Here is a 144,179-nt window from a genome sequence, read left to right on the forward strand (position 1 = left end):
GAGGGCTGAGACCATGTAGCTTTATTGTATTGAATAAATAATTATGTGTGCATAAATGTGTTATTCTCTTGAAACCCTTCGCTTGTCTTTGTATATTTGCCTGAGGAACAATTTGAGCATTCTTCTCTGTTTTTATGTCTTAAGTTATAAATCACAATGTTCAAAACATAATTAGGGTCCTTAGTGTTAATAGTAGTGTTTGAACTGCTTTAAAACCCATTCGTCGATCAAAGATATCACAGAGAGTTTATATACGGAGTTGTGGTTGCGAAATAGAGAATGGCAGAGAAACTGTGTTAAAGTGTAAATTCACCAAATACGAGCGAGGTCAAGTCCAAGAGGCATAGACGAATCAATGCACAGTGACCATTGGATCTTGGAGATCAATGGACGAGGTCGAAGGAATTGAGCAGCTAAGATTAAGTCGCATAGGACTGAGTTAAGAGATGAACGATGGAGATGAGTTTAAGCTTTAGTGGAAGAGGAATCTGGAGGAGCCATCGATGATAGGATATCTATGGTCATTGCGTGACATAGGAGTGCAGGCATTAATCAGCGGAAGGGGTTTCCATTAGCAGTAAGCAGATTATCGAGCAGCCAAAAAATGGTAAGTAGTATTTAGGGCTAGTCACCTGATACCATTCATTGACCGACGCGTGGTAGGAGACTGAAGAGAGAAAACCACTTTATCGGGCGGTTATTCCTCTTGCAAGTTATCCACCCGATATCAATATCAACCGTCAAATCAAGCGAGGTTGATTGAACGATTGAGATTGAGTGAATTGTTTGGTTAGATCAGGCTAAGCGACAACCGTCGGATCGAGCGCCAGATCAACGGTCAAGATTTAATCGCAAATCGCATTAGACAAAGGTCAAAGGACAATGGAGATGGAATAGCGATATTGTGATAGTGCGATGAAGCACTGGCCGATCAAAGATCGGAGATAACGAAGGACGGTGGAGAATAAAGCAGAAAGGTTTGGTATTAGCAGACCCGAGAGATTTGTATATGCAGTTTTAATGCATTTGAAGTCTGGCTTATGTGTTCAGAGTGGGTTTCCCGTGTATTCCTTTGTATTCCGAGTTTTTGTAAGGTCATGTCTTTATTAATCATTGATTGGGTGTATAGACGGATTTTCTAATGTTTTGGATTCCGATAGTTTGATGGGGTATTGTTATGGAAAGTTGGTTTCTAAAAGCACTTCCAATGCAAATGTGGCCTTAGCTCATAGGTCCACATGGGATTTTAAGGGATGTCAGTCAGCTGGCATCAGAACACATGAGGCAGCCCCCACGGTCTTAGCTCCTATTAGTTCCTCCATCAGTTGGAACTAGTTTAACTGGCTTTAACTCAGTTAAACTGAATTAGTTAATTACAACTCAAAATAAACTCAACCAAGGCTCCTATAAAGTAGGAGACACTCTACATGATGAATCACGTTAGACCCTCAACCCGAGTTAACTAAGCGAACTAAGTCAAATTAATTTAGTTAACTTGTGCAAATTGTCTTCTGATGTGGAATTACAATTTATTCCTACTTTAATTCAAAGAATAAATTAAATTAATTTTTCTTATTCAATTTCGACACTAATTTCTTTTGTGAATCATTTTCAAGTCACCTTTTGCTTCCTATTTTTTTTTTTTGTGCAAGTTTTAATAATTAGGTAAGTCATCCTCATGGAATAATATCCCTTTTCCTTTAAATGTGATTTGTGAATTTCTAATTAGCATCCATTTGGTTTTCTCCCACAATCGTACCGATGTCAGTCTGGGTTTAAGGAACATAACTTGGAGTGTAAGCCACCTTTTCCAAGGAATCATCATAATATCTACATGCATATAAAATGTGAGACAATAATGCATGATAAGGAGAAGTACGTTACATCATAGAAATTCTCATTATAATCCTTAAGTGAACATACCCATCTAATTCTCCTCATCCATAAATGTAATCACCAAGTAAATTATCCAACATTAACAACATTTAGGATAACCTCTAAGGACTTAGTTACCACTAATAATCATAAGAATGTAATCATAAATAATAATAATTACTAAAGACATATAGAGTACTAAAGACAATATCCCCCGGTCAAACATCATAATTTGTATTAAAACAACTATTTAGAATGGTGATTGTGTAGTGAAGGTGCTTCGTCAAAATGTCTTGGAATAGATAATGTTATTAGGATAATTCATGAGTATCTTCAAATTCATTCTTCTTGAAATGATTAATTCTTTTAGCATTATTTTGGACACATATTAGATAAGTATTATGAAAAGCGTGGAAAAACAAATATGTCATATATTTAAAATCATTTTAATTTTATTTATTTATTATTATTTAAAATATGAGTGGTATATTCTTATATAATAAAGATTTTTTTATAGGTAATATTTTTATTCTTATAAGTAATTTGAAAGAAATATATAATTTTATAATAATAATAAGAAAAGAAAAAAATATAAGTAGTTAACCTAATATAGATATAAATGTGATATATATATATATATATATATATATATATATATATATAAGTATGGGGATACATTGTAGTATTTGTAAATGAGTGTAAACATTTAAATGTTGGTTCAATAAGAATTTAGTATAAGAGAGATATTGCAGTGTTAGTAAATAAGTGTAAACATTTATGCGTGGGCTTAACAAAGATTTCTTTCACAAATTATAGATAAGATCCCACATTAATAATTATATATTAAAATGAAAAACAAAAATATGTAATTGTCGCGGCCAATCTTTATAATAAAATATTTTTTGGATATGATTGAAATATTCACATATGATGGTTGCAATAACTCATACCCATAATTTAAGGAAATCTTTGCATAAAAAATGGATAGGAATACGATGTAAATAAATATACTTACTAGGAGTTAATTCTCGCCAATATTTACTTTTTCCTTTACACTTTTGTATAAGCAAAATTGTAAATGTGTAAACTTACTAATGGTTAATACCCACAAAAATTTATGCAAGTCCTTATAAGGAGGCAAGTAACTTATCCACTTCACATCTCAATTTATTAGTTTGCAAGACTATAGGATTTGATTTTCCTATCGATCAGTACTAATTTAGCTTATGAAAATTTTCCTAGAGAATAAAATTGAATGACAATCCAAACTATCTTCAGTTAGAAATATCAATATTTTATAGGTTCCAAACCTATCCAAGACAAATTAATTATAATTTTGGAAGAGGATGTAGTAGATTCCTTCCATATATTATAACATAGAATTTATATTCTTCATTTTCTTCTCAAAGAGGTGAGAGCTAAGTGAGAGAAAGGATTAATGTGAGATTATACCACTACAAAATTAGTTATGCCTTGTGATATTACTTCATCTTAGTTTAACAATTTAGTCTCCTCTTAACAATATCCAAATACACCATTTGAAAATTTATTAATATGTAGTAAGCAATAATTCGTAGATCTTTCTATAGATATTGAGAGAAATGCTTAATGTGAGCTTATAACAAAACAAAATTAGTTATGTATTGTGAAATCACTTCATCATATTTTAACAATTTAGTCTCCTCTTAACATTATCCAAATACACCATTTGAAAATTTATTAATATCTAATAAGCAACAATTCATAACATCTTTCTATATATTGAGTAACATCACAACATATATAGATAACTTTTACTATCCATAGTTTTTGAACTAGTAACCTTAACATCAAAGAGTGTCTTACCAATACACCCCATGACTGTCAAGGAGAGTCTGAACATCAAGGATTTTCTTAACAATACACCCAATGACCATCTATTCAAAACTTAGTGGAGAGAATCTTAGATGTTTCAAAAAACTTTACACAATTTGTTTTGGTGGACAGAATCTTAGATGTTTCAAAAGACTTTACACAATTTGTTTATAAAAATCTCATACAACAAGATAACTAACTATAACAACCTACACACTGAGAGAGCTAGATACATATTTTTATGTGTCAAAGATACAATATTTCAAAACAAGGTCAAGATATCTCTTTAATATTTTGAGATACACATATGTACATTTACTATTTGTTCTATTATTACCAATGTTGGTTTTTAATACTATATTTTATTATTCTAAAATACCATTTCATAACTTAAAAAACATATAACATACCTTACCTATATTTTGAGGCTTAAAAGCACCTTAAAGAATGTTTAAAAATCAAAATAGACATAAATTCTCCCAATATGTAATATTCAAGTGCATAAAATCCCACTTTTGATAACAACAACTAGATAAAAAAAAATATGTCACAACTACTCTAAAATCAAGTTCACCCTTTCACTCCATTTGATTTTGTGAGCACTACATAAGAACAAACTTTCCTAAAGAATGAGGAAGAAAATAAGTTATTAAGTTGTAGATAATAAATAAGTATATATAAATGGGAATGGAAGATAAGCATTTAAGTGGATGGAAGTGGGTGTCTAAATTTATTTCTCAAGGATCTTCATATTTGTTTCCATTATTTTCTCATAATAAGGAATGTGTTACACGGGGCCATAATAAGGAATGTGTTACACGAGTCCATTTATAATATTATGGCTTTCTTGCGTAAATCATAATTCTATGTTTTTTATCTTAATATTTTTCCAGGTTAGTTTATGGTTCACTTATTAAGTTAGAAAAAATCAAATTATTCCTACATAAGTCAATAATATTTGTAACTATAGTCGAGAGGGGGTTTCACCTAGCTAACAAATATTTTATCATCTCAGTCTTAATTTAATATAATAATATGGTACAAAATGTTACTTAACCATAGAAAACATGTACATTATATAATATTGTAATATTATAGTATATTATAGTATCATTAATATTATAATATTAAACATTTTCACCCAATTAAAAGGGCAAAGACATATGTAAGGTCATAATTCGAAATTACATTACTTGACATTAATATTTTGTTTTTTCTATATTAATGGTGCATTAATTTTAGTAGATATATCCATTTCTAATCTTATTTTACTATTTGTATTAAATGCATTGCTTTCATTGTATGACCAAAGTAATTATTGATGATGTGTATTGATTTCTGTGTTGCAATAATCTCATCCTATATCCATATTAAATAGAAATGAACAAAGAGCCTACATTGATATTAAGTAGAAATGGACAACAAAGAGTAAGTCGAAAAAGAAAGACATAGAAGATGATAGTAGAGGATAAATTGATTTTAGTGTATGTACAAATTAATTATTGGCGATATGCATTGATTTTTGTGTTATAGTAATCATCATACTAGATCTATATTAAATAGAAATGGAAAAGAAGGATCTTAGATCCATCTTAAATAAAAATCCATAATAAAGAGAAATTTGACAAGAAAGGTGTATAAAACAAAAATTGAGTGTCAACAACAAATGGAGGAACAAATACCATCACAACAAATGAAAACTAAACAACAACAAGATTAGATGAAAGAAAAAACTAAATGAAAAAGAGTATATCAAATAGAATCTCAAAGATCATATCAACAAACAACAATAACAATTAAAGAGTGTCAAGCGAAAATAATACAAGAAAATGCATAATGAAGAGGAAATAAACAAAAAAATGCAAAGGAAATGAGAACTCAAGAGTAGGAAGAAAAAATGAAATCAAAAGTTGAACAACAAAGAACATACCAATAAATAAAACAACATTCAACCAATTCAGGCATAGTACAAGATGCACCATAAAATCCTATGAAAAAAGAAATTTAAAAGATATATATGCCCAAGGTCAACCTATAACTCTCGCTGATACGAATATTGCATATCGAAAAATTGTAATGTTATTTTATTGTTTCTATTAAATGCATTGATTCCAATTTATGCACAAGGTAATTATTGACGACATGCATTAATTTCTATGTTATAGTAATCATAATCCTAGAAATATATTAAATAGAAATGAAAGAGAAAGATCCTAGATCCATCTTAATCATCAACCTAGATCTATCTTAAATACAAATGAACAATAAATAGAAAGTCGATAGAGGAAGGAATAAAAAAATTACAACTGAGTGTTAACAACAAATGGAGAAAAAGAGATAGTCTCAACAAATGACAATGGAACAAAAACAAGATCGAATGAATAAAACAAATTGAATGAAAAAGAATATATTACAAAGAATATTAAAGGTCATATTGAAAAAGAACAGAACAAGAAATGACAATTGAAGAGTTTGAAGAGAAAATAATACAAGAAAATGCACAAAGAAGAGGAAATCAACAAAAAAAGGAAAAGGAAATAACAACTTAAGAGCATGAAGAAGAGAGGAAATGAAATTCAAAACCAAAAAAACATATAACAAAGAAAATAATATTCAACCAACTCATGCATAGCTCAATATGAAAAAAAATAAAATTAAAAGATATATATGCCCAATACCAACCTACAACTCTGGTCAATATGAATATTGGACATCAAAAATTTCATTATAGGATTTATAAATTAGGTGAAGTTTAAATGTGTCATGTGTGTGAGGAGTCATATGCTAGAATTCAGATATCTAGTAAAAATACAGGTCCAATGTGAATGAGATGTAGAAGAGAAGGAACTCATGAGATTAATCTTAGATATATTTAGTATATTTAAATTGATTAGAATAACCATATATTTGACAAATTTTGTGAGACTACACATGACTGAAACCAGTCTAGATCCATCTCAACTTTGAATCTATCAAGCGTCGAGAGGGATCAAATCTCTTGAGCTACAAACCTTTCCTCAAGTTTTGACACAAAAATAGGTTTGGAGCTCGAAAAAATTAATCCCTCTTAGCATTTGATGAATCTAAACTAATATAAAAATAAAAAAGATTATAGATATAATTTTTCTTAGTAAATTCATTATTCAACCCTACTTTTATGTAACACGAGGTTTAAATCAACAACTTTGTTATGATACAAGTTTTCACCAATTAATTTATAGAAGTGCCTATAAATATATTTATATACCAATATTATTAAAATCATAAAAATATCATCATAAATAACAATAATCACTAAAAACATATAGAATCCTCAAGTGAATATCCCCTTGTCAAACAACATAAGGTGCATTATGACAACTATTTCGAGCGATGGATGTGCACTGAAGGTGCTTTATCAAAATCTCTCGATGTGCACTAAAGGTGCTTTATCAAAATCTCTCGGAATAGATAATCTTATTAGGATAATCATGAGTATCTTCAAATGTCCTTGAAATGATTAATTATTTTAGCAATATTTTGTACACAAACTAAATGGTTATTAGGAAAAGCAGGAAAGCATGGCAAGACAAATATATGATAGTCTTAAAATTATCTTAATTTCATTAATTTTTTTTATTTTTATTTAAAATATGAGTGATATCTTCTATAATAGAGGTTTTTTTAACCCGCATTGCTTTATGATGTAATTTGAAAAAATATATAACAAATAATAATAAGAAAAAGAAATAGTAATAACTAACTCTTTATATATATATATATATATATATATATATATATATATATATATATATAATATGTAATTTCAAAAAATATATAATAAATAATAATAAGAAAAAAATAATAACTAACTTAATATAAATATAAAATGTAATATTAAATATATTGAACATAAAAAAATTAATTTATATATATATATATATATATATGAAAAATATCTCATATATAACAATTAGATCCTTGTGTGGTTCGTGTGACACAAGGTAATCAGTGATTTGAACAAGCAATAGAAAAAAAATCTAAATAATAATTTGAACCAGCAATAGCAAAAAATATAAATAATATATTTTTTTTCATGAAGTAATATATAAAAAGTAAACGAATAGAAATTAATTTCTTATAAAAATAAATGTGGTTTGATTTTACTTTTAAATTCAAGTCTATCCGAATGAAATTGTAATATGCTAAATTATTTTAAATGATTAAAAAATTCAATTATATATATAATATTTAATATTAAAATTTAAAATTTAAATTATAATATTTTTATTTTTATTTATTTATTAAATATTTAAAAAAACATATCAATATAATTTATACTAGTTTATTAAAATTATAAATTTTAAAATATAATTTTATTTGAGCATAAATATCGATTGATCCGTGTTAAGGTAAGTTGTAATGATCATAAATTAGATATACTGAGTAAATCTCCTAGTCTAAAAGGGTCAGGAATCTTTACAAATGAGTATCTTATCCTATAAGACCAAGTTGAACTAAAGAAAGAGGTCCAAAAGGTGAAAGAGGAAATAAAGAAAGGAAAATGGGCAATCATTAGAAAAAAAAAATATAATTAGAAATAGAGTCCAAAATAAAAGTCATAAATAGGAATTAAGATCACTCCAGATCCTCTTTTGGAACTGTCATGGTTTTCCATGGCGAAAAAGTCATATGTTAAGTTGGATCCCGAGTGATACTAATCTTATTCTCTTAGTCGAAACTTGGGAGCATGACAAATGTAGGGTTCCCCACTTTAATGGATTCATTTTTTGGTCTACCTAGAACAAGAGATCCTCACATCGAGGGGTGGGTGGTATAGCCTGTTACATCAAAAAGGACATTGCTTCCCTTCATAAGATTGACCCCCTTAATCAATATGTTTGGATCGAAATCTCTGACTCCAATGCCAATAGAATTTTCCTTGCAACTTGTTACTTTGCTCCCATTAACTCTACCTCTTATAAGAAGAACAACCTAGATAAGAATCATCCCTTCAATAACTCAGAACGTGATATCCACATCCTAAGGAATGAAATAAACATCCTCGTTCTTGGGGAATTTAATGCTCGGACTACCACTAACCAAGCCACTCTATTAAGTAGTAACTCTAACCCTAACCCCTTATGGCTCGGCGAGGATTATGCTCTATCTAGTAAATTCCAAAGAAACATTGAAGACACTACTGAGAACCTTTTTGACACTAAGATAATTAAGATTTGTAGTTCCCAAGACTTGATTATTTGTAATGGGATTAATAAGCGGCCCTCCTCTAGTCAGATGACTTATATCCATGGGTGTGGTAGTAGTGTTGTGGACTATGTGATATCTAATACCCAGGCTTTCCATCGTATAGTTAATTTTGATCCCTTGAATGACTGTGAGCCTAACTCTGACCATAGACCTCTCTCCTTAACCCTTAACCTTGATATGTACACCAACCACATGCATAAGAATGGTGGGAGTCAAAGACATGTATTTTTTGACAAAAGTAAAATAGATATCTTCTTAAAAAAATTTAAAAAGGAATTAGGTTTCTTAACATATAATGACAAGATTGATCACATCTACTACAATTTCACTACTATCCTCTCCACTACCATTAACAACTTCTCTAAGGAGGTATCATATAATAAGAGTAATAGGACTTTCAACCCTTAGTATGACAATGATTGTAAATATGAGAGGAAAGAGATTAGAGATGCTCCCAATGAAACTATTAAGGATGAGAAAATCAAGGTGTACAAATATCTTATCAAATGGAAAAAAATATAATGTATAAACAACAGGCAATATCTTCTCCTTCACCTCTCTAAAGTGGTGCCTAGAAATTTTTGGAAGAGTCCACAAATAAAAAGAGAAAAATTTGATCCCCTTAAAGGAATGGGATGTCTATCTTAGGAACCTCTATGACTCCCGTGACACCATGGGAAACATTAAAAACACTCTTATAGAGGGAGATACCTTTTCTTTGGAAGACGTGGAGTCCGAGATTAAGAAGCTCACTAATGGGAAAGCTTGGGATATTGAAGGATACCAAGTTGAGATTCTCAAAATTGGAAGGTTTGTCCTCACCCCGCACTTGCACAAACTCCTCAACTTGGCAGTTAAACACATCTTCCCTAAGTTGTGGACGTAGAGACTTATCATGTGTATATTTAAAAGTGGAGATAAAAAGCTTCCCTCTAACTATAGGGATATCATGATTAGTCACATTTTAGCTAAGATGTATGGGCTCATTCTAGAAAAGAAGATTAGTGCTTGACTTGAACCCATGGTAAAAGAGACATTGGGAAAGTTGGTTTTAGAAGGCACCACTCTACGATTGACCACCTTGTCACTCTTAGGACCATTGTCAAGGATTATTGTAACAGTAAGACTTAACTCTTCTATTGTTTTGTTGACTTTAGAAAATCTTTCAACATTGTTCCTCTAGGGAATTTATGACAAAGGCTCGATGAAATAATGGTTCCTCTCGAGTTAATGCTCATTGTTATTAGATTACATGAGGATGTTATTTCCAAGCTTAATATCACCAAGGGTTGGTCTACTGAAATTAAATGCAACATAGGTGTTAAGCAAGGGTGTCCCCTATCCCTTACCCTTTTTGGCGTTTAAATTCATAAGATTGAGGAATGCTTAGAAGTTGTTGGTTGTGAAGGACCTAAGCTTGTTGGTATAGTCATTACTCCTCTCATTTATGCTGATGATATCATTCTTTTGGCCAGGAGTCCCAATGATCTCAACAAGAAACTTAAAACCCTCCATGATTATTGTATCAATATGGGTATGACTATTAATACTAACAAGACTAAAGTTATGATTATTAAATCCAAAAAGGTCACTTATGAAAATTTCATTCATGATAACAATTACTTAGATAGTGTTTCTTCTTAGAAATATTCAGGTATTTACATTGACCATCGGCTCAAATGGAACTATAGCATTGAGAAAAGGATTTTAGGAGGTTGGAAAGCTTACTACAAGCTTGAAAACAATTGTAATACAAATGATCTTTGGGTTTGGAGTAAAAAGCTCCTCTACGAGACTCTCTTCACCCCTGTTATTTTATATGGATGTGAGGTGTGAGGTTGTAGTCTATTTATAGATTCTTGGAGAAATATTGAAATGATCCAAAAGAAATTCATAACCTACAACCTTAATATTAAAGGTAATACTCCCTACCTTATTCTCTTAATTGAAGCTAGAATTTCCCCCATTGAATGCACAACTATGTTTAGGTATCTAATGTATAAGAACAAGTTGTACAACATGGAAGCCAAGAGGCTCCCAAAAATCACTTCTAACTCTAGTCAAAACCACCTTTAGCTCAATCGAGGGTGGCATAAGGATACCATGTCCTAGCTTGATGATTAGGAGACAAGGGAGGAGTTCCTCTAGGGGAATAAGGATAATATTAAAAACATCATTACTTCAAAATTTAAGGATAAGCTGTGGAGTGATAAGGAGTTAGAGGTGTAAAGAAAGTTAAGATACTATAAGGAGGTAATCGACCCCATGGTTGCTAACTAAAATTACCTTTCTATATTAACCAGTGCTAAGAAGGAGCTCTAGAGTGAAAATGGGTGTTGATATATTCCTAAGATTTCTTGGGACGAATTATGCCTCCTTTACGATACTAAGAGAGTCGAAGAAGAAAGAACTTTCTCTTGGAGTGTCCAGCCCTTACTCACATTCATTCTCATTTCCATAATATTTTCCCCACTACCAACCTCCTTGACTTGTTCAGTCATGAAAATTATAGTGACCTCGAAACGCTTCTTTCCCTCCTTTTTGATCACATAAATAATCTTATATAATCTCAATTAACCACTTCTTTATGAAGGTCCAATATACCATTTTGGTCTTAGTGGACATTAATCATCATCATCATCAGAATTATAATTATATAACATATTTTTGGTATTCAAATTCCAAAAATACCTCACTTCAATAATTGCAAACACTTAGATAGAAAATCATAATCTATGTCCATAAAACATTAATTCAATACATGTCAAGCGAATGTAACAATGTCAAAACTTAATCAACAATTCTCTTTCCAGTTGACAAGGATGAATTATTATTTTAATGTTAATGCTTACATTATCAATTTAGGAAGTGTTAAACCAGGAAATGAATTAAATATCGCTCAGTGATATATATTGTTTCAATGTTATGTGTGTTGTTCATATATAAATAAACAAATTCATTGCGATTTTAATTTGACTGTATAATTTTTATTAAAATTATAATTTTGAATTGATAAACTAATATTTGTAATTAAAAAAGTTATTTAGATTATTCATAGATAAAACTATTTTTAATATCATTTTAAAAATATCTAGTATAATTAAATAGTATAACATTTACCGTTTTATTAATTTAAAATTAATTTTTTTAATTAATTTTTGACCTGATCACATTTCATTAGTGCATAATTGTATAACATTAATGGTATAGTATTTAAAATATGGTGTAACACCCCTTAGTGCAAAGTAATTATTTAATTTATTTTTTGCACAGATTTAGTAAATCATGGGCTAAGTGAAAAAGCCTATTGAAAACATTAATGTTTAAAATTTTTGTTTTAACTTAGTTTTCTTTAAATGTTATGAAAAGTCTTGGAATTCACCAGGAAAAGACACTAAGTGAAAAAATTTCACTCACCAGATAGTTAGAAGACAATTATTCCTCTCCTTAGACATAAATAATATTAGTTGGGGCAAGGAAGCCAAGAGGGTGAAACGGAAGAAAACCTTAGGAAACCTTGAAGACTTGGTACCTAGTTGGAGGAGGTCTAAGAGAGGAAGTAAAGTTGTAAGCGTTGAACCTTAGACATGAAGTTGTTGAGGTAAGCAAGATATTGCTAGTTATGGTATCCTTGAACTGGATGGCGGCTTCTGGGAACCCTAAGATAGGCTTGTGAGTCTGTGAGCTCTTTGGTTGGACTTCTATAGTTTTGATGCCTTTAAGCAGGCTTTGTAGGGTCACTATCAAGAAACTGTTCTAGGAGTGACAACTAGATCCGGGGTAGAATTTGGGCACAATCACCATTCTCGTTGCTTGGGAGGAGTGATATTTTCCTCTGTGAATTTTGTAGGCAAGCCTAACTTTAAGAGATAAGTATCTTCAATTGTTGTCTTCTTGAGCATAAAAGTAGTTTTTGTAACTGCGTTAATGTGAATCTATGTAAAGTTTTTAATATGAATTTTATTATGAACTAGTTGTAAGGAATCAATGTTGCGACTCAATGATTAAGAAAATTAAAATGGAGGTGTCTAATGAAAAGTGTTATTGTTTTTAATAGTGTTGTTTTATTAGCAGGAAGAAATCAACTATTTCAAACAATTCTTGTCCTGTAATAAGGATATAATTAGGTATTACATGAGGGTGGTTACTCTTGAAGACACTGGAAATGATAATAGTAGCAAAGGTTGTTAATGAACTCAAAATGGAAACCTCTGCACTAGACTTTGAATACTAGATAGGAAAAATATGAAGAATTAAACTAACAGTATAAAAAAGGGAAATCTTTTCCGAATTAACTAAATCTCAAAAATCTAATTTTATATGGAACCAATTTCATTCCTAAGATCATTCGAATAGAACCAGCAGCTAGGAATAGTTTTGGAACGATTTCTATAATCTTAATAATTTAAATTGGCCTAGGTAGGATTTTCTAAGTCTTAAGAATAAACAAGCAGCAGTAAATTAATTTATAAGCATATTTTAACACGAATATTGTAATTATTAGTGAATATATGCAGGACTATACCACAATCATTGAAAGAAGCTAAATAAGAACTAGAATTTGGCTTGGCCATAAGGTAACTCGTAACTATGTAATCATTACTATATGTCAAGATATACAATGCTAGGTATACGAGTGCACCATAATTTAATTAGCATATTCAACATAAACAACAAATGTATTCAAGAGGGTGATGTGAAAATTTTTGTAATCATCAGAAGGGCATCTTTTCCAGGAAAAAGATATGCTTAACAACCCACCAACAACTAGGTAGAGTCATTAATTAATATGGAAATAGTAATCAAGACGGTGGACAATCAAGGCTCATAAATCAGAAACATAATAGAAACATAAAAAATCAAGGCTCGATAATATTAATAAACATAATCTTTGTTGTTAAAAAATATATAATTATTATTACAAATCTAAGTATTTACCCTTTGTGTGGGGAAATCTAATAATTTGATGGGTAAACCCTAAATTATGTCCCTTTCCCAAAAAATCCAATTAACCAATAATATAGTTTTGAATATGTGTACAATTTCTTGGGTTCAAGTAACAGGAACCCTAACAAAATTAAGGGATCGGATTTCTTAATCCATAGCACGTAACAACCTCACATGGAGATAGCCAACGGAAAAGAAACCTGAAAAAGAAAGAAAGTGATAGGGTAAAAATCTGCCTGAGTTATGAAAATTACAAAATTAGAAGGAATTATGCCACTGCACTAGTGGGAGTATCACTAAGACCTAACCTATGTCCAAATAAGAGCAGGCAATTGTTAACATCTAAATCTAGTCTGTGCAAAAATTGAAACATGACGAGAGAAACTGAGCAGGGAAGTAGTTACCTAATGATTTCTCGATAAATCTTTAGATGTTGAACTAAACAAGAATGATCAACATTAGTCGCAAGCCCCATATGTGCTTTAAACCAGAATATAAATTCCTTAAAATAAAGGGGTAACATTTGTTACCTTGAAAGCAAGAGCACTCATAACCAAAATCTATAACGGATAGTCGAAATACCATTCCAACCATAATGCATCTGCGAGCCAAAAGGTTTTAAGAAAACCGACATGGATAAACTAGATTGGAATCTGATAAAAAAAAGGAGAGAGAGAGAGAGAGAGAAAATTATAGAAGCAATGGTATTTACCTAGTGTGCACAACGCAACAACAACATAGCTCCAAATTTGACTACATTATGGTTTGACCACTCATAGTAGAGTGCAAATAGGACAAAGCAAGGTTGCAAATGATCTGGGGATGTAGCAGAGGGAGAATGACAGTCACCCCTTAACTACCTTGCTTCCATTGAAATTGTTTGATCTAAACCCTAAAGGAAACAACAATGATGATCATGACATATTGAAGGCATCTAAACAAATCACCCGTCCTCGCCAGTGCATAACAGTTGGAACTTCAAGAAATCTCCCAAAGATTCTTTATGTTATAAGATGACCAACTGAATGGGTGAAGCGGGAACAAGAATAAAGTAACATAAGCTATATCGAGAGATATCATGGGGGTTTCTTAATTAACATATACATTAAACCTAAGCTTATCAATCATATATGCATTTAATACCAAAGTGCCACATATAATCATAACAGATGCCTTTACCAAGAACCAGAGGTCCAAGATTAAATCCAACAATATCACAAAATCCGAACTTCAATCGTATAAAGGCCCTAGATATTAATAAAAAAATCTATTAAGAAAAAGAATGTATTGGCAATTTTGTTATTATGGTCAAAGTAAAACTAAATTAATACACCCTAGTAAAGATAATTCAATGTAATTTTTATTTTGATATGTTGAAAAGGTGTAGCCTAATTTTTTAAGTTATGCATTTGTTATAAATATATTTTTAAATAGGAATTGGTTAGAAACATAATTTTGAGTTGTGTTATTTGCATAATTTAAGTATCTAATTTTTTTTATATAAAAGATATATTTGAATTAACAAAAATCATATCCTTATTCAAGATTTTGTAGTAAAATTTAACAAAATATTCAAAAAAATAAAATACTTAAATAATGCTTTTAAAAAAATAAATATTTTTTAAAATATAATATTAATAATATATTATGTAAAACATTTTGATATTGTAATTAATTTTAATGAAAAATTACTTGAAAAAATCTAAATCTTATAAAATAAAGAACTCAATTCCCTAACTTTATATTAGCATTCCACAAAAGAAAATTAAATAACTTTATATTAACATTCCATAAAGGAAAATAAATATCTTAGCATTAGAGAAAAGAAAATTAAATATCCTAAAATTTAAGAGAAAAAAATCTCAGAATTAAACCTAACCAATTTAAAATTAAGAATGTAAAAACACATTATAAAATTTAAAATTATAACAAAATATAAGATTTTTCTATGAACATAAGATTTTATTTAAAAACATCAATAATATTTTTATTTTTATTTTTAATAGAAAATAAAATAAATTCAATAGATTATTCTTAAAATATTTGATTTAAAAACCAACCCAATGAAACAAAAATGATCACACAAACTTTTGGAACATTTATAAAACAGTTTTCATGAACATTTATAAAACTTTTGGAATCTTTGTTTCTTAATAAAGGTTTGATTACTATTAAGAGATAATCGTCTCATCTTATACACATAAGGATCATAATTTTATGGAAATATAAAGGTAAATAATTTCCAACCAGTAAGTATCTTATAAATAATGATATATTTATGACGTATATAAGTTGCAAAAATTAATATAATTAGCGCTTTTAGCTATTATATAATCTTTTTGTCGCATGCGGGGTATATGTTCTTTTAGTCTTACAGCGCAATTCTGATTTTTGGAATCTTGTGTCATGATGGGAGAACATGTCCTCATGGTAGGTAGTGCTGGTGATGATAAAGATGATATTCTCCTTGGGAAACCATACTATTGTCCATTCCGGGGAATTTTAACCTTTTGAAAATAAGTAGAAACGAGAATATATATGTAGATTTGTCTAAAAATTAGAGATTGTCAGTTAGATAAATTAGTGAATTTAGTGACTTTTAGTTAGATAATTTGAGTACACTGAAAAAATAGATACGATGAAACTTTTTATGAAACTAGAAAATCATGGAGAAGGTGTAGAATATTAAAATGGGAAGCAACCATTTTTATTGCCTTTTTTGGCTTTTTTGTTGAGTTTATTCCTATTTGGATCTGATGTCATGCCTATGCCTAGGTGTGCCTATATCTTCCTCGGTTTGTAGCTTAAATATTTCACTTAGTTGGAGTTCATCTATCATTCACAAAAAATCATCCTCGTTTTTGTCTAGCAACGCTCTCCACGGTAGTGATTTCATATGCCAATATAAATCAATAGCTTGGAGATATTGATTTTGTTTTCTCCTTGTGTTTCCTGTATCTAAGATCAATGTTGCAATGCCTACAACGATCTCAGAATCCAAAGTAGCCACTCTCTCTAAGAATTTCTTGCTGAACAACATTGAATGTCATTTGGATAAAAACTTGAGTTTGCTCTCAATAATTTTGAGCCAAGGACTCTACTTAGAAGTAGGCCCTTGAGCCACCCCTCACTACATAGCACCTGTCACCACTCCAACATCAGGGTCTCTATTGAGGTATTGTGTGGGAAGAAGGACTAACATGAAACTTGTTGATTTTTCTTAGGGTTGTATTGTTCTTTGCTTTGACAATTGCATTTCATTATTTCCATATTAAATTCACCCCACAACATCATAACATTATTCAGATTTACAACATTATTTAGCAACATATCCAATTATATAGAAAGAACAACATCATCATCAATGCAGCAGAATATAAAGGAACAATAAAAGAAAAGAATTCATATATAGAGACACCAGGATTGGTCCGAGACCAGGGAAAAACACACTATGGGGAAACCCCTTTCAAATTCTTCTTCTTATTAGATTGTCATTGAATGATTCAACAGAAGAGAGTACAATGATCTATATCTTCAACCATAATCCTATCCAACAAAATCAACTAAACAATATCCATGAGATGAACCCAACAAATCAACCAAACAAAATCCAGAATATGATTCCAACGAAAGTACTGATCAGATATCACTTCACCAAACTATTGTCAACTTCAGTCATTTGTGGTCAGCTACAGAAATTTGGAGAAAAACAAACCGTACTTTCCAACCGCAAAGAAGACGTGTTGTGTGTTCTATGGAAAGTTTTGGGTCACATAAATGAGTTGTCTTGTGTGCATTTGTAGCCAATATTTCTTTATGACATGCCTACAGTTGAGACCCAAAACCCTAAAACAAAGATGCGAACTTCGGACCCTGCAATTTCACCTTCGTGTGAACCAGTTCTTTGCAAACCTGCCTCAGACCTGTGCAAACCAAAATCAAGGAAGAGAAGAGAAGAATGCTTCATGAATATTTTCCAAATGAGTGTTACTTGACTTATATTTATAGCCCTTCAAGGGAGTCCAATTTTCTTTAGGGCAAACTTGATCAAATATGCACATGTGGGGCTTAATTCAAAAATACATTTTCCCTTCTCCACATTGAGTGCTTCAATAATCAAAATTGGTCCTCTCAAAAATAGGAATGTTGTCCCATGGTTGGAATTTGTCACTAGGCTACCAAATTAACACTCCCTCTCAGCCAAGGAGAAATTCCAACTACGCCTTGTAATCATTGCAAGAATCTCGTTATCAAATCATGTCCAATCTCAAGAATCTTGTCATCATTGTTCATCTTGGTTCATCTCTTGCTTATTCTTTCTTATCTCTTGATTGTCCGTGCTCATATGCTAAGCATTCTCGAATCGAAAAGAAGAAGAATTTGATATTGGAGGGGAGCCTAAGCTACCACCGTTTATCCATCAGGGAGCCATTTCTACCACCTGAAATCACTACCAGCGGGAAGCCCAATGCTACCACTTGGGAAACATCAAAGAGATTAGCAACAAGGAGCCCTACTCAACCTAGAACCACATCGGGGAGCACATCTCAACCCAAAATAAAATGGCAATAAGGAAGTTCCTATTGGACATTCTCACCCCATGTTAAGCAATAGGCCAGATACCACTTGTTATACGAGGTAAGGATCACAACCATCATATTTCCCACTGACCTTCTCAACAATGACACTCAATAGTCATGTGGTAGAATACCTGCATCATAATCAGCTTGGGTGATATAACTAACTTACCAAAGGTAAGGATCACACACCCCCAAGTACTCTCTCAACCTATTGGCCAGACAAGGAGCGATAATCCCAACAAGCCCAACTTATGGGTATGATGCCAACTTGGGTATACTCTGCATAGACCAAGATAGGGGGAGATATCTGACTTTCAAAACAGACAAGAATCACACACACCTTATGGCTGATAAATATGGGAGCAACATCTACGACCTTATTGTTTAGAGATCCCTCAACCCCAGGAGCCTTCCATCTCAATTCCTCACCCTTGAAGCTCAAACAATGGAGAAGAGTTGGCTTATTGTTCTTGATCAGTCCTATTCTCTGTAGATCATAAACATATCATCGTGCTCATATTTGGTATCATCTTAATCAAAATGCCGCAATAGTAGCAGTCTCCCATTCATATAGGACATCAAATCAAATATTAGAACAAAAAATATATATCAGAGAAAGGATACCTTATACACAAGGAAAATTTTAAGGATGGAAAATTATCTTGAAGTTTAAAAATATTGGTGAATCTCACTAGTCCCTAATATGCAAACTATAAAATCTTTACTAATATATTTTTTAAATTATTCCAATTTATGATGATTTTATATATACTCTCTATATAATTTTGGCGATTTTTAAGGTAAAATACTTTTATGTTGTAAAATTTGGGTGAATCATTTTATAAAAAATGGAAATTGTCGAATCTTTTTTTTGGAAAAATCATGGAAAATTAGCCCACCTGCGAATATTAGCCCCTAAAATTTTCCATTCTTAAACATCCTCCCTCTCACTTAAGTGGAAACCACAAGCCTAAGCTTGTCTCATATGATAGCGTTGTCTGAATATATGAAGAGATCTCTGTCTCAGGAATATACGGGATTCTCTACCAATTGAATCCTACTCAATATTATCAAAAAGTATCCATGTCATATGCAGAACCTACTTAAATAGATTTCTAAAGAGCTTCCTCAACCAACCTCACAGCTAGCCATGCCAGCAACATCGTGCTCAACATCGTTCATCCTTAAAGCTATGGACTTCTCATCCAAGATTATCATGGCAGATCTTATACTGAGGCACCACCCAAATGTTCTAATATGATCAATAACGATCCCAAACAACATGAGTACATCCATGCAGTCATATATCATAAGAAGAATATCTCAGACCAAGAAATGATCATCTCATGTAAATATCTCGAAGGGTGCTCGAAGACAACTCGATGTCTATGAAGCGGCTCAATAATGAATTCATTCATGTTTTTCAATGCAAAACACTCACACACACACACACACATATACGAAGGGATGTTCCCATGGAACATAAATGCTTCAATCAACTATCGATTGCCAAATCAAGTTCAACAATATCTCTTCATAACTTCTTGAAACTCAATCGGAGTGGCCAAGGATTTGCATTTCCACTTTCCAACAATTCTTCAATAGCTTCACAATATATTAATTCATCATGCCATGATTCTTTATTTCGAACTTCAGAGGGAAATTCCCTCTTACTTTGATCATTAGAGGCTCACTACCTATCAAGAATACATTATTAGCATATAGCACCAAAAGTCAAAGCCATACCTTGGACCACTTTTGAAGTAGAGGTTTGGATTGTCACATCCTCCTGACTTCGCAAGGTAACTTTCAATGCTGACATATCTGGCTCATGAAGCTTGCTTCAAACCATACAATGTTATCTACAAACATTATACTTGACCAAAATAATATGCCCAGCCTCACACAAGTCAATATTGTGCAATCAAATCAACTAAGTTAACTTATCAAGTCTTAGGTGCCAAATCAAAGCTAATATCAAAGTCATAAAATTTTCTGCCAATATCACTGTGACAAACTCTTTGGACCAAGTATCGTGTAGAGCTCACATCCAAATGCCAAGTTACAACAATATTTATTTTCCAAGTACTCTCCAATCAAACTTTATCAATCCATCCTTGGGATCATAGCATGAATAAGCTACGTCACTCAATATGAATGCATACATCAGGGACAAGTCATAAAAATTCTTTCCATTCATTGTGAGATTACTACATACTAAATCACAACTATTTATACTTCAACCAATGTGCCAAAACCAATGAAGTCAATACAAAATCATTAGTTATCACAATGAATTCAATAAATCCATAAGCCAAAACATATGAAGCATCATGTCGAAGTTTTAAAGCATATCTTTGAACTATCAAGCATCATGTCAAAAAGCCAAATCTTGTCCAACCCTTGAAACTATTATCAAATATTGTCATATACTAGCTTCAATGATCAAATCAAAATAACATATTAATGTGCATATTCTAGTCCCTTACAGTACACAAGTTTACTCAACACATTCAAATTATCTATAATAAGTTAAATAGTCAAACTTCCCTACTCATAGGACATTCTATTGTCTGCTCCATGTTTGTAGGACTATCATACTCCAGGTGAATTCCTGATTTCATGCATAAATCTTATGTTTTGTGACCTACAGGAATATCTTCACCCATAGGCCTTCTTCTAAGCAGTTGGGAGGCTATAACCACACTCTTAAGCCTTCTTCCATGTGGTTGGGGCTTAAACTAAGAGAAATCCTATCTTTTCAGATAAAGAACTTGTTGCAAACCAACAACATAATATATTTGTCTATTTATGTCAAAAATCTTACTTTAACAATAAATAATCTTCTATGCATATAATTCAAATGATAATAAGTGTAGGGATCTTATGGAGATATTCTCCCTATGAATGGGAAGCCAATTCAATAATCATCATTCAAGTCATCAACCTATCTATCATAATGCTATTATGCATCAGTAAAACTATTAGATCATAAAATCAAACTATATCAGATTCTTTGACATATATACATCATAGTCATCACATGTTAGCTTAAGCTACTTCATCATCACATATGAACAAGACATCAAACTTTCATCACGAGTTTGAGTCATATGATTAGGGTAGTTGACAGGTGTATCATCATACTTCAAAGATAATAATCACTACATCACATCCATCAAGCTAGGGCATCCAATTTTACAATATGCCATGATTACTAAGCTTACCAAGGTCAACAAAAAGATCTTGAATATCAATATTATTGTTACACTTCTATCATCATGGTTACCATGCTTGTTACAAGCATTATCAATAGTATCAAGTTGTCTTATATAAGAATCAATGTGCTAGCGTTCTTTATGGGATTTGGAGATCCATCATGTCTAGAAATGATAGATGTTAGCCAAATATCAAGTATACCAATAACTCAAAATTCAATGTTTCTAGGTAGCTTTGCTATGACTTAATAGAATGTAAGTTATTTTTCCAATACCAAGCGCACCATATCATCATGAGTACCATGAATCAAACTTACTTTCATATATGTGAGTCATTCATGAAGGTAATATTCCCATCATACCTTGGGGCTTACCTTTCCATCAAATTTGCAGTTGAAACATAACTTTTAAACAATACACAATACATACCTTGTAGTACTCAAATACTTGTGCAACTTCTTATTGGCAGCTGGAGCACTTTGTCAACTTTTCATCAGGTTCCTCCTTTCCAGCACTAGCTCCTCTCTTCCTATGCTAGCCATATTTTCCTACACCTTAAATGATCCTCAATAAGGATTCACTTATCACATATCATCAAGAGGTTATAAGTATCCAAATATTCACATATACATGCAAGAATTATAAGTAATAATCAAAGCATTAAACCCAAACAGAAATAGAATCACAAATAGGTAAAATAAATATAAACGACACTTATCTTTTAGTGAGAGGAGATCAACTCCCTCTTAAACCAACCTCCACGAGTCATAACTATCCATTGACCATATAACATTGTTGCTTTCAATATATTCATTAACAACTAAGGCCTAATTGAGACTATCCCACCTAGGGCTACATCAAATTTGTCACATGTGCTTGAACATCTTCACATTGATCATGCTATGGCTTCTAGATTGCATATCTCAAATCTTTGTCATAATCCAAGGTTTCTTCCAACCCCTAACCTAATAATATCCATCAAACCCTAATAAAAAAATTTCCTAGGGTTTCCTTCATACACTAGCATTATTTTAAGTCTCCACCGTCTTCTCTTGATTCCATCAATGGTGTCTTCATAAGGGTGATCACTACAACAAAAAAGGACATTGGTGAGGGTCGAAAAAGGTCACCATATGCTCATTGGTGATGGTCAAAAGAGATTTTGTCACCAAAAACTGAATGTCACCAAAGGTGGCATCGCCAAAAGTATAGGTGTTGTGGTGGCATTCAAGGTCCATCACCAATAATTATTTATAATGACAGATAGTGACCATCACCATTTCATATGAGAAATGGTGATAGACCTTGGCCTCCGTCACCAAAAAATTGAATGTCACCAAAGGTGGTGTCACCAAAAGTATAGGTGTTGTGGTGACATTCAAAATCTGTCATGAATAATGATTATAATGGTAGACACTGACCCTCACCATTTCATATGAACAACAACGATTTATAGTGATGGACCTTTCATGGCTGTCACTATTGATGCATATATATCGTGGCATTCATTGACCGTCACCATTTCATATTTTGGTGAGGGTCGAAAAATGTCACCATAAGCTCATTGGTGATGGTCAAAAGAGCTTTTGTCACCAAAAACTAATTGTTGTCATTCCATATCAATATCAGGTCACGATGGAATCGAACCACCAACCTCCTGCTTGTAAAGCAGGTGCTCTTCCATTGAGCTAGCACCCTTTAAAGAATTAGAATTTAGAAAATTAGACCTTGAAGTTTTATAAATTATAAATTCTACAAGTTTCAATAAACTATAAAACTTCTTAAAGTCTTAGCAATCTTTTACTAAACAAGTGAAATAACATCGAAGTTGCAGGTATCTACCTAATGGTTATGGAAGTTGTGAAAAGTGGGTGGAAGGAAAAATAGTTATATATAAAATACTCAATATGTTCAGTTGAATACTCAATTAGAAGTGAAACTTTGAAAACATTTATAGCCTATAAATGACCTATAATTATCAAACCTAAAATCTACAATTGCACCAAAGATTGATTTCTCACCTTGGAAATCATGCAAATCTGTTGTGACAACATAAAAATCTCTCTAAAAAACTGATTTGCATGTCAAAAAGTGAAAAATAGTGAATATTATGATGCAATTATGAATAATGAGCTACATGCTTGAATCCTACTGGCTATGGGGTCTAGAAAATAGGTCCCAAGAAAACGATGCCACAATTGATCTTTATTTTAAGGGTCTCACCTTCAATTGTGCACATTATCCTTAGTAGCAATTTCCATGCATGAAGGGGCACTACCATATGAGTTTAGGGTTAGTGTTTTGGTGTTATTGTCAAGGTACATAAATGGTTGTCTAGATGCATTGTACTTCCTTGTCTTCCTCATTCTATGAAGGAAACGTAGGGTGCACCATTGTGTTGGTTATTGAGATTGTATTTAGGCCTTATTCATTATACATTTCTTCTTTATAGTTTTGCAAATAAAATACAAATGAAATTTTGAGTGGTTTTGATTCATGTCCTTTCGTTGTTCATAAAATCCGAGAATATGAGTTTGAAGTTTGTAAATTCTCAAATTTGTTGTCATGATCAGAATTTTGTTTTTAGCCACCTAGGCTTAGGTTATATTATGTCTAAGTCCAGAATTTGCTTAACATGGTCTGAAATTTAACACTTTAACTTAACTAGTCTTAATAGTAATTATTATCAACTTTAATGTTATGTTATATTACTTATATGTTACATGCTCACCTTAATAAATAATGCATTACTATTGTCAGTAAATTGAAGCTTCTTGTCTGCACCTCTAATATCCCTCATCACACGAGATCTAATAAAGCATTTAAACCATTAATCACATTAAATTTCCAGCATAGGTTTTTGAATTGCATTACCCCAAATCAACTATGATGGGTTTTAGACTAGATTACCCCTAACCACCGACCATGGGTTCTAATTTAATTTCCACATAGATTCCTACAACTCAGTCTACAATCTGACATATAATCCAAAAAAGGTTGACCAAACAAGAGGGTGTATTCATTTCCTAGTGTTGAGACCACCATTTTCACCACCAAAACTTGTAGCCGCTGTCAAAACTCAGTCTACAATTTGAAATATAAGCCAAAAAAGGATGACCAAACAAGAGGGTGTACTAATTTCCTAGTGCTGAGACCACCTTTCTTACCACCAAAACTTGGATTCACCGTCAAGCTCAATTTCATAGTAAATACTTAATAAACCATGTAACCAAAACCAGCACATGCTTAATATTTTCCAAAATTCATGTGCACCAAAACTTGAATGCATACCTCTATTTTCCCACCCGGTAAATATTCTCATTGAAACCAACTTTGTAGTAATACTTGTTCTACCCTTATGTTCCATATGATTTCCGTGTGATTTCTTTTGTCCACAATTTTATGTATCCATCAATGTGCCTGCTTTTGGCCACAATTTTTTGTCTGCATCACTTTTCCTGCATTTACCTCAATCATGCCATGCCACAAACTTTTGTATGTTTGCTCTAACCACAATTTATATGTGCTCATTGTATGTCAACCCTAGCCACCTATCATGCAATTTCATAGCCTTATAGAAACTCACTTGTATGACAATGTCATCATATTTTCAAAAACATCAATGATACTCTCTTCTAAACAATCACATATCTTCTCTCATATTGATCTGCAAAAAGCATCAAAACATCCATGGCTGATGTGAATTCTATAAAGAATCACAATGGAAAAGTAATAACATATTCTTCACTGTTTAATTGAGAGAAATAAATTGATAAAAATATGCAACTATAATTTATGAAACTCAGAAGAGAGATGATATCTTCAAGAAACAAATTCCAAAAATTCCAGTGTTGTGAAACAACACAATATGTAACTAAAGAAGAAAAGAAGAGATCTTGTTCTAAATTTCAATCACATTTCTTTCAAATTCATTAGAATATATACATTTGAAATCATTAACCTTGGAAAAATTGGAGAAGAGGTAGGCCTCTGAATAATATCACCACTTTGTTCAGTGGTTCCCAACCTGTAAATTACAGTACATTTTTAGTAAAATACTATTTAAATCTCTAGATCAAAATGTCTATGACTATGTCAAACCAAAAATATAATTACCTCTCTTATAAATCCATTGCCAAGATGACCACAGGTTGATAAATATTTACATCATATATCCATTACATAAGCCATGCAACATAATAAGACAATTTTTAATCACTACAGATTTGGAATATTGGTAGTCATTTTTATCTGAACTTGGGAATAATTTACGAAAGTACTTTTATAGATGTTGTTAAAATATTTCATACTTGGCTCCTTCCTCTTCACGAATGGAATACATTTAGTAAAGTTACATGTGATTCTCAAGGAATTATTTTGATTGGTGTGACCTCTACACTCTTCTTTTCTAATTCAAAAGTAATGTGTCTCTAGAGTCTAGTTATCATTGTGAAACAAAAGTAATAGAGTTTTGAAGTTTATTTTCAGGTATAATACAAAGTTCCCTAAGAACATTGTAAGGCATCCCAGTGTTCCATGAAATTTCTAGGTTCTAAGTTCTAACATAAACTAACTAGGCTTTTTACTTTTGGCAAAGCTCTGACAACCTACCATGCAAAATAATCAATTATCCACACGCTTAGAAAACTGAAAAGAAATGTCTATTTGGAATCTATGGTAACTTATTTTATTTAGCTATGGTGGAAATATAATTATATTTAAATATTATGATCAAGTATAGAGACAAAAGAAGCCACAATTTAGTCAAGATGAGGCGTGGGACCACAATTAAGAAAAAAATTGCCATTGATTCTACAATTGGTTGCAACTGGGTATAAGAATGTCTCTATGGGAAGAAAGGTCTCATATGATTACAAAGCATGCTGACAAGTGGGTTAAAGACTTCACAGACATTAATTTACCTTGGAGTAGTGTCAAACAAGGCATCAAAGTTGACTATCCAGTGTGTTGCAAAGTACTACTATAAGAATCCTATCTTTCTCATTGGTGAGTTCTACCATACGTATACCATATAACTACACATTTTTGGCAACAATTAGGGGTATTATTTAGTGTTTCCTTATTTCTTATCATTTTGTGGGTCATTTTCACTTTTATGTTGTGCTTTTTTCAGTTGTTTTGGGTTTAAATGGATTCTGAATTTGTTCTTAACCCTTCAATCTCGAGGATAAGGGGATTCACTAGCTTCATAGTTTTTGGCTCTGGGTCCTTGCATGGTTGGTCATCAACCATCCAAGGCCATCCAAGACCTATCTAGCTAAGAGCATGTTGAAAAATGGGCTTTGCTAAATTTGTGATTAAACTAGAGACAAGTGAAACACATCTTTTTGGATTGCCTATCTGCAAGAGACTACTAGCAGGACATTGAGGATCAACACTTAGTTTTCTTCCAGGAAAAGGTGCATTGGATACTACAAACTTTGGAAATTCCTGGTATCTTGTGCTCTTGGCCCTCTCAGGGATTTGGAATTGCCTCAGAGTTATGCCATTGTTCACCTTTTGGAGGCTAAAGTGGAAATTTGTTTTTGCTAATGAGGATAGAAAAAGCATCATGCATCTTGTCCACTAGGATTATGATGTATGGATGGGAAAAATTACAAATGGTTCCATGTGTTGCCACAACAAAGTAGAGTGATGCATATGCACTTTCAATCCACAGTGTATTATAACTTATATATGTGCAATTTGGAATTTTTCATTGCACATTCAAACACCAAGTGGACTATTTATTTTCGTTAAAAGAGCTTAGGTCATTGCTTGACAATAGTCTAGTATTAACCACTTACATATGTTTTATATGATGTGAAAAATAACCACTTAAGTTTTCAAAGGTTGATCTTTTTGCTGGAAATTAAAGCATGGTTCATTGGAAGCAGATTTTAGTGGAAACTGGTACATAAGTAGTGGCTTGAATCCATATTTTGATACATTTGATTGCCAAGTTCATGAATTTTATCTGACATCAAAGAATCTCACAACAAAGTTGTACTAGATAATATCAACCCCTAATGGTGGCTTCTTCATTAGTTCTACAGTTCAGTGATTTGTGCAGGACTCATCTCAACTTGGAATACTCTACAATCATGATAATGAATATCCACATTATCGGGATGACTGGTCTCTATCTGTATCTTGTAAGCATGTACACAAATGCATCATACATTTTAATTGTTAGCAGTATGTAGTGAAGTCATAGTGAACTACATTTGGTTGGTTTCATGGTTATTTTTTCCTAATTTCCTTATTTAAACATGAAAGGAATCAAATAAATAGAAGTACTTTCCATGGTCACAACTTAGAAGATTTCCTTTCCAAATAGTTCAATGAGAATATCATTGTGCAAGTCTACAAAAAATTAATGAAATGCAGACTGAGCTCAAAGAACTTGATGTCTTTTAAATAACTATTGGGAAATACTCTTGAGCTAAGGTAAAACATATTTGTGCATTGTAAAATGAGTGGTGTAAGATTCTTTTTCTTACCTTCTAAGTCAATTAGCAGGTCTCCTAGAGGGATCTTGTAGACTGTAGCCTTTTAGAGGAAATTTGGTGGGTGCCCACTTTCATAGTGTGCCACTTCAACTCTTATGCTCACCTTTCTCAAGGGATTAGATGATTCTGCCCACAAAGTGTACCTGGCCTTCTTCATCGACATAAATGCTATGTGTCATCATTTGCAGAGAAATGCATTCAAGCAAGATATAGAAAGGGTTGTGAATGAGTTGAAGTCATCTGTAACACACCCCCTTATCTAATTGGAGGTGGTTACTGGGTTACTCAACTCTCCTATGCAGTTACCATAATGGGGTAAAATATTTATTTTCTTTATTTTTTTTTCAAAATATTTTACAGAGCATAAAAAGTGATCGGGTTATCACATTCAGTGAAAGACATGAGGATATTTTACTAATATTATTTTGATACTCTTCAGGGAAAAAGAAAATGGACTAGGTTAGGTACTCCTACAATCAAAAATGCATATCCTCTCTCAAGGTTTTCATTCCAAAATTTATCAACCATTGGGGTCTAATATTTCAAAGTTTTGAAGACACTTATGAAGACCTATTAACAACCTTGCAAGAGGAAGGTCTTCAAGGCCTTTTAGAATATGATGAAGCTGCCACTGAAGAAGATGATGCATTTTCAGAATTTTTGGCCCATATTGAAGATAACAGTATGCCAAAATTGAAAGAGAACCTTGAGGTTCTTCCAAACTATGATGATGTGCATGATTTCCCATAAGAGGGCAAGGAACAGATATATAAATATGACTATGCTGCTATTCCAGATCAAGAAGGGGGCCTTGAATTTGGTCAAGGAGGCATGCTAGATCAAACCCATGATGAAGTATTTGATGAAAATCTTGACTCTATAACAAAGTCAAGTTCAACTGGTTTAGCACTATTTGATGGTGATGACCTTGCTGCTCAAGAAGCCCTACAAAGTCCATCACTTTATTACTATTCCTTTATTAGGCCCAATTTCTAATTACAAAGTCTAAGTTCTAATTATGACCATCATAAATAATGCTGCCATAATGGTAATTTTACATGTTTGCTCAAACAATGAAAAAATAAAACCTTTAGACAAGCTAGATGTTTGCAATAAGCTCTTCAAACAACAACTGGAACTACACTGTATCCATCAAAGTTGACAAAGTACACATTGCATCACCATCCCTCTGTCTCACCATTGAATCAACCTCCATATAAGAGCCACCGTTAGTTGAATATTTATCCTTTATACCATGCACATAGGACTTGGCTTGTTAACTAAACTCATTTCCTCCATATCGTTCCTATACAACATAGCATAATTTTATGTTTTCTTCTCTAAGGAAGCACCATATCATGTAACAACTTCATCTTCACCCTCCATGTGATCTTCTTCTCATCAGTTACAACAAATAATGCATAATATACCCATTTTTTGTATTTTCTTCTTTGTTGATTTGGATTTGTTTCAGAAGCAACATCATCAATAACTTCACTTCTCGAGATTTGTCTGACTTGAGCTTCTCTGACCTATGCATATGGCTAAGTTATCGTTGAAATTACACCATTCTTTCTGTTGAACCAATCTTGTATTCTCATCTAAACAAGATCAAGAAAATATGGTTTAGCTTTCAGTGGACTGAAAAGAAGGAAACTGAAGGCACTCCCCTGATGAAGTGGTCAAAGATAGCTAACTTAAAATAAAAAAGGGGGATGGGGTCTCAAGAAATCTATTTTTTTTGCTAAGAATAGCCTTTCGAGGTTGTTCTCTAATGAAGGACTGGGAGGAAAAATCATGAAGTGGATATAAACGAAGGAAGGGTCCACTGAAGAATGAATAAGGGTACACAAAAAAATTGTTACAGAGCATTAATTTTTAGAAAATTATTAGTTAAATTTTTCCCTTAAGATGAAAGATGGATTGCATGAAAAAAAAGGCAAAGGAAATAAAATAAGAGTTGGGCGGGATCCATGGAAAGGGTGCAGTGGTGATTTCAGGATGTCAAAACCTTTGCTATCAGATATTCATGACTCAAGTGTATTTAGGATTAGGGATATAACTTCAAATTTCGCAGAATAATGGTTTTAAAGGTGGAAGACAGAAAACCCTAGGTAAGTGTGGCTCTGGATGTCTTTTGTTTTTAAATAACTCATTATTTTTCTATAAAATCTAGAGCTGGGCAAGGGACTAACCTTATAACTGATTTGTATGTTTTGTGGCTATTACTGAGAGTAGTTGTATAAAGAGGTGATGGAACAGTGCAAATTCTAGGGGATCCAAAACTGCTGATTGATTGGGCCAATGGACATAAGATGATAACAAATATGGTACTGAATACAGTCATGATCAAAGTTTTATAGATAAAAAATAATTTTCAAGTAATTTTGTTTACCAACATTTACAGGGAGTTTGATACAAAGGCAGACCAACTCTCAAAAGATGCTTTGTTTTTGTAGGAGGGAGTCCTGATAGAGCAACAATTTAGAGAAGGAACTCTTGTCTCAGAATCAGAAAAATCCTTTTTTAATTTTTCAAAAAGATGATAAAATTCTTGTTTAGTTCTTGAATAGGACAGCCATGATACTTAGGGACCTGTATGTCCAAGAGTCCAAGATACATTTTTGATGATCTGAATGAAATTCCCAGATAAATCCTTATGCAAAACTGTAAAAGGTATCGTCTAGGGCAGTTTCTAGACAAGTTCAACACCTATTTTGGCCAAAAGGCTATGACATTGTCTACTTTGATTTCCTCTTGAATTAAGTGCTCTCTCTAGTATACTCTACTCGTTTCCCATATCAATTTGGGTATCGGTTAAGCATGGATCCTTCCAACTATTTCATAAAAAAAATTCATGGAAAAAAAGTAACTGAGATATACTTATATAAGAAATACTTGTTGAGGAGAATAGTGATGATGATAAGATAGGACACTTCATCAATAAGTTTGATGAAACAAACAAGCATTGGGTATCAATTGTTTACCAATTTTCTATGTTCAAGAATGAGATCATGGAAAGACTACCAGATTCAATGCCTTTCTTTGAATATTAGGCACGTACTGACTGGAGGGAATGTCAGTTGGTGTGGTCAAGGATTTTCAGCTTCCTATTTATAAAATTTATGGGAAGGGTGCGCAAGTCCCAAGTGTGGATAAAATTGCACAAAAATAGCAGTTACACAGCCTGCAGATGTCTCAATATTACACAAGGATCCAGCCTACTCAAAACCATAAACACCACTATTATTTTACTTCCTAGAGGACAATGCGAATATTGTCATGAAGCCATTTTACTTCCCAGAGATGGAAGACAATGTGATTATTGTCCTGAAGCCAATCAGATTATCATTATAGGTAGTAGTAATATGGATTTTTTTTCAAGTGTTTGGTAACAAGTGAAATAGGATAGTGGGCATCACCAACAATTAGGGAATACGAACCAAAGGCCAAAATTCTTTGCCCATTCTCTTCAGTAGTACTAAAGTCATCACAAGGTTTAACCACAAACATAATTTTAGTTGTCTGTTTACCCGGGACATGAACACAGAAAAATCTAATTAGCTACTTTTGTTGGGATTCTTTATGGGTTGCAGGGGACTTGGAATACAACAACACTACATGCCTCCCATCCATGTTATCATGGTTCCACACAAGTATGGAGGATGTGAATTTTAACTTAATGCAAGGGGTGTTCTCCACTCTGACATGAGATTTTCCTATGTCACCAAGGGCTTCGACATGCTTCATTGTCACATTCAGATCAATCTTCTTGATGGCTGTGGAAGAGAAATCATATGAGTATGCTGAGTAAGTCAAACACTTTCTTCCCTGTTTAAAATTTGTATGTAAGGACGAGATAACCTATATGATGATTTGGATGCATGTTCATGTCCATCATTAGTATCTTCACAAAGTATTGAGGTTACCATGTCACAGGAAATCTCCCACCTAAACAGTACAAACATACACATCTCATCCAAGTATATCAATTTTTTTGCAGTATGCTTTGCCTTTCATCAAAAGAAACTAACATTATACAAATCCCAAATTCACAAAAAGATAACAGCAAAAATACAGGCCAGTGCCAAAGGGACAAGAGAATTCTGATGCTTTGTTCCTGTTGACGGTGCTGGACCCGCCAACATGTCAGGGGATCTCCTCAGTAAGGAGTCCCAACTAAACCTAAGACCTTTTGGAGTAGGAGTCCCAATAGTGGGTAGTACGGTATCGCCTTGACTACGGTTGCATGCAAAGGTAAGTAAGATGTCCTTGTTGGTAGCAAAGGTGTGACCTTGCAGCAAGTCAAGGAAGGTGCATGAAAGGCTCTAACACATGGAAGGAGGAGTGAGTGCACCCGTTAGAAACTTGTGATAGCACGCAACTTGAAAGGGAACACACGAGCATAAAGACATCACGAGATAAAAAGCAGGATAGCTGACGATCCAAAGTGATGGATTATAACAAAAACACGCTTTGATTAGATTCACACAAACACATATAGAATAGTCCATAGATACATGTGTAAATTACAACTACATACATCATTAAAGTAACCAGGATAGACGAACTATAATAAGAACATATGCATGAAACGTGTCTTCTATGTTATATTAAAGAGTGAAATATCCAATCATACATACAACCATGACTTCCACTAGCCCCAATAATGGAACATTACAGTCACTGCCACCTACTCCTCCAAAGAGATGTACTAGCTCTTCACTGTGAAGAAGCCAAGGCTCATTACAATACACTCCAATCTTTCTCTAAGTTATCCTACAGGAAGCTTTACTCCCAAGAGCCTCTATAATGAGTTATGAGGTTATATCAATAGAAAAGGGTGAGGTGACCCTTGACATTCCCCTTTGTGACTCTCCACCTACCCTCATGACTCTTCAACTACTACATGACTATTACATTCTACTATTAACACTTGGTCTTTCACTTTTACAACACGTTTACATTACAATCTTCACATGTACCCAAGTGAGACAAAATAGGCTTGAGTAAGCTATGCAAGACATCACTAAGACTCAGACAATTATGGGAAGACTAACTCTTCGACATCCTCACGATGATCGATGGCGCCAAACTAATGCCAAGCTTGGTAGTCGGTTATGGTGTCTGCGTACTCTGTGGTGACATCCTTCTAAAAGTGAACTCTTGCCTATATTGCATCCGGGTACATTGATTTGGCACCTCTATAAAACTCGTCAGATAACATGCCCATCATAGTCTTGAGTGCAACCGAGCCAACAACATACTGATGCGTGGTGTCTACGCTCGTCTGCAAGTCTATGTTGGTGGCTACATTCATCAATTGATCAAAGTACATGTCCATCTCCAGTCAGACTTGGTTCTTTGACTTCGTCTTGATGAGTATGTCGATGGATGGGATTGCATGTAGTGCACAATGACATCCATGCTCCTGAACGCTCGTGCATGTGAAGCCTGCAAACTGGTGATGAACTGCGGGAGTTCCTCATAGTTCTGGATCTAACTCTCAATGCATGCCTTCAACTCTACCCCCTTTGGCTTCATCATCTTTGGTAAGTGCAATGGGGCTCCTTTTTACCTCATTGTCCATATTTGCATGTGATCAACAGAAGTGTGCATATCTGACAAGATGTGTCCTCTCCTAGTACAATGCTGCTACTGACCGTTGAGATGGACAACTAACTTATGCACGATGATGAATCTGAAGTACAGCTTTCGCATGACTGCCTCGAGAGAATATACTTCATATAGTATCACTCTCCTCAACTCTTCTCTAGCATATGTTGTAATCTGGTCTCCTCCCTGCTTGGCCGCTTGTATCTCCTTAGCCATGCACTCATTCTCAGCTATCAAGAATCTAACACTCGAGCTGGTGGCTTCGACATATACTTTTGTAGCATCAACCAATGCAGTTGGATGTTTGCACACATCGAACATGATAACTCACTCTTTAAACTACACAGGAGATACATGGACATTTGGAGTAGGTACTATGTGTGACTGCACAACTCTGTGTTGTGACTCATCGAAAGATATATTGTGCATCTCTGCCTTCAGATTGTCTTCAAGGATTTCATTGTCTCCTTGATCACTTGGGACATGCTTTGCTTCTGGATCTAGTGAAGCCAGTGGGGTCACCTCTTAGTTCTAAGGCATGAGGTCAATATCCTGATCTGACTCGGGCTAAATCATATGTGTGTCCATCTGCTCTAGCATATGTTCAATCTCTTGAGCAAAGTCCTGCTCCTGTGACTACTCACCCTGTTTGCTCTGTGCCAGCTATTCGAATGAGTCAATAACCTTTGAGGGCACAGTTTCATCAATTTATGCATGTTGCGCCTCCTCTTGTTCATGTCCCTACTACGCTTCCTTCTCTCTTTTGTGCAGTTCATGTTCTTCCCTAAGTTTCTGCTTCAACTCCTGCAACTCCTTTTCTGCTTCCTCTAGCTTCTTCTTCTCTCTTTTCCTTTGTGCGATATTTTTGTCGCATTGTCACCTCTTAGCCTCAATCTCCAAAGCTTCTCTCAACACAAGGGGATTTGCTTTGAACTTGCATCTTTGCTCTGCCTCTGCGCTATCAACAACCTTCATCTTGCTTTTGTCATGCGTAGGTCTACTACCCTCTATTGTTGCTGATGATGCCTCTCTCTGAGATGTTTCTTCCTTCTGCTTTTCTAACCACTCTACAACTATTCTGACTAGTTCATTGAGCCTTGAGAAGTGATAGCAGTATCTCCATGGGTCTTCCTCAGGCCAATGACACGCCCCGTGGATCCAAGGATGTTGCACTCTCGCACAGTGGTCCTTCACTAAGAAATGTGGGTCATACGGATTGAAACTTCTGGTGCCGAAGGTGAATCTCTTGAATTCCTCTGTCTCGGCCTCAACATGCTTGAGATTCTGGATCTCATACAACTCGATCCACAAAGGAAGAGCGGGCCAAGGTGCCTTCTTCTTCCTGTGCAGTCTAGTTGACAACCCTGTCAAGATGTGATATGACACTTCTTTCATGACGAGCTTATCCATGGCCAACTTCGGTAAAACATGTGGAGCCTTCTCCGCGTTGTACATACATATGAAGGTTCCAAGGGGTGAGGTATACCAATCTGCTATGTCGATCAATGCCTCCATCGCTGCATGCAACATGCAAGGTGGATCCTTCTTAAATATCATCCTGTATACCGGGGTGATGGAGTGGTCTGATAACTGTATGATAACTCCATGGAAGCTGCATTCGGAGAACAACCTACAGTAAGTGTGCATAGAGGTTTCTGAAGCTATTCTTGCCCAACCCAAGATTGGGAACTGCTGATGGGAACAGACTGCATCAAGTACATAAGTGGACAAGTATATCTTCACTTTCTGCCCCTTGGGTAGATGTTAGGCTTCTACTACTTGTTCCTTCAACCTAAGAGCTAACATGTCAGATTAGTTGAAAGGTCTTCCTTCACTCGCCCATTGATCCAACATAATCACCCAACACTACGGGAAGGTTTCTGTGCTCTCTTGGCCGTATAAGAGGCATGCAAAGATGACCAAGAGTTGATATGTTTTTCGTAGTATCCTTGTCTTGTAAACTTGGTTGGGTGTTGCCCTGAATTTAGATCGCTCTTTCACCCAGCTCTTCAAGATGTCTCTTGATTTTGCACTGATGTTGGGTCTGGTGAAGGGTTTATCCATTGTGATCACCGGCTATGGCAAGTGATACATCTCCTGATAGTCCTTTTCCCTGAAGGTAGAAAGTTGTGTTCCACTGACACTGCTCAACACCATTTCTCTGTATCAGTATGTGAAACAATCCAGTGGATCATGTTCACGCATGGGAATGTAGGATACTTGCATGCAATCCAATTTTTTCAAAGCCAGACTTGTGTATGTTGACATAAACCCTGTGGTCTTCCAAATTTTCCTCAAATATGTCTAAAAAGGTGTCACTGATGTCCTTCCATTTCATCTTGATATTTTTTTCTATGAACAACTTAGTGTCTTCATAGATAGGTAGAACCATAGACACTTGCTCAATTGCATCTCCAGTTGCACTCTTGACGGTGTCCTTTGACCCTGCTCTCTTGGAAGCAATTGTACCTGTACTGCTGAGAGACAGATGAACACTTGTGATACATGGAGACAGAGCAAAAATTATGGCAAGCTATCTGCCAGTTAAAAACCAAAAGAAACTTGAGGACTGACATGTAACACACCTAGGTGACTGACTAGAAAGATTATGCAATTTTCACTGTGAGGCTGGGAGACGGATGGCCAAAAATATGCAAAACACATTCTAGAATATCAGCGGGCTGAATGGCTGCTAAAAATGCACAATGCATAGTCCATCTTGGCTTGCTGAGGACTGAAACTGCGCAATGCACAATTTCAGTTAGTAATGACTGCAACCCAGATAATTGCATTTGCGCAATTCTGGGGGATAGCAGGGCACTGCCTCCTAGAGTTGCACAGAGAAATCCTAGAGGCTAGTGTTGGGCCAGCTCTACGCAATTTCTAGGAGGAAGGTAGAGCCTTCACTCTTAGAAATGCACAGTGCAAGTTGGGCAAGGCAAGGTCCAGGCCAAGGTAGCCCAAACACGATGACAGGCGATTGAAAACATGTAAAGGTTGAATGCATGGTGAATCTGAGTGCAGACAAGAGTGAATGATCATGCATGAAAACAATGAGTGAAAGATTCAAAAAATGGGAAAACAAACAAGTGTGTGAAGTGAGTCACTGCAACAATGACCGTTAGTGGAGAAACAGTGTCATGCATGCAACAAAAGTGGGATGCAATGAAAAACTTTAAACAATGCTTCTACAAGCTAATATGCACTAAAATGATAGCAAGCATTCAACAAAACCAAACAAACAACACTCACACAAACCAAAATACAAAAAGCAACAAAAGAGATGAAAAACGAACTTACCTAGAAAAATTTGAGTTGAGTGTGCTAAATGCTCCTAGATGCAATGTGGGATGTCAGAGCTCCAAGATCGATGTGAAGAATGAGATATGAAGCTTCGAATACATAGCTTTGATAATATTGAGGTTTATGATGAGCATGCCACAAATTTAGGAAAAAGTTACACTTGGCAGGAGGGTTCTAAAATGATTTTTTCATGTAACCTCCAGTTGCTAAAAATGGATCCATAAAATCTAGGGATGTTTTTTGTTGTTTTACTTTCTTTCTTTTTTGGAAAAAGTTGCTCATGCATGCAAATCAAGATTGCTCAATTCTGGAGGGAACTGGTCAACTTGGGGGCACATGCAACAAACTGCAAGCCTTGGAGTGACTTTTGAGCAGTTTTTGGGCTAAGCTAGCCTAGTTGTCCCTCAGGCTCTACACAATTTCTAGACTGAAGCCCTGGTTGTCAACTAGAATTGCGCAATTTTTTAGAGCAAGCCTAGTTACGGGCTACTTTGCACAATTTCCAGAGGGAAAGTTGCCCGACTGTTCTATGGATTTATGGAGAGTAGTAGGAAGCCTAGATGGATTGCGCAATTTTGGAGAGGAAGGTTGGTTCCCCTCTATGTTTACGTGATTTTTCAACTGATCATAACAGCCATAAAATGAACAAGTTCTGGAATGTCGCCCTATGGGTGGGAGGCGAACAAGCTGGAAAACACAAGATGATAAGCCACTGGAACTTGACTGAAGCATATGTACCTAGACAATGGAAGACATGTTGCTAAGGATGGTCAGTAGGGAAGCTCCAAAATGAAGCTAAGGAAAAATTTTGGAGGGTGGTTATAGCCACTACAACACTTGGTGACACACTGGTAAACTCCAACTCTCTGAATGGACCTTGTTTCGTGAAAAGCAAGTCTAACTCATCCAGAAGTATTGTTCGATTCTCCGATCATCTTAGTTTCCAAACTAGCTTGATTGAATATGTAGCACTTGCCATGCTCTTATTCAGTCAGCACGCATTCAAAGCCAAGTCAACTCATTTGTTTTGATTGGGGATGATGGGTATATTGGTACACAAGCAATATGACAGTTAGAGTTTAAGTTTCATCTCTGGTGTTGCTCCGCTACCAGCAGGCCTAGATAGTACCCCGGCGGAGTCACACGGGAACACAAGCATCGCTCCACTTCCATCAAGCCTAGTCAATACCCTGGCAGAGTTACTTGTATCACCTCTATATGCAGGAAGCCTTTCTCTTCTTTCACCTTATTCATTTTTTTCAAAAATTTTCACATTTTCATTTTTTTTTTTTCATTTTTTTCAAGAACTATGCATAAGCACTTATTTATTTCATAGGTGGAAAAGGGATACCAACTTATTGAGAGCAGAAGAGGTTGTTCCTTTAGAGAAGTATTTTGTATATACCTCTAACATACTTGGTAAGGTTTTCCCCCTCATTTTACTCTACTTGGCTGAGCTGACAAGGGTTAACCCAAACAACTGACTAGAGTAGGTGGTACTAGTTAGTGCACAAACATTGTGTTTTTACCAAGACTTACTTCAAATAGAATGTATTTTCCATTGTTGTATCATCAACTTAAGACAACAAGTTTTACATAAAGAGAGAAGACAATAGATAACCAAGTATTGGTATCTTCACAAGTGCTCTTCTACTTTACCCTACTTGTCTCAAGAGTTGTACATAGTTTCATACGAAACTAACCTACGAATGTAAACAAGAAAACAAACAAAAAAAATCAAAGAGAAGAAGTAAATGTGAAAGAAAAGAAAGTAAGCAAAGAAAGCAGACAAGAAAACCAACAAAGAAAGAAAGAAAACATGCATGCAAGCAGACAAGACAAAAGAAAACACTACTCCTACTCCTAAGCTAACAGTGCATCGCTTTGATCACGTAAATTGATATTTCTAATGTATCCACTAGTGCATTGGCTGACCCATGTTGATGAAGGCATGGTTCGCGAAGAGCACAGTCACACAAACCAACAAACATGAAAGATATAACAGTGCAGTCAAACACACTCCAAGTTTAAATGCATCCACTGAAAAGAAAAAATTGAAAGCGCATGACATGCGCTTTGTGGACTTCCCATGGTGCTATGATACACTATGTGCATAAGTTAAGCACATGCACTCTCTTGACTATGACATGCAAGAAAACAAGAGAAACTTAAACAACTTATGTCATGCAAGTGTGCTTGCTTTGTAATATTCCTCCAATGCATAAGCGATGGGATCATGTGATTTGAGTGGAGGAAGCGAAATTTGCGTGTTAAATTGATCTTCAATGCATACAGATGAGTGATGAGGAGCCTTGGGTATTTCAACAATTTCTTGATCGGAAGCAAAATGAACCTCAGGGTAGCAAGGGCCTGACATAACCATCAGCTCGGCTGAAGTGCCTCGGTGGCCTGTGGGGTTTCGATTTCATCGACAAATAGATCATCATAAACAGGTGGAATTGAAAGATAAATAGTGATAGAATCAACATCGTGATCAAATACGGGAGTAAAGATATCATTACAACTACGATCAAGAAAATCAATGAGTTCATCGACATCCTCATGATCTGATAAATCAAACAGAGGGGTAGATGAGAAGCAAGAATTTTCACCCTCTGCGTTTCCAGAAAAGGCAGATGAAATATCAAGTGGATTTTCAATGAAGAATTTTTCCTCTCCACTGTCAAATGATGGACTGACATTGGGTGTGTTCTACGAATGATCAGAAGTAGATGCATCCGTGGATGAATTTACACATGGAAAATTAGAGATAGCAAAATCACCAAAGATGTCAAGAAAAAGAGGATGAGGTGCAGACAAAAGGAGGTCATCCTTCACCATGGGTTTATGTTCATATTCCCAGTCATACTTATCATAAATGACAACATAGGTTGGTTCTGAAACACCAACTCTGTCGATGGCTTGATCCTCGTTCACAACAGGTGTAGAGTTTGGAATGGAAGAACACAAGACAATGCCATCTAGAGGGTCAGCAGAACACGAAGATGGAGGTTGAGGTAACAAGTGTGTATGAAAACCCATGGGCTTCCCAACCAAATCTGCATAGAAATTAAGAGTGGTGACAGTGGGATAGTGTGACAGTTGAACAGACGTGTGTGCACTTTCTCCCACATCACTCTGCGGGGGTGGAGTTGTTTGATGAAGGGAAGGTAGAAAATCACTTGTGATAGAAACTATGTCTGCTTGTGATTTTGTAGCTCCATCATCGAGGTATGTTCAATGGGGTTTGAACTTTAACTTCATTTTTGGACAGAGTGATTTGGTAAGGAAATATTCAAATCTTTCCATGAGATCTTGGAATTTCATCTGTTTTTTCGGAGCTTCAAACTGGAGTAAATGGAAGTGCTACCAAAAATCCTTAGGTTGTTCACGCTAGGCCTTTCGTTGTTTTAACATTTTCTTGTCAAGAGCTTCAGGATCAAAATGATGGAAAACGGATTTGATTAGAGCACAAAAGTGCTTAAATGAGTGCACACAATCGTGAAGCAGGTTGTGGCACCATCATTGTGGGGATTCATCAAGTGTGGTTGAAAGTAGCATGCTGACCTCAACCTCATCAAACTCCTCTACATCCTTCAAGAATGCAAGGAATTTGTGTAAATGCTCAGGCTAGGCCACTTTGCCTTAACCATCATACGTGAGTTCTGACAAGTGATCAAAAAACTCCTTCGTGATTTCAAAGGGATGTGCATTGGACATACATCATGGATGGTGGACTACAAAAATATCCATGATAGATGTGTGAATATTCAAAATAGGATGTGAGTACTCATCTTATCATCTTCCCTCCTTCTAGCGCCAGAAATGTTGATGGTGTTGCACCCGCCAACATGTCAGGGGATCTCCCCGGTAAGAACTCCCAACTAGACCTCAAACCATTTGGAGTAGGAGTCCCAACAATGGGTAGTATGGTATCGCCTTAACTGCGGTTGCATATAGAGGTAAGTAAGATGTCCTTTTTGGTAGAAAGGGTGTGACCTTGCAGCAAGTCAAGTAAGGTGCATGAAAGGCTCTAACACACGGAAGGGGGAGTGAGTGTGCCCCTTAGAAACCTGTGATACCACGTAGCTTGAAAGGTTACACACGAGCAGAAAGACATCATGAGATGGAAAGTAGGATAGCCGATGATCCAAAGTGATGCATTATACCAACAACACGCTTTGATAAGATTCATACAAACACATACATAATAGTCCATAGATACATGCATAAATTACAACTACATGCATCATTAAACTAACAAGGATAGCTGAACTACAATAACAACATATGCATGAAAGGTATGGATTTGTTATATTAAAGGGTGAAATATCCAATAATACATACAAACATGACTTCCACTAGCCCCGATAGTGGAACACTACAATCACTGCCGCCTGCTCCTCCAAAGAGATGTACTAGCTCTTCAATGTGGAGAAGCCAAGTTGTTACAATACACTTCAAGCTTTCTCTAAGTTATCCTACAGGAAGCTTGGATCCCAAAAGCCTCTATGATGAGTTATGAGGTTCTATAAATAGCAAAGGGTGGGGTGACCCTTGGCATTCTGTTACAGGGAAAAGTGTCTATATAGAACTGCTCTATCCCACTAAGGTGTGACAGCTGCCTTAGAAACAAACAGAGAAAAGCTACTTTTGTTTTTCCTTTACGAATTATAGATAGAGAGGAACAGAAAGACCAACCTCTGTCTTGCGCTAATCTCGTGATTTGATCCCTCTCTTCTTTGATAGTCTTCAGCTACCTGCTCCCTTGCACGCCCAGCTTCACAAAGTGCCTGTAAGATCACAGAAGCATAGCAATATACAAAGACATGGATCTATAATCATAAACAATCTAGGATCAGATGTAAATTGACCATACAAATGTAACAAGTATCAATGACACAAAAGCATGGAGGAAAACTCAAATAGCTTTTATTGATAAACAAGAAAAGAGACAAGAGGAGTTACAACCAGTTGTTCTGGCCCAACATCCACCTCCCAGCAAAGAAGCCCCTCTTCACCTCAAACAAAGCTTAGATCACCCAACAATCTGAAGTTTGTCTCAAGAAACCAACAGCAATTCCTTACAATATGCAAAATTCCAGCCTCTGGATCTCTGGGATGAGGGATCCATATATAGATATCTGTAAGGGGGATGAGTCAGCTTGTGATTTGATTAGTGTCTTCTCTCTGATAGTTCTTGCTTCCACTTGGAGACTGATGGCCTCTTACTCATCCTTGGTCGAATTCAGTGAGGCAAGTGTCACAGGAGAAGATTCTGGAAGCTTCCATTGCCTCTCCACCTCGCGGAATGACACTGCCATTTGTCATTTCTCGCCCATCACACCCCACAGAAGGGACTTTTGAAATGCAACACACCCTCACAGTGTATTTGGGTGAGATGCAACGCACTTAGCCAGTGGAGCAGCTGCAATGATCCTGTTTTGACCAATTCTGAGCAGTTTCTCATGGAGAACTTCTGGGAGAAGCTGTAATCTGTTGACCTTGTTCCTTTAGGGGTTAGAACAACACTTTTAGGGACTTAGGAGCCCTTGGTTTATGGACATTTCATGCTTGGGGTTGTAGGGCCCAAAAATGTCTATAACAGTTGCCCCCTAAAGCATGAGGCCGTTAATCTTTTGATGTCGGGTGAAATGCTTTATTGTGAGGATCCGAAGTTCTTTCAATGCTGGGAGGAGACCTGTAATAAGATACAATACAATACATTATCTTCATAATATTTTCATGATCTGGCTGAGGCGGGCATTCCCATGCTCAGCTTTATAAATTCATTTTCATGTACATAGGACAGACAATCGTCTGAGTGTAGACTGATGATTCTGATAGAGCCATCATCCTTTTGAGTGGATGATTATCTGTGCAGCAATGATGTACATTTAATGTCTTTATTTCCCTGAATATATATCGCAGCCCAGATGGATGAAACTAGATCTGGGGTCTTCAATCTCGTCCGATCTTCACTCGAAGTACAAGTCGATCCATGTGAGAAATGTTCTGAAGTCGAACATGGAAAGACATCGCTTGATTACCAGTCAATGATGTAAACTGTTAACAAGCGTGAGAGGAATCACCGATAATGATAATGACCCTCAAGGTACTCCAGTACAATTCACGTGGTGTGAATAAAGAACTTAGCGTCGAACACCACGCAAAATCTTTCGGTCGAAGGCCATTGATGTAAACCTGTCGCCGGAAGTGAGAAACTTGCCATTGAGGCATGCAAGCTTCAAAGTACTGAATGGGGTGTTCCTAGATCAACTTCTTGGATAATGAGCTGATGTCGACAAGAAGTGATCTGTCACAGGAGGGCCTTAATGAATCCCACATCAATGACATGGAATGGACCAAATGATTTTAATGGAGGTGAAAACGATCTGGTGATATAAGGTTCAGGGTGGCGGTCATGAAAGAATGGAGTATAATGTATGGTAGTGGGTGAGACACAGGTGAATTCACTGAATGACTTCTCTTGAACATATCGGCGACACTGATGTGATGGATTGGTAGCATTAACCCCAAATGTGGATGGTATGGCGTGACCATGGTGATGTGACTGGTGAATGAAACAACCCAACCCGACTCGGACACGGAGTGGAAGTGTCATGTTCAAGAGTGACTTGCTACCAACAAAGTTTCTTCAAGTTTTCTTCCCAATTTTCCCCAGTCATTGCTGACCAGTACCTTTTCATTTTTGTCAAGCTTGAGGAGGATAACATATGCTTGTTCTATAATTTGCCCTTCGGGCAAACCCATTGCTATGTTTTAACGAGCCTAGCGACAGTGAAACTCGCTCTCGTCTATAGACAAGTTTGTCGCTATTAATCTTTTTAACGAGTTTAACGACAAAGATAACTCGGTCCTTTTCAATTTTAGAGAGTCTGAAAAGGAACGTAAAGGTAACTCCAAAATTCCTTTTTCGTCATCTAATTCCTTATGTCCGAAAAAGTATAAAACAATACAGAAGGGATGAATTTTCGATACTTTTAACGAGCCGAACAAAACAAGCGCTCGATCTTTTTGTGTAATAATCCCTCAGGACCAAAAAGATTAAAATCTAGAGGAGGGATAGCACTCCCTGTCCCTTTAACGAGCTGGAGAGGCCAATGGCTCAGCAATCTTTTCATATTTTGCGAGTCAGTTGAAAAGAGCTTAAAGGAGACTCGTCCTTTGAGGAACGCGTGATAAAATGGGTAGCAGTTGATTCCAGGTAAGGTTTGGAATTTTCCAATCACGGCAGTGTTACAAGGATGGCTAGTGAAATCACTCTTCGCAGTTGTTCCTCAAAATGGGTAAACAATCAAATGGGGGTGAATGATCGGCCAATGAAAAAGTGGAGGTGACGGTGCAAACACGACCAAGGCTTTAATGGCTGAAGTACTACATTCACGATGGTTATTTACTGAGGAATAGTTCTTTTTTTAACAAGCTTAAACGCGGGGGGAAACATTTGCTCATGGCTTATGTTTATTTTTTAACGAGCTTGAACTATGTGCTAAAACTGCTCGATTGAATGGTCCCATTTTGATTTTACCATAAATAGCTTTGTTATTTCAAAGATTGTACTGTATTTTCAAATGCTTCATCAAATTAGTCAGAAAAGAACAATATATGTTTGAAAATGAGTTAGAACACTAATATTTTACTTTGAACTATGTAAAAAGTAATGAGAAAGTGTTTTTACCTCTCATTTTACCATTTCATTTGAACTTTGGTTTGTTGGAGCTTTGGAGGTGCTTTCCCCCTTTGATTTTCATCAGCTGATTTCGGGAGATTCTATGGACGATTCTCGGCGCCGTCTGGACCAGGTAGGAGCTAAACCTGATCTCTTTCATTTCATGGATTCCATTTCGCATTTTGAGCTTGATTCCTAGTTTTTCTGAGCCCCTGGGTTTGAAAAACTCGTTCTGCCTTCAGCGCACCCTCTGTGTATCGAAAGGTGCGTTGAATGTTGGCCTGTCTAAAGGCTATCTGACATGCAACGCACCCAGAACACTACTGTAGGTACGATGGGCGCAGAGAAGGAATTCTGTGCACAATTTTTTATGGAAATTTTGCCTGTCTCTTACCAAAATCAGGATCTAACTCTTCTCTTGTTTGTTTTCTAGAGATCTTTGGAGTAAGATGACCATTACATGGCGAGAACATGAGCATGAAGAAGAGGACATGCTTGCCCTACATGATCCGGTTACAGTAAACGCACTGCGGAACTATGGCTTGCTGAAGTTTTTCCGCATTTCTAGCATGAGACAATAGATCAACTTACTGCAGTATTTGCTCGATGCTTGGGATCCTACCAACCAGGTTTTCCAGATCAGGGGAAAATCTATCCCCTTGACTGTAGTAGACATCTATTTCTTGACTGGCTTGTCGAGGCGGGGTGCCCCCATCTCTTTATCAGGTTCGGCCCGAGGAGGCGACTCTGTGAGAGATTACGTTCGCCGGTACTACAGAGAAGGATCTCAGCCGAGTAAAGACGGCAAGATCATCATCCGTGATGTCACTGACAGGTCCCTCAGGACTATTCTGTTTACTTTTGGTAGGATGGCCAGTGGTGCGGCTCTTCATGTAGCCAACTGATCTTATATGTAGTATGCCTTGGAATGCCTCCAACCGAAGGTGTTCAACTGGTGCGACGCAGTACTTCTTGTGATGAAAGAACAGTTGACCAAGATAAAGAGCGAAAGGTTGAAGAAATTTGGGTATGGTTCTATTTTGACCACCTTTGCCTTGGAGAAGATACCACTGATGCAGCCGCAGTATATTGCACTCGATTTACCTTCACCTACTGAACCACGTATGCAGAGATGGGTTGAGCTTATGTCTAGGCATGCTAGTCAGTCTCAGATTTCATTTTCTGATACCTTCTTCAGGTGGTTTGATCGTCAGGAGATGGTTTATTCCGAGTATCCATATGCTGGCATGGACTTCCGGGGTGATCCAGATCTAGTACTGCCGGATGGCGAACAGTGGGGCGCCATTGGTAAAATCTTTGACCATATTCCTGTTTACTGTTTTTCATTTATAATGTCCTTGTGCTTTATTCTATCAAGACTTTAATCAAACTCATGTGTATATGCAGATGCTGGTCCTGTTCGTCCAGTAGCTCACTTGAGAGTACCAGCTGCCGCCCCAGCAGGAGAGGCTGTTGGAAGGGCTATTCTTCGTGACCTCGATGTGGCCGAGACTCTCACAGCGTTACAAGAGCAGGTTGAGGGCCTCACTCTTGGTATTCCAGATGTGAGGACTGATGAGCTACCTTTGAGGCTACAGCGGCATACTACTGGTGTGCCAAGACGATGGACTCGTCTCTTACGCATGATCGCACAGGCTGTGACTTGCTATCACGAGCATCATTAGACTAGGGTGCCCCCTAGCATTTTGAGTTTTTGGTCACTCGACCGATTTTGTCTTGGTTACAGAACATTATGTGTAAACCATAAACAGTTATATATATTTTTGATTTTCGGAGTTTTACTTTGGTTAAGTTACATGATCCAAATGCAAACATTGATGGTATGTTTCTTTTTATAAATGTTGCAAATGTCTATCCAACACATAATTTTCTAATGAGTCAGTTAATGTGTTTAAGTTTCTGGAAATGTGTTGATATTGAATAAAATCAAATTGTCTTTCCAAAATCTTAACCCTTAGGAACATGCGATACATAGTTGGGTTTCGGACGGAATATATACCGGTGAGTTGTAGTATTACGAGTTGTGAGTCTAGCCTGACAATTAGTCGGCATATACCATGTGTGATGGCATCAGAGAGAAGTTCTATCAACGAGCTATATTCAGCGATGTTATTTGTTGATCGACCAATACATACCCCTCTGAAACTTACTAACTTGCCGCTTGGATCAAAAATAGCCCAGGCTGCGGAAGATAGGTTCTGTGAACTACGACTCGCTCCGTCGGCATACCCAACACATGACTCCAATAGGTTTGACATCTGCAAAAAATGTAAAAAATGGATTACTTGACCAAAATAAACACTTTAGCGAAAACAAAAACATAGCAAAAGCATACAGGTTACCATTACGCATAGTAACGCTTGAGGTACAACCCGTTACGAGGTTGTGCCAGTGGAATTCCATCATAATCCATTAACTCGTAGGCTCCTTTTGCTAACACCCGTTTAACAATATAGGGGCCCATCCATAAAGACTTAAATTTCCCTGCTCCCAATTTATCGGATTCTTGGTCGTAAAGCAAGACCAAGTCACCTTCTGAGAAGACACGGGGTTTGACATTTTTGTCGAACTGTGCCTTGACTCATTTCTTATGGGCTTCGTTAACCAAAGTGGCATCATGACGGGTTTCATCCAATTGGATTAATTCCAAGAAACGAGCTTCTTATTCTGAAGTTCCGGGGAGGAGATCAATTGCGAGTTTGAGAGACGAGATTTCGCACTGGATTGGTAAGACTGCTTCCAGGCCATATACCAGTTGGAAAGGTGTAAACCCGGTTGCATTCCTTACCGATGTCTGGTAAGCCCACAAAGATGAGTACAGGATTAGGTGCCATCTTCTCTTGTGAACTCCAATCATCCTTTGCAGCATGCGTTTCAGGACCTTGTTGATTGCTTCAACTTGTCCGTTTTCTTGCGGATAATATGGAGTAGAGCTGTCGTGAGACAACCTTATTTTGGCAGCTAATTCGACCATCATGTGATTGCGAAAATGCGATCCATGATCTGTGACTATAGCTTGTGGTACGCCGAATCTGGCGACTACATGATTGAAAAAGAAGAGGGCAGTTGTTTCACCAGTATTATCCAATGTAGGCATCGCCTCGGCCCATTTGGTAAAATAGTCAACTGTGACTATGATATACCCATGCCCCCCGGTCGAGGTGGGGTTACATGTCATGAAATCGATGCCCCATTTGGCGAATGGCCCAACAGCAACTATCGGCTGTAGAGGTGCGGGTGGTCTTCTGGTTTTGCTATCGAAAATTTGACAAGCATGGCAACTTTTGACTGCGGTTATGCAATCTTTGAACATTGTTGGCCAAAAGTATCTTGCTCGTAAGATTTTTTGCGTTGTAGCATATCCTGATTGATGCCCCCCACACGCGCCTGAATGACAATCATTCAGGACTTTTTCGGCCTCCTCATGGGTGAGGCACCTTCTTAGAACTGTATCGATACCACGACGGTAAAGTGTATCACCGACGATCATGTAGTCTTTTGCTTGGTATCGAATACGTTTTTGTTCGGAGTGGGAGGTGTTTGGCCTGTATTTTTGGGTTTGGAGATAAATTATTATATCCCCATACCACTCATTGCTTGAAGATATCAGAAACAAACTTTCGTCCACGATTGTTTCTTCGGATGTTTCATCGTTGGATGACGATGGGAGATCACACAATAATTCTGCGAAAACTAGAGCTTTCTTTGACTTGGATTTTACAAATTCCAGATCAAAATCTTGTAGGATTGCTATCCATTTTGAATATTTTCCCCCCAGCAACTGTCGCGACAATATATAAGTCATGGGGTTGCAATCTGACAGAATGGTAGTTTTCCGAAAGAGGACATAGTGTCGAAATCTCTGTATCGCTTGAACAGCTGTGAGTGCTAGCTTTTCAATGTAAGAATATTTTCTTTCTGTATCATTTAAGTTTTTACTTAAATAATATATAGGATGTTTAATTCCATCGACTTCTTGAACTAAAACCATTGCGATGGTCGTATCCGCTGCAGCCAGATATAGGTTAAAATCTTTTTGATAATCAGGAGCGTACATTAATGATGCTTTCATTAGTGATTCTTTTAAAGCATCAAAGGAAGCTTGCACAACCTGATCCCAGACAAAGGGCACTTCCTTTTTCAAAAGACGTGTATAACCTTTAGCAAGTTCGGCATAATTTGGAATGAACCTCCTAAGAAAGTTCACTTTCCCTTGGAGTTTCTGAATCTGAAGCAAATTCGAAGGTGGAGGCAAATTTATGATTGCTTGGACCTTACATGGGTCGAGACGAATCCCGTCCTTCGAGACTACAAAGCCAAGTAAACGACCAAAACTGACGCAAAATACACATTTGTGTGGATTGAGTCGTATCTTGTAGTGTCGGCAACGTAGAAATATCGCTCTTAAATGCTGCGGGTGATCAGTCCGCTTTCGCGAATGAGCCGGAAGGTCGTCGAGGTATGGTTGAACGATGTTTTTGATGTCATGGAAGGCATAATTCATTGCCCTCTGAAACGTCGCCCCCGCGTTCTTCAAACCAAAGGGTAATTTTCGATATGCGAATGTTCCCCACGGACAAATAAATGCAGTCTTTGACTGGTCCTGTGGGCTGATATTTATTTGATTATACCCAGAGAATCCATCCATGAATGAAAAGATTTCGCATCCGGCGCATTCATCAATTATCTGGTCAATGAAGGGTGTAGGGTAGTTGTCTTTTGGACAAGCTTGATTTACATCCCTATAATCGACGCACACTCTAATTGTTCCTTGTTTTTTCATAACAGGGACAATATTCGATACCCAATCAGTTAGAGGAACCGGGTAGATGAAACCAGCATGGAGAAGTTTTTCAACTTCTGCCTTAATGGCAGCGGCTTTCTTGGGGTGCACCTGCCTTAGCCATTGTCGTACTGGTTTGACATCTGGATACATCTTAATTTCGTGTTCAACGATACTCGAGTCAATGCCTGGCATTTCACTATATGACCAAGCAAAGACATCTCTGAATTCGCGAAAAAGAGCATTGTATATTTCGAGTTCTGAAGGAGAACAACATTCGCCAACATAAATATTCTCTACAACATCTGTTTTGGTCGAGATATTTATGGCGATAGTCTCTTCAATGTTGGACAAGTTTCGCTCGGAATCCACTGTGTTTACAGTATTTGATAGGAAATCAAAGACTGAAGGATGATAAAGGTCATCTTGAGTATCTTCTCAACAATCCGGAAGAAGGGAACAATGGTGGGAATCATTCCATGGTGCCCCTTCAATTAACATTGATTGTACAATTCCTTCGTCGGTGACATGCACTCGCGACCAAGGATCTGAAGGAGTACCATATTCTTTAGACCTATCTATCCAAATGCTTGATGAGCGTTGATTTGGGTTTGCCTCCCATGCTAGGAACATTGATTGCTACAATATTTATGTTGGGCTTGGAGGCAAAACCATCGCATGATCCATGTCGATATCGTTTTCTGAGATCTTTTTAGAAGATATCATATTGCAGGTTCCTACTAACGCTACTTCCGCCAGGTTGATTGGAGGTGGAAGGGTGAAAGTTCCCATTAGTATACGATCTTTTAGTAGGCCTACTCCAATATTTTGAAGCGAATGGGGGCTTCCATGGATCATGGGAATGCTTCCTGTAACTTGAGAACCATTGGGGAGGAAGTTTTGTTGATCGACGATTGTAATCCCTCCTTGAAAGGGAAATGCAATCTTCCTAAAATAGGTCGACACAATGGCCGCCATAGCATATATCCATGGCCTTCCTAGTAGGATGTTGTAATCAAGATTTCCATCGATTACTTCAACATCTATTTCTACCGTTTTCCCTCCTAGTTCAACTTTCAAGTTACTTAGAATACCATATGGGGTATATGTCCTTCCGTCGAATGCTTTCAATGTCGTCGAAGATCGCGACAAGGTTGGAGATCCTAAGGTTTTCCAGCAACTCATCGACATAATGCATGTAGATGCCCCCTCATCAATAATTGTTCGATGAACAGTTTTGTTGAGGGCTTTCACTTGAACAAGGAAAGCTAGTTGAGCTGGTAATTGAGGATCGTATCCTTTATGGTCGAAGGATACAAGATTGGAATCCTTTGGGTCTATCCCACCAATGGCTGATAATAAAGCCTGCCTTTGGGATGGGCAATTCTATAGTACTTCAAGAGTCGACATAGTGGATGGTGATTGGGCCAAATCTTCCACTATATTATAATGTTGTGCCGCTCTAGCGCGGGGATTAAATGTCGACTTGTGTACTACTCCCTTTGGCGGTTTTATTGTCAATTCAGGAATGATGGGCGGCGCAACTTCTGTCGAAGTTGTTGTCGAACTGCTAGGTTGATCTTTATCCTTATTGTTCGACAGCTGTGGATTCCCATAATCTTTATTCCTAGTCGATATCAAAGCATCATTTTGCTGTTTTGAAACTGACAACATTAGCACTTGAGACGGGGAAGCATTTCCACTTTCAACCAGATTTGTTCCCGGATTTGGAAACGGATCAGTTAACACTGCGGAGGTTTTTGAATTCTTGAAGAATTTCTTAAGCTCAGCTCTGTGTGGACAACTTGCGGTCCAATGATCCTCATCGCATATAAGGCATGGATTTTTTGGTTTCCTATCTCCAGGAGGGTTTGAAGAAGATTTTTCAGGTGATGATTCCTCCTGTTTCTTCTTCTTCCCTTTGCCTTTCTTCTTGCTCCCTGGTTGTTTGGTTTCTTTGCCTTTATCTGTTGATACGGCATTTACTTCCGAAGCAAGAAGTTCATCTTTTGCATTTTGACCTGAAATCTTACGGGCCTTTTTGGATGTAGCCTTTTTCGATTTCGTGTCTGTTGTGCCAATCACGCCATCGCCGGCATGAGATTCATTGTTTGATTTAGGAGGAGGAGGAATTGGGAATTCCGGTCTAGGGGCATCAGGTATTTTATCGTAGAGCGTGCCGGATTGACTGTAAATCAAGTCCAGATATTGCGCACGAGCGATAACTTGCTCTTCTGTTATGACTCCCTCCTTTGCCACATCTTCCGTGATGGAAGGTAGTAATGACTTGATAAACCATTCAGCTAAGAGCTGATCGAGGACATACGTTTTTACCATTCTACAACGACGTCGCCACTCATGTATATGATCAGATATGTGAGTGGCCGTTGTCTGTTTGAAATTGGTAAGAAGTTTTTTTCCCGTTTCGTACCTTATTGGTAACTGAAAATGGGTTAAAAAGTTTGTGGCTAAGGTACTGAAGTTGTCGAACGAAGCTCTAGGCAATTCGATGTACCATTTTGCCGCCGGACCCATTAACGTCCTCTGAAAGAGGTGAAGTCTTATCGAATCATCATTTAGGGTGTTTGATGAACACCATAGATGAAAGGTCATCACATGATTCGATGGATCTTCACCCGGATTTCCATTAAATTTAGGAATATCTTATGGAAGTTTATGCAGAATCACTGGCCACCAAGGGACGTAAGCGATTGGATCGTTTGTTAACCTATTTAAATCAGGTAACTCTAAAGTTGCCACAAAGGGTAACTGTTGATTCAGGTTAGGTCAAGCATACCCAAGATAAGATGGGATTTCCTGAGCAGTTGGACTTTGCATACCGGCATAATGCATTTGATGCTGGTAACTTTGGTAAGGTTGGTGGGCATGACCATTGTAAAATGGTTGATTTTGACCGTTTTGAATGTACGGCTGTCCACTATTAGCAAAGATTTGTTGCTCAGAACCTTGGTATACTTGTTGGAATTGCGGTTGTTGGTATTGCACTAGCCATGGTTGTGAAGCCATGTGTTGTTGCCCGATACTAACAGTTTGACCAAGATGAGGGGTAATTGTACCCGTCTGAACCTGTGTCATTCCACCAGTCGGCGATTGTGGTTGAGTCGCAGGGTCAAGGGGCTGTTGCATTACAACCTGAGAAACCTGAGGTTGGCATACAACAGGCAGCACTTGAACTTGCGACACCGTCACAATAGCTGGCGTAGTTGGTATATTTGACGTAGGTAAGCATTGTTGCATCGAGTATACAACTCTTGGTTGTTGAGGTAGTATAGGTACCCAACCGCTTGAGGTAATTCCAGTATAACCTGAATGTTGTTGTGAACTCCCGTATGGATATCCTCCCAGAGGGGATAATGAAAGGGTATACTGCCCCCCATACGGTGGTAATCCAGAACTCAAGGGAATTGTTTGCCCTTGGGGGCCGGACTGCCCAAATTGACCTCCAAATGGATCAATTTGTTGAGACTCAACATAAGAGTAGTATACCCTTTCATTATCCGGAGGGGATAATGAAAGGGTATACTGCCCCCCATACGGTGGTAATCCAGAACTCAAGGGAATTGTTTGCCCTTGGGGGCCGGACTGCCCAAATTGACCTCCAAATGGATCAATTTGTTGAGACTCAACATAAGAGTTTTCGGATATTATTCCGGATGAACAAACGGGAACAGACCATACTGTCGAAATGGCCCCTGAGTGGGCTCCTTCTAGCGGTTGAGAGCTAGTCGGGACAGATGGTATACCGGCGAACATTGTCGGAGTGATAGCAGGGAGTTCTACCGTCGCTGTGTCAGACGACACAGTCCTAGATGTTGACGGTTGTTCAGACATTTGTAGTCTATCAAAAAGATTACCTAGCGATTCTACAGGAGCTTCCTCTGGTGGCAAACTAACTTCTGATGAAGAAGGATATAGAGTGATCCCGACTCCAAATTGTGATGGAGTACTCGTTGGAGGATCTTCCACAATTTCTTCTATGGCAATCAGACTAGGTGGAAGGGGAAGACCGTCAGGTCCGTAGAATATTTCTGGTGCCGAAGAAGGTATGGAATTGGCAGCGATAGATGTTTGAAGAGCAAGACTCCTCGAACCGGTTGAAAATGGAACTGGTTCGGTAACACAAGTGTTTACTCTCAGACTAGGATTAGTATCACTGTCCTTCTGTGGCTGCTGAACTTCTTCTGTAGAGGCAGGGATTCCAGAAATGTTTGGAGTAACCGGAGTCTCTGATGTTGTTGGAACACTTGTTCTAACTTTAACAGGAGATTTGGAACCAGTTAAACGGGTTCTCTTTGTCCGTACTGGCTTCGATTCCGGAGACAAAGACGGTTGACTCGTAAGCCTCCGCGAACGACGGGGTTTCAATTGAATTTCTTCCACGATTGCGGATTACTCGATCAACTAAAATAAAGGGGAAGTATGTTTCTGAATTAAATGAATTTTAGACGCTTTGACACAACTTGTTTTTTCAATTTTTAAGAGTCGAGAAAAAACAAAAGATGACTCTAGTCTCCTTCGATTTTTAATGAGCCTGAAGTGACAAGTGCTCAGATGGACCTTTTCCGTTAAGGAGTCTGAAAAGGAACGAAAGGGACTGCTCTGGAAATCTAGGTAGAGGGATTACCAAACCAATCGAAAAACTGCAGAATACTTTTTATGGTACGGCAGTCAATCTTCCCGAATGTTGTGTTCAGTGCATTGCGATCGATAGGGCGGTAGACACGGCTTCCTATGGATAAAGGATTAAGCCTATTGGGGTCTCCCAAAATATACTCGACGGTACGTGGGAGCACAAGTCCGTACTGGCACTTATCATCTCAAAGTGGAGGAATCACCCAACCATCAGTGAGAACAACAGTTACCAGGCTTTACGACGTCGGAATACGTCTCTAGCCTAGACTTCTAAATGTTGTGCGTTAAGTTCCAAAGCGTTGTTAGATTCATTGAATTTATTTTAAGTTGATCTTGTTTATGAAGTTTGCCTTTCGGGTTCACCACGAGATGTAGATGTAATTCCTAAAATGCAATCTAAGATGATAAACAAACTTTTATCTCCTTTATGCAATGAAAATCCTAGCTACTAGGGAAAAGAAAGACAAAATCTTTTCACAAAGAGAAAAGAGCACACTCTAAATGCACTTTCCTAAATCAAGCCAATCAGACCGTCTATATGCAAATGCACATGCATGTATTTGTTTTTCGACTTTCTTAGTATATGAATGCTAAAAAGAAAGTTGATGCACAAATCTAAATTTCTTTTCAAGCGACAAATATCAACAAGTTTCTTTTCGAAATCAAAAAATGGAGACGATCACAACACCTTACGATTTTGAAATGAATACTTGTTTTCGACACTAGAAAATTACAAATTCAGACCAAAATCAATAGTAACAGGATAATCGACCATCAACAGCAATTAAACTCTTTCCTACGATTGAAATCGACACTTGCGACAGTTTCAAATCAAAGGACGATAGTACAATTACGCTACTTTTGCAAAGGAGAACTGTAAATGACTCAACAAACACACAAAAACATCTACAGTTCTTTTGTACAAAGGAGGCGGAATAACAGCAAGGAAAAGGGGTTTCAAACAGACATATACTGATCACAGGCAGCAAAATTCAAGAATAGAACTGGAAAGAATGAACCACAGAAGCCACAACTGCACAGAGCTAGTCTGATCAGCGCACCTGTAACACAGAGAATCTGAAATGCAGCGCAGGTTGTCCACTCAGGAAGTGCGCTGAAATTCAGAATCTCTGAATAGTACCTGCACTGGGCCAGAAACGAGACTCTGTTCGGGTTCCGGGTCACAGTTTGCAGTTCAGTTCTTGGGTTTTGGCCGAGCAAAAAGCAATCAGTAATGCAACAATCAGGGGTAGATCTAAGGAGGATCTAAGAGCTATCACAAGGGCAATCAGATAGTCTATGAATCAGTTGTTTAAATCATAAATAGATCCAGTAGATGGATTGAAGTAGCAGTTGTCTACTTTGCATTTGTTATGGCAAATGCAGTTCGAATGCTGCTTGTAAGTTTATGAAACAAACAACAAAGAATGATAAACAAACAAACTAATTAACTTCCCCAGCGGAGTCACCATTTTGTTACAGGGAAAAGTGTCTATATAGAACTGCTCTATCCCACTAAGGTGTGACAGCTGCCTTAGAAACAAACAGAGAAAAGCTACTTTTGTTTTTCCTTTACGAATTATAGATAGAGAGGAACAGAAAGACCAACCTCTATCTTGCGCTAATCTCGTGATTTGATCCCTCTCTTCTTTGATAGTCTTCAGCTTCTTGCTCCCTTGCACGCCCAGCTTCACAAAGTTCCTGTAAGATCACAGAAGCATAGCACTATACAAAGACATGGATCTATAATCATAAACAATCTAGGATCAGATGTAAATTAACCATACAAATGTAACAAGCATCAATGACACAAAAGCATGGAGGAAAACTCAAATAGCTTTTATTGATAAACAAGAAAAGAGCCAAGAGGAGTTACAACCAGTTGTTCTGACCCAGCATCAACCTCCCAGCAAAGAAGTCCCTCTTCACCTCAAACAAAGCTTAGATCACCCAACAATCTGAAGTTTGTCTCAAGAAACCAACATCAATTCCTTACAATATGCAAAATTCCAGCCTCTGGATCTCTGGGATGAGGGATCCATATATAGATATCTGTAAGGGGGATGAGTCAGCTTGTGATTTAATTAGTTTCTTCTCTCTGATAGTTCTTGCTTCCACTTGGAGACTGATGGCCTCTTACTCATCCTTGGTCGAATTCAGTGAGGTAAGTGTCACAGGAGAAGATTCTGGAAGCTTCCATTGCCTCTCCACCTCGCGGAATGACACTGCCATTTGTCATTTCTCGCCCATCGCACCCCACAGAAGGAACTTTTGAAATGCAACACACCCTCACAGTGTATTTGGGTGAGATACAACGCACTTAGCCAGTGGAGCAGCTGCAATGATCCTGTTTTGACCAATTCTGAGCAGTTTCTCATGGAGAACTTCTGGGAGAAGCTGTAATCTGTTGACCTTGTTCCTTTAGGGGTTAGAACAACACTTTTAGGGACTTAGGAGCCCTTGGTTTATGGACATTTCATGCTTGGGGTTGTAGGGCCCAAAAATGTCTATAACACATTCCTCTTTGTGACTCTCCACCTACACTCATGACTCTTCAAGTACTACATGATTGTTACATTCTACTATTGACACTTAGTCTTTCACTTTTACAACATGTTTACATTACAATCTACACATGTACCCATGTGAGACAAAATAGGCTTGAGTAAGCCATGCAAGACATCACTAAGACTCAGACAGTTGTGGGAAGACTAACTCTTTGACATCCTCACGATGATCGATGGTGGCGAACTAATGCCAAGCTTGGTAGTCTATTATGGTATCCGTGTAATTAGTGGTGACATCCTTCTGAAAGAAAACTCTTGCCTCTGTTGCATACAAGTACATTGATTTGGCACGTCTGTACAACTCGTCAAATGACATGCGCATCATAGCCTTGAGTGTAGCCGGGCCAACAACATACTGATGCATGGTGCCTACGCTCGCCTACAAGTATGTGTTGGTGGCTACATGCATCAATTGATCAATGTACATGTCCAGCTCTAGTCAGACTTGGTTCTCTGACTTCGCCTAGGTGAGTGTGCCAATGGATGGGATCATATGCGTGCACATAATGACATCCATGCTCTTGAACACCATGAATGTGAAGCCTGCAAACTAGTTATGAATTGTGGGAGTTCCTCATGGTTCCAGATCTAACTTTGGATGCATGTCCTCAACTCTACCGCCTTTGGCTTCATGATCTTTGGAAAGTGCAATGGGGCTCCTTTGTACCTCATTGTCCATATTTGCATATGATCGACAACAATGTGCAGATCCAACAAGATGTGTGCACTTCTAGCTTAGTGCTGCTACCAACTGTTGGCTTAGTGGGTCTTGACCCAGGTTCAAATTTAATTGCGCCAAACAAAACCCTACACTACTGGCCCTTTCGGCATCAACCCCCATAGCACAGGTTGAAGTCTCACCCGAACCAATACGGGGGGATGTTGGAAACACGTTTCTGCATCCAGAGATCAATGTGATGTCTTTTATTTCCCTAGATCTACCTTCACGCAGATCTATAAGCCCCTAGGGCTCAGCACTACAACTCCCTTTAACTGACCTTTAGACCTTCGCGAAGGTCTACGATAGGTCTTTGCGAACTCTTAGTAGTTGAATCATCCACTTACGCGTATCAAAAAATAACCCTAGATATAAGCTTGCGCGGATCTACTTATGTATTTAATAAACATAACATAATGTATTATAATCTTCACGAAAATACTTAACATGCATTGCGTACAGTTGTTAAGACTTATCCCATAGATTCACACCTCAATAGATCATTATTTCATAAAGACATTATTCAATCATAACATATATCACAAACATAAATAATAGAAGTAAACAGATAAACACAGGAATTCTTCAACAATCTTCTTTATTGATCTTCAATATGGTATTACAGACTCAAAACTTCCTTGTGCACTCAGCTGTAGGGGTCTGTGCACTCAGCCATAGACTCTACTTTAGGCATCCTCTCCCTCAAATGTGGAGCCTTCCTCCTTCTATTTACCCGCTTCTTACCTGCCCTTTTTCTTTCTCAGACATAGACATGCCTTAAACTCTCTAAGACATACCTATTTATAGATTTTTACATACAATCCCATGGTCCGCGGACCAAGGGTGGATCTCAAGGCCGACTCAACTTTCACATAAACAAGGGGCTAAAACCCCTTTGACTCCTAACCATCTACGTGCTCCGCATCCACAAATCATAGAGACTTTACATTACTTACAAAAATTACATCAAAACTGGTGTTTTTAACCCCAAAACTGACCCAGGGGACCCCATCCCAACAGGTCCCCAACACAAAGGTCATGACTCACCCTCAAGACACTCGGCTGGCACTATGATCTTACTATGAAGATCCCCTAGCACCACCTACACAATTGTGACCTCGGCAGAACTCTACATATCTGCCTTCTTGACATACTCTACTAGCTGCTCTCTAGCTAGTCCTTCCGCGACCAACTTCATCAATTGTTATGTGTGCTATAAGTCCATTAGCTTCTCCTGAATGTTGGTTGTGACTTGGTAAGCTTCTTCTAACCAAGGTACCAAACTAGCCTTAAGCACGGCCTCCTTCTTCTGGGTTGCTTCCCCTCCTGCAAATTGGCAAGGTGTTGCACTGAAGAAATTGAGTACATCATCACCCTGACCTCATCGTAATGCTTTTGCAGCTCGCAAACCTCTGTGTTCAGGATCTACATGTTTGGGTCTTCCTGTAGAGTCATTACCAGCTCGATTTCGTACTTGAATAACGCTGAGAAGTGACCAACTATGGCATCCAAAGTGGCCATCCCTTCTTTTATGGTGGCTCCACGGTGCTCCCTGACATCGGGCAGAGTCACAAGTTATAATTTGAGCTGCAGCTCCGTTATTTTCATGTTGAGTTCAAATTGAACTCATCCAACTTCTTCCTTTGACTCATGCAGTCCAGCAACTAGCTTCCTGATCTTAGCTTCCGGCTATGCGTCCTCTAGAATTTGCAGCTCTAGCATTGTTTTGTATGCCTCTGCTACCGTAGCCTCGAGCCTAGAACTTTGCGCCTGCATTGTTTCCTTTTCCTTCCAGTCCTGCATTTTCTCAGTGAATAACTATTTGTTGTTCACCCTATATTCACTGATCAAATTGAGAATGTGTTGCTCTTGAGCTCTCAATTCCTCCGTCACCCCTGCCTGCAACACATGAAGAAGCTCATTGGGGAGCATTGCAATGTTCAGCCCGATGTTCTTAAGGGTACTTAAGATTATGTGGTCATCGGTCGGCTCTGCACGTAGGGACCCTTTTGGTAAAGCAACAGTTCGAAGGTCTAGGGTCCTTACCAATTCCATAGCCTAACTTGTCCCTGGTGTCAGGCTCACTTGCGTTGCACTTGCTTGACCCGCACCCAACTGTATCCTGTTAGCCTAGATCTGCAGCGTGCATAGATCTTTTTGGATGCTCCTCAGCGTCTACATAAACTGCTACTTGAACTGTTGCAGCATTTCAGTGGTAGTGTCCCATATTTTGTCACCGATCTCGTCGAGATCACCTCCGTCAGTATCACGGGATCACCCTGCTCCTGCCTACGCTTCTTTAGTCGAAACGAGGTGCTCTGCCCCTCATCTCCTCCGTCGCCCTGTTCGGACAGCTCTTCCTCCTCGGTCTCGGGGGAAGTGGATTTTCCACTTTGCTCTAATTCACACTGCTTTTGTTCAACCTGCTCCTTAGCACCACACTCCTTCTCCATCTAAGCCTTCTCTGCAACTTCCTTTTTCTGTTGCGTTGCCAAATTTTGTGAAGCCTACTTGGATGCATCCTTCCTTTTCTTTGTTGTCGAGCTTTCCACACCCTTACTAGTTTCGGCATCCAAGTCTGAGGGGGTGCGCCACTCTACTGGCCATCGCTTAATTACCTCTTGAATGTTGGTATTGGTGACCAAATATGGCAAGTGATGCCATTTCTGTTGCGATTACTTCCATGCCTGAATGTAAATGTGGTGGAAGTCAACCTTGAGCGCAACATAAGCTAACAACTTATTGTACATGGTGGGGGACAACCTTGGGCATTGTTTGATGGCCATGCGGATGCTTGCTTCCATCAAAACCCAAAATATTTTTGTTTCTGTGACCCACGCGGGGTCCTTTTTGGCCCATAGGGAGGCAAACTTTGCGGCCTCCAGCAATCCTTCTTTCAATGAAGGAAACTAGCTATCCTCTGGCAGCTCCCATGCGACCAACATGATGGAGAGCAGCAACTAAGCATAATGGAATGGCTTGGTCTCGTCGTGGACCTCATGACAATTCGCAAGGAATTCACTGCACAGGTACCTTGACCAGTTGAATTGCACACCCTTCGCCCATTGTGCAGCTAGAGAAACCACAGGCACCAGAACTTCCTTCACACGACAGTTCCTCATTACCTTCCCAGCTAAGATTTGTGTGGAAATTTGCACCACGAGATCGTTTATGGAAGTGATTGAGTATCTCCATGACTTTTTCATGAGGGAAAATTCCTTCTTCAATTTGTCCGCCAAATCCTTTTCTCCCATCTTTCCGCCAAAATCCTTGGCCAGATTCAAACCCTCATGGGGCAGGTGCGTGATCCTGTGGATGAGCATGTCAGTGATGGGTATAAGACCTCCTAGCCATAAGCACATATCATGCACTAGAGTAAGTAATTGACTTCACACAGGTGGTGTTGATAGTGGGGCACCCACAACAGGTTCAACAATCTTGAATTGTCTACTCCACGGATCCATTCCACTGTCTCTAGCTCAGTGACACCTGAGTCCATGTAGTAGACACACTTCATATAGTTGGCTGTCACTAGGTGAGGGAACTACTCATGGTCTTCTAGGTCCTAATCTTCCATCTTCAGTAGGGGGGCACGAACCTTCGAAGGGAACCTGCTCCGGCAGTAAGGGCGTAGAAATGACAAATTTTTCTGAGTTTGGGTCCTTGGTGACCTTCGCCTACCCCTTTCATGGAGGGATATAGTCAAGAACTTTTGTGATGGGCTCCACTCCCTTAGTGTCTATGTCCTCAGTTCCCTGTCCTTCCTCGGGCTCTAAATCGAAAACCTTCTTGTGTTGCTCGTCTTTCTTCTATTTTTGAGTTACAGTGTTTTCTAGGTGATTCACGCATCGACACTGACTTCTTTGTTTATACTTCTTTGGTTTTTGGGTTTCTCTAGCAGGGGTATGCTTCGGCCTAGGTGACCTTGGCGTCGTAGGCATAGGAGACGGAGCTTCCATACTCATTACCTCTGGAGTAGCTCCTTCAGACGCGACATCCCCCCAGTGCTCACAATCTCAGCAAGGCTTGGTTCGAGCATGGTTTCAAGGATGATTTTATGATTCAACTCCGGTAAATTCGCAAATGTACGGCTTGCGACCAAATCCTAAAAAAATGAGCGGTTCATAAGCAACAGACAGCACATCTGAAAAACTATAAGGGTGCAAAGTGTTCTCTGATGGACTAGCACGCATAATTTATAAGAGTTTTTGAATTCAAATATGACCGTTCCCCTAAAAATTCGATAATTAATGTTGTTTTAGTGGCAGATCTTCAAATATTTTGGCCTTAAATGTCGCTATCCTGCTCCTCTTAACTATTTTTTGGCTTTCAAATTGTGAACAGTGACTCCAATAATCACTTTCCTGCTGTGTTGCGAGGCACCTCCCTCCATAGCGTAGCTACCTGTGCGTAGCTTCTTATACTGCAACTTCACCATATTTCGCGTAGCCCGCCTGCCCCGTAGTCCTCCAACCCTGGCAGTGTATTTTATAGTCCCGCATTCCATTACAACTACCTGGAGCACTAAGACTGTCCTGTCGCCATATAGTCATTGTGTAGGATCCCCTGTATATGGCTTCAATCGACTTCCATTCACCCTTCCTGGAAAAGGTTCTCCATTCAGCTTCACGAGTTGAACTGTGCCTCCATCTGTAATTTCTTTGATAATATATGGGCCCAGCCAATGCATCTAAAATTTCCCTGGAAACTTAGTGAATTTTATATCATATAATAAAACTAGATCTTTTACTTTGAACGTGCACAACTTGATGTGTCAACCATGCCATTCTTTTTCACGTTCCTTTTGTACTTGCTGACAGAATCCAACCAAGAATATATCTTCTTCAAGCTCCATCACCTGCGCGAGCTATTTCTCCAAGGCTTCATGGTCGGCCATACTTGTGAAAGTTGCTATGCATATACTAGGCAAGATATATTCCATAGGCATCACAGCTTCTACATCGTAGACCAATCTAAAAGGTGTCTACCCTATCATATTTTTACAAGTAGTCTTGTACACCCATAGTACTGCAGGTACGCACACATCCCAGTCATTCTACTGTGCGTTGCAAATATTCATCAGCGCATTCTCCAAAATCTTATTAAAGGCCTCAACTATTCCATTAGTCTAAGGATCATAGAGGGTGCTCTTCTGATGATCGACCTGGAACTCTTCAATCAATGTGTTGATTGTATCGTTTAGGAAGTGCGTACCTCAATCACTCATCAACACTTTTGAGCAGCCAAATCTAGTTAACACATACTCAAACAAAATCTTGGCTATTGTAGCCCTTATGCAATCCTTAACCAACTATGCCTCTACCCATCTGGTTAGATACTTCGTCGTGGTGATGATATAGCGTGCACCAGTCTTCTTCCCTGGCGGCTGAATTGGCCCAACGAAATCAATTTCCCATTTTCCAAACGATTGCAATGATACTTGAGGATTCATTGGAAGCTCATCCCTTCATGATGGTCTATCGGTTCATTGACATGCATTGAATTCCCTACAATATGCTTTAGAGTCTTTGTGCAGCGTAGGCCACCATAACCCTGTGCGCAAAATCTTATGTGTTGTTGCATTTCCTGCATAATGTCTTCCCATAGCTCCTCCATGAACTTCAGCAAGGATCCTATTTTTCTCAAAGTCTGGCACATATCGTCGCAATATCTCATCTACACCCATCTTATACAAACATCTTGCGATTACTGAGAAATCTGTCATGCGTACTACTAGTTCCTTCTTTTGCTGACTCGTATACCCTTCCGGTGTCATTCCTGTAGTCAAAAAGTGAATAATATCTGCAAAGTGGTTATCTGCTACATGCACCACATTGAAGAGTTGCACATTAGGAAACCCTTCCTCCAAATTGGTAGGCTCCTCTCCTGTCTCAATCTGCGACAGATGGTCAGGTCCTGCATTCAACCTACCTAGCTTCACAATAACCTCAAACTCATACTCCTGGAATAGAAGCAACCATCGGCAGATCTTCGCCCCCAACACAAGCCTATTGATCACCAGGTATTTCAAGTCAGAATGATCTGTGTACATTGAAATGTTCGCCCAATAGATAGTGCTTGAATTTTTGAAGCACATACATAATATCCAATCCTTCGCGCTGTGTCGTTGAGTAACTCTTTTCAGCCTTCAATAATTTCTTGCTCACGAAGGCTATAGGGTGGTCCATCTCTCCTTCAATGGCCTGTGTTGGCACTGCTCCCAATGCAATGCAAGAGGCATCGACATGTACATGGAATTCCTTCTTCCAATCGAGGAAGACCAAGAACGACACGGTGACCATCTTTTCCTTCAACACATCTAAACTGCGCTGACATTCTTCATCCCAACATAATGTAGCATCCTTCTTCAGTAGTTTCTCCATGGGCGTGGTAATCTGAGCATAATCCTTGATGAACTTCTTATAATATCATGTATGTCCTAGTGTCGTGCATAGCTATTTGACACCTCTTGGGCCCTCCAAATTTACTATCAAAATGATTTTGGTAGGGTCTACCATCAAGATCTTGGTCGTGCATACTACTAGTTCCTTCTTTTGCTGACTCGTATACCCTTCTGGTGTCATTCTTGTAGTCAAAAAGTGAATAATATTTGCAAAGTGGTTATCTGCTACATGCACCACATTGAAGAGTTGCGCATCGAGAAACCCTTCCTCCAAATTGGTAGGCTCCTCTCTTGTCTCAATCTGCGACAGATGGTCAGGTCCTACATTCAACCTACCTAGCTTCACAATAACCTCAAATTCATACTCCTGGAATAGAAGCAACCATCGACAGATCTTCACCCCCAAGACAGGCCTATTGATCACCAGGTATTTCAAGTCATAATGATCTGTGTACATTGAAATGTCCGCCCAACAGATAGTGCTTGAATTTTTGAAGCGCATACACAATATCTAATCCTTCGCACTGTGTCGTTGAGTAACTCTTTTTGTCCTTCAATAATTTCCTGCTCACGAAGGCTATAGGGTGGTCCATCTCTCCTTCACTGGCCTATGTTGGCACTGCTCCCAATGCAATGCAAGAGGCATCGACATGTACATGGAATTCCTTCTTCCAATCGAGGAAGACCAAGAACGACATGGTGACCATCTTTTCCTTCAACACATCTAAACTGCGCTGACATTCTTCATCCCAGCATAATGTAGCGTCCTTCTTCGGCAGTTTCTCCATGGGCGTGGTAATCTGAGCATAAGCCTTGATGAACTTCTTATAATATCATGTATGTCCTAGTGTCATGCGTAGCTGTTTGACACCTCTTGGGGCTCCAAATTTACTATCAAAGTGATCTTGGTAGGGTCTACCATCAACCCTTGCTTGCACACCACATGACCCAACAAGATCCCAAAGGGGACACAAAATAAACACTTCTTCATATTCAATGCAATTTGGTATTTGCGGCATGTATCTAGCATCAGGCGCAGACTTGCTACGTGGTGCTTCACTAAACCAAATGTTGTCCAATGATCAAAATACACCTCCAATAACTTATGAATGAACTCCTTAAATGTTGCTATAACTACACGAGAGAATATCGCAGGTGCATTCTTGAGTCCAAACAACATTACAGTATACTGGAAACAACCCCATTCTATCGCGAACATTGTTTTGCTCCTATCCTCTACCACGATCTTGATCTGATGGTGCCCCGAAAATCCATTAGTGAATGAGTGGCCTCCTACCCTCCAACGTTTTCCAATACTTCATCTATAAACAGCATCAGGAATGGATCATGGACACAGGCATCATTAAGCTTTCTCAAATCTACACAAATCCTTATTTCTCCCTTCTATTTCTTCTCCTGAACCACCATCGGGCTCATGCAATCAGATTCTTCAACAGGTTCGATGATGCTTGCTTCAAGCATCTTACCCAAATCCGAGCGAACCTATTCCTTGTATTTGGGATTAAGGTGATACAACCTCTGTTTAATAGGCTTCACGCCCGGTTTCAAAGTGATTTTCATCACATCCAAGTCGCCTATGATGCCCTTCAAGTCCGAAAACTTCATAGGAAAAATATCTTGGTACTCGCAGAGTAACTCAACAACTTTATCCACTGTGGAATCATCCCAGTAATCCCCAATATTCGCAAATTTTGGCTCTGCTTCACTACTAATGTTCACTTGCTTTTTTTTCAATGGCATGGTGATATCTAGGTTCTCTATTTGCGGACCTTCGACCTCGCGATGGCCTTCTGCCTCTGGAATATTAATATTTCTTCGATCTTCATCCTCCCCCTCAATAGTCACATTATAGCATTCCAGTGCATGGCACAGCTGGGTGCTCCAATCTAGTTGAACCCATTCCAAAGGTTCCTGTGGGATTTTGAAGATCACTACCTTAATCTTCTGCAGAGCTTCATCAATGCTCTCAAACCCATCTTCAAAACTGAAGGTCATCAAGAATCCTTCCCTTAATATATCCCACTCCACAATGCCATGGCAGAGCTTCATTTCCAGATACTAATTCATAGGAATTGTATCCAAGGTATGACAAAATAAGTGCACCCACTCTAGCTGCGGCTCCTTTCCATAATCTTTAGTCCACTTCGCTAAATGAGTGTGCGGATCATTTCTCCCATCATATTTCTTAGTCAGTCGAATTTTAGGACAACCAAATCCCAACCTCATCATCCTTCTATAATCTCGTCATTCATCGAAGTTGTCCTTGTGCGTACCCCACCATTGTGTGGGCATAGCGCGCAACATCAAATCCAGTGCTTGGAATCGATGATCCTCAGGGACTTCTCTTTAAAATGCATCCAAAAACTTATCTACGTCAGTTAAACCATCATAAAAGAGTAAATTTCTTACCTCCGATGATATAGAGTGCAACGATTTAGTCATCATGTTGCAGCGCAAGGTAGATACTTCATGCAGCCGATTCTACCAATGCTGCAATTCTTCATCTCAGTCTGAGGTACAAGAACTTTCTTAGTCCCATGCAATCCATCAATCAGTTGTTGGATTAATCCATTCTTGATCTCACGTTGTTATTTTGTAGATCTGATCCAAGTCATCATCACTATCTTCATAGTCACAGACTGGTTCAATATAGTGTGGACCTTCTGCATAGTCTAACGGTACTACAACCTAAAGTGATTTCCTCTCAAACAACATCATCCTCTTCTTCAAGTTGATGACTCCATTCATATCAATGTCCCAGTTAGTTCCAAGGAGCACGGGGTACGGATTGATGCAATCAACAATCTATATTACTTCGAAATCATGCAGCACGCTCGCACCTTCTATATCCATTATTACTCCATGTAGTCATCCCAAAGGGATGATCTTCTGTTGCTTTTCCATTTTAAGTTGGATTGGAGACCACTTCAGCGCGGGCCTCCCCACTCCTTTCCATGTCTGTTTAGGAAAAACATTCGCGTCAGACCCCAGATACAAAATGACTCGGTCCATCTCATAATCCCTTATCTGCGCGGTGAGCCTCATCTCGTACCCTGTTGTAGCCTTATGTTTGCCAATTTTTCTTACTACGTAGTGTCCATCAGGAGAATTTTCTTTGCCAATGAATTTTTTTATTAACTCCTATAGGCCCTTCACAACTTTACTATCATGCAGTAGTTTCATGCAGGTTTCAAAGAACGTGGTAAGCAAAGGATCGACCTCTGTAGTCGTGCTAGTTTCTGGTACTTTGTTATGGCTCCTTGAGGTGGATGCCTCAGCGAAGCTCTTCTTGGCCTCCATAAATGTTTCTTTTGCGCACTCCAGATTGAACCCAACTTCCTTCTCTGGGGCCTTGTGGACCCATCCGTCCTCTTCAGGCTGTTTTCCCTTATCATCCCCAGTGGTGATCCCACTTCTCAGCACGATATTCACTTTCAAATCTTCCTCACAAGGCTCATCTCTCATCATTTGAAAATTTTGCATGGGTTTCTTAGGCTGTGCCTTTTTCTCCTGCATCTTGGCTATCAACATAGGGAATTCTTCTATAGTGTGGTCAAACAGGCTGCAGTATTGATAGGATGAGTGTGTCTGATTCTGACACTCCCGCGCATAGTGCCCTGGTGTCCCACAGTTATAGCAAATAACCTGTCCACGACCTCTACTAGGTCCTCCTCCTCCTTGTCCCTGTCCTCTTCCTTGATAACCCCCACGTGCTCCTCTTGCACCCTGACTTGGAGGCCAATTTTCTGCTTGCATCCAGTACATAGGTGTTCTTTCTATTGTTAATTCATAGCTGCGACAGTAGTGTTCATCGTGGCCCACTGATTTGTAGAAGTTGCAGAACAAATGTTGCGTTGTCTGAACGAACTTTTGAAGCAAGTGACAATTATTAGTTACGTGTTTTCCAGCCCCTTGAAAAATAGTGCACCATAACGCGGCCCCCATACTTGGTCCTACTGGAGCTTCTGGCCTTAGGGGAAGTGGTCCCCCTCCTATAATATAATTTTCAAATAACAGACAATGGTATTTATCATGCCCTTGGCTCTTACATTTTAGACGCCATACTTCCTTGTGAATCTCTTGTTTAGTCTCCTTCTCTTTCTTCAAGCTCTACAATTCCATGCAGAGGTTCTACGACTACGAGTGAATTTGTTGGACTCCCAAAGTTGTATCCTGAATAGGTGTCGCATGCAATCTCATCACAATTTCTAGGGCTTCTGCCTAAGTTCCTATCTTCTGTTGTGACAAAGCAATCCTTAGGTGGGGTAGAAGTGAGGCTATGAACCATTCCCGGTGCTAACCATCTGTGAGTTGCATATTAGCTTCGTGGAACACACACTTCAACCTTTGATCCAACTCCCAAGGCATTTGGTCAACCCTCATCGTGATTTCCTTAAATCCAACCACTGAATGCGAGTCAGACTTAGGAATACTAAACTCTTTGTTTAAAGCATCCTTACTCTATGCTAGCATTTCTATAGGATGATCAGCACAATACCTCATATACCACGTCAGTGCACGATCCTATAGAACAGTAGCTAACTACGCCTTCTTTATGTTATCATCAGTGATCTATTATGTGGCCCACATAACATTTGCAACAAACCAGAACTGATCTGTATCTTCACTTCCTATACCCTTGAAAATTGGCAGCTTTATTGAGTTTGACATGTTGAACGATGGTGGTGATGGCGGAGGTGTGGGCGAAGGTGTATGCTATGGAGGTGAAGGTGGAGGTGAAGTAGAAAACCCTGTCTTATTAGCTAGACAACACTCTACGGTGAGGCTTGTAACATTCCCTCATCGTCGCTCTAAGGAGGTCCAATCAACGGGCTATAGTCAGGACCTGTTTTTTCTCGATTTCTAAAGAGTTTTCCACTTTGTGTAGCTCCAAACATTAAGGAAATGGCATAACCTGTTTCTCACACAAGAGCATCTTAATCCAGGTATTCAAAGATCTCAAATACTTACCTCACAGTCCCTTGAAGAAGCGTCACTCTGCTTCGTTGTATCTTACTGAGCTATCAACCGCGAACTCGATAACAAATCCTCCTATAATCTGATCGAGCCAGTGGTAAAAAACACACACAATATTGTCTTCAGAGGCTTCTAATCGTCGTATCAACTCTAGAGTCCACACTATTGGACTGTCAAGCTTCCACCTTCCTTGGCTGTGTACCAACTTAGCTATCCACTCGTATAGTTCAATTGGGAAGGTGTAGAAGAAAATTACTTATATTTCCATATACAAATATTTGTCCAACCACTATTCCTTTGATAGGTGCGGATTCTTGTTCTCCTGCATCGCGAATTCGTGAATTTTTCTATCCAACCACTTGTCACTTCCTTCTTGGTCGGATTCTAATGATGCGACATCAAACATCTCCTTAAGAAGATCCCGGTCCTAGCAACGGAACCATTTGTTGGCTTAGTGGGTCCTAACCCAGGTTTAGAGTTAATTGCGCCAAACAGAACCCTACACTATTGGCCCTTTCGACATCAAGCCACATAGCATAGGCTGAAGTCTCACGTGAAGCAGTATGGGGGATGTTGGAACCAAGTTTCTGCATCCAAAGACTAGTGTGATGTCTTTTATTGCCCTAGATCTGCCTTCGTGCAGATCTATAAGCCCCTAGGGCTCAGCACTCCAACTCCCTTTAACCGGCCTTTAGACCTTCGTGAAGGTCTACGATAGGTCTTTATAGACTCTTAGTAGTTGAATCATCCACTTACGCGTATCAGAAAATAACCCTAGATATGAGCTCGCGCGGATCTACTTAAGTATTTAATTAACATAACATAATGTATTATAATATTCACAAAAATACTTAACATGCATTCCGTATAGTTATTAAGACTTATCCCATAGAATCACATCTCAATAGATCATTATTCCATAAAGACATTATTCAATCACAGCGTATATCGCAAACATAAATAATAGAAGTAAACAGATAAACACAATAATTATTCAACGGTATTCTTTATTGATCTTCAGTATGGTATTACAGACTCAAAACGGCCCTGCGCACTCAAATACAGGGGTTTGCACACTTAGCTGTGGACTATACTTTAGGCCTCCATGCACTCAACTGCGGAGCCTTCCTCCTTCTATCTACCCGCTTCTTACTTTCCCGTTTTCCTTTCTCAGACATAGACATGCCTTAGACTCTCTAAGACACACCTATTTATATCTTTTTACATATAATCCCATGGTCCACGGACCAAGGGTGGATCTCAAGACCGACTCAATTTTCACATAAACAAGGGGCTCAAACCCCTTTTACTCCTAACCATATACGTGCTCCGCATCCACAAATCCTGGAGACTTACATTACTTACAAAAATTACATCAAAAGTTGGGTTTTTAACACCAAAACTGACCCTGGGGACCCCGTCCCAACACCAACCGTTGAGATGGATAACTAACTTATGCACAGTGACGAATATGAAGTACAACTTCTGCATGACTATCTCAAAGGATGTTACTTCATCTAGTATCGCCGTCCTCAACTCTGCTATGGCAGATGATGAAACCTCCTCTCCTCCCTGCTTGGCCGCTTTTAGCTCCTTAGTCATGCGCTCATTTTCAGCCATCAAGAATTAAACACTCAAGCTAGTGGCTTCAGCATATGCTTTGGTAGCATCAACCAATGCAACTAGATGTTTGCGCACATTGGACACGATCACTCGCTCTTCAAACTGCATAGGAGATACATGGACATCCAAAGTTAATAACCTGTATGGGTGCAGTTTCATCAATCTGTGCATGTTGTGCCTCCTATTGTTCCTATCCCTGTTGCCCTTCCTTCTCTCTTTTGGCAGCTCCTCATCTTCCTTGAGTTGTTGCTTCAACTCCTTTTCTACTTCCTCCATCTTCTGCTTCTCTCTTTTCCTTTGCATGATCCTTCTGTCACATTGTGGCCTCTTAGCCTCAATCTCCAAAGCTGCTCTCAACACAAGTGGATCTTCTTTGAACTTTCAACTTTGCTCTGCCTCTGCACTATCAATAACCTTCCTCTTGCCTTTGTCATGAGCAAGTCTACTACCCTCTGCTACTGATGATGATACTACTCTCTGAGATGTTGTTGCCTTCTACCTTGCTAACCACTCTACAACTATGTTGACCGGTTCTTTGAGCCTCGAGAAGTGATAGCATTATCTCCATGGGTCTTCCTCATGCCAATGGCATGCCCCATGGATCAAAGGATGTTGCACTCTTGAACAGTGGTCCTTCACTAAGAAATGAGGGTCATACGGATTGAAACTTCTGGTGCCGAAGGTGAATCTCTTGAATTCCTCCATCTCAGCCTCAGCATGCTTTAGATTCTAGATTTCATACAACCCAATCCGCAAAGGAAGAGCGGGCCAAGGTGCCTTTTTCCTCCTGTGTCGTCTAGCTAAAAACCCTGTTAAGAAGTGATATGACACTTCTTGCATGACGAGATTATCCATGGCCAACGTTGGTAAAACATGTGGAGCCTTCTCTGCGATGTACATCTGGATGAAAGTGCCAAGGGGTGAGGCATACCAATCTGCTATGTCGATCAATGCCTCCATCGCTACCTACGACATGCAAGGTGGATCTTGCTCAAAGATCATCCTGCATATCGGGGTGATGAAGTGGTATAATAATTGTATGATAACTCCACGGAAGTTGCATTTGAATAACAACCTACAATAAGTGTGCACAGAGGTTTCTGAAGGTGTCCATGCCCAACCCAAGCCTGGGAATTGCTAATGAGCATAGACTGCATCAAGTACGTAAGAAGACATGTATAGCTTCGCTTGCTGCCCCTTGGGAAGATGCCGAGATTCTTCTACTTGTTCCTTCAACCTGAGAGCCAACATGTCAAACCAGTTGAAAGCTATTCCTCTGCTTGCCAGTTGATCAAACACAATCACCCAAATTTGCAGGAAGGTCTTTGTGCTCTCTTGGTTGTATAAGCGGCATGCGAAGATGACCAAGAGTTGATATGCCTTCCGCAATATCCTTGTCTTGTAAACCTGGTTGGATGTTGTCCTGAACTTGGATGGCTCTTTCACCTAGCTCTTCAATATGTCTCTTGATTTTGCATTATTGTTAGGTCTGGTGAAGGGTTTATCCATCGTGATAACCGACTGCAGCAAGTGATACATCTTCTAATAGTCCTTTGCCCTGAAGGTAGCAATTTGTTTTCCACTGACATTGCTCAACACCATTGTCTCTGGATCAGTATGTGAGACAGTCCAGTGGATTATTTCCGCGGATGGGAATGTCGGATACTTGCATGCAATCCAATACAGTCCAGACTTGTGTATGTTGACATAGACCCTACAGTCTTTATATTTTCCTCAAATCTATCTAAAAATGTGTCATTGATGTCCTGCCATTTCATCTTGATATCCTTGTCTATGAACAACCTAGTGTCTTCATAGATAGGCAAGCTCATAGAAACTTGCTCAATTTCATCTCCAGTTGCGCTCTTGACGGTGTCCTTTGACCCTGCTCTCTTGGAAGCCATTGTACATGTACTACTGAGAAACGGACGAACACATGTGATACCTGGAGATAGATAAACACTCATGGAAAGCAAGATATCAGTTGAAAACCAAAAGAAACTTGAGGACTAGCATGCAACACACCTGGGTGACTGACTAGAAATATTGTGCAATTTTCATCGGGGGGTTGGGATACTGACAGCCAAAATTGTGGAAAACACAGTCCAGACTATCAGCAAGTTGACTGGCTGTTGAAACTATGTAATGCACAGTCCATCTTGGCCTGCTGAGGAGGTTAACCCAAAAAATTGCATCTATGCAATTTTGGGGGCTAGTAGGGCATTGCCTCTTAGAATTGCACAGAGCAAGTCAGGAGGGTAGTGTTGTGCCAACTCTGAAAAATTTCTAGTAGGAAGGCCGAGCCTTCACTCGCAGAAATGCGTAGTGGAAGCTGGGCAAGGCAAGGTCTGGGCCAAGGCAACGCAAACCGCCAACTAGCGACTGAAGACATGTAAAGGTTGAATCCATGGTGAAGTTGAGTGCAGACAAGATTGAATGATCATGCATGCAAACTGGGAATGCAAGATTCAGAAATGGGAAACAAGAAAGTGTGTGAAGCAGGTCGCCGCAACGGTGACCGTTAGTGCAAAAACAATGTCATGCATGTGACAACAGTGAGATGCAATGAAAAACTTGAAACAGTGCCTCTACAAGCTAATATGAATTAAAACAACAATAAGCATTCAATGAAACCAAGCAAACAACACTCACACAAACCGAAATACAAAAAGCGACAGAAAAGCAGCAAAATATATGAAAAGTGAACTTACCCAGAAAAATTTGATCTGAGTGTGCCGAATACTCCGAGATGCGATGTGGGATGTTAGAGCTCCATGATCGATGTGAGGAATGAGATCTAAAGCATCAAATAAATGGTTTTGATAAGATTGAGGTTTATGACGCGCATGCCACAAATATAGGAAAAACGACACTTGGCGGGAGTTTTCTAAAATGACTTTTACATGTAACCTCTAGCTACTAAAAATGGATCTCTAAAATCTAGGGATGCTTTTTACTTTTTTTTTCTTTTTGCTTTTTCGGAAAAAATAGCCCATGCATGCAAATCAAGATTTCTTAGTTTTGGAGGGAACTAGTCAACTTGGGAGCACATGGAATGGACTGCAAGCCTTGAAGTGACTTTTGTGTAGTTTCTGGGCTGAGAAAGTCTGGTTGTCCCTCAGGCTCTGCGCAATTTATGCACTGAAGCCCTGGCTGTCAGCCAAAATTGCGCAATTTTTGAGAGCAAGCCCAGTGATGGGCTTCTCTGTGCAATTTCCAAGGGGAAGGTTTCCTGACTGTTCTGCGCATTTCTGGAGAGCAATATGCAGCCTAGATGGATTGCACAATTTTTGAGAGGAAGTTTGGGTCCCCTCTAGATTTGCACAATTTTCCAAGTGAGCATAGCAGCCAGAAAATGACCAAGTTCTGGAATGTCAACGTGTGGGTGGGAGGCAAACAAGCTGACAAACACAAGATGATAAGCCACTGAAACTTGACTGAAGCATATGTACCTGGACAATGCAAGACATACTGCTGAGGATGGTTATTAGGGAGGCTCCAAATGGAAGCTAAGGCAAAATTTTGGAGGGTGGTTGTAGCCTCTACAACAGTTCCATATTACCATTGGTAGTATAATTCATTTTTAAACTAGTTTTTTCTTTACTCATCTTTGGAACTAAAAAATAATCAACAAAATAAACTGATTAAAAAAAATCAACATGCCAACAAGGAGATGTGCAGTCATGAGGTGTCCCTGGATTTCAAGGACATTAGAGATATAGAAAATAGTTATTATTCAAACAATTTTTCTAGATATTTTCTTACAGATTGTTGCAATAACACTAAAATATCCTAGTATAAACTTCTTTCAATTGCTGCAACAACTCATAATTTTGTTGTAAAAGATGCATTTGACTCTGAATTTAGAATTAATATCAAATTAATCGCTTTAAATGTTTGAGTATTCCACCTTCTCCATATATTGTATTCACAAGGAAACCAAACAAATTCTAATATAGCCGACAATTGCTACTTACATGAACTAAACAATTCTTAAAATCATTAAAAAAATCACTAACATTGCCTATAAACTAAGAAAAAAAATCACTACAATTTCTTGTAAATGAAGTATAATCATTGCCATTCCCTGTAAACTAAGTAAAATAAATCACACTCGAATTTTAAAACAAAATTGGATAAGCACTACTAAATAGCAGAAAACAACATGTTAAGAACGAAAATCCTACATGAAACGACCTATCTTAGAGAAATTCCAAGTTGAGTTATAACTGGAGAAATTCAAAGGGGAAACTCCACAAGGAGAAAGGTGGTACCAGAAACTGGTCAAGGACAAGGAGAGAAGGGATAAAATTCTAGCCTTCAAGAGCCTTCCAATTCTAGCATCAATCTCTCGATGGCCAAAAGGCCAAGACATAATTGTTTGCTAACTCCCAAAATATTTGATGGATTCTAGAATGATGTTTTCCAACATTAAGGAAAAACTCATAATAACTTCGAATGACATCTTCAAAAATAGTGCGGCCATCGTCAATGTGGAGGGAAAATGGAACCAATAGCTTAGCCTTTTTTGTTGGAATATTTGGTCAGGCCTTGGTCCTATTGAAGAAGAGCACCAAGTACAAGAAGAAGCAGTCCATGATCAAGAAAATTGAAATACCAATTGTAGGATATTGGGTTAGAATTTTTTGTTACTTTACTCTTCTTTGATGCCAATTGTAGGATATTGGATCAGAATTTTTTGTTGCAATTGTTAACCATGGCAGGATGTCACTAGCATTTTGGTTCTCTTTTTGTTTAAATTTCAGAAAAAGAACAAGGTTTGGCCAGTAAGACCATAGGAAAAAATAGTATAATGGCTACTATAAAAAATCCCATGAGGGCCTAAATCTATGTTTTTAAATTTTATCGACTCTTCTTGCCAAGAAATTTAGACAATTTAACAGAAGTTTATAGTCTCATCAAATTTTATGGAAAACCTAGATTGCTCGTGGTAAAGGGGATGGCTACTATTTAGAAAATTGGAATACCGTGTGCGAATAGATGGGTTTCCAAAAATAATATGTTGCCCCTATTTTTAAGAGAACCCTAATTTCCACTGGTAGGATCCTATGACTACGTGTAGCATTGTTTTGTAAAAATAACATCCCTTAGCACACAGATCAGCAAACCACTCTAATTAAAACTGCAAAAAATGGGGAGGACTAAATTTAAGAACTTAGATACCCTTTGGAGAGTTACCTTTCTGATAGAAATGAAAACCAAATGCTTTCATTGTTGCCATGGCCTCCTCTATTTATGTATGATGATGTATTTCATAAACAATTTCACTTATCAAACCAAATATATAATATAAAATAATAGATGAACAATGTGAATGATGGGAAAAGCAATAGTGTTGAAGTATAAAATCCTAATAGTATACTTTGAAACAAAAATAAATGGATGGGATGATAAAATGCTTGGATTGTAGTCACCAAAAATAATCTCTGCAAAGTTGTAACACTAGTTGCTCCCAACAGATCTTAGTAGATCTCAGCAATGAAACTCAAGTCCACAGTTATCACATCACAACACCAAGAACAATTTACAACATCTTGTTATATACGTTGATTCATATTTTCTGATCAGACGCAAAATAAAGGAAGGGTCTTTAGGGAAGGGCTAGATTGAGTTGGGAAGAAAAATGGGGTACCGAATAAAGTGCCTATATCATCCAATAGTAGAGTAACTCGTTGATGCAGCAGTTTATATCGATGAAAGCCCCCTTGTGTTAGCATGCCTCACTCAAGCAAGTCTTCCATCTAGAGAGAAAGAGCCCTTACATGGACATGGCTGCATGCCTACCAGCACTAGCCTTTCTTACTGGTGTAGTTGTAAGAGGAAGGGGAGTCGTCATAGCCTGAACTAAAGTGAAGATGATACAATCCACTAATTCTTTCAATTCCAAGGAGCACTGACTAGCCACAGAGCTTGGATATTCCCGATTGGAGATCCATGGAGGACTCCCTCCTTTCACCTTTTACAGCATCCTTCTTGATCAATTCCCGAGCATCCCTATTGTTTTTTAGTACACACAGGATAGAAGCTACTATGCCTGACCACCAGCCTGACCAAGGTAGCCTACCAGAATAATGCTAGAGATTTTAGGATCATTTACTGCAAACGAAACATCCACTGGCCCGCTAGAGAGGATGACAAGCACCACAGGTCTTTTGGCAATGGGAAACTTGATACACTAATTTCTCAAAACTATAACCGCATAAATAAAGGGTTTGAAAGTTTCGTAAAAGTTGGGTAGATCAAAACTATAACCGCATAAACAAAGGATTTTAAATAAAATGTCTACCGCCATGAATTTTGAATTGGACCAAAGATGTAAAGGTTTAAAAAAAATTGAGATAGTTAATTAAAAAGTTAGGATAAAGGGGTGTTTTTCTTTTTTAATGGGATATAAAAAAAATTCCTCCAAATGTCAAAATATTTCAAAATAGTTGTTATATCGTTTATCTGTATAATATTTTAACCTATCAAAACTAGCAATTAGATCAAAAGGTGCAAATGAAAGTTGATAAGAGTAGAGGGAGGAGATATTGTAGGTGAAAATAATGCATATATCACCTCTACTCTTGGCCTTTGCACCATTAGCAGCAACCATATATCACCTACACCCATATATCACCTGCACTTGTGTTTTCTTCTGCTACTTTTTGTCCACACATGTCTCCTTCATAGCGGAGAGACCTACATACTATTTTTCATGCATGACATTTTTCTCTTTTCCCATCTAGATAAAACAATAAAAAACCTATGGGTGGTTAAATTTTTAATCTCTATTCTATAGAGGGTAGTTGGTACACCATCTCTAAAAGTGGCATCAATATGTTAAAGTGAACCCGCTCGATAAACATATGGATCCATGTGGATTGTGGGCCTACCCTAATTGTTTCCCACTTATTTCTCCCAACATGGCTTGTTTGAGCAGAGGAAAATTGTCTAGATCATGATATACCTAACCATAGAGTTCTCTTTTCATGGGTTTGCATAGGTACTATGGATGAATAACCTATGGATGCATGTGATATAATGCAATTCATGTAAGATTAATTTGTCTTTTTTTACTTTATATATATTTAAAAAATAAAAATAAAAACTTTAATATTTGAAATTTTAATCTAAATAATAAAAGAGTGAACATATTTTATACACCAAAATTGTGTGTGTTCAATTTATTTAACAATGTAATAGTACATATATAAATAAATAAGAGTTTGTTTTGAGATAGATGTGTTATCTTCATAGATTAAAAACTTGTTGAGGAAATTTCAATTATGCACTAACTAAAAAAAAATTGTTGACCAAAATCTTTCATCAAGCCATGATCCAACAACCTATTAAAAACACATTAGAAGAATACATATGTTGAGACCAACTCGACATCACAATGATCAATACATTAACAAACCACAAGCCTTTTGTGTATGATCATAAGCATCACATAATATTCTATATAATAGGTAGGAGTTAATAATCCCAACTTTCACCCTTAGTAAGTTGGACATGTCTTTATATTTGTTAGGTAAGTCTTCATCATCTGCTTCCATTGACTCAATGCATCATAGACACTCTTGATCAATAAAGTATATATATGATCTAACTCGACATTTTCGTCTCATTCCTCGATCATGTAGACATTACTAAATTGTTAGCATCCACATAAGGGAGTGGGAATCCACCAAAATACATGGGTACCTAAATATTGCAACTACTAACCCACTAAGAACTCCTTTGAGTACATGGTTCATTCATATTCTCAATGAACTCCACCTAAATGCATAGGAAACTTCAGGATTTTAGACCTATCACGCCCCATAGATCTTATAATCAACATAATCCACTCATAGAGAATTCAACTGACACATGGCCCATACTCTATCGGAGGTTTTGCTCTATATTAAACAAGTTATCTCTATCACTAGTGACACCTAGATAATCGGTATGCCCTCTTACAAGAGTCATACAATGATATGCCCTTTACATAATACATAGATAAATATGGTTAAATACAATTTACATGGTCCATATCATGCAGGCAATAAGTACAAGCTTTTATAATGTCGCATGTTATTACAATACTCCTCCCAAGTACCAACTCTAGCTAAGATCAAGCTCAAAAACATCAATGAACAATATACATAATCTACACACAACATGTTAGACTTCCTCGAAATATAAGATGTGATTCATCTTTCCACATGGTCTTGGTTTTGATTCCATATAATAAAATATGTACCTTGTTTTTCCATCTCCAACCAATCTCCATTGCTACCACAAGTAATGTCATTACCATGCTTTTGGATGAAATTCCAAAAATTCTCTATTAAGTCTACAACATCATTATGTCCTCCATGTTGAAAACTCATAATTCCAACTAAGACATATCTACCATTAACACTGGGCGTAAAAGAATATTGGTTCAATTCATATTTCACCACTATAATAACAAACCAATAGTTATTCATTGTAGAAACATTCTAGCATCTCTACAACAAATTCTTCATATATGCTCCTCCATTATGATTTACTTATAGGATTCTCATCTTAAACAACATACGAATTGAAACTGAACTATAAAAATTGAGCAATAGCACATTTTGGAGGTGAAGAGAAAGAGATCCCGTCATTATATAACATTCAATATTGATGAGAAGCTTCAGCAGATTACTATGGACAAGATTGGCACTCTTGGGGAAATTTATGATGATTTCACTACTTATAAATGCAATATTCAATCTCAAAAATGGCTATCCTACAATCCATTTAGAATTGCAAACTTCTGCAATCTTATTTTCAGATTCATGAACATACTTGGTGTATTCATATACATCTTCAAATTATGGATTCAACATTCATATTGGATATTCATATGTTGTCTTTTATTTGTTAGAATCATGAACTTTAGCAAAATGATGGCACTCCCATATTGGGTTAACTAAGCTCAATACACTTTTTAAGTTTTGACTTCAAGACATTTTTATCATCACCATCAAAGTTCTACATCAACATGTACAAATGGCATTTGATCTATGGATCTAATCATTCTATAAAAAATGCATAAGACTTTCCTACAATACCCTTTTTCCTATCAAGCTAACCATGGTCAATTATTAGCTGCAATGGAAAGTAGATTCAGTGTGTTCTTGAAGTCACCAACCCAAGGGATATGACTTCTAGGACTCATTGAAGAAGTTGATATATACCACATGACCCTAGCCACACAAACTTACAATTTATTTCAATAACATATATATAGGTAGTGCATGTTTAGTTGTATTCCAATCTTTCCCCAAATAAAAAATTCAACTAACAATAGAAGATAAAAAAACAAATGAATAGAGAGTACTTGAGGGCGACATTGCCGAGTAGTGGCTAATTGGAGTTGTGGTTGATTATTTCTATGCTCTATGGAAGCCCCATCATGATCATAGAAACAATCATAGTGAGGTATGGATCCGGAGTCATCAAGATAGTAGGGGCATTTGAGATAGTTGTAGAAAGGACAAGAGGAGTCATCACCGTCAGGACAAAACCTTTCTCTTTCACCTTGGGAGACGAGGGATTGTACTTGTCAGGGCATGTCAGGGAGTGGTAGGGTGTGATAGGGAGTGCCAAAGCATGCCAAGGAATGCAAGGAGTGTTAACACATGCCACATAGTTCCAAGGGATTGTTATACATGCAAGGTGTTATGGCATGTCAAGATGTAAACTATGGTTCTTAGTTGTTTTATGGCCACAGTTGGACGTGAGCCTTGACTTGGAAACTTGTAACTTGTTAAGTGGGATAAGTTGAAATTATACATGAGTAGTCTAAGATGAGTTATAGTTAGTTCTTAGGTGAACAAGGCATAGTATAGTTGTAGTAACTGTAACTTGGTCAAGTTGTTGTAGTCGAGGAAGGAATTGGTTGGGTTCCCAAGTCCCAAAAAAAGCAAGGGTAGTTGTGTGGTCATGATAACTAAGGAGTATTAGGGCATGCCAAGGAATGAAAAGGTGTGCTAACACATGCCAAACAATTTCAATGCATACTAAGGAGTGTTAGGGAGTTCCAAGGAATCACAAGGGCGAACTAGATCAAAATGCATGGAAATGAACGAATAAGAGTGTGTGCGAAGTAGTGTCAACGAATTATAGGTGTCCCAAACTTAGCTTCACCGGGCCCTGACTGAGTTGTGCACTGTGCAATCTCAGCCCTCTTGAATGTAACCCTACTACATGGAACTACATAGTGTACATTTACTTTCCTCCAAGGTTGTTTTTCTGCGCAATTCCAGAGTCCAACAACTTCCCTTAACCTCCATAATTGCGCAATTGTGCCTCCCAGTCTACCTTGAACTATGCATTCCATACCTTCAACCCTCAAGATATTCCCTTACCCTTTGGCACTGCACAATGTGTAGAAATTCCAACCTCCCTTGGCCTAAAAAGTGTGTAGATGCTTCCTCCAATGCCCTTCCCTCAGTCGAAGTTCACTTCCTTAAGAAACTATGTAGATCTTCCCTTCACGCCTCTCTGCTGCCCAGCCCCCCTTGCTTCCTAAAATTGTGTAGTTTTTCCTCCCAATGGGCACTACACAAATATTTCCCTATGTGGACACTGCGCAAAATTTTCCCTCAGTGGCCACTACGCAAATTTTTCCCTCAGTGGCCACTGCGCAAAATTTTCCTTCAATGGAAACTACACAAATTTTTACTCAATGGGCACTGCACAAAATTTTCCCTCAATGGCCACTATGAAAAATTTTTCCTCAGTGGGTACTGCGCAAAATTTTCCCTTAGTGGCCACTGTGCAAATTTTTCCCTCGGTGGCCATTGAGTAAATTTTTTCCTGAGTGAGGACTTCACAAAAATTTCCCTCTATCTGACCTAAGCTACACACTGCGTAGTCTCAGTGATCAAGGTCTTCCCCTGTCTATTGGAACTGTGCAATGCGCAGCCACTGAGACTTTTCTCCTAGCCTGTGACTTTTCCCGGGCTCAGTTCATGGATAATAATGCATCATCTTAAACTAGGGGGTTTTCAGATTGATGTTGTCCTGTCATGAGTGAATTGCAAGAACAAGTACACTATAAAGTCATGGCAAGATGATGAAGAAGTAAAAGGAGGAGGGAAGCATGCATAAAGACTCTCTTACAGCTGAACTCACAAGTGGATCTATTAAGGGGAAGCAAAGGGACACAATTTTGCAACTACCATCCAAGACTTAAGATCATTGAAGAGTCTGCATTACCAAGCCATGCGGAGGAGAAGAAAAAGAATATCCAAGAAGACATGTAGCACTCAGTAGCAACAATGACCTAACATTGATATAGCATCAATAATTTCATGTCAGTAGTGTCATATCATGTCATGTCATGAGTAGTCATATGCCACATAACTATTGTGGAGCATCTGTATTGTATCCAAATGTATTGTAAAGTGGAAGTCGAAAGGACACACATGAATATGAAGAGTCATGTAAGTTGAAGAGTCATAGGAATTTGAATAGTCATGAGGGTAGCCAAAGAGTCACAAGGGGGAAGCATCATCCCTTGGCTATATATACCCCCTCATTGTACAAGCATTAGACTTTTCACCTTGGCTCCTCCCTCAAGGATCAGCTAGTTCTTTGAGGAGAAAGGAGTGGCTCCAATGTCCCACTATTGGGGCTAGCGATGTACATTGTAAACATGTGTCTTGGAACTTTTTCTTAATAATAGAAGCCTTTTAAGGCCAGCACGTTCTTTATGCATGGACTATGAATTTTTGTAATACTATTATGTGGATGTTTGTATTCCATGTTTACTCTCACATGTACTAATATAGATGAACTATTTTGGTTATTTTAGTGCTTATCTTATTGAGAATATGTTGTAATTTTTGTTATTGTTGTCCCATCCTTGTGGACTATTCCTTGGGATACTAGATAGATATTTCCTTATTTGTTGGCCGTAAAAACAGTCACATCCATTGTGGACTATACTGCTGGATGTTAAACAGAGCCTTTCAGTTCATGTGTTTGACTTAGAGACTCAATTTTCTCCCCCCTTTTGTAGTAGAGGAAACTTAACATAGTTGCAACTGCACACTCACCAAGAACATCTCCCTTGCTTTTCGAAGACACCATTACATCACTCTCCTGTGATGACAGTTAGAGCCAAGGCATATCTTTGAGATATATGGCAACCGGGCTGACATTCTGGATGGGGCTTCTACACCAAACGATGTGAGGTCTAATTGGAACTTCACATCAAGGAGACCCCCTTGGTTGACGAATTTCAAGAACCGTCAACAAAATGGTGCTAAAATGAGGTTCATATGATAGGCTATGACCATTGAGTCTAGTTTGAATCTCTTATTTGAAATGGCTCTTCCCCAAGTCATAACCCTGAGATGTTTTTCTAAAGAGATTAATTGTACCATCCCTGGGGAATTTATTCATAACCTGGCCAAGTTTAAGTTCAATGGTGAGGGTGAACCAACTTTTTATGAACATCTATTTCAAGTTTTCTGTCTTTTTCTCTCGAACAGAATATGTTGCAAATATGTCATGGCTAGATTACTCACCCACACATTCAAAGTTTGTGTTAATCAATGGTGTCACACATTACCCATTCACTCAACGAGCTTTCCAAGAAGCTTCATAAAGCCTTCGATAAGTATAACTGCCAAGATGTTTGTGGAAGAATCAATCTTTTAAGAATGAATCCTAATGAATTAGTTAAGTATTTTTCTAATCTATTCCTTCACCTTTGTTATGAAATTCCTGAAAAAAATATGAACTAATATTTCTTGAAATATGAGTTTGAGCGCTTGGTTCTTGTCTCTTCGTATGGCGAACCTAAACCCCCTGATTTGTTTGCTCCCCCAACTCTTGTGAATCATGAGACACCTCAAATTTCATAGGAGGAGCTTACTGACCCCTTTTTTTGTCCTCCTCCCCTTTTAGTTCTGATGCAGGTGCCTCCTTGCGGTGGTTGTAAAACTGGGAAATATACAAATCAAATCTCTAATCCATCTTCTCATTCTTCTTCCACTTTGCATGATTCAGATTCAATGAATGAAATTCCATAACGGCTCATGAAGCCTACAATGGAGACTCACTCCTCCATTCTGTAAGATGGTGTCACCATTCACAACTCTAGTCTCAAAGCTAATCCATATTTCTATTATCCTCTATCATCTACATATCCTGACTCTTTGTACCATGACCCACTTGATCAATTTGCTCCACTAGCTATTTCTTCACATTCTCTTTATTCTCAAGTCGTTGGCTCAAATTGTGATCAAGTACAAAGTAGTCACATTACACACGTAGAGTAGCAGAAATGTGAAGATGCTTTCAATATTTCCTCTCTTTTTCAGAATCTTCCATGTCAAAATAATGAGTTTCCACTCTTGGATGATTCTTAATCTACTAATATTGGTAGACAATCCAATGCAATAAATTCTTTCAATCAACCTCTAGCCTTGGGCAGTAATCATTCTAATGACAATGACTCTATTGTTGTATGTCATGACAAATTCCCAAGCACATCACGTGATATTTCTGTTTCTCATGAAGATTTTAATTTAGATCTAGAATATGGTTCAGTCAAAGAATATGTTCATATCAAAACTTCCTCTTCACATTACTATCCCTTGTGTCCTACCATTTTTAACGCATCTACTTGCGACAGAGATAATCCATCCTCTTTTGTTTCTTCATCTAATGAGTTATCCCCCTCAATGGACATAAGGCAGTGAAGTTGTCCATGATGAAATTGAAAATAGTCAAATCATAGAGAACCCTTCCCACCCCTCATCATATCTCCTCTTGCACAAGGACAACTCTTCAAATCATATTGCTCATGAGATCTCACTGAATCATTTATCTTTGAATTTGCAATTAGAAGAGTCTTCCGACATGAGAAATCTAGTTGTTGAAGTTGAAAATTATGGTAAAATTTGTGACAAATATGGTTGTTATCCTATGAGTAGTGGTCTTACTGAAACAAGCAATAAAAGCTATCCTCAAACCATTCATGATCTAGTTCAAGCTTCAAAATGTGATTCTACAATCTTGGGAAGTTTTGGGACCTGCCAAGGAGTCGAGGAACTTCAACTACCATTAATGATTATGTCAGGTTCTCACGACTCTGGTAAGCCTCCCGAACTATGTCAAATCTAGTTTATATCACACAATCAGTTTCTCCTAATGGTTTCACTCAATGCAAATTTCCTTGTGAAAAAATTTTGGTATTCCAGGTGCGACCTTTCAAATTTTCAAGATTTTACTTCTAATCGAATTCAAGAATCTGTTACAGTTCATTCATCTTCATGAAAATCTCTCGCAGAAAAATAGGTTTGGGAATTTGCATCTCTCATAGAGTCATAGAATTGCGAAGTTGATCATTCCAAAGACTATCTTTTCCCGAAGGAATCATACTTATCGAATTTATCCCTTAATGGCCATCTACTGGGTCTTCTTGTGAATTTGATGTTGCAAATTTGTCCTCTCATCACACCAGAAATCCTCTTGAGTGATAATGAATGCACAGATTGTCTCATGAATCAAGTTCTTCCCCATTCGCCATGTCCAAACTGTCCTCATGTATTTGTGTTCTTGGCATCATTTTTAAACTCTTTTGAGGACTACAATGCTTGTAGAATTTGTCACAAGTTGCAAGAAAATGGTTTTTCATATTTTCCTCGCAATGAACTTGGTTTGATTATTCAGAGCATTCACGAGACTGTTCAAATTGATTTTTCTTCATTTATCACAAACTGGGAATCTGGTACTTTAATAAGCTCATCTTATAATTATTTTCTCTTTGGTTACTTTCATTCAGCTTATCATCTTCTCATCAGCACATCAAATTATAGTTGTTTCACACCCCTTGATCTTCATTGTTCAACATCTCTCTATTCAGATTTTTGTCAAGCAGACGAGGCACTTCAGACTTCACTGATGGTTATGGTAGGTCCTCACTATCTTGGCATGACTGCTAAGGATGATCAGATCTATTTTCCCTTACAAGATTCCCATTTTGATCCCACTCCTCTAATTGAAAATTCACCTTTTCCAAGATTTCTAATTTTTCAAGAGGGCCATTATCAATTTTACAATCCAATCACTGAATGGATGGAACAATCTTACCTGGAAAGATTTGTAGCAAACAACAAGTTTCAATATTTCCTCGCACTTGCTAAGGGGCTCAGTGTAGATGAAGACACATCCACAAGAAACTTCTAAGGTTTGTTGAAAAATGGTATTCATTGAAAAGGTAAGCATGTGAATTGGATTAAAGTAGTGGGTGTGACACACGTTTCCACCCACAGGCAAGACCTTCCTTTTCTTGTGAAATATTTTCAAGTTTTTATATCTTCTGTTTCACATCACTTTTTATCTGTTTTAATTGTGAACATCTTTGTGGATGCAGGTCGGGAACGAGTACAGTGGCTTCGCTGGAAATTTCATTTTACGTGACCTCAACCTTATAGCTATTAAGTTAGGAATATGATTAGTTACATCCTAGTTTTCCCTTTCTTGCACTCATTTTTCACTTGTTCCCTATAGTTTTTCCTCTGTTTATTATTATGGTTCTACATCATCTTTGATTTAGCCATTTTTTTCTCTTATCTTCTAGTTTTGTTTCCTTGTTGTGTGTGTTTCTTTTTTTTTCTTTTTTTTCTCGTTTAGTTTCTCTTTGTGTGTTCATCATGCAAATAAGTGTTTTCCTAGACCTATTTTGGCTTCTTAGTATGTGTGTTGCCGAACCATAAAGAGTCTTCTGACACTTCAGCATGTGGCTAGCCCTCTGTCAGTGTTCCTTGTGTTGGTTACACATTTTAGCCAACGAAGTTCCAACGGAAAATAAGATTTGTCCGTAAGGAGAGTTTTGGTCCAACCATGAGCCCACATCTAGTCCAAGAACCTCATGCCTATACTCAGTGTTCTCAATCTTATCCAATTAGTAGAAACAGAGAAGGGTAAAAATCTAAATGAGCAAACCTAAATGAGAGGTATATATATGCTTCTCTGAAGGAACAACCTCTTATTCTCTCAATAAGTCAGGATCCCTCTTCCGTCCCAAAATAAATAAGTGTTAATGCACAATTCCCTTTAAATAGATAAATAAAGGCAAACAAAGAGAAAGGCTTGCTGCACAGAGAGGTGAAGAAAACAAATCCGCCAGGGTACTGTCTAGGCTCGCTGGTAGTGGAGCAATGTTTATGTTCTTGTGTGACTCTGTCGGGGTACTTTCCAGGCCTGTTGGTAGGGAAGCAACACCAGAGTTAAAAAAACTATACTTTCAAAATCTTAAGCTCGGAAGGTAAACTACCCTTCCCAACTCGAAACATTGTGATTATGTTGAATCTTATGTTGTGTTCAACTGAGAAGGTATAGAAGCAACCATATCTTCCCATGGGGTAAGTGGGAGGACCAAAGTAATCGCACTATGAATCGATACTCCCTGAGGAACCAAGCCCCTTCACAAAAGAAACTAACCAAGACAGAGAAGTTGGAGTTTAACTAGTGTGTCACCAAGTGTTGTAGTTGTTGCAACACCCTCCAAAATTTTGGCTTGCACTCAAATTTCAGAGCCTTCCTTGGTCTTTTCCTTTATTGTTGCAAACACTCAAGCTCACTCCATGAGCTTTCTTGAAGTTCTTTGGCCCCTTTTGCTTGATGGATTAATTGTCGTCTTTTGGCATGTTCATCTATTGTATAATTTTTGTGAGCCTTTTCCTGGTGGTTTTGAAAGTCTTTCTTTGTGTATATGAGTTGTCCTAACCATGTAAAAATCCATTGCATCCATACACATAGTCTTGAGCATTGCCACACAAGTGTCGTCACGGTCATCCCAAAGTCTATCTTAAGTGTTGCACTTGTCACATCTTGTAATGAGGAAGTCACATAGAGGGGAATTATTTATTTGTTTGTTTTGATGATCTATGTAGTCATGTTATCAAAGTATGCTAAGGGTATGATCATAGTTAAAGTTCATCACGAGTACATTTGCATTCCTGCACTTAGCCATTTTCAAAAAATCTTCCCGACCAGGAAACTTAGCTTCACTAGACCCTAACTGAGTTGTTCACTACACATTCCCATCCCTCTTGGATGTGACCTTTCTGTCTGGAATTACAGAGTGTGCAATCATTTTCCTCCAGGGATGTTTTTCTGTGCAATTCCAAAGTCCAACAACCTTCCTTGACCTCCAGAACTATGTAGTTGTGACTCCCAGTCTTCCTTGAACTGTGCATTTTGCACCTTCAACCCTCAAGTTTTTCCCTTTCCCACTGGAACTACTCAATGCGCAGAGAGCCCGGCCTTTCTTGGCCTCCAGAACTGTGCAGATTCTTCTTCCAACACCCTTCCCTCAGTCAAATCTCACTTCCTTTAGAAACTGCACAGATCTTCCCTTTAGACCTCTCTAATACCCAATCCCCCTTACTTCCTGAAAATGCGTAGTTTGACCTCCCAGTGGGCACTGCACAAATTTTTCCTTCAGTGGGCACTACATAAAAATTTTCCGTAGTGGTCACTGCGCAAATTTTTCCCTTAGTTTCCATTGTGCAAATTTTTCCCTTAGTGGCCACTGTGCAAATTTTTCCCTTAGTGGCCACTACGCAAATTTTTCCCTCAATGGCAACTGCACAAAATTTTCCCTGAGTGGCCACTGCACAATATTTTCCCTCAGTGGGCACTACTCAAAATTTTCCCTCAGTGGCCACTACTCAAAATTTTCCCTCAGTGGGTACTGTGAAAATTTTTCCCTCAATGGCCACTATGCAAATTTTTCCCTCAGTGGCCACTACACACATTTTTCCCTTAGTGAGGACTGCGTATAAATTTCCCTCAGTCTAGCCTGAGTTGCGCACTAGGCAAACTCAGTGATCAAGTTCTCCCCCTGTCTGGTGGAACAGAAAAATGTGCAGTCACTGAGCCCTTTCTCCTAGCTTGTGACTTGTTCTAGGTTCATTTCATGGATAATAATGCATAATATTAGACTAGTGGCTTTTCAGATTGATGTCGTCTCATCGTGAGTGAAATGAAGGAATAGATACACTATCAATTCATGGAGAGATTATGAAGAATGAAAAGGAGGAGGGAAGCATGCCTAAAGACTCTCTTGCAGTTGAACTCACAAGTGGATCTACCAAGGGGAAGCAAAGGGACACAAGTTCGCAACTACCATCCAAGACTTATCATTGAAGACTCCGCATTACCAATCCAAGTTAAGGAGAAGAGAAAGCATATCCAAGAAGACATATAGCACTCAGCCATAACAACGCCCTGACATTTCCACATCATCAAGCAGTCCATGTTAGCAATGTCATCTCATCTCATGTCATGAGTAGTCATATACCACATCACTATTGTGGACCATGTGTATTGTATCCAAATGTATTGTAAAGTGGAAACCCAAAGGACACACATGAATATGAAGATTCATTTAAGTTGAAAATCCATAGGATGTTGAACAATCATGAGGGTAGCCAAAGAGTCACAAGGGGGAAGCACCACCCCTTGGTTATATATATACCCCTCATTGTATGAGCAGTGGACTTTTCACCTTGGCTCCTCCCATAAGGCATTAGAGAGATCAGCAAGTTCTTTGAGGAACAATGAGTAGCTCCAATGTCCCACTACCAAGGCTAGTTATGTACATTGTAAACATGTGTCATGGAACTTTTTCTTAATAACATAATCCTTTTAAGGCCAGCATGCTCTTCATGCATGGACTATGAATGTTTGTAATGTATTTCATGTTTTCTTTCACATGCACTAATATGGTTGAACTATTTCGGTTATCTAGTGCTTATCTTATTGAGAATGTGTTGTAATGGTTGTTATTGTTGTCCCATCCTTTTGGACTATTCCGCGAGATATTAGACAGATATTTCCTTGTTTGTTGGTTGTAACGACTACTGCATCCATTGTGGAATTTTTCACTGGATGTTAGATGGAGACTTTCAGTTCATGCGTGTCTCTTCTTGGGTGGTACTATTACCTCTCACTTAGAGGCTCATTTTTCTCCCCCATTTTGCAGTAGATGAACCCTAACACTGTTTCAACTGCACACTCACTAGGCACACCTGTCTTGATTTCCAAAGACACCATTGCATCAATCTCCTGTGCTGACAGTTAGAGCCAAGCCATATCTTTGAGATATATGGCAACTGGACCAACATTCTGAATGGGGCTCCTACACCAAACAGTGTGAGGTCTAATTTGACTTCACATCGGGGAGACCCCCTTGGTTGATGAATTTTGAGCACCGTCAACAAAACCCTTTTGGAGTAACAAAGTTTTTTTTGACTACCCATAATTCCTTGCAATATATAATGGAGACTGCGGTTGGTTAAATACCTTAAAGGTAATTAATGTAGGTTTTAACCCTGTATAAAAATTTCCTGCAAATGAATTCTTAAAACATAAAAAATATACAATGGCAAGAACATAAAAAAATATACATAGATATTTTCCCCTGGATCACAAAACTGGGACTACCATATTTATTTTTCAATATATTCCTTTCAATGTTACAATACTTATATATACATGCCAAAGCATTCATAAACCCCAATCGATAACCATGGATTAGAACATAACAATAGTTCCCTTGACCGGATCTACAAAATACCATTGGAAGAAAACCATCATGCACAAAACCATGTGCAAAACACATGCAAAAAACCATGGGTAGTTTCTCCCACCATATGTGGGTCCACCCCCCATCCTTAGGTCCACCTAACTATTATTGGGTCCACATAAAAAAAACTCAGAAGGCATTGTTCCGAACCCCATGTAGGGGGGTTATTCCCCCCCTACAAACCCCCCAACAAGGGAGGATACTGCCCCCCACTACGCTTGACACAACATATAGTGTGTGCAACTAGTCGTGGAAAGAATATAACACACACCCAATAATTAATTAATACAAACACCTTATATTCCAAGGTCTTATTCTTGCATTTCTTTGATTCCCTCTTATTTCACATCTGTTGATTGCATCTTTCCACTTCGTGACTTATATCAAGTATGTTCTCAAAACTCTAAACCCACGATTCACACTAATAATTTGATTCGACATCATCAGGTACGAGGTACCCTTTAATATTTTTTCCTCCCCTGCAGGTTTCTGTAATATGGAGGATATCCTTATTGAAGGATAGTTGCAACCACTTTTCTAGCTCCTTTGCATGGGATATTTTTTTGTATCTCCATTACCCAACTATATTGGTAGCTCTTCTAACGGTTTTAATTAGTTACTCTTTCTCCTAGGCAAGAGATTTATTTTACTCAAAAGTACACTAAGCAACTCATTTTGGAGTATTAATACTATTTTATATTGACATTGGTAAAGGTTTCCCAAACTTTCTTTATACCATCATGGTTTCTTCGTGGGTTAATTTTAATTGTTCCTAGTCCATGTCATCATTGTATCCCTTAGTTATCCTCTTCTTCTTAGACCCTCCAGTCTAAGCCTCAAGCTTAGAGCCTTATCTAAGCAGCTTTGAGAAACACACTCATGATGAATTTATGCTTAAATTCAATATGTTCTCCTTTATGTTATTTAAGCTCAATACATATATTGTTTTCTGCTATGTAGCATGACTGCAAAATCTAATCTTTATGTTAGCAATTAGAGTGTTTTCTTTCACTATTTGTTAAATAATTTAGGCTCATACTCATTGGTCTGATTAATTCTTGAGTGCACTATACTACTATAGGGTTCTCTACTCCACCTTTACACTTATTTATTCTTGTTACAAAATATAATTAAAAATGATGATGTATTCCATACAAGTGTCCTTTTGTATATACACAATCAAAGTCTTTGCTCAACAATTTATTAAACCAATTCCATATATTGTATGCTTGTCTATTTACCTATGATTCTCAATCCCTTTTGTATGGTTTAGAATAGGTATCAATGTTGTTGGTCTATGCTACTTACAATATAAATATACATAATCGTATATCAAGAGCCATAAAAGTTCTTATGTTTTCATCATTACAAATTCACATACTATATTACATTGATAATTTTCTCCCTAGCCTAAGCTTAAGTTCCTCATACACAAATATTAACCAAGTATAGTGATACCATGCCTCTACATTATAGTATCGTTGTCCTTTACAATGGAAATCCTTAGGATATTCAAGTCCATGGTTACTATATGTATGCACATATTTTTATGAGGAATACATAACCTTCAGGAATGATCTACCTACATAATCCCTTTCAAGCAAGGGAATTTATATTTTTCTTTTATGGTATTCTACCAGCACATCCATTGTTTATATACATGTTTTTAAGGTTATCTTTAAATCCACATAAATAATACATGCATCTCAAACTTTATTCACTATAAGAATCTCTCTCTTAATTAACTTGCATACGATAGTATCAATTATAATTTATTGCGTATTATCCACCATAAGTACAAAATAACCTCACTAAAGTAATGCATGCTTACTTCCACAAATATTCAATTACTCTCTTAATTTAAATAAATTCCTTATTAAAATAGAGAATAACATTTCTCTTAAAAACATAGTGAACTACTTATCTAACTAGCAAAACTCTCGTGGAAATACTATGGGCAAAAGTATATTCCTCCCAATCAATGAGTTGCACTCCTAGCAACTCCCCCCAAGCTAAAGCTTTCATCTTCCTCTCTATTCTCTGAACCCTCTCCAATTTTTTTTCACTTAGTGTTATTTATTATTTTCCTTCCCAAAATATTTTCTAAAATTGTCCTGCTTTTAAGGTTTGCCCACATTTTAGCTTTACCTAGGATTTTATTTCCAAAATAGTAAAAATCTTTCCTTTTTCCTTCATAAGCATGAATTTTTCTCCAACTATTATTATTCTTATCTTTTCACCCAACGTATAATTTCTCTCCATCTATTCTTATCCTTATATTTACACCCAACAACACATTTCTCTCTAGTTATGTTGTTTCCTAGTGGTAGTATTTCTCTCAGAAATGTTTCGGAGAATACGGGAAGGTTACTACTATGACCATTGTAATTTCCTCTTTTTTGTCCACAAATTGGAATTAACCACTTAACAATTTCTTGGATAGTAAGTAAGCCCAAAATACTCATGAGTCGTTCCCCATAATATTTCCAAGAGAAAATAAATTTTTATTTATTATTATAAAATTTATTTACATAAGTCAATTAACTTAGTCTTGGCCCCACAACCAACATCTCCACTTCAATATTTACAAAAGAATATAAAATAATAATCTATGCAAAATAAATTTCACCAAGGGTATTACATCTCCCCCGCCCTTTATATTAAACACCACCCTCAGTGTTGCTTCTGTGTTTTTTACATCCATAAGGTGACAGAAATGCCACTCGCATTTTGTCTTCCATCTATGAGGTAACCTCCTCAGAGATGGAGTGCTTCCATTGCACTTTAATTTTAGCGATGGATTGATTCTGAGGTAAATTTCACTCTTCTCTAAAACTCACATTCAATTCCATCTTGTACTCATTCATTCTAAGTAGACCTTGTCAATTTTCTTTCATGCACTCCACAAGGGTTAGAAACATCATTGTAAGCACATCAAAAATAGTAGTTAACAACAATATTCCACTTGTACACTTACCCAATGGATATTCCATGTGGAATGGAATCCATTATATGACTTCATTGTGTAACTCAAAACGTGGAAAATAACAATTCCATTTTTATTCCATTCACACAATGATCATATTATTTTTAAGGATTAATTACTTACCTTGCTACTTATGATAGCTCAAAACTAATTATATGTCACACCAGATAGCACCATTATGCTTTTATCTTGATTTCACAACATTAAATATACATCACCCATGCATGCTTAAAGTATAGGACGACTTCCTTTCTATGCCATTTTCATGGTTGTTATATCATTGTCTATTATGTCCAAGTGGACTTAGCCATGTCCATATTAGTTTCCCTATCATTTTCTTTTGTACCCTTATCGGTATTTATTTTATGAATAGGGTTTAACCAGGATATTTCACTTCTAGTTGAGTTTCTTATTTATCTCTCCTTATAGAGCTCCTTTTCTTTTTCTTTCCTCACACCTAAAAACCCATCAAGACTAAACCACGAAAGGAAAGGAGAAATAATAAAACACAAAAGACCACAATAGAAACACAAGGCAAAAATAAAAAGCGACATGACCATGCTCAAGATCAACAATCAAAAGAAACAAGAATTTTGTAACAACACCTCATCCATTAATTCCCCCTACACCTCATCCATTAATTCCCACAACTATATCCCTTGTGTTCCCATCTCTTACTGCATTACAGGTTGTGGATTCATGTGTTTGGAGATTACATGAATTTTTCTTTCGTGTATTATCCATGGGGTATTTTTCTCCTTGTACTCTTGTGCATATCAGTTGTCTCGACAGATACTATGTTTTACAATTTTCTTAAAAATAATCATTTATTCATGTAATATCTTAAGCACATACTCACATCATACAATTAATCGAGCATTCAAACAATACTTTACATTTTCCTATAGTTAAAGAGTCATAATCAATAATATTCTTTTTGAACACGTATTTGGGTAATACCATTGGTTGGTATGAACATCTGAGTAATTCACTCACAACACTCATATCAACAGGCATAGGTATCACTTGTACCATTATATCATCAATGCCTTATTTTCCATAACTGTGATTCCTCAAGACTATATGTAAAAATTTCCTTGACCTCCGATCCTTGATCCTTTATTAATGATTCAAAGGGGGCCCATCCTTGATCTTCTTACTTTCCTTGATCTTCTTACTTTGATCTTCGATCCTTGAGTTTCTTACTTTCCTTGTAGGAGGGGTCTCCTAATGAGGGGCCTTGATGGGGCCCCCAAGCCTTGAGTTTCTTACTTTGATCTTCGATCCTTCCTTGAAATTTTTACCTTTAGGGCCTTTTTTATTGAGGGTACAAGGGCCAAAATGCAATGTTTTGAAGAAAAAGCTACAGTAAATTTGCGATTAAGATAGTGAGCCGTTGGGCTCAAAATAGGGGTCTAAAGTGTCACTTCTGAGGGATGTGACTCTTTTGTTTTAATATTCCCTTCGACTTCTTTTGGTGTATAGTATTTTTTGGGTATGAATCATGTTAGGAAAATAGGCTCCTCAAAGTCTTGGTGCATGCACATCCACTACTATATACACCTAGCATTCCTACATGCACCAAGTATATCATTATTTAATATCTATTTGGTGGACACGAAACTCTGCACTATTTCATATTGTGCATTTTTTTATCATGCCCATACTATCATTTATCATCTTATGGTAACTTCTCAAAAAATTAAAGAAAAATATAAAACTAGTAAGAGCTAGGTTGAGTTCCCCCCTCATTGTTATGGTTGCATCACTCAACCATTTTTTTTTTGTAATTATGTTGGGTTGCTCCAAGGATTTTTGTCATCATCCTTCCTATTTATCTTATTACATTATTCACATCAATATTTAAGTATAGGAGATAAAGATAACAAATATTTCTTTTGTAAAAATGGTGTAGGATAGGCCAACTTAAAGACACCTTCCTTGAATCTATAATAGTAGTTTATAATCCTCACAAAGGATCTGATGTCAACTACACCTTTCAAGTACATGCCAATCAAGGATTTCTTTGATGTTTTTAGGGTCCATTCCAATTCCTTCTTTGGAAATTACATGTCCGAATATTGAATCTAGTCTTTGATTAAATTCACTCTTATTGAATTTGGGCATAATGTTGATGTCCTATGAGTATTTGTAGCATTATTCTTAAGTATTTTTCATGCTTTTCTAGTGCCTTGGAATAACCTAAGATATAAACAATGAAAATCAATACAAATTTATCCATGTACTTGTTGAAACACTATTCATCAAACCCAAGAATGTGGCTAGAGAATTTGTGAATATGAAAGGAAGCACAACGAACTCATAATGACCGTATTTTTTTTTTATAGATAGTTTGATATATTCCTTATCTAACAATCTTGAAGTTGCATTCTTAATTTAGACAACTCTAGTATATTGATCCTATAAAGTGTCCTTGATCCTAGTGTTGCACCAAGCGTTAATTCACTGGTAAAATTAATCTCTCTTTTGGGTGGTAATGAAGGAATTTCATTTGGAAAAACATCCTGGGATTAATGCACCATCGTAAATTCATCCATAGTCTTTTCCTTAGTTTCCTGCAATAAGTCTTCCAACTATATTGCAATTAATTTATAACACTTTCTTGCACACATTTTTAATTGTAAGGATGATATTTTCCTGGTGGAAATTGGTCTAGGTATACCTCTAATAATATGTACCTATCCCTCATCTATGGTACAAGTGATAGTTAGTGATTAACCTATGTCTAGCTAGTTAATGACAACTCTATGCTTTTATAACCCAACCTACAAACACTTTGATGTTTTTGAAACAAAATTTTTAAACTGGTAATTCGCGTGCAACATACAATTACCTATTTTATCGTGTATGTTGTTCTTTGAAAATACCACTCACCATAATTTTTAGCTTATTTATGTGTGAGTTGTACCAGGAAATTCCCATCAAAAAATCATGTATTATGAAATTTAAGATACAATAAAATCAATCTTTTTGATTCCTCAATCAAGGATACCAAAACTTTTCTCATGGAATTCCCAGAAACTGAAAAATGCCAAAAAGTCTCACTTCACAAAAAAAATTACAATTTTCAAAATGGTTTTAGATGACATTAATTCTTGTTACAATTTCTATTTTGGTGATTCTTACGAGAATTATTAAAGGAAATATGTTTAGACACTTTATTCCCCTACGTAAATCTATATTTTTTCCTTATTTGGCCAAGATTTTGACTTTCCACTCCTTTGCTTACACTATTGGTAACAAGATATAGCTTTCCTAATAACTTCATCCATGGTTTTCGGGTTGTTATACTCATTTCTTCTTTGAATGGAAGCGAAATACAACTAATAAATCTCTAAATTTTACCTTTTTTCTCATGAATATAGGGTGCATATCACAAGAGATCGATGAATTTTGCAACAAGTTCATCCATGGTTTTCTGACTAATTTTCTAACTCATGAAATTCCTTTGCTCCATCATCATAATATCTCTCTATCAAATAATTTTCTTTGAAATATTTTTGAAACTCTTCTCAAATCACATTATTTTCCTTTATATTATGCACAGTCCTGATTTGGTAATTGTCATTGGCCTATTATGACCATAGCCACAATTTGGCATAGTTTTATCTTTTGCTATATAATAATGTCTAGATGGAGTATGTTAACACTAAGCTCTATTGATGTATATAAAATTGTTTATCTTGAGTCTTTGATAATAAGTTTGGATATACATGTATAGTGTGTTTTAACTAAATGTCTTCATACTCAATACTTCAAGCTACCTATATTCTATAAATCTTATATGATTTTCTTTTCAGGAATCCATATTTAATAGTTCTTCATAGCCAATGGACTTGGTTTTGTTTTTCTGCATTCCCATTCATTGCGTTTTTACATGTATATGGTTTTCTTTGTTAGTGAGTAATTAATTAAACTTATATTTCTTAAAAAAATTATGAGTCTTTCCCGTTTAGCACTAACCTTCAACAAATTTTTGTTGTTTTCTTTAATATTGGTTGATTCTTGTTTCAGACCTTCCACCATATCTAAAAGTTCCACTATATGAGGTGATCCTTGACCTCCTAAATGCACCCAAATTTTTTCTCCTCCATCAGAAGGTCTTGCAAATGGTTCTTCCATCACTTTCCTCTTCTTTTCTCCTTACTCTCTATGTAAAACAACATTTTTTTTGTTAAATTCTAGCTGTAATTTGTGCCATATGCCTCAATGTTGTAACCTGTAGCTCGGATACCACATGTAATATCCCTTCTACTATATATATATATATATATATATACATACATATATTGCATGCTCTATTGAATCTATCTTTGGCATTCTTGTGGTTATAGGAGCACAAAAGTAGTCTTAACTATCTTCTCTTGTTTTCATAGATAGTTTTATGACTTTACAAAAGGCTTATCCAATCTTCCCTTATGATGTTACCTTCAAATTAAATTCTATTAACTCCTCTTAAACACATATATGCTCAAAAAAATGGTATTTCTATATGATTTTATGGGTTTGTTTTCTCACATCATTCCTGATCTAATATCATAGCCTTTCTCTACTTTCTTATTAGGCTTCGTACATATTTATAAAATATTATAAAACAAAGGGGTTTTGGACCTTGAACCTTGGGTTCATGTCCTATCGACACAACTTGTCTAGCCATCATACCAACTTAAACTTATTGGTTTTCAATTGATCCCTTGCCCATGTCAGCCCTTCCTTTACTATGCTTAATCCATATGTAGAGTCATGTGTGGGGGATTTTGGATAACATGGTTTGCTTGTAGGATGTAGCTATGGCCCCTTCATGTGACAAGGACTTACATGTGTGACACAAATTTCTTAGGAATGATACAATGAAGGTTACGACACAGTGCATCAAATTGAGGTGAATGACTACCTAAAATGTTCCTACCATTTTGGGGTAAAAGCATGGAGTTGGGTTACAATTTTTAGCAAGGGAGGGCACATTTAGGTGAAAAAAAGAGGGCTCAATCAAGCCATTTTTAAGCTTGATCAAGCTTATTGATCACTAAAAAATAGCACGATCGAGGGTTTAAAACAAACCTTCGATCAATCATTAAGGCTTTCTCAATCTCTAACACTCGATCGAGCACTTATTTTATATGAAAATGCACGATCGTATAGCTTGATTGAGCCCTTGGTTAACCACGTAAATAGCTCGATCAAGGGTTTAGGAAACCCTTGATCTAGATATTTTAATTTAAAATTCAAGAACTCGATTGAGCTTCTGAGGTCCTAAAAACCACAAATTTAGCACCCCTTCTGCAATTTTTTCTGCAACCCCATCTTGTACCCTAGCGGACATAGGGAAGAATTCATCCTTAAGTGGTGAAGTTGATCATGCTGGATTCGTGGAAGAATCATCTATCTAATGGCATATGAGTTTGACACTTTTGAATTCACATGATATTTTTCATCTAATTTCTTTTAAACATAATGCTTGAAATTTTTTCGGATAGTCTCAAAGGGGCTGAATAAAAAGTCAATAACATAAAATATACACAACGAAAAAATTTCAAAAAATACCACTATCTTCATTTACAAGTCCTCTTCAAAAGGATACTCTTTTTTTTAATTTATTTAAATATTTGAAAAAAAACCTTACGCAAACACATGTGTCTACAAAATGCAATTGAAATATTACTTCACCAATTTTGAAAAATAATAAAAAATATAATTTTGCATTAAAAAAGATAAAAAATTAATATGAAAAACTTAGTTCTCTCTGTGTTTATCATGCTTATATATATATATCTATATCTATATCTATATCTACATCTATATATATATATATATATATATATATATATATATATATATATATATATATATATATATTAACAATTACATATTAAACTAAGTTATTCTACATGAACACACGAATATCTCTTAAGATGTGTGAAAATTTGCAAGTATGAGTATTTCATTTAATGGAAAATTGAGACACTATACACCACTAAATTTTTTTGAAAAAAATATCATTAGGACAATAACATAATTCGTCACATATTGTCCTTTTACTCTGAAGTAAAATTCGCAATGCTTATATGAATTTTGAGGGCTTTAATTCAATAAAAGAGGAAAAAATTGAAATTTCATGGCCACATTTGGCCCAAAAGTGTAACCCATCTTCAAACATTCACCTTTTTTCATTTCCTATTATATTTTGTTTTCTTTGTGGATTTATGGATTCCTTCTCTGGTGCATGATTCTATTGGTAAATTTGGTAGCCAGCTGCTCCCTTAGACGACAACCTTTCTTAGGTTTTTTGATAGGTAACTATGTTAATCCTAATGGTTCTTTTATCAGTGATTTAGCTAACTATGTAGAGGGTTTTATCATCCTTACTCATAATTTTGGATGTCAAGCAATCCATCTACTCCTCCCTTTTTAATTTTATTACAACCATTTATATGTATATAAAACTTCTTGATACCCAGGGAATATTACCTATCTTGACTCACAATTTCCTTTGAATGACCACAGGTATGGGGATACCTTGCTTCTACCAAAAAACAATTACCAATTCTATTAGGGGGTTTTCCATCAAAGGATTTCCATTTTTCTAGAGTAGTTACACAACTTCATGCGGTAAAATTTCCTCTTATTAATATTTATTTTCTCTGGTTGGCTTCACATGGATCCCATTTTATTTCTACTAAATCTCACGCTAATGTTCGGTTCTTGTCATTATTACAGGTAGTGAATGGGATTTCCCTGGAATTATTTGTTACACACCCTCGACTCGGAGGTAATGAGAATCTATTTGAATTGTTTGCGGTTATTTTTTAGGTATGTTGTTGTTCATCAATTTGTACTACTAGCTCACACCCTTCGTAAGGGTTGTAGATGGCTACAGTTTCTTGCGACTGTGGCTGCTCTTCTTAGCTCATCCTCCCACTATATATATGTGTGGGAAGGGGGGGAAGGGTTGTCGTGAATTTTTATTCTTATTGTAGGGTCCCTCTTAGGATTCCCTACCATACTTTTCACTGAGTTTTTATTTTCATTTCGTTATAGGATATCCTTTCTAGCATTTATTTATTTATTTCCTAATAGAGAATCTAAGAAATTCATCTAGTTTTTCTTTGGGTTTGAAAATGCCAAACATTTGGTTGCTAAAGGAATTTTTTAGCATGCAATTGTCAGTCTCCAAAGCTTGTAAAATAATGTCAAGCATAAAAAATGAGTTATTTTTCTTGTTTGATCTAGGTTGCTTAGTAGCTTCTTCTATACATTTCATTGTTTAAATTGAAAACCCTTTTGGAGAAACGAAATTTTCTCTAACTAACCATAATTTCTTGCAGGGTATAGTGGAGACTATGGTTGGTTAAATACCTTATAGCTAATTAATTAAGACAAACCCCTTAGATTCCAAGGCCGTATTCTTGAATTTCTTTTATTCCATCATACTTCATAGATACTGATAGCATTTTCCCTCTTCCTAATTTATATCAGGTATGTTCTCAGAACTCTAAACCTAGGATTCAGGCTAATAAGTTGATTCTACGTATTCAGGTTTGAGTTCCCCTTTAACATAATTTCCTCTACTCTAGGTTTACGTGAAATGGAGGATGTCCTTATTGAACGATAGTTGTGACCAATTTTCTAGATCCTTTCCATGGGAATCTTTTTTGTATTACCATTAGCCAGTTATACTGGTAGCTCTTCTAATGGTTTAACTAGTTACTTTTTCTCCTAGACAATGGATTCCTTTTACTCGAGAATACACTCAATGACCCATTTTGGAGTATTAATATGATCTATTTTGCATTAAAAGTGGAAAAGGTTTCCCAAACCTTCTTTGTACCTATGATGTAGTATTTCATTTACAGGAAATTGTGAATATATGTTTGTTATTTTAAAATAGTTCTTCTTGTAGTACATTTTTATTTAAGTATATTCTTTGTATATAAAGTGGACTTTTGGTATTTCATTATATCAACTATGTTTAATATGAATAACACATTATGAGTTTTGGTTTATTTGTAGCTTACTTTTTATTAGTCCTAGTCCATGACATCATTTTATTCCTTAGTTGTCATCTTCTTCTTAGACCCTTCAACCTAAGTTGCATGCTTAGAGCCTTATCTAAATAGCTTTTAGCAACATGCTCATGATGAATTTATGCTTAAATTCACTTTGTTCTCCTCGATGTTATTTAAGCTCAATACATATATTTTTTTCTTCTATGTAGCATGGTTACAAAATATGATCTTTATGGTAGTAATTTGAGTGTTTGCTTTAAATTTACGTTAATATTTTAGGCTCATACTCATTGGTATGATTAATTCTTGAGTGCACTGTACCACTACAAGGTTCTCTACTCAACCTTGATAATTATTTATTCTTGGTGCACAATATAACTAATTGATGATGTATTCTATACACAAATAATTTTGTACAAACATAACTGGAGTCTTTGCTCAACAATTTATTAACCCTAGTTCCAATTATTGTATGCTTGTCTATTTACCTAGGATTCTCAATCCCTTTCATATGGTTGAGAATAGGTATATATGCTTTTGGTACATGCTACTTACAATATACATATACATACTCTTATATCAAAAACCCATAAAATTTCACAATCTTAATAATTACAAATTTCCCTGCTATTTTATTTTAACAATTTCCACACTAGCCTAAGCATAAGTTCCTCATACACAAATATTAACCAAGTATAGTGATAAGAGGCCTCTACATTATTGTATCGTTGTCCTCTACAATAGAAAATTGTAAGGATATTCAAGTCCATAGTTACTATATGCATGCATAGATTTTTACGAGGAATACATAACCTTTAGGAATGATTTGCATGCATAATCCTTTCTAAGAAGGGAATTTATATTTATATTTTATGGTATTGTACCAACACATCCATATTTTATGTACATCCTATTAAGATTATGTTTAAATTCACATAAATAATACATTCATCTGAACCTCTATTAATTGTTAACCTCCTCACTCTCTTAATTAACCTACATACCATATTATCAAATATAATTTATTGTGTATTCTCCATCACAAGTATAAAATAACAACACTAAAGTAACACATGCATACTTCCGTAGTTGTTCAATCACACTCTGCATCTAAATAAATTCCTTACTAAAACAAAGAAAAAAGTTTCTCTTAAAAACACAGCCAACTACTTATCTGACTAACAAAACTCTCATGGAAATATTATGGGAAGAAGCACGTTCCTCCCAACAAAACAGTTGCACTCCTAGCAACCGCCCCCCTCGAAATCAGGCTTCCATCTTCCTCTATATTCTTTAAACCCTCTCTAAATTGTTTTCACTTAGTAGTATTTATTTTTTTCCCTTTGGAAAAAGTCGTAATTTTCATTAAGTAAAGAAAATTACATTTTGTAGATGTAAAAGCATATGCTGTACGTGGGGCATAAAGCCCATCAATTTTGAGTAATAAAAAAAAAAAGGTGTACTCCATGCAGGGAGACACTATTCTGTTACTAAGATTGCAATATAAGATAAGTACTTACTCTACGCAGAGAGTATCAAAACTGCCATATATGAGTCTATTGTCATTGTGCATATATATATAATTATATAAACAAAAAATATTTTTAGGCTCCTTCTAAGCTAGTTAATCTAGTATGTCTATAAATGGTCAATGATAGTACTGATGGAAGGTTCCATCCTTCTGCTCCAGTATCCTCCACATTCCTATAGGCCTGTGCACTACTTCCTTGGATAGCAAATCGGCAACTGTGTTCCGCTCCCTGTATATGTGATGACAAATAAATGTGTCAAATAAATTGATAAGTCTATGGACTTCTTCCATGATATGCCTTAGAGAATATGCATTACAATTTGCATTTTTATTTATCCAATTGCATACAGTTTTTGAATCTCCAAATAGTTGTAAGTTTCTGCATTGTTTTTCCAGTGCAAATTGTATGGTATATTTTGTTGTGATAAGCTCAGCAAAATTGTTAGTGCCTCTACCTAATCCCATTTGTATTTTGTAATAATGAGATGCTAAAAGGTGTAGTATAGTACCTCCCCCACATCCTGTGTCTTGTGCTGAGCCGTCGAAATATGTCCACGGAAGTGTATGATTTATGTTTTCTAGAATGATATGCCTGGGAGTAGAGCTAGATTCATCCTCCAGAATGAGATGGTAGTCAACTAGTATGCAGGCTGTGATAGTTGGCCAGTAGGGGGGAGAGTTCTAAAAAATATATCTATTTTGGGCAATCCAAATGGCCTAGCAAGTAAGAATGGGAATATTTCTGGCTTTCGTCGAGGGGGCGGCAGTCCACCATGCTTCCCAGGCTTCACGAACTAACATGCCCTGCCATTGTGGAAGTGAGGGTAGATGAGAGAGTATAGAAATCCATAGCTCTTTTATGGTCGGGCACAAGAGGAAAAGATGATCCACAGTTTCGTTGTCTGCTTTACATAGGCCGCACCAGAAGGGTCCATGAAAGGATCTTTTGCTTAAATTTTCTCCTGTGGGGATCTTGTGCCTCAGAATGGTCCACATGAGGAGTCTCGTTCTGGGTGGTGCTTTTAATTTCCATAAGATTCTCCACCATGTTTCGCACAGTGGAGGTTTCTTTGAGTCCATTAGGGCTATATAACCTGCTTTTGGTGAGTATTTCTCGTGTTTAGCTGGTGCCCAGATTAACTCATCCTCCCCTTCCTGAATTCTGATGTGAGATTCAGTAAGGGCCTCCGTGTATTCTTTCTAATACTACTGCCATAGCTGAGGGATCTGCAATACCCTCCCAGATTTCCAGGCTTGTTGTGTAAATGTAGAGCATTCATTGTCTGCTATATGGCTAAGGTGTGTGATCCCTCTGACAGTGAGATGTGTTCTAAGCTCCTCAGGGAGCCTGTGAGAGTTTCCACATCCGATCCAGGGATCAATCCCGATTCTGACCGCTGCTCCCAACTGTACTCTCCATGTGAGACCATCCCTAATAAGGGGCATTGCTTGTAGAACTTCTTTCTATATGTTTGATTTTCCAGCATAATTCCACTAAGGTTGTCATATCCATTCCATGAGGTTTAGAGGAGCTATGTATTTAGATATGGCCACTGTTTTCCATAAGCTATGTGATATGATTAGCTGCCACCATAGTTTGGCCATCAAGGTTGTAGAGAAAGTGCCTAGGCTTTTCATTCCCCAACCTCCCCATTTCTTTGGGAGATCTAGGGATTCCCAGTTGGTCCAAGCAAAAATCTTTCCCGACTGCTTCCATTTCCACAAGAATCTGCAACATAGGTTTTTGATTCTTGTAAGGATTCCCCTTGGTATCCATGCTAACAACATCCAATATACTGGGGTTGCTTCCAAAACTTCTTTGTGAGGATCAACCTTCCTGCTCTCGATAAATATTTGTGGTGCCAATTGTTAAGTTGTTTTTCCATTTTGGTGATGATTCAGATCCAATCTGCGTTCTTAGATCCAAGGGGCTTTAATCTGTAGCCCAAGTATTTGAGGCCCTCCTCCAGTTGTTGTAGGGTATATGGAAATCTTCGCAGGGAATAATGTATCTCGTATGGGGAACACCCTATAACCGTTATAGTGGACTTTTCATTGTTCACCATCATGCATGTGGCTGATAGGAATATAGAGAAAGTGTTAAGTAGAGAAGTCAAATCACCAATACTCCCATTAAGGAAGAGCAGCACATCGTCTACAAAGAGTAAGTGCGTCAATGTGCATCCATCTATGATCCGAATACCTCTTAGCCTACCCCGTCGGTGTTCCTCCTTTAAGATTCAGCTGAGACCTTCCATGATGAGTAAGAAAAGTAACGAGGACAGTGGGCATCCCTGCTTGAGATGTCTCTCAGAGTGAAAGAAGGGTGAGGTTGCCCCATTTATAAGAACATTGAATGATACATTAGTGATGCAACACATAATCCACCTTATGAACTCATATGGAAAACCTAAATGTGTTAAGATCATTCTAATATATAACCAATTTACTCTGTCAAAGGCTTTCGAGAGATCTACTTTTAGGACCATACCTTTAAGTTTCTGAGTCTGTATAGAGTGCAGGATTTCTTGTGTAGTTCCGACAGCCTCATGGATTTGTTTGTTCTGTAAGAAGGCAAATTTTTCAGCTAAGATGTGGTTGGATAGGATCAGCCAGAGGCGATTGGCTATGATCTTGGAAATGATCTTGTAAATACAGTTACACAAGGAAATGGGCCGAAAGTCATTGAAGGAGGTGGGGTTGTCAGATTTGGCTATGAGAGCGATGAAGGTTGAGTTGTAGGCCTCATACATTCTTCTGCTGGATCTGAACTCTTCAATAACTTTTAGGAGGTCCCATCCCATAATTTCAAAGAAAGCCAGGTAGAATTCCACATTCCATCCATCTGGACCTAGGATTTTGTCTTGTTTGAACCATTTTAGGGTGGCTTCCAGTTCTCCCAAGGTGAATTCCTTTGTCAATTCCAAAGCATCCTCCTAGTCAATGAACCTTGGAAATAACTGAGTTGTTCTCATGATTTCAGCTAGAGTAGCATTTGGAGGGGCCTTGTATATGTTCCTAAAATGAGCTGTAGCCAAGGCTGCTAATCTGGGGAAGGTATTCACTGTTTCACCCTGTTCATCTGCTAGCTGCCAAATTGTATTTATCACTTTGTTCCCATTTGTGAATTTGTGGTAGAACTTGGTATTATCATCCCCTTCATTAAGCCAAATGGCTCTGCTTCTCAGTCACCAACTTTCCTCCCTATCCTTGAGTGTCTGACTCCTCTTAGCCAAAAGGGAGGTTAGATGGTCTTTAAGATCTGGGAAGAGTATATCCCACCATGATCATTCTCAAAGGCCTATATTTCCTCTTCAATAGTCTTAAGGATAAGGTCTTCCAGGGTTCTCTTTTTGTGTGCCCATATTTTAGAGAGTTTCTTCAGTTCTCTCAGATTTTGTGCAAAACCTTCTGAGATTGTCCTTCCTGCTGTAGGGGGGTGAGCCTTCCAGAATTTGGTGACTAGTCTAATGTAGTTTGCGTCTCTTAGCCATGCATAGTTGAATTTAAAGGGTGCTTTTGGTTTGTACATACCACCCCTTATTTCCAGATAGATTGGCCTGTGATCCGATAAGCCCCCTGAACGAACCCACTGTCTAACTCCTTGGCCCATATTCAGTAGGTACTCCTTGATGAGGAATTGATCTAGCCTCCTAGAGAGGTTGTCCTCACCTGATCTGTTGTTTTTCCATGTAGGTTGGATTTTGGAGGAGGGGATATCAATAAGATTATGTTCCTCCAATCTCATCTCAAAAAATTCCGAGAGGTTATGTCTTTGTGCATTATGCCCCTAGATTTCGCGAATCCAATGGAGAAGTTTAGGTCCCCCCCCCCCCCAACAAAGATGAGCTTATCCTGTTGAAGGATGTGAGATTTTAGCAGCCTGTTCCAGTATTCTTCCCTATTGTGACAGGGGCCATAGATGTTAATAATCCTAAGCTCTGTATTGAGTTCAGATGAGTATATGTCTACTCCTATGTGTCCTAAGCTTCCCAAAATGTTGTAGCTTCTGATGGAATGGGTGTTTCCTCCCAGAGCCAAGCCCCCAGATCGACCAATTGCATTTAGAGCGTGAAAAGACCATCCAAGTAGCCATGATTCGAGAAGGTGAGTGATGACACTAGCCTGTCCTAGGGTTTCTTGTAAGAAAAGAATATCAAAGGGTTTAGATATAAGAAGTCTTCTCATGGCTAATTTTTTGTCAGGGCTAGCCAACCCTCTACAGTTGAAAGATAGCAGCTTCATGGAGGGGGGTGCACTAGGGTATTCACTGCTCTAAGTACCCAGTCGATGGAGTGTTGTCTGCTAGTAGCAATCTCTTCCCTAGATTGTGGCATGGCTTTTGATAAGGAGGATGGTCTGCCTCAAGGTTGCTTCAGAGGTGAGGGAGAGGAGATCAGGCCAATATCCAGGGTATCAAGAGCCTGTGATCAAATCCGAGAGTGAAGGGGGTATCTGGTGGATGGAGGGATAGGTGGAGGGGTGGTTGCAGGGATGGAGGAGATAGCTTGGGGGTCCTCGGGAAATGATGGTGGGGTGCAGGAGATGGTGGGGGAGGAGGGTTTAATGGGGCTTGCCAAAGATATGGGTGGGTTATTGTTATGGTCAAAGAGTTGAAACTTATTTGAATCTATGCAATATGATGAAGCAGTAGAATAAGCAGAGGAGGAAGTTGAATTCAACATACCTGTGGAGAATGCAGCCTCGGCAACCACCCTTGCTCTAGTTAGAGGTGGAGAGGGTGGTCTGAAAGTTGCTTTCCCACACTTCTTCCTGGCCTCCTTTGAGGGTGCCTTCTCTGCATCCGTCTGTGCCAAGTTTGTTACTTCCTCAACCAAGGGGGGCTACCCTATGATTGTGGTCTTTTCTGCAGAATTACCTTCACCTTTTCTCCATCTCTCGCCTTCCTATTCAAAGGGCAGTCCTTGAAAAGATGTCCCACCTTGTGGCATCATCTACAGCGAAATGGGACTCCTTCGTAATCCAGGGTTTGTTGCCAAGAGAAAGTTCTCCATTGCAATGTGATATGCTCCTGGAGGCCCCCCCAGTGTCCAGATGAACCAGAACCCTGGCATAAGCCATCATTCCAGTAGCCAGATAAGATCTATCGTGCTCTAGATAAGTGCCAAGTGTGTTGTCGATGTGTCGAAAAATGTCCTCCAATCAGAATTGGAGGGGTAATCCTGGAAGCTGAACCCAAATAGGCCCAACTCCTATCTGTTCTTTTTCTAGATCGAAAATAGGGTTCCATCGACAGAGGAGGACTAGAGCGTGTTCAAAGTGCCAAAAGGAAGACATGACCCAATTTGTGTGCTCGGCTCTGGTGAAGTGTAGATCGAACCAACCCCTAACAAATGTTTGAACAAAGGGGAGGTCGGCTAGGTGCTTCCCCCATACCTCAGAGGTCCACAACTTTAGTCAAGCCGCTGTGTAGCTTCTACCACAGATCCTTCCCACCAACACACAGTCCACCATGTCCATGGTGTCGCCCCACTAGATATCTTCCCCAGGCCTAATGCTTAGGTCTTTGCCTTTAGATTTGAAGCACTTGAGCTTCTTGTTTGGTCTAACAGCGTCTTCAAGGGCGTCCGTTTGATCCTTTGGATGAGAAGGGTTTGAGGGAGGGCTTTGAGTGTTGAGATGATCGTCTGCAGGGATAGATTCTAAAAGTGGGGGGACTAGCGAGTAGCTACCTGATGGAGGTTCCGCAGATGCTGTGGTTTGAGGGTTACCTTGTGCGGGATTCAGGTTTCTCGGGGGGTAGCTTAGAGAGTTGTCAGATTGGAGGGGGAGGGGGTTATGCGAAGATTCAGCCGCAATATTAGGGTGAAGGCAGGCGGACGTGAAGTTAAAAGCAGAAGGTGACTATGGCGGGGAGGATGGTACCAGCCATACCGGAGGAGGCTCGGAGAAGGTCACGGTGGAGCAGGAGGGTCCCGAGATCAAGGGTAGTCCAACAATGGTGGCCGTTAGATCGCAACATAAGGGGAGGAGGTCTTCCGCGGCGGAGTTAGGAGTTTTCTAGATGTCAACGTCCTCCAACGGGTCCTCCGAGTAATCCACTAGGTCTAGCTCCATGCCTGTTACGAGAATTTCTCTACCAGCTGCCTCTAGGACCTTAGTAGTATTTATTATTTTCATGCCCAACAAATTTTCTAACAACGTCTTGCTTTTAAGGTTTCCCCGCCCTTTTGCTTTACCTAGGCATTTTTTTACAAAATAGGAAAAACATTTATTTTTTCCTTCTTAAGCATGCATTTCTCTCTAGCTATGCTTATTCTTATATTTTCACCTAGAATGATATTTCTCTCCATCTATGTGTATCCTTATATTTCCACCCAGCATAACATTTCTCTCCAGTTATGTTATTTCCTAGTGGTAATTTTTCTCCCAGAAATTTTTGGGTGAATTAGGGAACATTACAAATGTGACTATTGTCACTTTCCTCTTTTTTGTCCACAACCTGTACTTAACCACTTAATGGTTTCTTGGATAGTAAGGAAGCCCAAATACTCATGTGATGTTTTTATTTCCAAGAGAAAAGAAACATTTATTTATTATTATAAAATTTATTCACATAAGTCAATCAAATTAGTCTTGGCCCCATAACCAACATTTCTACTTCAATATTTACAAACAAATATAACATAATAAAGTCTTCAAAAGCAATTGTACCAGGGGTATTATACACCATTATTATTAAATTTCGTCTAGATAAACAATTCCATCATATAAATATTATATACATTGTCAATTAATCAATACCATAAATATCACCAATCATTGAATCAAAATCATTATCAACATTACTGATCAAATCATCATTCTCACAACATTAATAACATCAATGATCTACTCCTAAACAATTTATCATAATAGTAGCTTCTAATCCATTTCAGGTGCCTCAGTTAAAGTCAAAAAAAACATATTAATACAATATATTATAATACTAGTTATGGGAAAAGAGGGTGATCTATGAGTTATTACAAGTTATTTACCTATGAGAAATGTTCCACTTTCATATAATATCCCGACAATTTACATACATTAATGAGGTTCACATTTTATGGTATTCAAGATAGAAATCAATATACAATTTGTTTATAAGAGATATCTTTTCAACATCCAACAATAAGAGAGGAGGAGAGGGTTATTAGATAACTATAATTCATTCAGATTAATTTTACTACAACATGGTAGTTTTTATTATAACGTGATGTATCATAAATTACTCATTGAATTATTAGCAAGCAAATAAGTTTCATTTGGAATAAGGATAAGTGTAATCACTTATATAATTTTATATTATAAAATTATGTTTGATAATCATAATAATAATATCTATTTATTAAACTATGGTGCTGTCTACTGAGGCCACAATTTTGCAGGGAAAGTAATTTTTTGCCGGAATATGGCCATTTTTGGTTAGAAAATCTGATCATAGGAGTATTTGAATCATTTTTAGATAGTGGAAATGGATTCAACACCATAAAAAACACATGGGGTACCCAAAATCCCGAAGTTTGACAGTTGTAACCCAAATTTCCCAAAATATCTGTCAATTTTGTACCAAAATCATGTCGAAATTTCCACTATTTTTTTGGGAAAATTTGTGGCCAAATTAGACTACTCTTCAAACTATTTTAAGACCATAAAAATAGAAATTAAATATTCAATGCATTTATCAAAGTTAAGAAATTAATGCTTCCACCAAGTATAAATATGTCAGGGTGAAAGCATGAACATGGGTTGCACTTTTGGGCCAAATGTGGTGATGAAATTTTAAAATTTTACTCTTTTATCGAATTGAAGCCCTCAAAATCCATATAAGCACTGTGAATTTTGATTCGGAGTAAAAATACAAATTATGGAGAATTTTGTTTTTGTCCTAATGATACTTTTTTCAAAAAATATTTAGTGTCACATAATATGTTAATTTTCCATTAAATGAAAAGCTTGTCCTTGCAAATTTTCACACATCTTAAGAGGTATGTGTGTGCTCACGTAGCATAACTTAGTCTAAAATGTGTAATTTAAAATATATATATACATGAGCATGATATACACAAACAGAGCTAATATTTTCATATTAATTTTTTTTTATGTAAAAATATATTTTTTATTATTTTTCGAAGTTGGAGAAGTAATATTTCAATTGCATTTTGTAGACACGTGTTCACATAAGGTTTTTTTCAATTATTTAAATAAATTGAAAAACCAAAAGTACCCTTTTGAAGAGGACTCATAAATGAAGATAGTGGTATTTTTTGAAATTTTTTCATTATGTATATTTTACGATATTGATTTTTTATTCAACCTCTTTAAAATAGTTCAAAAAAAATTCAAACATTATGTTTAAAAGAAATTAGATGAAAAATATCATATGAATTCGAAAATGTCAAACTCATATGCCATTGGATAGAGGATTCCTTCATGAATCCAATGTGATCAACTCTGCCACCTGAGGACAAATTTATCCCTAAGTCTACTAGGGTACAAAATGGAGTTGCAGAAAATTTTGTAGAAGGGGTGCTGAAATTGCTGATTTTAGGACTTAAGAGGCTCAATCGAGCGCCTAAATTTGAAATTTAAATAGCTCAATCAAAGGTTTCATAAACCCTCTATCAAGCTATTTAATTGGTTAAAAAGAGCTTGATCAAGTGATATGGCTTGATCGAGCTGTTATGCCCGATCAAGTGATATGGCTTGATCAGGCTATTATGCTCGATCAAGCCTCTATAAAAAAAAATTGAATAATCTAAAATTAAACTTTTACCTCATTTTAAAATTCCAAATCTTATTAGAATTTTTGTTATAATGTCATGTAAAAATCTTATTAAATTTAATATTAATATTAAAAGAATATTATTTTTATTATATTAAACTAAATGATAAAATGACATTAATATAAAAAAAAAAATTAAAAAAAAATATATATATATATGTATGTTAATGTTAATATTAAATTTATTAATTTTGGATTAACATAATATTATTAGCTTTAATATAATATAAAATTTCTTACAATATAATATATAATAGCACAATCACATTAATAAATGTGGTTGATATATGCCATAGGCATTAGCAAAAGAGTCATTAACACAAAAAGAGTCATACAAGCTGACTCAATATATATATTACTAATTTTATTTAACTTAATTTTTTTATAAATATAACATAATAAAAAATATAATATTTTTAAAATCTTGAAGTAATCATAACCTAAATCTACCTTTAAAGAAAAAAAACCTAAATAGTTTCAGTTGGAAGACATGAAGCACTCTATGTATCTTTGATGGAGGTAAATGGAACAATAATATTTTGGAAACTTTTAGATAATATTTCCGTGGAAAATTATCATTTTCCCTCTAACTGAAAATTATCATTTTCTCTCATTCTATATACATGGTCTATGTCATGTGGGCCATGCACCCTCCAAGTCTCACGAATGACATCACGATACATGCATGTATGTGTCAAAAGTTGATCAAAGGGTAAACTCATGAAAAATACATCGTCATATAAGGGCACTGGTGGGTCACAAGGCAGTGCTGGTGATCTCCTAATGTCTCCATGTAATGCAACATGCTCACTGGCCAATGATACCCGCATGTTGTTTGCAATAGTCTCTAATGTCACACCACCGAGTTTTGATAGCCCCTCTAGCTGTCTAGGTAATACCAAGCTCCGGGACGGTAGTGTCAATAATATTGGAGGTGGAGGTACATGCCCAAGGTCCCTACAATCCCCCTCGCACTCATAGGTACGTCCCATGTTTATACCATAAAAAATGGATCTAGTATCAGTGTAATCTGACCTGATATGTAACACAAACTCTGCATATAAATTTTTACTAGAATAAATGGAGACCTGGTCATGATTGGGGAACTTTCCCCAAGCTCCAATGAATCTATCATACATGAAAGGGGTTGCATGAACATTACTAAAATATTTTAGTGGGATCAGACCTTTATGTCTAGTAGGGATATTCAGAGTGATGTCGAACAACACCCCCCTAACATCAATTTCCTTGGTGACCTCTTTCACCACCTCCCAAGAATCTGGGCCTCTAACATCATGCCTCCTGACCCTATTCATGAACTGTAATATGTGGTTGTGTGGGCCTGACCTCCTATATGTCTCGATCAACCTAGTCATGATATCCATCATCATATACAACACAAGAGGAGTCAGTGAATTGGCAGGGAAATTTTGTATCTCTGTTGTGATCCATGTATGATGGGTCATAACATCCTCTAATGTGATCTGAGTTGTAGCATCATCCCACAAAGGGATCAATTTTGCATTCTTCTCCTCAGTTTTGACCTGCTAAGGACCTTTAAATCATAAACATAATTTAACATATATATAATTAACAAACTATAAGCATAATAACATATACAATAACTTCAAACACATCAGTTGAAGGAAATTTAAAAATTAATGACAATTTCAATACATAAACACATAAATTTTAAAGAGTATTTAAAAATGTAGGAGGTGTGTCTAAAATGGGCGAAGAAGGTCCACTGGATGTAGCATGGTCATGAAAAGAGACAAAAACATTGCCTCTGAAACTCTGACTGGCGTCGGAGGTAGGCTATACAATGGGAACATGAACTCTCAGTGGGCTATGAGATCTATCATGATCCTGACCATGTATAACAGAACCTCTCGCACTATGATGGCCTACAGTTGGGGCACATATATGGGATTCCTCAACATATTACATATAATATATATAAACTAATCCAATAAAAAAATGTTGACAAAATAACCATTTCTAAACTCAAGCAGAATAATCTAGCCAGAAGTCCTAAACTTTAGAGTGCATTTCTTAATAATTTATCAACCAAAGTACATTGAGTTCCATGTAAACACAATCGAAAGAAGTCATCAAATCTACCTTCACATTTTTTCTCTTTTCTAAATAATGCATTCGTATAAATAAGTAAATATATATGTAAAAATTTGAAATAAACCTATTTACAAAACTAATAAAATTTCATGCCAACCAAATACTACAATAGACTTTACATTTTTAATGTTTGACTTTAATACATGACATGTACTGGGTGCAAGCACATGAAGATAATGCTTCTTGTACAACACACTAAAACAATATGGTACAAATTAGAAAGTTGAGTCTAAATGATTTTATTTACTAGACCAAATGAACTTTGCATGACGGATTTAATGTATCTATCAATGATGCATTGTTGAAACATGAACTTATATGTATGTGTGTGTGTGTGTGTGTGTGTTATGTTTTAAATAATTATGCTATGTTAAATGTTATAGTTATGCACAATCTACATGTTACACTATGTTAAACGTTATGAACTATGTTATGTTACAATATACATACATACATACATACATATATATATATATATATATATATATATATATATATATATGATGTTATAGTATAATAGTTAAATTAGATATCTAGTTATATGATTTTATGTTATGAACTATCTAGTTATAGTTACATGCAATGTTATGTTATGTTATATATATATATATATATATATATGATGTTATAACTTTATTTTATATATAAAGAGAGAGAGAGAGAGAAAGATATAACATCATGTATTGTAGTTTTAAATGAGTCGTATTTACAGTTATAGTTATGTTGCATGCTATGTTATATATATATATATCTATATATATATATATATATATATATATATATATATATATATATATATATATATATAGATATATATATATATGTTTTATGTTAAATAATTTTATGTTATATATGTTAAATAATTATAGAGTTCTATGTTATATCTTTAGGTTATGAACTAAATAGTTATAAAACTATGTTATAATTTGTGTGTGTGTGTGTGTGTGTGAGAGAGAGAGAGAGAGATGTTATATAGGTAAGTTATAATTTTGTTAAATATATATATAAATATATAATAATTATGTTATAAACTATAGTTATGGTTATGTTGTAACATGTTATGTTTTATATATATAGAGAGAGAGAGATATGTTAGGTTAAATAGTTGTAAAGCTATGTTATGTTACATATTTTATATATATATAACTATAATATATAGCTATGTGATGTTATAGTTAAATATATAGTTACATCATTATGTTATATAGTTATATATATGTTATGTAAAATATTATAATTATATATATCTAGTGACATGATGTTATATATATGTATATATATATATATATATCAATTTTAATATTTTTAACTTTAAAATATTTATATATTATTTTTAAAACTAGAATCGTACTATATTTATTATTAAAAATATTTAAAATATAAATTAATTTAAATTTAAAATAATAAAATAAAATTTCTTATTTTATAAATAGAGGTTCACTATGAGCAACCATATTCATCATGTCAATCTCAAGCTCCTAATTTACTTATTTATTGGTTATAGTTTCATTGTTTTCTATTTTGGAGTTTTTTGGGATATATTTTTGGTCAAATTTGCTAGAAATTTAAAATGCATTTTAAATAACAAAAAACTAAAATAAATTGAAAATTTATTTCACAAAATTCCTAAAGAAAAAATTTGAAACCTAAAATAATTAGAAAAAAATGTTTAAATTACCATTCAAAATCAAAAAATATGCATTTAATACACAAAATATTGCAAGTAAGAAACAAATTTAAAACCTAAATTATAGTTTTTTTTTGTGGTTTCAAAGTGTTTTCTAGGTTGTTTTGAAGGGTTTTTTTATGGTTTTCTAGGTTGGTTTTGTGGTTTTCTAAGTTGTTTTGAAGGGTTTTTTTTATGGTTTTCTTGGTTGGTTTTGTGATTTTCTAAGCTTTTTTCAAAGGTTGGTTGTTTTTTTTTAATTAATTGGCTTTCATTGTTTTTGTACGTGGTCATTTTTTTAAATTAATTATGTGTTACATTTTGAAACAAAATAGAATAGTAAAGACAAAGGATAGAGTGCCTACCTTCGTTTGAGTCTCTGTGATGTTGGTAGGGTGGTTGGCAAGATTGATTTGAATGCTCCATTGCTCGATCGAGCTACTCTGAAACTCTCGGTCAAGCTCTCGCGGTTTGTGAAAATGGCACATGTAGACTGCAAGAGCGGTATATATAAAAAAAAGGGCTCGATCGAGCCTTAAATATTGATAAAGCCCTAAAGCTAAATCGAATGCTATAGCTCAATCAAGTGTTATAGCTCGATCAAGGGTTAGTTTTTAACCCTCGATCGAGCTACCTTTTTAGCACCTAAGGAGCTTGACCAAGTGCTTAAAAAAGGCTCAATCAAGCAATTGATTTTTCCACCCAAACGCGCTGTCTTTCACCAAAAAGTGTAACCCATCTCCATGCTTTCTCCCATCATATTAGCAATAACACACTTATTTAAGTGGACTCTTTCTATTTACCACTTAATAACCATCAATGTGTTTAAATATATGAGTCTAGTTTACTTGTATGAGTAATAATTTTATTGAAACTACATGCGTGGATTTTAAGAATATAAATGATCCCATGAATTTCACAATGCAATTCAATAAAATGATCACCATGAATGGTATAATTCCTTTCACTAAGGAGATCACAAGAAATAATTATGTATTTATTCTTCAACAATAAGAGCTTTTGTTTTTTCAAGATAAAGTTTATATTCCTAGAATTCAAAAGTATACATCAAAATATATTGAATTTTTTCCTATTCTACCACTAGGGATACCAAAAAAGAGCCAAAACTTCAATTTTATTAGTAGCCAAATAAAATGTTCACTAATGTTGCACCATAAAACATACAACTAGTATGATATGTTAAGCCTCTGGGGCCATCCTTGTATTGAAAATATAAAAACACAATTGAAAAATAAAAAAAGAGGGTAGCATAGGAATCATGATTAAGAATTATCATATTAATAAGGCCCCATTATAATGGGAATTTATTACATCCCAAATATCAACCTAGGTTTTGGAGGATGCCTAAGTGAACCTATATTTTCCTTAGCCTACAATCCATGGAGTGTATGTTCAACTACATGTCATCCAACGTTAAGAGAATCTCTTTTTTGGATTCATTTCCTTCAACTAGAAATGATCCAAATAGTAGATTCAAATTCCAATAAATGTCAATGGTATTCAAGTACTGGTTGTAGCCTCCCTTAGTGTGACCTGTATCTAAGACCTTTTCTACCAACTTTTCCAATACCTTTGAATCAGTCAGATAGTGATGTTCATTAACAATTTCCCTCTCCACCTAAGTAATCTCCTCTTAAACCAATTGTGGAATTTGTTCCTTGTATCATGTATCTAAGATTTTCATGTCTCTAGCAAGAGAGGTCCCATGGTAATAGGTTGTTACGTGTCAAATTGAGGCTCGCTAGTGGGGCATATTGATCACAACTTGGACATACCTTACTTGGCCTTAAAGAAGAATTAGACATAACTAAAAATAGTGGGGAAAGGGATATGAGGGAGTGATTCATGAAAGGAATTATTCAAGTGAGTTAAATCTAATGGGAGGGTGAATCGTTGTAGCTTTTTAGTCTAGTCCATAGGGTAAGCTTGAGGAATCAAACATCACAAAGTCACAACTGAGAAGAGAGAGGTGAATGAGAAGAAATCCTAGCCTTGCTAATAATATCTATAATAATATATTGAAATAAACAAGGGATCCTTCATCATTGCCATAAAGGTCGAGGAATTACAATATATAAAACATGAAATGACAAATAATTTGGAGGAAACCCATATAATTACCTAAATCATAACTAGTTGAGTGGATTAAAGCCTTGCCATGAATAACCACAAAACAATATGTGATATTGTTTACAAGTGCCAATGAATTATCCTTATGAGAGCCACCTCGCCTCCAAAAATGACCAATACACATGGGAAGGCCTAGTTAAACTAAAGTGTTTGACGATTGAGGATGATGCAACAATGGTTAGCAAAAACTTTGGATTTTTCATTAGAAATAAAGAATTAAAATAGGACGAGAGGAAAGGACCTCCACTATGATGGAGGAGTTCAGTGGGTCATGCATCGCTAAGCCAGATGTGATGGGTGTTATAATTATCATGGGGTTGACACATTACCACATCCACACTCCTTAATCCCTAGTGGGAGGGTTGCAGTGTGCCCCCCACCTGTCGTGCTTCATGCACCCCATTCAGGGACTTCAACCATTAGAACTAACACTTAGCTATTCCATTTGTTTATATATCTAATCAAATTATGCATATTTAAAAAAATGACAATAAAAGAATCATATGACTAGAAGGTTCTAAGAAAAGGGATCTATGATCAACTTCATTTTGAGTCATCATTACTATGATGTCTAGGTTTACGTGTTATGGCTAGGTTTCATGTATGCAAACATGCATGTATATGAAACTGCACTTATATTCATATGTGTGTGATTACATTTATAATTGAAGAGTTAAATATTCTTTAGTCACTAAGATTCAAATATCAATGAAAATAATAAAATGTATTTTTTCAAATATGATTTATGTCAAGAAACGTTTCATCTTATTATTCAATTTAGTTATAAAATAAAACTTATAATTTATAATTTCCATATGTGTGTGGGGTACATATTAAGGTTGCTATAACAACCAGATTGGCTACTAAAATTATGTTTCCTTCGCACACTATTATCATGACACATGTACCTTACATCCACATTCTTTTATTATATATATATATATATATATATATATATATATATATATATATATATATATTGTGTTTTAGTCTTGTGTGAGGCACTATGACATTCATCTCACAGTAAAATTCCTTTGATTGTGGACTTTTTTTTGGAGCTTTTATGATTTTTGTTAATTATAACCAAAGTTTTAGGAAAATGTTGAATACTTACATTTTACCATAAATTACAAAATATTTTCCTAATTTTGAAAAATCTTGTTTAGAATTTTCCATTGCCTGAGTGAACCTTGATGTGACATAATTCCCATGGTGTAGGGAGAGTATTTGTCAGTAAAATTAAAAAAACACTAGTTTATAAATGGTCATTCCATCAGTGAGTGTTGTGACACTCACACTATCCACTAACACTATTAGCTTGACATAGCTAGTGCTATCCACTAACACTATTAGCTTGACATAGTCAATGCTAGTGGGGGCGTATGTAGTTAGCTATGGTTTCCTATATTATTTCATTTTAAAATTTTAATATTCATTTTAACTTTTTATCTCATTTATTTATCTAAATTTATAAATTCCATTTCTTTTTCCATTCATTAAAAGAAATTCCATGTGTTATTATACTATTTATACAATAATAATTATTAATTTGTGTGGCCTAGTGATGAACAAGTTGATGAGCCCTAGTATTATAGCAAGAATGATGAAACTCCCAAGGCTAACAACTTTACTTTATCAGCTCGGGGTTTTGTACAAACTTGGAGGTGACAGTGTTATATACACAGTAGATGCATCATTCTACTCATGTCACTTCTCAACTGGGGCACTTGACCATTAGGGTTCCAGGCCATTCCTCTATTGAACTAAAAGGAATCTGACTACATAAATCAGCTAGCTATGAAATGATACAAATCACTTGCAGAAAAGAAATTATCTTAATCCTGCACTTGATCATCTAGATACCAAGGTTGCTTGAAAATAGAAGGTTATTCTATCATTTCTGAATTCAAACATGCATGCATTGGTTGTCTAATTCACACTTGCTGAGTGAACATAACTTTGATTGCGAAATTCAGAAATAAACGAACTAATGCTTATCTGATCTTGCAGGAGGGAAGGGACTGAAAGAACTGGTCTAGGTGGCACTTCTGGTCATGGAGTCCAAGTTAAGGGGTTAAAATATACTTAAACTAGACTCGACTATCATTGCAGGTTAAAATAGGTTGCTACAAGTTTGCTATAGGATGTTGTTACATGATGTCTTGAACTACTACAAGATACCCTGAACTACTATAGGAAGTTGGCTTAGAGGTTTTGTAGGGTGAGAATGGTGAGATGAAGTATTGGAAAGGTGTATGACAGTTGTGAAAGGTGTAGGGAAGGAGAAAATCACCCAAGGCCAATCCCATCACTCCAAGAAGGTCATATTTGCTTAAGACAGATTGCTCACAGTGGCTAGAAAACAGAGGTTCAGAATATGGGCTGGCATGCATCAACAGAAGGTAGAGAAGGCCTAGATGGAGTTGGTAGGAGGAATCCCTACCTGCATATCAACAACCCTGCAATCAAACATGATTCTCTTTTCATTTAAAAATCATTACATGTCAATGTGGAAAAGATGAGTTGAATTTGGAAAATATGATCTAACTATTGCTAAGAACTAGATCTATGAAATGGACTACCTCCTAAGATACAACAATCTTAAGAAGTAGAATAACAACTGTAGATATTTCCAAGAAATCATAAACAACTATCTAAATAAGACTAAAACTTAATCTATGCAATGAACAAAAGACAAACTCTGTTTTTGGGTTGTGAGAGTGGGGTCCTCTAATCATGATCCCATGAGGGAGATGAGATAGGGGTCACTGTCACAAGATTTTTGATGTATTTTCCTTCACTGGACTACAACACTAATCTAATCTTTAAGCTAATGGATGCATAGATAAGCAACAAGTTAATCAACTTTCTAAGCTAAAAGGAAACATAAATAAACTTCAGTAGTTAATCAACATTCTAAGCTAACAATACAGATACAAGAAAGGAACTTCTGCTGCTAGGGTTGGTCCCTAACCCAAGAGCTTCAACCCTCTGAGTCAACTCAATGCTGGATCAAAACATAATTTCTCATTATGAATCAAAAAGTTTCAAATAAATCAAACAATAACAGTCAAATGTGCTTCAACTTAATGGCCTGTTGGCTACAATAAAACTTTGAACCCTAATGAGTCCCTTAGCTTGCTTATTTATACAAAATTGGATCTACCAACAACTCCCTAGAAAATAGGGATACTTGGCTCCCTAACTCGAGAATAACTCTTCCTTGACTTGCACTATCTTAGCTGCTAATGAACTCAAATTGCTTGGCTGCCAGTGACACTCAGCTGATGAGATAGAGTGGGGGAATCTTGAACTGATTTGAGGAGTTAATGAGGGAGACCACCTCCTAGAATCTCTCTTACTTGCCTACTCTGAGTTCCTACACTCAAGTCAACTCAAAACTACTCCAATTCCTAAATTTAACACACATTAGCCCACATGACATAGTAACTCATCTTTACTCATCTCACTAAGCATAATATAACAAAATATGTAAATAAATGTGAGAAATGATAATTTAATAAGATGGAGAGTGGCAGTGTGACCCATATATTTTACTTATTTATAAGCCTCATAATAACCCCCCTACTGAAGTTGTTTATCATCCTTTGAGAAACCTAGTCATCTATATCCATATCCTTCATAGCCCTGGTGGCCTCTCTGACATCCCAAGCTTCTGTAGATGGTGTCTCTTCTTGAGGGTAGAAGCCTGCATTTTTCTCTATCTCTTCCCACTAATTCCTTTCCTCTTCTTCCTTCCTTCCTTCCTGTAGACCCAACAACAAAGGTGGACTGAGCTTCAGTCCAATCCAGTTGATTTTCAATCTCTACATGGCCCTCTTGTATAGAGGTGTTCTGGCCAATGCATTTTTCAATCTCTCAAGAGTGTGATATTCTTTGATCTGGAGACTGTGTGGTAGGGTATTCCACCTTCTCTGACATGCCTGTTGGCTCTCTGTCTCCAACATCCTGAGAGTTTCCTCAAAGTGACAGATGGATTTTTCTTGGGTGGAAAGGTATCTAGGTTCCAGCTTAGCATCATTGGAAATGATGTTGTGATTGCTGATTACAGCCATAGAACTTATCTACTCTCCCCTAATGTAGAGGGGTTCCTTTTCTTCCTTTTCCAATACTCTTTTCACCTCCTCAGCCATGGCTTCCTCATGCCTTATCCATGATGCAAGGGCCATCAGCTGCAAGTCTCCCAATTTTGCATTGGGGTCCCAAACATTCATGTAAGTTAGGGTGAAGTTGTGTAGTTAGAACTTAGCCAATTTGGCTCTATATTCCATGCCACTTTTGTCACACAACTCAATGAATTATGTATAGTATTGGAATGGCATGGACCCATGCTCTGCTAGTGTCTTGATCTTGAACTACATCCATTTGTCTTTTAGGAAAAGTGCATAGGATTTGGATGGAAGACTACATTGAAGTGCCTCCATGGAGAGGCTTGCCATTATGGCCAATTGAGTCTCCTTCTCTTGTAATTTCTTCCTCAACCAGTTTTTTTCTACCTATAGTTTTTTTCTCATGTTGTATTCTTTATCCCTCAACTCGCTCAAGTCTCTAGCCATTTCTATGAGCCTTTCTTCCATAAGGCACACATCTTCCACTTTCTTAGATTTGGCAATCTACATCTACCTATGTGTCCTTCCTCTCTCTACCTCAAGCTCAAAGAAGAGAGGGACTACAAATTTCTATGGGATCACTCTGCCTCCTTCAATGAACTTGTAATAGGAACTCAAATTTAGTTGTGGGCTAGGCTCCTAAATTTCTGGAAAATATCTCTCCTCCTGTAGCTGTTGTGTTGTCTCCTTTCCTTCTTTTTGCCCCTTTTTCTCCTCCTGTAGCATTTTCTATCTTTCCTGTAGCACTGCCTATGTTTCCTATAGCACTACCTGTGTTTCCTGTAGCGGCAATTTTCCTTTCTGTTAGAGTGTGACAGGTGCCTTGGGATATTTAGAGGAGGTTTCCATGGTGACAGGCTTCCATGGATGGGTTATGGGAGTCTTTGAGATGGCTCCAGGAGATGTGGTTTCCTCAATCTTCCTTTCAATGTGTTCTAGCTCCTCTCTCTTGTTGGGTGATTCTTCAATCAGAATGGGGGTCCTTGTGGTGTTTGTGGCTTCCCCTATCTAATCCTAGTTCTTTTCCTTGTTTTGAAATACAGGGGAGTTTGCCTCTACCTTTTCTTCTTGGATTTGATGGGTGTGCTCAAGGCAGCCAGGGCAGAAATTGCCTCCTTTTTAGTGGGTTTAGGAGACAACCTTTTCTTCTCTGGAGACATCTCCCCTTCTTTTTCCTTTTTTTCTTCCTCCACCTCTTCCTCTTTTTATGCTTATCCCTTTGTTTTCTCTACCTCTTCCTTTCCTCCATATTCTACTTTTGCCTCTTCTTTTTCTGCTTCTTCCTCTTTCTGTGGTTATCCTACTTCTTCCTCTTCTTCTCTTGTCTCTTCCTCTCCTTCCTCTTCTTCTCCTTCTTCTTCTTCAACACTTAAGGCTAGGTTCTCACCAAGTGCAAGGACTTGGGTCTCAAGGAAGGCTTCTCTGTCCATATCTCTGAATGTGGACCAGAGGATAGGAACTCTTGATTTACTCAAAGCATCCTCCACTATTAGCTTGATGAGACCATGGTGTGTTAACTATTGTTTCTTTCCCTCTTTCACCTTCTGGCTCATATTTATGATGGACTGTAGGAGAAAATAAGGTACACTGAGTCCTTGGGATATGGGAAATATGGCTTGAAATCTCAATTCATGGAGCATCCTGAACTAGTAGCCATAGACTACACTCAATCTTCCTTCATAAGAAATGAACTTAAGGATGTGGTAGGCCACCTCATCCCAAGGATAGGGAAGGCTCTCCCTTCTGACCCCATTTTTGTCTTCAATTAGTTTCTCATATTTGGTGAAGATATATTTCTTAGCAAGGGTACTTTTGGCCTTGTCTTCCTTTCTCCATTCGACCCCTAGAGGAAGTGTTGTCACCCTATTGATCACCTCAAGATTGATGGTAATGGATATCCCTCTCACCACAATGGTAGCACTTGTTCTTGCTTGAGGGTTTAGAGCCATGGAAAATTCATAAGTTATATCATCATCATATCCTTTGAGAAACTCAAAGAAGCCTAACCAGTGATGCCTCTTGAAGATGTCTACCATAGGGGGATGAAGGTGAATTCTCGATGTATCTATGGGCCCTCTCCTATTGAATCCCCCTCCCATTTTCTTCTCTATTTTTAGCTAGGTGTAGGAGGTTTTCTGGGATAGCTTCAGTATGAATTCAAGAGTAGCTGAGAGCTAAACTTTAGTTGATGACTGTAATTACTACAACTCCTTATAGCCACAAAATTATTTACTCTTATAGCCCCAAACTCTTTTTAATTCACAGGCTGACTGTAATTACTAAGACAGTTTAGAGTGTACCAGTATGAAAATCATGGACAAAGGAGAGATATACCACTTACTTCTCATTGTAATGCCTGGTATCATGACAATTGAGGACCAAGTTGACCCTAGGCACTGTTCTTACACCCTTGCAGGCTTCCTATGGAATTTCAGTGTCTCTTGTAGCTTCTTGTAGCCTCTTGCACCTCCTGTAGTGGTTTCCTGTAGTTGCCTCCTGTGGGATTGACGGAGTAGGGTTCGAATTTCTCGGTAGCTTCCCAAGCCTCTCCCTACCTTCTCAATTTCGAAATGAGAGAAAAATGGAGGAAATTTTGGGTTTTATGTTATTTGTGATCAAGGCTCAAAGCACTATGTTATATGTTGATAGTACGAGTTTTCCTCATTTGGACCATTGGCCCCACCTTGGGTGATCATTCTCATTTTCCTCATAATCATGAACCACTCCCTCGTAACTGATTTCGACCTCCCTCTTAACTGAATTGAATGATGTGACATTTTTACGTGGCATGCTGACTGATGATTACTTTTCTTTCATGAGCTTAGGGTGGCTAAGTTAACTAGCCACCTCCATCTTATAAGAAAGAACTTTCTTTGAAATTTACACATTTTTCATTATATCATACCTAGGGAGGAGTTGAGTAAGTTACCATACTTATGCCTACCTTGTGCTTGATTGGTGCATGCTAGAGTGTTGGACTTTTGTGTTGCTGCTCATGGAAGTGCTTCCTTTGCCCTTTTGTTTGTGTATTTATTTTTTCTCTTGTATAACTGACTGCTTATTTATGTTCCTGTGTGCAGGTGCTTGATATCTCAGGTGTTGCTTTTGTTGTTGTTGTGGAGTCTTGCTAGGAAGAGCAAGGTGCCCATGGATGATGGTACCCTCTCCTCCTCTTGGATGGGAAGAAAACTAGATTTCAGGCTTGATGCAATGGTGGCATAGGTTGCTATAGGAGATCCTATAGCAACCCCTTTTTTCTTTTCAAAGGTTTTTTCTTCAGAGGGATGTTGGGAAGTAGTGTAGGGGTTGGAGGATGATAGCAGAGCCCTGATGGAGTAGTGAAGGGTTTTGGAAATGGAGGACATGTCCTCTGTTGAAGGGCTTGCTCACTCAGAGCCCTATCGTGGTATTCTTTTATTTTTCTTTTTTTTTTAAAGGGATACACAAGCTACCTCAAGAGAGGTTTTCAACTTTCCTGCTTGCCCTGGGCACCTCAAGGGAGGTTTTCACCCAAGGATCTTTTATTTTTATTTTTTAATTTTTTTTCCACTCATGGGCTACCTCAAGGAGGTTTTGAACCCAAGAGTTGACCTCAGATGCCTCATGGAGGTTTTCATCCAAGCCTATTATTGTTTTTTTCTCTTTTTTTTATTTTTATCTTTTCACAAATAAAAACAGTTTTCAAGAATGGTGTGACTTGGAAGCTAGGAGACACATTTACCTCCTTGGTAATGGCCCTAATGAACTCTTCCCTAGACAAATTTCTTTTGTAAGCCTTCAATCTATATCCATTGACAAGCAAGGGAATACCTTCCTCATCAATGGTCATGATTTGAACAACTCCATTGTCATGGCACTTCTCTATCAGGTATGGGCCTAACCACCTTGTCATCAATTTTCCTTTGAAGTCCTTAAATCTAGAGTCATGTAGAAAAGCCCAATCCCCTTCCTGAAAAACCTTGTCCTTGATGTTTATGTCATGCCAAACCTTCCTCTATACTTAGATAATTTCAATGTGTAGGAGGGCCTACATTTTGAATTCATCTAGACCATTCAGCTGGAGAAGCCTCTCTTGTTGTGCCTTTGCAACATCCAAATCCAACTGTGTTTTCATTCTCAAGGTGTTGTATTCAAACTCAATGGAGAGAAGAGCCTTCTTTCCATAGACCAAGTCATAAGGAGTGAAACCAATAGTTGTCTTCCAAGTTGTATTGTAGGCCCAAGTGTCCTCCACCAATCTGTTTGTCCAATCCTTTCTACTTTTGCTCACAACCTTTGTGAGGATGCCCTCTAATGCTCTATTGGTGACATCTACCTGTCGATTGGCCTGAGGATGGTAAGAAGTATATTTTATGTGATTTATCCCGTGTTGCCTTAACAAGTTTTCAATCAGATGTGATGTGAATTGAGCTCCCTATTCGATGACTAGTTCTCTAGGGCACCCAAGTTTGTAGAATACATAGTCCCTTAAGAACTCAGTCATTTCCTCCTCTGTTGCTACCTTGACATCATTGGTCTCAACCCACTTTTTCAAAGAATAAGTGCATACAATTATGTGCTTTTTTTTCCCTGATGGTGGATCAATTAGCCTAATGAAATCCATGCCCCACTTGTCAAATGGCTCTAAAGCCACTTGAGGTTGCAAGGGAATTTCATCCTTGGGAGTAGGTTTCCCCATCCTCTTCCATTGATCACATCGACTGGTGTATCTTCTTTCATCTTGGTGGAGAGTGGGCTAGTAGTAGCCCGCTTACAAAACCTTGAAAGTTTTCCTCTTGGCAGAAAAGTGAACTCCACAAGGCTCGTCATGACGGGCTAAGAGGATGTCAAATACTTCCTCTTCCCTGACACAGCTCATCAAGATTTGATCTAGGCCCAGTTTGAAGATATTTCCCCCAATCCAAGTGAATGGGGCACTCTTCCTTACAATCCCGCTCTTCTCGCTGGATGACAAATTTGGACGGAACTTTGCAGCGACTAGGTAGTTGGATATGTCAGCACACCATGGAGAGAGAACTGAAATAGAAAATAAATGCTCATATGGCAGTTGATCATCAGCCATCGCTTCCTCACCTGCAGCCAAAGCAAGTCTAGATAAAAAATCAGCAACTACATTTTCTTTACTTGATTTATCAATGATAGTTAAGTCAAACTGTTGTAATAAAAGCAACCATCTAATAATTATAGCATTAACATGAGGCTTGTTCATTAAGTACTTGATAGTAGCATGGTGAGTATGAATAAAGGTTTGATAACCAGTGATGTAGTGTTTGAATTTGTTCAAGGAATGGACAACAGCTAAGAGTACCTTCTCAGTCACAATGTAATTCAATTCAGCCTTAGATAGATTTTTTCTAATGAAGTAAATGGCATAAAGCAACTTGTCATCTTTCTAGCCTAGACCTTCTCCTACAACTTTATAAGATGCATCAGCATGGATGTGGAAAGGAAGAGCCTAATTTGGACCTCTAATTGTTGGTGTAGTGGTCAACTTGTCCTTCAATATTTCTAGGGCCTCTTCGCAACTATCTCACCAGCAAAATTCAGAGTCCTTAGCCAAGAGTCCAAATAATGGTGAGGTTACCTTACTGAAGTCTTTTATAAATCTCCTATAATATCCAGCTAAGCCCAAGAAACTCCTAACATCCCTCTACTTTTGAGGAGTAGGGACCCTTTTTATGATGGCAATTTTATTTGGGTCCACTTTTATTCCCTCCTGAGATATTGAATGGCCTAGGAAAATCCCTTCATTCATCAATAATTCACACTTCTCAGGACTAAGTGAGAGGTTCATTTCAATGCACTTCCTTATGAACTTCCCCAAGTTAGAGAGAGCCTCTAGGAAGTCACACCCATAGGGAGTGAAATCATCCATGTAGATCTCTACAGAGTCATGAACTAGCTCAACAAAGATGCTCAGAACTTCCCTTTGAAAAGTGGCAGGGGCATTACATAATCCAAAAGGAAGGACCCTATAAGAAAAGGTACCCCAAGGGCAGGTGAATGTAGTTTTATATTGGTCCTCTAGGCTGATCTGGATCTAATATAACAACTGAATCCATCCAGAAAATAGAAGAATTTCTTCCCTGCAAGACCATCCAAGACTTGATCAATGAAAGGTAAAGGGAAATGGTATTTTTTAGTGGATTTTTTCATCTCTCTATAATCCACATAGATCCTCCACTTTCCATTCTTATTTGGGACCAGAACTAGAGGGGGCACTCACTCACTATCTGAGATGGGGTAAATGAACCTTGCATCCAACAATTTTTGCAACTCTTCCTTTACTATGTCTTTGAGGGTTGGGTTCATTCTCCTCTGAGGTTGGCGCACTAGTTTTCAACCTTCCTTGATGTAGATGTGGTGAGTACACGCCGAAGGATGCAATCCCTTCATTTCCTTATAGCTCCAAGAAAAGGCATCTAAGTGTTCTCTCAGCATGTTAGCAACTTCTCTTATTAGTTGGCTGAGAGAGAGGGGTTGATCATAAAATTTTTAGATGGACCAAATTCTACCATTTTGACATGTGCAAGACTTGGGTCCACTAGGAATAACTCAGTCCAAGGATTACCCTCAGATTCCTTCACAAGCTCATCAAGGGGTATGGTGTTGGGGGGCTGGTTCTAGAGGATTTGGTCAATGAGGTCATCTTCATTAGGTTTTCCCCCTCCTATGAAAACATCTAAGGTACATATTGGATGGGATGTAGTATGATACACTTCATCTTCCTCCTCCTCTTCCAACCATAGGGGCAAGTCATGCTCAAGGGATGGTTGAGCAGGAGGGTACAATACCAATTGTTTGGACAAATGCCCATTCTTAATGGTCATGTTCCCAACTCTACAACTTATGTAAGCATCAACAGTGGCTAGCCATGGTCTTCCAAGGATGAGAGGGTAGCCATTGAATTTGGTCTTGGGCTAGAGAACTAGGAAGTTAGCAGGATACTCCTAGGAATCAATAGAGACCATTACATCCTCAACAACCCCCTTAGGAGCCATTGTAGACCTGTTTGCAAGTTGCAGCACTATTGTGGTCTTTCTCAAAGATCCTTGGAGGTTTAGTCTGAGCATGGTTTCCTTAGTTGTCACATTGATGGCATCCCCAAGATCAATCAAGGTGTGAGGAACAATGATGCCATCAATGTGTACATCTACCATAGGACTTCCAAGATCTATATACTTTAGGCAAATCACTCTCCTTAGAATCAGATCAGATAATTGACCAATAACATTGATGGTAGGGGTGTCTTTCTTTAACCTCCCATGATGTTTGAAGAATTTCTCTTTTATAAGCTTATTATATATGGGAACATCCTTGATAGCTTGGAGGATTTGGATTGTCACACAAAAGATTTTCAATTCTCCTAGAATTTCAGCCTCTTCTAGAGTGTGCTAGTTAGGATGGATCAATATTTCAGGAAAAGGAGGTGGATTTGCTTGAGGAACATTCTCTTCCTTTTCCTCTTCAAGCTCCTCAGGTGGAGATGGAGGTTGGTTATCTGGTAGCACTCTTCCAGACCTGAGGTTAATTTCTTGAATCTCCACAGCATATGCAAGGTAAGATGTCTCTCCACTATAGACCTATTCTGTCTGCTTGTTGTTCAGGTTCGGATTTGGTTGAGTAGGCATATGAGGTTGCTTGGGTGGAGAAGGATGAATGAGTTGTGGTTGAGATGGAGGTGGAGGTAGTAAAGAAGGAGGTTGGTTGAATTGAGGTCTCCAACCTTGTGATGGGGTATTCCACTAAGGATGTGGAGAAGCATATGCCTAAAATGGTTGATTAGCTGGTTGGGGAGGATATTGAGGTGCATAAGACAAAGGAGAAGGTGTGGACCATGAAGGGTGAGTACGAGAACACGAAGGGGCTAGGATGCATTCTGATTGGGATGGTAATATGAATAATATGCACCCTGCATGCCTTGGTGGTATGGTGTAGGTACTTGAGGCCTCCTTTAGTTGATATAATAGAGTTGTTCAGCCCCACCTTCAGCCCCTTGATATACAACTTTCAATCCAAGCAAAGAAGGACACTATTTTTTGGAATGGTTCTCCTCACAGACCAAGCAAACCTCTATAACATTTAATGGGCATTCATTTGTGGGGTGCCTCTTAGTGCATTTAGGGAAAAAGATAGATAAGGCTCTCTCTGCTTCCTCTTGTTCCCTCTTGATCTGCATGGTGTCCATTTTCAGAGCAAAGGTGTGAAACATTTCACTTTTAAAGTCCTCCAACATGTTTCCAATTTCATTTTTGATAGATGTGGTGGAGGAAGAGGAACTAGCTAAAGCTTGACTAGCCTTACCCTTCTTTCTAGCAGCCCTAGAATGGTTTCTGAATATTGTCTTGATATCATTATATAGTAGTTGATAAGTGTCTCCTCCATATATCTTGTTTATGGTTTCCAATATGCCTTCCCCGATTCCTCTAAGAAGGACTAACTTGAGTGATTCGAGATCAAGGGTGCATCTGGCCCTTTTGTAACTGATTTGGAACCTTTCCTCATAATCTTTCAAGGATTCATCAGGTCTGAGGGTCGTTCTAAAGATTTCCTCTTTGGTGTCTTTAGACCTCCAAAATTCCTTGTACTTGTTATGAAAGGATTGCTTCACTTGAGCCCAGGTAGTGATGTTATCCCCAAGTAGACCCATGAACCAGTGCGAGGCTACATCCTTAAGGGTGGATGGGGACAAATTCAGCTTCTGGTCATCAGAGGTATAATCATAAGTTCTACAGATGACAAAAAACTCAAATAAGAAGGTATCAGGGTCCTCTCATGTTAAGCCATGGAAGTGAGGAAGGGCAGAGGAGCTTATATTTTTCACCCTAGTATCTCCATTAGTCTCTTTAATGGGAAAAGAACCCTCATTTCTATTTTTATCCATGGTGTAAGTGTGTGGAATGGTCTCTTCTTCTTCTTCCCCAATATGCTCTTCAAAGATTTCAGGTTGTTCACCTAAGGGGTCCTCTAACTCTCCTGCAGTCAGAGATGGAAGCTGACAGTCATCGAAGAAGAGGGAAGGTTGACTGTTTGATGGTGTGGGGGTATTTGGAAAGAATTTCCCTAAAGTGTCTCTACTCCTACGAGACATGAAAGAAACATATTTTTTTCTTTTATGAGTCTTTTCAAAACCAAATGCAAGGCAGAAAGGAAAGCAAGAGTAACATTTATCTAATAAGTGAAAAATAGAAAGAAAAAATAGAAATTGCATCTACCTAGACACCTCCCCGACAACGGAACCAAAACATGATGAGCCCCAGTATTGCAGCAAGAATGTTGCAACTCCCAAGACTACCAACTTTACTTTATCAACCCAGGGTTTCGCACAAACTTGGAGGTGATAGTGCTATATACACACCAGATGCATCATTCTACTCGTGCCACTTCTTAACTGGGGCACTTGACCATTACAGTTCCAGACCATTCCTCTATTGAACTAAAAGGATTCTGACTAGTTAAAGAGGAATGTAAAGGCTAGTTCTAGTGTAGAGAAAGTAAATGTTTGTCAATTCAGAAAATGAGAATTTCCAACTTGTAAATGCTATGAAACAACATAAATCATCTAGCTATGAAATGACACAAATCACTTGCAGAAATGAAACTATGCTAATCTTGCACTTGATCATCTAGCTACTAGGGTTGCTTGAATATGGAAGGTTATTCTATCATTTTAGAATTCAAACATGCATGCATTGGTTGTCTTATTCACACTTGCTGGGTAAATACAGTTTTGATTACTAAATTCAAAAATAAAAGAATTGATGCTTATTTGATCTTGCAGGAGGGAAAGGAGTGAAAGGTGATGAGCACTAGTATGGTAGCAATAACGTTTCAACTCCTGGAGCTACCAGCTTTACTTTATCAACCCTGGGTTTGTACAAACTTGGAGGTGACAGTGTTGTATACACAAGTACAAGTGATGGTTCTGCCTTTTGTCATTGTTCAGCTGGCGAGAGACCACTAGGATTTTCAAGCCAGAATTTTATAGATTCAAAAGAAGTTTGATGGTTGATGAAAGAAAGAGATATCTACTCTAGGAGAAAGCTTATCTACTGTAAATAAGGAAAATGACTGAAATATTATGCTAAAAACACACCCTTCTCTAACTAACTGCTAAGAAACTGTGCTTTACAAAAATGTCGAGCCAACATGTATGAAATGCTATTATCTAAAGCATGGAAATTAAAGACATCAAACATCACTATTGTGCATGTAAAGGACTGAAATAAATCTGTTTTGTTCTTTTTATTCTTTTTCTAGAAAGTCAAGTGTAAACCCTAATCTCTTTTGGTGATGTGACAGGTGGTTTAGCGATGATGGTGGATGGTTGGGAGGTTTTGGAGATGGTTGGAAGGTTTGGGAGACCCTTGGGTGACCTGGTGTGGCTTCCTAGAGGTTTTCCCTCAATTCGGCCTCAAAACAGGCCACTACAGGAAAACCTACATGATGTACTAGAAACCTACAGGATTCCCTGTATTTCTACATGATACAACCGAGAGAAAAATGATGGTTGTTGGAGGTGATGGAAGGCTTAGGGAAGGTGTTGGATGGGTGGAATGGAGTGAGAAAATGCCCAGGATCACTCAGAACTCAATACCAAGGTTAGGAGATGGTTGGATTCGCTCAACATGCTTGGAGGAATTTCTATGTAAAATGATGAGATTGGTGAAGATCTTGGTGAAAGCAAGGGATGATTATGAATGGATGAAGTTGGAAGGTGGTTGCCTGATATGAGATCCCTTTAGATTTCTGAAGCACCTGCTCTGCATCAAACATTTATAATTGCCACAAAGTCATGTAAACAAGAAGAATTCTAACAAGCTAGAAAAGCATAATTTAATGAACTAGTTGTCTACTTCATGCATGAAGAAAATTGTTGAACAAAATGGAATCATGGATGAGATCTAATGAAATACTGAAGATGGAAGAGATGGCAACTAAATCCTACACTTGCAAAAATGATCAAATGCTAGTTTAAGTACAGCAAACTCTAAATCTTATGAGGAAATGGAAATTTGTCTTTTTGGGGTTGCTTAAGGGTCTTTTCCTCAAATCATGATCCCTGAGGGAAGAGGTGAGGCCAAGACACCTACTAACAGCTTTGTGGTGCTCCTTTTATCTCTTCTAACCTGCTACTGAAGTAAAGCACAAATGGAAGCAAACTAATAAACAACTAATCAAATCCACAATACTTGCAATGAAATACTTCTAAAGACAATTTAACCATGAATCTATGAAACTAAGATAAGCATACAAATACAAGAAGAGGAGCCTTTGCTGCTAGGGTTGGGCCCTAACCCAAGAGCTTCAACCCTATGAGTTAACTCAATGTTGGATCAAGAAAAAGCTCATTTTCATTATCAAAATAGAAAATTACATCAATGTCTTCCACAAGTCTAGAGCTCGAAAATAACTAGTGTTTTTACAACAAAAATTCGAATCCTAATGAGGCTCTAGGCCTCTCTACTTATACAATTGAATTCTCCAATGACTTCCTTAAATCTATGGAGGCTCGGCTCCCAAACTCGAGATGAACTAACTCTTTTTCTATCACTTGCTCGGCTGCCTTTTGATCTTCATGACTTGGCTGCTTACACTCCGAGCTAGTGTGATTAATGGAGGAATATTTGAATGGGGGAGGAGTAAATGAGGAGGATTTACCTCCTACAATCTCTCTCCCTTGTCCCATTCAAGTTTCAAACTTTAGTCTTGCCAAAAATCCTTGATTTTCTCTTCCAAACTTGCATTCAATGCCTATTAGTCCACTAGGTATAATATCTCACTTTAACTCATCTCATTAAACAAAATATAATCAAAACATGTAATAAGTTGTGAGAAGAGTTGATTTGACTAAGCTAGGAGGTGAATTAAGGCCCATATAATTACCCAATGATGAGGCTCATCAGAAGGACTGGTCTAGGTGACACTTCTGGTCATGGAGTCCAAGATGAGGGGTTAAACTACTCCTAAACTAGGCTAGGCTATCATTGCAGGTCAAAACAGGACAAGTTGCTATAGGTTTGCTACACGATGTCCTAAACTGCTACAGGATACCCTGAACTGCTACGAGAAGTTGGCTGAGAGGTTTTGGAGGGTGAGAATGGTGAGATGAAGTGTCGGAAGGGTGTATGATAGTTGTGAAATGTGTGGGGAAGGTGAACATCACCCAAGGCCAAGCCCACCACTCCAAGAAGGTTAGGGCTTCTTAAGACAACTTTCTCACAGTGGCTATGGGATGGCATGCATCGACAGAGGGTAGAGAAGGCTTTGATGGAGCTGGTAGGAGGAATCCCTACTTACAGATCAAAAACCCTGCAATCAAACCTGATTCTCTTTTCATTTACAAATCATTACATGTCAATGTGGAAAAGATGAGTTGAATTTGGAAAATATGATCTAACTATTGCTAAGAACTAGATCTATGAAATGGACTACCTCCTAAGCTACAACAATATTAAGAAGCAAAATAACAACTATAGATATTTCCAAGAAATCATAAACAATTATCTAACTAAGATTGAAACTTAATCTATGCAATGAACAAAAGACAAACTCTGTTTTTGGGCTGTGAGAGTGGGGTCCTCTAATCATGATCCCATGAGGGAGATGAGATAGGGGTCATTGTCACAAGATTTTTGATGTATTTTCCTTCATTGGACTGCAACACTAATCTACTCTTTAAGCTAATGGAAGCATGGATAAGCAACAACTTAATCAACTTTCTAAGCTAAAAAGAAACATAAATAAACTTCAGCAGTTAATCAACATTTTAAGCTAAGAATACAGATACAAAAGAGGAACTTCTACTACTAGGGTTAGGTCCTAACTAAATAGGTTCATCCCTCTGTGTCAACTCAGTGCTGGATCAAAACAAAATTTCTCATTACCAATAAAAAATTGTCAAATACTTCATAACAATAATAGTAAAATGTGCTTCAGCTTAATGGCCTCTTGGTTACAATAAAACTTCAAATCATAATGAGTCCCTTAGCTTTCTTATTTATACAAAACTAAAGCTACCAACAACTCCCTATAAAATAGGAATACTTGGCTCCCTAACTCGAGAATAACTCTTCCTTGACTGGCACTGGCTTTGTTGCCAATGAACTCGGATTGCTTAGTTGCCAATGACACCGAGCTATTGAGATAGAGTGGGGGAATCTTCGACTGATTTGAGGAGTTAAGGAGGGAGACCACCTCCTAGAAACTCTCTTGCTTGCCTACTATGAGTTCCTGCACTCAAGTCAACTCAAAACTACTCCAATTCCTGCATTTAACACACATTATGCCACATGACATAGTAACTCATCTTTACTCTTCTCACTAATAATATAACAAAAAAAATCTATATATAAATTAGAGAAAAGACAATTTAATAAGGTGGAGAGTGGCATTGTGACCCATATAGTTTGCCTATTGATGAGCCTCATCACAAGTCATTACTTTTGAGTTAGATAGATATGGGAAAAAATAATTCTTGTAAATTAAATTAATTTAATGTGTGCCCAAAGGAGTTTATGTTCCTTTAGGTGGGCCTAGCTATAAACAAGTCATTATTTACTAGTCTATGCAACATAACTCCATATTATCCAAAATAGATTATAAAAAAAATGATGTCATTATATTTTATATATTATTATTATTTTATTTATTAAAATTTTGATAAAATATATTAACAAATTTCGTTTAGAAAAAAATCAAACAATACTCAATTTTAAATAGATATCTATCAAAAGTTGAATTAATATTACAACATAAAATATCAAATTCGCAAATGCCACAGTGGATTAGTAAATGTTTATACATTTGTGTAATAGTATTTTGAAGCTCACTGTTTAAAAAAATTATAGTGGGTTGAAGAAGTGTAGTAAATGTTTATATATTTGTGTAATAGTATTTTGAAGCTCACTATTTAAAAAATATATATCATGGGTTGAAGAAGTGTATGGAAGGAGAATGTATTCCTCCTTTGGCACATATCCCTATTTTCACACCTCCCACATATTTTCACACCTCTTGTACAACTCTTCATTCCAAGTTATGGAAAACACAGAGGTGTTTAACCAAATAACTTAAAATTATCAATTAAAATATATAAAATGTCAAAATTGTTTGTTTCACATAGATATATGGAAATACGTTATGTTTGTTGCTCCAAAATGAATCTTGGTTGAACTTTCAATAAATTTAGAAACTAAACTCACTACTTGCTAAATATCATATACATGGTCATTGTTCAAATAGCTTATAAGACTTCAACAAAACAATAAAATATGTGTCTGCTACAAAACTAACTTTCCATTTTTCTACCAATTTAACTTAAAATATCCGGAAAAAAATTAAAAATAAATAAATAAAGGAAAACAAAGGTGCAACATTCAAGAATAGCATTTTAAATTTGTAGCCTAAAATAATGTGTCCCCCTCTGAAATGGATGACAAATCAAGATCAACTAAAATGTAAAACTACGTGCTTCACTGCAGTACATTAAGAAGCCAAAGAATTTTGTATACACAATGTGCTTACCGTTTCACTTCTACAGAGATGAACAAATATCACTAAGCAAGATGGTTGGAATACCTCTTATTTCATTTTAAACTTTACACCTACATTTTAACTATTTTCATTTTTTTCTTTTCATTAAAAAAAAGTATATACTAATACACTATTTATCCAAAATTAATTATAAAAAAAAATAATTTTAATTTCATTATAATTTATTTATTATTGTTCTCTTATTTATTAAAATACTATTAAAATATACCAACAAATGCCATTAAAAAAAATCAAATAATATTCCATTTTAAATAGATCACACAAAAAAATTAAAACTCTAATAGTAAATAATATTCCATAATTTGAAAATTTACAAAATTTCAAAAAAAAATAAATAATATTCATTAATTTGAAAATTTACAAAATTCATTAATTTGAAAATTTACAAAATTTGATACACTTGTTACTAGCCATGATTACACGTGAATTAATCTTACAACATAAAAGGCCAAAGTTGTAAATGCCATACGCTACCGAGAAAATGTCTATACATTTGTGCAATAGTCTTTTTCAAGCGCACGATTTTAAAAGCAAATATCTTGTATAAAGGGGAATGTGTTCCATTTTTTGCACGCATCTCCACTAAAGCAAAAATATCCTTTGTGGAGGAAGAAGTTCATAGAGGGGGAATGTGTTCCATTTTATCCACACATCTCCACCACTAGGGGGAATGTGTTCCATTTTATCCACACATCTCCACCACTGCACATTCGGCACAACACTTTATTCCAAGTTACAGAAAATTCAAACTTGTATAACCAAACAATTTGGAAATACCATTTTAAATATATTAAATTTCAAAATTGTTTGTTTCACACAGATACATAATAATACATTTTGTTTGTTGCTCCAAAATGAATCTGGAATAAATTTAAAAATTAAACTGGTTACTGGCATAAATGTAGATCTATGGTCTTTTGAGTGTTCAAATAAGTTATAAAATTTTATTGGAAAAAAAAAAACTTAAAAATTAAAAACGTGTATCTTGTTAAATGAATTTTTCATTTTTTTTACTCCGTTAACCTAAAATATTTGTTAAATAAGAAAAATTTGAAATAAATAAATAAAAAAAATTAAAGGTGCAATATTCAAAAATAGCATTTTAAATTTGTAGTCTAAAATAATGTGTCTTACTTTGAAATAGATGAGACGTCAAAATCAATGAAAATATCAAACTTTGTGCTTTACTACCGAGCCAAATAATTTTGTATACATAGTGTGCTTACCCTTTCAATTCCTAAAAGAATATGGCATACCTATGGCAATGCACATCACCAAAGCACATCACCAACAATAATCACAAAGAATATTTCGGAAGAGAATATGGCGTACCTATAGCAATACACATCACCAACAATAACCACAAGCAATATTTCGGAAGAGAATATGTAGCAATGCACATCATCAACAATAATCACAAAAAATATTTCGGCCTCATCGCCTAGACAAATATCCCTAGGCAAGATGGATAGAATATTTTTATTTCATTCTAAACATTTACACATTCATTTTAACTTTTTAACTTTTTATCTCATTTATCTAACTTTGTGAGAGATTTTTCGGCGAAAATCACATGGAATACCATTTGTTGACGCATTTCGAACCAACTAGTGTGGTTCATCATCAGGACAATAAAGTTCGTCCATTTTTCCTTTCATTAAAAAAATTTCATATACCCTTACACTATTTATAGACTAATTATAAAAATATAATTTTGCTTTCATTATAATTTATATATTATTATTATCTCATTTATTGAAGTTCTCATAAAATATACTAAAAGATGTCCTTTAAAAAATAAAAATCAAACAATACTCAATTCTAAAAGTTAAAACTCTAATACTAAATAATACTTGTTAGATCTTAGACTTTTGTGATCCATATTGGAAATAATAATGTTTTTCGGATTAATCACATCATTAGGATTTGGTTAATCTTAGTGGTGTGATTAATCCGAAAGACATTATTATTTAAATAATACTTATTAAAATTATTGATTTGAAAATTTACCAAATCTGGTATCACCTATTACTAACCAAAATTGCACATGGATTAATATTAGAACATAAAATACCAAATCTACAAATGCCACATGCTACCATGGATCAACAAATGTCTATATATTTGTGCAACAATATTTTCAAACCCTCTAAAAGAAAATATCATGTGCAGAAGAAGTGTATGGAGGGGGAATGTGTTCCTCCTTCCTTCATGGGCATCAACTTGGTTGTGTTGCCGCTTCAGACCCTCCATGCATTGCATCAGGGGGTTTCAGATGAACTAAGGATCAGGGAGCATCAGGCACTCACAGTCATAAGTGAGTTCAAATTCAATAATGAGAAGATGTTCGCAGAGAAACCTCAAGCGCTGAAGGAAAAGGAGGAGTTGCAGCCACGAAGTCAGAGCCTCGAGACAGCGATGGAGTAGGCCTACAAGACAGTGCCAGAATTGAACATCCCTGAAGATGCCGCAACTACAACAAAAGTAAGGAAATTGGTTGTTGCGGTACGTGCATCAAAGGATGAGATTGGCAAGGTTACTTTTGATTTCCAAATGAAGATATCAGAGCTACAGTTGAAGTTGCAACCAACGAATCCGCCAAAGGTTCGGGAGAAACGCGGAGCCACAATCAAGGAAAATATGAACACATCGGATGTCGTAGTTACATATTGTGCCATGATGTTTCACCAGGCAATGGAGTTGTGGACAAACTTGCACGAGGGTCCAAACTTGCGAAGGTTGAACACATATGTCAGGGAGACACATCATAAGTATGATGAGGTCCAAGTGACTACACGCATTTTGGCGCTAGTGCAATGCCTCGTGAAGTTATAGGAGGGAAAGAAGTTGCAAGCACAAACGGAAGAATTATAGCAAAAATAGACCCTTCTGAAGGCCAGATTACAGTCGTGGCTAAAGGAAGCCTGCCAACTTACTCTGTCACTCCAGGAAAAGAAAAAGGTGCTACAACAGACAAAAAGGACGATGCACCTAGCAGTGGAAGGCCCGACAACACAGAAGTTGGTGGAAGAAATGCAGCAGGCTGCAATGCAGAGCGCTGCTGAAGTTGCAGTATTACAGGTCAAGCTAGGTGGTCTTCGCAGCAAAATCGAGGCACCAACTGAGTGACTTGGGGCGAGTCACAATATTTGTGTTGGGGACCTGTTGGGATAAGGTCCCTAGGGTCAGTTTTGGGGTTAGTTAACCCAAATTTTGTAAAATATTTTGTAAAAGATGTAAAGCCTCCATGAAATGTGGATGGGGAGAGCGCAGGTAGATAGGAGTCAAAGGGGTCTTAGCCCCTTGTTTGGATAAGTAGATAGATCGGTTTTGAGACTCACCCATGGTCCGCAAACCATGGTATTGTATTGAAGAAATATATATATATATATATATATATATATATAGTTGAGTCATAGCGAGTCTTGTCAAGATAGAGACTATTTTGGGCAAGTGCTAATGAAGGGAGGCTCTGCTTCCTGTACTTAGGAGGAAGGGGAAGGCTCCTGCAGCTAAGTGCGCAGGAGGCTTTGGTAAGTCCACAGCTGAGTGCGCGGACCCCTGAAACTGAATGCACAGGGTAAAGGAGTCTATAATCTGAAGATTGAAGCTTAATAAAGACTGATTCTGAATAAATACTTTGCAACTGAGTATCATTATGAATTCTATTTATGTTATGTTATGTCACTTACTAATGTGTTTTTCACGAAATAATGAGTAATCTCTGTGTGAATCTGTTGAATCTGTAATATTTATGCATGACTTAAGTAATTATCTATTTTCGGGAAGATAAGGGTTATTTTTGTTATGATTTATGAATAATTGGATCGATTTGCGCGAAGGCGGATCTAGGGTTATTTATTAGCATGTGAAAGTAGATAGACTACTTCATTAGGGTCTATAAATGCTTATCGCAGGCCTTCGCGAATGTCTAGACGTTGTTTTACCCGAGTCACAATAACGAGCCCTAGAAGTATACCAATCTGCGCGAAGGCAGATATGGATTATAATATCTTAAGACCACTTATCACACTGTCTCTGGATGCCAAAACCTGGTTCTAGCATCCCCCAATACTGCTTCGGGTGAGACTACAACTTGCGCTATGTAGGTTTTTGCTGAAAGGGCCAGAAGTGAGGGTTTTGATGGTTGGCGCGAACAAATTTGAACCCCCTTAAGCCAACAACCACAGTGGTAGCACTTTTTCTTGCTTGAGGGTTTAGAGCCATGGAAAATTCATAAGTTATATCATCATCAAATCCTTTGAGCAACTCAAAGAACACTGACCAGTGATGCCTCCTGAAGATGTCTACCACAGGGGGATGAAGGTGAATTCTTGATGTATGTATGGGCTCTCTCCTAGTGAATCCTCCTCCCATTTTCTTCTCTATTTTTAGCTAGGTGTGGGACGTTTTCTGGGATAGCTTCAATATGAATTAAAGAATATATGAGAGCTGAACTTTATTTGACGACTGTAAATACTACAATTCCTTATAGCCACAAAATTCTCTACTCTTATAGCCCCAAACTCTTTTTAATTCACAGGCTGATTGTAATTACTAGAACAGTTCAGAGTGTACTAGTATGAAAGTCATGGACAGAGGAGAGATAGACCACTTACTTCTCACTATAATGCTTGGTATCATGACAATTGAGGACCAAGTTGACCCTAGACACCATTCTTGCACCCTTGCAGGCTTCTTGTGGAATTTCAGTGTTGCTTCTTGTAGCCTCCTACACTTCCTATAGCGGTTTCCTGTAGTTGCCTCCAGTAGGATTGACAGAGTATGGTTTGACTCTCTCGATAGCTTCCCAAGCCTCTCCCTACCTTCTCAATTTCGAAATGAGTGAAAAATGCAAGAAATTTTTGGTTTTATGTTATTTGTGATCAAGGCTCGGAGTGTCGTGTTGCCTGTTGATAGTATGAGTTTTTCTCATTTGGACCATTGGCCCACCTTGGGTAATCATTATCTTGTTCCTCATAATCATCAACCACTCCCTCGTAACTGATTTCGACCTCCCTCTTAACTGATTCGACTGATGTGACACGTTTATGTGGCATGTTGACTGATGATTAAATTTTTTTTTTCATGAGCTTAGGGTGGCCAAGTTAATTGGCCACCTCCAGCTTATAAAAAGACCTTTCTTCAAAATTTACACATTTTTCATTATATCATACCAAGGGAGGAGTTAAGTAAGTTACCATACCTGTGCCTACCTTATGCTTGATCGGTGCATGCTAGAGTGTTGGACTTTTGTGTTGCTGCTCACGGAAGTGCTTTCTTGCCCTTTTGTCTGTGTATTTATTTTTTCTCCTGTATATCTGACTGCTTGTTTCTGTTCCCGTGTGTAGCTACTTGATATCTTAGGTGGTGGTGGTGTTGTTGTTGTTGTGGAGTCTTTATAGGAAGAGAAAGGTTCCCATGGATGATGGTAGCCTCTCCTTCTCTTCGATGGGGAGAAAACTAGATTTCGGGCTTGATGTAATGGTGGCACGGGCTGCTATAGAGATCCTGTAGCAACCCCTTTTTTCTTTTCAAAGGTTATTTATTTAGAGGGATGTTGGGAAGTAGTATAGGGGTTGGAGGATGATAGCAGAGCCCTGATGGAGTAGTGAAGGGTTGTGGAAATGGAGGACATGTCCTCTAGTGAAGGGCTTTCTCACTGAGAGCCCTATCATGGTATTCTTTTTTCTTTTCTTTTTTGTTTTTCTTTAGGGATACACAGGCTGCCCCAAGAGAGTTTTTCAACCTGCCTGCCTGCCTTGTGCACCTCAAGGGAGGTTTTCACCCAAGGATCATTTATTTTTTCTTTTTTCTTTTTTTCCACTCCTGGGCTACCTCAAGGATGTTTTCAACCCAAGAGTTGACCTCAGATGCCTCATGGAGGTTTTCATTCAGTCCTCTTATTTTTTTTTCTCTTTTTTTTTCACAAATAAAAATAAATTTCAAGAATGTTGTGACTCAAAAGCTAGGAGACTTCCAATCACATTTACCTCCTTGCTAATGGTCCTAATGAAATCTTCCCTAGACAAAGGTCTTTTGTAAGCCTTCAATTTGTATCCATTGAAAAGAAAGGGAATACCTTCCTCATCAATGGTCTTGATTTGAACAGCTCCATTGTCATGGCACTTCTCTATTAGGTATGGGCCTAACCACCTTGTCATCAATTTTCCTTTGAATTCCTTGAACCTGGAGTCATATAGCAGAGCCCAATCCCCTTCTTGAAAAACCTTGTCCTTGATGTTCTTTTCATGCCAAACCTTCCTTTGTACTTGGATAACTTTAGTGTGTAGGAGGGCCTACATTTTGAATTCATCCATACCATTCAGCTGGAGCAACCTCTCTTGTTGTGCCTTTGTAACATCCAAATCCAACTGTGTTGTCATTCTCAAGGTGTGTTGGGTAGCGGATCCCCCGCATAACGGTTTTGGGGTGTAAAGCCTACAATTTTGGGTAATGGTATTGTAAAGGCTCTGTGAAGTGCGCAGAGCACGAATTGTAATGAATCAAGTCAAAGGGTTGTCCACCCAAAAATAACGTAAGGTAATGAAAAGTGAGTCGACCTGCCCATGGTCCACGAACCATGGGAATGTATAAATAGAGCGAGGCTCTAAGTGTAGAAGTCAGTTCTTGGTTAATCTTGATCTTAGTGTTATGGATTGTTGAATGTGATATTTGCTCTGAGTCTATAAGCCCGAGTCTTGGGTCGTAGTAGTAGAGAGAGGCTCTGTAGCTGTGCGCGCATAGGCCTGGTAGAGTCTGCAGCTGTGTGCGTGGACCCCTGCAGCTGAGTGCGCAAGCCGGAGTTGGGATTGTAATGGGCAAGAAGTTAATAAAAGCTAAGTTGATTCTGAAATATTGTGCATCTATTCGCAGATCTATATGTTTATGCTTCTGTTATATGTTTATGCATCTCTTTATAGTTTATGGTTGCGCGCACTAGTTATAAATGTTGAATGATCAATAAAGATTACTAGGCCTACAAAATTAAGTCAGATCTATGATAATAACATGGTAATGTTAGAGGATCTAGATAGCACCCGTTCGTGTTTGGTACAGAGCTACTCGGAGGATAGACCGTTGTGCGGAGCTGCACTAGTACGTAGGATCGGTTCGTTATCATTCTAGATCTCATCAAGACATCCCTAGGGTGCAGAAACCTAGTTCCAGCACCTTCCCATACTACCTCAGTTGATACTACAGTCCACGCTCCGCGGACTATTGCCGAAAGGGCTGGTAGTTTCAGGATTTGTTTAGCTAAAACACTTTTGAACCTAGGTCAGGCCCCAACAAGCCAACAAATGGTTTTGTTGCTGGGATTGAGATCTGCCTAAGACATGTCTGATGTCAGAACACTGGAACCCTACGAAGAAGGAAATTGAGGATTGGCTGGATCAGAAGCTTCATGAGTTCATAACACAGGAAAATAGGACTCCACAGATATCCGAGAAGAGGTGGCTGGATCACTACATATATACGGAAATCCACGAGATCTTCTTTGCGACCTTCTGCTTAGATCTGTATGATTGGATCGCAAGGTTAGATGACAGCTTGGGAAGGTACAAGCTCAATCAACTGATAGTGTGGACTCTGGAGTTAGTACACAAACTAGAGGCATCAGAAGATAAGATCGCTTGGGTTGTGGACCATTGGCTCGATCGCATAATAGGAGGGTTTATCACCGAGTTCGTGATAAACACAACCGTGAGCTATAGTGATGCAGAACGACGCTTTCTTAAAGGACAGTGAGGTAGGTACGTCAAATCCATGAATACCTGGATTAAGATGTTGTTATGTGAGAAGCGGGTTATGTGAATATATTAATGATTGGAACGATGTGAAGTGGGAAGATCTACAAGGGATTGAAGGGTTAGGAAAAAATCCTTTAATTTCACCACAGCGAGCGAGTGAGGAAGAGCACGATCAAGCTTCCCCGAGAAGTGCGGTCAGTTTGATAAGGC

General features: G+C 37.3%; 1 pseudogene; it reads right to left on the reverse strand.

Moving 5' to 3' along the window:
- Nucleotides 1–31,587: 31,587 nt before the first annotated feature.
- Nucleotides 31,588–107,876, reverse strand: LOC149154425 (putative beta-D-xylosidase 6; annotated as a pseudogene).
- Nucleotides 107,877–144,179: the final 36,303 nt, after the last annotated feature.

This window comes from Pinus tabuliformis, chromosome 9 (genome assembly GCF_031772625.1).
Source record: "Pinus tabuliformis cultivar Carrire ecotype Pingquan chromosome 9, CPIR1, whole genome shotgun sequence".
NCBI classification, from domain to species: Eukaryota; Viridiplantae; Streptophyta; class Pinopsida; order Pinales; family Pinaceae; genus Pinus; species Pinus tabuliformis.